Genomic DNA, 144,179 nt, shown 5'->3' with positions numbered 1-144,179 from the left:
CAAACCCCCCCCCCAACCCCCCCACCTGCTGCTCCCGATCTTATTAGAATGGAGCCAGTCAACTTCTGCGTCACCTGACCACCTCTTCACAGTGCGGGGGGGTCACAAAGCATACCCAGAGGAGGGAGTACACTGTGCTCTCCCTATTTCCTCTATGTAGCCCGTTTGAAGGCTAGGGGGCCGCTCCCGTGGCCCTCCAGCTACTTCATGTTGTCTACCACTGATTCAATGGATCACCAGCAGTCCAAAGACCTCCCCTCCGTACTGTACATATGCCACTTAAACCACTTCATGAGGGGTAAAGGAGCTGAAGTTGAATATTTATATCTAATTGTCTTCATTTCATAGCTGCAGTGGCGCACGCAGGGGGGGTTTCTGGGTCTCCAGAACCCCCCCCCCCCCTCCGCTAACTAAGTGCCCACCATAGCGGCACTGTACTATACAGCAGCCGCGGCGCTGTCAAAGAAGCGTCCGCAGCGGTGCTGTATACAGCACCGCCGCGGACGCTTCTTTGACAGCGCCGCGGCTGCTGTATAGTACAGTGCTGCCGAAACGGAGCTGCTGCGCATGCACGGGCGCATTACGCAGCAGCTCTCTCGCGTGTTTTGGTTTTTTGTGTTTTTTTGGTCAGGGGCCCGATAATCCTGCCTGCGCCCCTGAGCTGTGTTGGAATTTTGATAATATTTTAGCTATAGAAGAGGCAGAAGAATTTTAGTTGTGGAAATTAACATATGACCTAACACATATCTAACGTGGCTCTTTTTACTTGTGGTGAATAATGTATCAGTACTTGATCTGGGGAAGGTAAAATCGATACCTCACATCTCTAATAAACTTAAAAATGTATTTCTATACCTGCTGGATCACTCAACAACTCCAGAAGATATTTACACTGTGTCCCACTCCATTACAACTAAGCCAGCAATATTCAGACACATTCGGCCAAATGTTATGAAGTCTGGCTGGTGACAAATACAATCTATTTATTAGCTTAATTGGCATCTCATAGTGACGTTGGCATCGGCAGAAGCGATGGGAGTTTAAAAATGATTTATTCCCACTCCTCTTGTGAGTTTCAGATCGACTTCCATTGCAGTCGGACCTTGGATTTGTGAAGAGTTGTAGATAACGTATTAAACTTGTAAAAGAAGGAGAGCCATTCCCTACCATCTAGCTTTGATAGTTTGGAAAACAAAAGATTTTGGGGCATATATAAAATGTTGCCCAGGCATTTTACTTTCTTTTCCAGTTTTTGTAGATAGGGTCAGATTGAAACAAGCTGTTTAGTATCAGAATCCCTTTTTTCCTGCCTGCTATGATGTTAGGTTAAGACCAGGGATCAGTTAATCCTTCTTCATCATCAGCTATTTATAAAGTGCCACTAATTCCACAACTCTGTACAGAGAATATTAGTCACTCACATCAGTCCCTGCCACATTGGAGCTTACAGTCTAAATTCCCTAACAGAAGTGCTAACCACTAAGCCACTGTGCTGCCCACAATCCTTTCAGTAAAAGACAATAAATTAAAGAAGGGATAGGTATCTCCCCTACGGACACAACTACCCCATCACATGCCTTCCATGTATGCGAAATAGCCAGGGTCTTGCTTTTATCAAGGGGTCTGAGACTCCTAGGGACTCATATATTCCCTATAGGGAAATATGGGTTCAAGACTCTTTCTAAATCCACCCAGGGTTTCATCATCATCATCATCATCAGCAGCAGCTATTTATATAGCAGCACTAATTCTGCAGGGCTGAATAGAGAACTCACATCAGTCCCTGCCCCATTGGAGCTTACAGTCTAAATTCAGAGAGAGAGAGAGAGAGAGAGAGAGAGAGAGAGAGAGAGAGACAAGGGTCAATTTTTATAGCAGCCAATTAACCTTCTAGTATGTTTTTGGAGTGTGGGAGGAAACCAGAGCACCTGGAGGAAACCCACGCAAACACGGGGAGAACATACAAACTCCACACAGATAAGGTTGGGAATTGAACTCATGACCCCAGTGCTATGAAGCAGAAGTGATCGTTTCTTTCCCAAAGGGAGAAGCTAATTGTGTACTTGCAACAGTAGCCATGCCCAAGATTAGAGAGGATAAATTCAAGTAGGGTTTGCGTTGGGTAGGCAAGCATCTGCTAATACTACGAGGGTCCTGAATATTTTAGAGACTCTATTTTGATGAAAACAGTGACTTATGCAGATGCAGAGAAAGCATTTAATAGACTTCATTGGGGATATACAGTATGAGTTATGTATTAGTTAAATTTGATTTTGAAGTAGGTTTCTCCAATCCATCTTGTACTTGTATAATTGACCTTCTATTAGGGTGTTCAGTAACAATTTTCTGTAAGCTCAGTCTAAATGGACATAGGCACAGATGTTCCATTTCCTTTAATATTTTCCTTGGCTATAGAGCCGCTTGCGGAGAAAATGAGATCCTCCCCTAAAATGAATGGTTTTGTTATAAAGGATTCGTCTCATAAACTTTGTTAATTTGCAGATTACCTTTTATTGACCTAACCAACCCAGAGACTTCATTACTTGCCCTCTGTGGACTTTTAGAGGACTATAGTAAAGCCTTATTTTATAAGATGAACAGAACGAGTAAGACTGAGGCTCTCCCAGTTAACTTTAGTAAAACTTATTTGAATACAGGTATACATGGAAGTCTGACACTTTGTCATATTTAAGAGTACATATTTCTTTGGTGGTAGAGGAAGTTTTTGAATACAATTATGTACCATTAGCTTTACAACTTACAAAATTGCCTAAACTATGGATAAACTAAAATGTCTTGGTTGGGGCAACCAGCTGTGTTTAAAATGATCTAAGATTATTTAGATTTTTACCACGAATCCCAGATTATAAACTATAATGTTGTCATATATATGGAAAAACAATCCTCCGTGCATATCCCGCGGTCGTATGTTTCTAGTGAACAGAGAATATGATCAGGATTAACCATGTTAGGAATCAAGGGGCCCAATTTAGCCATTAATTTAGTGCACATTTATAAATCAGCGTTAGAGAGGGCAATTGGTATAGTGGTTTGTATTTTAGGAACTATTGGTGTAGTTCCTAAAATACTGCTGGATTGTTTCCAGGATTGGGACTAATAGACCCACCAACATCTCATTAGGGAAGCCCTCCTCTCAGAGCCTGTATTATAAAGATTTACTAATACTGGTATTAACCCTACCTGAAATGTGAAGAAAATAAATATTTGTATATCTGTCCGGACCAGGAGCTTTATCCTTTGTCTTTTACCTAGTTGCCTCAAATTATGACCAAGGGAAATTAAGAAATTCTCTTGTAGCCCATGTCTACAAAAGATAGTATATATTCCTCTTCAAAGGCTGGAGAGTTGTGGAACTCTTTTCCAGATTATACAGCTTTTCATAATAAGGTAAATTGTTGGCATTATCCAGGGAACCGGAGACCTTGGAGCCTGTCTGGTTAATTAAGTGTCTAATTCTATTTTTAGCTGGGTGACCTCTTAGTTTTCTATCTAGTACTTTACTAGCTATATTACTCTAGATTTTTTTTATATAAGCAAGATAGAGCAGATTGACTTCTCACCGACACACAGGCTTCTTTATTTGTTTTGATGGATGGTGTTTCTTTCCAGGTTACAAAAAAGGAATTTTTAACTGTCCTTTTGGCATTTGGAATATGGCTCCTTTGAGCCTATCCTGTTCCAATGGTCCTTTTTATCAACACCAACACTTAAATATCTAGGTATCCTCAGGATGATTAGTTGGAATAAAAAGGTCCAATGCCCCTTGTGTTGAATGTTAAGCCAAATTCCATTGACATGGGGGGAAATTTTATCACTGGTAATGTCCCACTGCCTGAATATGGGAACATGATCAAGCCATGTTATAGGGAGAACAGTTACTTTTGGTCTGCTTAAGGCTTCACTTATCTGTGATTAGAAGATCAATTCACGATTGTGTATTGTGGACTCTAGAAAAATTGGTGTATTCACCTCTGAAAACTTAGTAATCCGCATACAAATCAAATATAGCTAGCATACAATGAAAGGACATTGAAGGGTCAGAATCACCTTCCTTTCATTTTTGTGAAGGGGAATTAAATATATCTAACTTTAGGTCCAATACTAAGTTAAAATTACTTAGATCAATTAAATACTCCTGTCCATGCTTCTAAATTTCCTCACACACCTCTTGGAGAAAGGGAAAGGGGGAGCTTGGAACATAAATAGGAACATTAGTAATGAAATGTTCATCTAGATTACCAGTTACAACTAAATACCACCCTTTTTTGCTGTGGACTCTGTGCAAATATCCTAATATCCATGGCAGACAGGCAGGGGTCATAGTCACACTCTATGACAATATTTTACTATGTGTCTCTCTACCAAACAGTAATCTGAGTTGTTCAGTCGGCTTTCTAACTTCAAAATATATAATTCGAAATTAAAGGCTTTAAATTTATTATTAACCCCTAGGTTGGTGGAGGGGCGCTGGCAGTTGTTCTCTTTCCAGCGCCAACAGTCCTCTTAAAATACTTGGGAATGCACCTCTCTGGGAGATAAATTTATCAGGCTGCAGGTTTGAAAAAGTAGAGATGTTGCCTATAGCAACCAATCAGATTCTAGCTCTCATTTTGTAGAATGTACTAAATAAGTGATAACTAGAATCTGATTGGTTGCTATAGACAACATCTCCACTTTTTCAAACCCACGGCTTGATAAATTTACATTGATTAAATTTTCAATCCTCAAGAGGGCAAAGAAAGCTGGAGGATTGGGGACACCTGATTTTGAGCGATATCACAAGTGATAAGACAGTTATAGTGGATACACCAGGGATCTCATAAACTCAAACTTCTCTAGAGAGATTTCTGTGGTCCTGGTGGCTGTACCTATGCCCCACCATCCCCCCATTTAATCCCCATCAAGACTGAAATTGTGGGATAAGGTAAAGGATGGATTTCAGCTATCACCTCCAGGTTCTATTTTAGTGCCATTGACTAACTCCCCCTGGGCCCAAATCATAGTGCATCTTCTTCCGGCACCAGAAAAATATAGTTTCTCCATATGATATGTGGAAAAACATATCATATGCGTGTACTGTAAGGTTCTTCCGGCAATGTTTTAATCTCATCATCTTAAGTTTTGGTTGTTTACCCAAATAAAACTTTTTCCACCAGCTCACCCCTTTAAAGAGCATTCCATTTTTTAAATCAAATGGCTTAATACAAATCATCATCATCATCATCAGCAGCAGCAGCAGCTATTCATATAGCGCCACTAGTTCCGCAGCGTTGTACAGAGAACTCGCTCACATCAGTCCCTGCCCCATTGGAGCTTACAGTCTAAATTCCCTAACAAACACACATACACACACACACACAAAGACTAGGGTCAATTTTGATAGCAGCCAATTAACCTACCAGTATGTTTTTGGAGTGAGATTTCATTCATATATTTCACCCTGTTACAGGAGATCTCAGAAAAAAACTTTCCCAATGGGGAAAAGAAGTTGTGGGTACTGTCACAGGGAACCAATATATTGAACAAGCTTACCTCTCATCAGTTAACAGCAAAAGGCATGAAAATAAATTACCCATTACTCACAAGATTGTACAAACGGTCCCCATCTCTCACAGACACTTGTTGGAGGATTGACCAGACCAAAGATCTTTCCTACCTATACATGGTGGATCTGTTCCATCATCAAACTCTTCTAGTCTACAGCGCCTTGGACTGCATCTAATATTTTCTTCTCACCACTGCCATTACACCCAAAATAAATCCTGCTACACCATACACCCTATTTAAATGATCACTAACCCCAATATTGTTGAACGTTGCTAAAGCATTTATCCTACAGTTGTGGAGAGTAGCTGGCTCCCCAATTACATGTAAGGTAGCCAAATTAGAGATGGTGGTGCGCTATAAAGACATATTCTTCTCTATACAAAACAACTAGTAGATTATGGATTCTATAACTTATATGAAGTGGATTCTATAACTAAACCTTAGAGTTCCACAGGAATATAAGACCTATCTAAGTGAACAATAGTGACTGAGATAACTTATCTATCCTTAATTTACTGCCTATAAATTAGAGGACAATCTTGTACCCCATCTATAGATCCCCCGTTATTTTGTTTATTATCTTTTTTCTATTTTAAGAGTGAGACCATTGCTACATATATATTGACAAGTTAACCCGTGCATGATACTCATGCATTCTAGTCAAATCAAGCTACTTAAGGTGTTAAAAAGGTTCTTGTCATACATTTGGGCCATAGCCCAGGCCTCAACCACCAACCACTCCCCACTGTCACCCCCGGCAACCACCAACCACTCCCAACTGTCACTTCTCCTTCAAGAAATATATATATATATTTTTTAAATCTTTATAAACACTTTTAACAATTAACAAATGAAATTAACAAATTAAAAACATCTTAGTATACCAAATTTCAGCCCTTTCTGAATTTTTTTTCCACACACACTAAGAATTTAGTAGGTCAGTGTTAACTCCGCCCAGCAGGTGGCGCTGCAGCTTGGTTTTATATTTTCCACACACACACAGACAGACTAACACACGCCACTAGACATTTATATATTGATTCTCTCCTAGATGTAGTCTACATCAATTTAGTCATCAAGTCAATTTTCACTACATCTGGTTCGAAATCTAGGATCTGATTTTCTTTTGTATGTTCCGAACCCTCACTTTTTGTTTCTTTCTATAACCCTTACATATTTGTGCTTATTTTGAAAAAGTTGAAAAATTAAGACTATGTATATTATAGTGTGATGAATTATGATATAACACTCTCCACACTCTCTCCTGCAAATTGAAAATATCTTGAGCTGCTACCTTTCCTGCTCCTAGTAGCCTCCGGCCTACGGCAACCAAGCTGTGTACCATGACCTCTACTCATGGAGTTCTCATTCGGTGGCAAAATACCAATAACGAAGGCACTTACAGAAGTACTCCACCGATAGTGGGGTTTCACGACTCATGAAGATCTCCTGCCCCAACGTAGAGATCTGGTGCCAACCTCTCCCCTGAGATTTCCTCCATAACTTGGCACTCATCATTTAAGCAGGTAGCTGTCACCATATTTACATCCCAGAGTCATGATTCAAAAGTTGTGAACAGTAGTGTTATTTCCGCTTTCAGAGCCAGCTCTGGAAAGAGGGAGACTTTAATTAATTGCACCATTCCACAGTATTTATAATTCTCTGAAGACCGCCCCTGTCATAACACCCCAAGTCAGGATTGGCCATATGTCAAGCATCTGTCAGCAATGGTATTCTGTTCAACAATTATACAGATCCCAGCACCTCAACTCCTCTGCACTACACAAGAGACCTGGGGGTAGATTTACTACATTTTCTAAAAAGGAAACATGGAGGTGCTGCCATAGCAACCAATCAGATTCTATAATTATTATTATATTTTATTTTTATGGCGCCACAAAAGGTCCGCAGGGCCATACAGAGGGCATAGGATGAAACAGAACATGGCAGACAGGGCAATAAAAACAAACTGCAATTATGAACCCGGCTGAGAGCAGGTTCACCGGGCAAAGAGGTATAAGTGATTTCCAGAACACTTAGAAACTAGAAAAAGGGAAGGAGGAGGGGTAGGGAGTGAACTAATCTGTGCCCAGCAGTGTGGGCACAAGTAGCAGGATCAGAGCCAGAGATGGAGATACAAAGGCAGGGAGAAGAGGAGACCAGGGGCAGGGGCAAGTGTCGAGGTGCAAAAATTAAAGCTGGGACGCAGAAGGCAAAAGTAACAGGAAGAGGAGGACTAGTGGGCCCTGCTCGCGGGAGCTTACAATCTAAAGGGCAGGGGCAGATGAACAGGAAACACAATAGGCCTGAGTCATTAAGGAAAGTAAGGCAAAAAAAGGAGTAAATGTTCTCTGGGACAAACCATGTTACAAAACAAGGGGTGCAAATTAGTTTATGATTATACACATAAGGTAAATACTGGCAGCACACAAATACATGATAGATTTATTTTTACACTGAAATGTAAAGCTGATCTAGGACATGCCCTACTCCAACTATAAATCTGTCCCCATATTTTAAATTTACCTTCCCCTCTAATGCAACATGGTTTTGATCAAGTGCAAAGTTTCTCCTTTTTTATGCTTTGCTCTCCATAATGACTCGGACCCAAAGAATGGGTGAAAGAGATAGAACTCTGAGGGAGAGATGAATAAGTACAGGTATTATAAGGAGCGGAGGAAGAAAGAGGGTGAGCTGTACTATGATTAGTGAAGAAGGATCACAAAGAGGCATGTTGAGGAGAGGACAGAGGAGGTTAGACTTAGGGCTAGATTTACTAACCTGCGGGTTTAAAAAAGTGGGGATGTTGCCTATAGCAACCCATCAGATTCTAGCTGTCATTTTGTAGAAGGTACTACATAAATGAAAGCTAGAATCTGATTGGTTGCTATAGGCAACATCCCCACTTTTCAAAACCGCAGCTTAGTAAATCTAGCCTCCACTTTTCCTTTTTAGAAGATTTAGTAAATCTACCCCCTAGACACACCCCTGTCTGAAAATAAGTGCAGTTCTGCAGGTCACATATCTGTAGAAACATACTATGTAATATAATCAATAATCAAGTCCATTTGGACATTAAACTGTCACCTCCCTCTCCTGTACATTAAGTGCCTCTGGCATTAGGGAGGAGTAGCCAGCAAATGAGAAGGAGCAGGCTACCTAAGACTAATCATAACTGGAGTACATAGCTAAATGAGCAAGTTTTAGCAAGAGGTTGCTGTGAATATATCCGGGAACATTGGTTCAGCCACCAAAAGAGATGCATTATCTAGGGACATATTTACTAAACTGCGGGTTTGAAAAGGTGGAGATGTTGCCTATAGCAACCAATCAGATTCTAGCTGTCATTTTGTAGAATGTACTATAAATAAACAATAGCTGGAATCTGATTGGTTGCTATAGGCCACATCTCCACTTTTTCAAACCCGCAGTTTAGTAAATAAACCCCTAGGAGTATGGTGCTCTTTAAAGAAGAACAGAAAGGCATCGTTGACAATTTCAGATGAAGTGATGTAACAGAATAGATGAAGAAACATTTTCAATCTAGTTCTTATAGTAATTTCATCAGTATTTTTTAACAGAAAAATAAGTTTTAAACACTAATGTTCTTTCTCATATATATTTGATTTAAAAGTGGATTGTTCTGTTGACTTAATTGAACCATATCAGACAATTATTTTTTTAGTTTGTTTGTTTGCATAACTTATTTATCTAGAAGGATTTTTTTTAAGTGAAAACAGCACTTAGAACACAAGTAATGCATGCTTTTATCTTGTTTAGTTTGTTTTTTGGTAAAAAAAAAAAATACTTTATATTCATTTGATACAAATATGTGAATTAATGGAATCTTTACTAAAGCTATTATATTGTATTTGTTACCCAAAAAAAGTATGCATGGGATGTGTTTCACGTGCTACATATACTAGTAGTTTAATCCTACAAAAAAAAAAGTGCCGGGCTATACAAGTCATGTAGGTGCAGAAAAGTAGTTTGAGCCATCATGCAAAATAGAGGGCGTGGCCATGCTAAATAGTAGGAGTGGTTTAGCTGAGGGTGAGGCCAGTATATAATATAATGAACGCATAGAAAATGTTCATTGTTTACGTAAGTTTACCTTATTGTGAATAAACTGTTGTCATATATTCCAGCATACACAACAAGAGAAGGGTCCCTATGCATTTGCCAGTGTGCAAAGAACAATATTTCTTCCAATGGTCATGATTTTTGGCGGTCTAAAGGGACAAGGTCTTCTGGAAAAGTAGAAAGGGCTTATGGGTAATGGGTGGATCAGGCATTTTTGGGAAATGTTGAGGTACGGAATGAGAACTATGGCCACCCCAACAAAATGTGGGTTTCTCTTTATCTTATTTTAGTGTTTTGCCCTGACAGCCTCAAATGTACCATCATCATCATCATCGTCTATTTATTTATATAGCGCCACTAATTCCGCAGCGCTGTACAGAGAACTCACATCAGTCCCTGCCCCATTGGAGCTTACAATCTAAATCCCCTAACATACACACACACACACACAGACCGAGAGAAACTAACAGGAATTTATTAGCAGGCAATTAACTAACCAGTATGTTTTTTTTCTGGAGTGTGGGAGGAAACCGGAGCACCCGGAGGAAACCCACGCAAACACGGGGAGAACATACAAACTCCACACAGTGGTTGAACCTTGGCCTGATTGCTGTAAATTTACCTCACACAAACCAGTTGCCAGGGAACTCTGGGTCGTCCAACAAGACATATTTTGGAGTGAGGAGATATTTCATAGTAAGAACTTGGATGAGATATCTTTATTAACAAAATACCTGTGGTACGGAGCCTGCTTTGTTTATTGATATTTTACACAGAGGATTGTTTTGTTTTCTCAGGTTAAATGAGAGTCACAATTGCTCCATAGTTGATATCATAAAAATTGCTGAATATTTTGGTGATGATTAAGCACAAATAAACTATCTGCATTGGGTCTCATGGTTTAGGTGCCTATGGCAGGTTTATCTCCCCTCTTTCTAAATCCACTCAGGGTTTCATCATCATCATCATCAGCAGCAGCAGCTATTTATATAGCGCCACTAATTCCGCAGCACTGTACAGAATAACTCACATCAGTCCCTGCCCCATTGGAGCTTACAGTCTAAATTCAGAGAGAGAGAGAGACTAGGGTCAATTTGATACAGCCAATTAACCTACTAGTATGTTTTTGGAGTGTGGGAGGAAACTGGAGCACCCGGAGGAAACCCACGCAAACACAGGGAGAACATACAAACTCTACACAGATAAGGTCATGGTCGTGAATTGAACTCATGATCCCAGTGCTGTGAGGCAGAAGTGCTAACCACTAGGCCACTGTGCTGCCCTATTATAACAGTATTCATAGACAATTGTTTTCTAAGTAATACCCCACAACACTCTTAATAAGACAATATCCTCAGAGTCTTTTATCAGTAACCTAAAAGATGCTATATAACTAGCACTACCTATACCTCAACCGAGCCTGGTGGGTGGTATTACATACAGGTAACTAGATGAAGACACTGTTTAATATTTGTGGGTTCCCACTCACAGCTGGCCTTTTTAGCTGTTTTTCTGTAACTCTACAAACCCTTAGCTGATGGATTAAGACATTGTATTGACCTAGCGGTTGATTACAATAGGGGCCTGATTCATTAAGGAAAGTAAGGCAAGAAAAGGAGTAACTTTTCTCCTAGACAAACCATGTTACAATGCATGGGGTGCAAATTAGTTTATTATTTTGCACAAAAGGAAAACGTAGCTGTTGTTTCATGTAGCACACAAATACTTGATAGTTTTATTTTTACACTGAAATTTAAAGTTGATCTAGGACATGTATTACTCCAATTATAAATCTGTCCCCACATTTTAAATTTACACCCCCCTCCAATGCAACATGCTTGTGGCTCCCTGAGCAGAAATCAGTGTTAACCATTACCGTACTGACTGTAATAATGCGCACTGTTACCGTATTAACAGTAATGGTAATGGGGCTCTGGCCACTCCATTACCTGGGTTACAATTGCCGTATTAACGGTAATGGTGCGCCGGTAGTGTTACTTTTGACAGTAATGTGGCCAATTGAATCTGCCCCTATGTCTGCTAAGTCTATCAGCAATTGTGCTTTTAACTTTTAAAGAGAGCCTTTAACACTCTCTCCTCCAGCATCTTTATTCATATATTTTACTGCCGATTACAAACATTACAGTGTGTGTGTGTGTGTGTGTGTATATTAGGGAATTTAGACTGTAAGCCCCAATGGGGCAGGGACTGATGTGAGTGAGTTCTCTGTACAGCGCTGCGGAATTAGTGGCGCTATATAAATAAATGGTGATGGTGATGATGATGATCACAATACAATTCAGTTGGGTCACTGCCATGGTATTGGATCTGTAAGCAATTTTTCCACGCAATCCAATCTGATGAGGATGCAATGGGAACTGGCTGAGATGCCCCCTTTATCACACACCGTGTAATATTTGTCCGATTTGAGAATGAACAAACCAATCTGCATGTGTGCATAACCAGGGTACCACAGTAAGACAGCCATGCACATTAACTTGGTTAGTGCAACAATGTCATGCATCAATTTTTTGGCTTACAGAAATCTTGAGGACAGTGCTCTATCAAGCTTTTTAAGTCTACAACAAATAATATACTGTTAAAGAAGATATTCTAAAGATTAACATTTTCAGAAAGCCTGCAACATTAAATTTACCCTGACACCATTCTCTCTATACAAATATTAGACTTTCCTGTTGGAATTTGAGAAGCTGTTTGTGTGGGGAGATAAGAAGGAACATACAGGAATGTTCCCCTTGTACTACATCAACAAAAAAACAGAATGGGTATTCCCGAAAACGTTCAAGAGCCCAGGGATAAAATGGCACCCACCGTTTTCTAAAGAAAGACATTTAGCATAACAATTATTTTTATGGGATGGGATGAATAAAGAAATAGGTACTTAGATGCTCCCAGGCTAGATAGACTTGTATTATATATAGATTCAGTGGAAGTTTAGGGAAATGGAAGCACAGAAAAGCCTTAGGAATCGTACATAGAGGCGTGAAAAAACAAAGTGCAGTCTAAACCTTGTACTTTGTCCTCTCTCTAAAGAGAGTGTTCAAAGTGTGTTCTCAAACCTCTCTGCAGCATGGTGTTAAAAGTACGTAGGGGTTGCAGAGTGAGATATACGCTAGTTTACATGATCATCATTTATATAGGTTATTTATATAGGTTATTATATAGGTTATATAGCAGATTCCGTAGAGCTTTATAATTGGGAACAAACAGTAATAAAACAATACTGGGTAATACATACATACGTAGATGTAAGAGGGCCCTGCTCACAAGCCTACAATCTATGGGACAATGGTTTGATACACAAGGGTACGTGCTACATCATATTGCACATTGGTCCAGCTAGAATGCAAAGGTAAAAAATAGTTAGTGGCTGTATGCTAAGTCACACAACTATGTTGGTCAGAGGTTTGTTGTCTTGTGCTAGCTGTGGTAATTGGGCAACCTAGGGAGATTAAGAGGGTGGTAGAGGAATAGTATAAGCTTGTCTGAAGAGGTGAGTTTTCAGAGAACGCTTGAAGGTTTGAAGTCTAAAAGAAAGTCTTATACATAGCGTATCTTGAGTGAAAAAGCAGCTGCACGCATATGCATGAGATGAGATAGGGGAGGGAAGGGATGTTCCAACGTTGACCAATACAGTAAAGGCATGTTGATGGAAATATGGCTCTTGCAGACCTACAGAAACACACATTTTGCCAATAACAGCTGCATCAACCCCATAATACCATTATAATGTACTGAATGATAATTCTTGTGAACACTACAGGTAATTGATGCAATGCAGAATGTGTGCACAGAAAGTGTGGTCATGTCCATTCTTACACTATTAGTTGAACTATCCACGTTTATAGCGCGTTTACTGGGATATAAGAATACACGTTGAAAGCGTAATATAAACACCTTTATGTATAAACCCCTCGAAATTCACATCCAAACCACAATTAAATGTTGAAATAAAAGCAAAGTTTTGAAAGTGCATCCGTTCATGTTTACTTATAAAGAAAAACCTGGATTGCACTCACTTATTGTAAGAAGTTGGAGTGCGATGGTTAAAAATAGGCCTTTTGTGGTTAGTGACTAAGTGTTAGGTGTTGTATGCAGGGTGTATGCCAGGAAATAATTGTCAGCAACAACAGAATAAACTGTAAATGGTTGAATGGAAAGCAAAAACCACATAGCCCCAAATAATATAGCTTCCAGCGCTTTAAAATAAAGTTGGTGTCAAATTGTCCATGTTCCCAAGCAGCCCAGCCAGAGTTTGGACCTCAGATCAAACTATATCACAAAAAACAGTGTTGGGTCTGAAGATGGTTAAGAACATGGTCACTAGAACCTCTTATACTTCTCACATGTCTTTAATGACGGCAACTTGAACGATCAGGCAGTGTCTCTTGCCAACATTACATAGATGCCAACTGTCTCTAATGTTCATGGACATCGCCAAGTTTTGGAGTTTTGACCCTGGAACTGTTTTCCCTGGAAATGTCCCTATTTTTCAGTATTGCCCAAAAAGATTGAAAAAAGTCAACAATTATTGCTAAAAATATTAAACAAAATCTTAAACTGACATGCAAACACTGATGTAGGGCATTAGAGATTTATTTTTATTAATGTCCTGAAGTTCTGTATACGTCTTCCAAACAGCTGGAATTTTGTCGGTGGTTCAGTTCCCCAGATGACCCCGATTGTTACACCTCCGTCTCAACAGGATGACTTATGTGTCCCTCTTACTAGTCTCTACCAACAGCTATACCCCTGCTGGAATCCTTAGGAAAAACAGCAGTGAAAAAGAGGAGAATTATCCAGAATATGAAGTTAAATTCAATTTGTGCAAAGTTCAATCAAAATAATTATTTTACCATATAAAAGTAAATGGTGACAGATTCACAAAAACTGTATTATGGCTATATCCAATAAATATTTTCTAATGTAACAGACCTGTATTATGATCATATCTGGTTGTCATTTTATGTTGCAAGGTGTAGAACCATGCAAGGGTTATTAACTTACATTGCAAATTTACACTAAACCTCTAGCAGCCAAGCATCATGTTGGTTGTATCTTTATAGCGCAAGTTAAACATCGCAATACAATTGCTGATTGGTCGCAATGGAAAAGTTGGCAACATTCTTGTAACTGGAAATGGCTGAACTGTTTGGTGCAAATTTGCACTTTTGACAAATATTAGTAAATAACCCTCTGAGTCTGTCTACAGTACAGCACATGACTTATAGGAAATCTCGCCATCTTGTAATTTGAAGTGTGTTTTCGAATGCACTAGAGGCTCGCATCTTTCCAGGTATGTTCCTAATGCAGATTAAACAAGATATCCGTCCAGGATGCATTTTCATGGGACCCACTCTTCCTCCAGCAGAGAACCAGGTATGGACCCTCCAGGGTTTGGGAAAAGGAAATACAACCCATCCCACCCACCAAACCCCCCACACACACCTCAACTTTCTGCATTCTAATGGTGTAACTCACATCTAAATCATCGCCATTTATTTATATAGCGCCACTGATTCCGCAGCGCTGTACAGAGAACTCATTCACATCAGTCCCTGCCCCATTGGAGCTTACAGGCTAAATTCCTAACACACACACACACACAGACTAGGGTCAATTTTGATAGCAGGCAATTAACCTACTAGTATGTTTTTGGAGTGTGGGAGGAAACCGGAGCACCCGGAGGAAACCCACGCAAACACATGGAGAACATACAAACTCCACACAGATAAGGCCATGGTCGGGAATTGAACCCATGACCCCAGTGCTGTGAGGCAGAAGTGCTAACCACCGTGCTGCCCTAAATGCATTTGGCATTCAAATCCGGTTTGACAGCATCAGCAACAAGACTACATACACCATGCACAAGTGATAAGAACATATAATAAAGTGAAATCATTTTTTTTTTAACAACATCTATTTACCAAGTACTTTTTCACATGGGGGATTCCCAATAATCCTATCTGTATAAAACCACAATTGAGGCAGCAAAGTTCCCTTTAGACTATATTCAAAGACCAGCAAGTATGTAATTTGAATATCATTATTTATAGGCTTATAATAATCACATCCATGTTGCACATAAAAACTTATTTCATGCATGGACATCAACTGTAAAAAGACTGTTTGGACCCGTAGAGACTGTATTATGTCTAATGTATGGATGAGACGTCTTTCTCTCCAGAGAGAATGTTTGTCGGGGGAATGTCTGTTTGTCACTGCACAAGCCCATCTGTCACCTGCTAACACTCTCCCTTCTGAAAGTCTCCCTATGGAGGGCAATGCAACCACATGACCTTTGTCTATCCGGCTGGTAGGGGAGCGAGGGTGTGAGGTATTAGTCTATTAGAAGAGTCTGGGAGTATTGGAGGAGGGCTGCCTGTGCCTAGTTAAAGCATAACTAGACATAAAAAGCTGAGCTATACATAGAGAGCAGACCTTATGCTGATCTTGAAAATAAATACATAAATTAAAAAAATATGAAATCCTACAACATACAGTAAATAATAGTACGAATAACAAACAAACAAAAAAACAATCTTAAAAATGTGGGGAATCTACATTTGTTGAGCAAAGCTGCAGACTTTCATTTTGCACGTCATTACAGTTTACTTGCCGCAGTCCAGCTTAACCTATCTACAGAACTTTTAAGCCTCGAGAATTGTGCAAATCATCATCATCATTTATTTATTTATATGGCGCCACTAATTCCCCAGCGCTGTACAGAGAACACACTCACATCAGTCCCTGCCCCAGTAGAGCTTACAGTCTAAATTCCCTAATATAAACACACACACAGACACGAGGTTCAATTTGAGATGAGCCAATTAACCTTCTGGTATGTTTTGTGGGAGGAAACCGAAGCACCCAGAGGAAACCCACGCAAACAAATGAGCAGGGCTTGGTTGTTGAGACATTGCTGATTGGATAGTAATTCAGTGGTTTGTCCAATCAACAGTGTCTTGATAACCAATGCAGTCCTCGTACATTTTCAAATGAGCGGATCTCTATGCATAACTGTCAGGAGTACACTTGAGCAGGGATATGTCAAGTGTGAGTAGCTGCTTAACCAAGGGGGTTATGGGGAAGGGGCACCATATACCTAGTTGGAAGGAGGAGATATTTTTATGAAAATATATCATTTGACTAATATTATTTAAGGTGTGATTTGGACACCAATGTGGTTGCTTTCCACCAAATTGGTCCCATAATCCAGTATGTATAAACCCATAATGACCAGCAGTCTTGATTAATATCTACTCAGGATCAATCAGATGTGATTGGGACTTGCAGTTATTGGCCAACCAGACTACCTGTGCCATGTGACTGGATCTTACCAATTTGGTCACCCAGCAAATGTGACCAAACTTGACATAAATCCAGACACTTGGGGGTACATTTACTAAACTGGAGGGTTGAAAAAGTGGAGATGTTGCCTATAGCAACCAATCAGATTCTAGCTGTCATTTTGTAGAATGTACTAAATAAATGATAGCTAGAATCTGATTGGTTGCTATAGGCAACATCTCCACTTTTTCAAACCCACAGTTTAGTAAATCTAGCCCTTGGTATGTATTGGGTAATGTATCCATAATAGTCTACCTAAGTCTAGTTTTTGATAAAAGGGAAAGTGGAAAGGAGAAAAATGATGTTATATACAGTCTCCTCCTGTCAGCGGCCCGTCTAGATACTGGGTATGTGTGCTAGGCATCCAATAAAACCCTGCAATGTCATAAGGGTGGGCATATTTAAATTTTACAAAAATGCAAATTTAAATACATAGAGAGATTTTACAAAAATGTAAATTTAAATACATTATCATTGTTTATTTATATAGCGCCACTAATTCCACAGCGCAATTTCTTCATTCAAGCCTATCAGCCTCCTAGCTCTCTATTACCATCTGTACTCCCCACTCAGTGCTCCCACGAGCAGGGTACTTCCTTGTCTCCTCAGCGTTATTTTTGAGCCCACGTTGCTGGGCACAGGTCGGCTTCACACAGGTGCTACTTATCCCTAAAAGGCAGATTTAATTAGCCGTGTTGTTCTTCAGAACAACGTGGCCATGGGATTGGACAGAAAATCTCTGCTGATTTTTTCTTGCGAGCGAAAATCAGCGGAGAAATGACCGTAGTAACGGTCATAATTTGCAGTTGTTCTAATTGAATCTGCCCTCACTGATTTGTCAACAGTTGGATGTTCTCGGTTTATACTGTTTTTTTGTTGACTGGTTATTGTACAATGTTGTATTATGTAATTATGTATTATTCATATAGGTGTGTACATTGTGTAATACTGTTAAATGTGTACTCAGTTCACCCCCTATGTATGGCGCTGCAGAACATTTGTGGCGCCTTATAAATAAGATCCATGTAATTATTAAACTGCCTCTTGCACACAGCCAAGTAGACCTGTCCTATATAATTCTAAAGAGCTGTGTAGGACCATGGGCATTGCCATGATAATGATGGATAATCAAACTTTATAAGTTAGTGAAGAATGATTGTACTGCTGTCAAATATCAGCACTGCCGTACATGCCGTAGTATCACAGTTCAGCAGCATGGATACACAATACATTTATTCAGCATAGACAGAATTTGTCCTAATGGTTAATCATCATCATCATCTATTTATATAGCGCCACTGATTCTGCAGCGCTGTACAGAGAACTCACTCACATCAGTCCCTGCCCCATTGGGGCTTACAGTCTAAATTTCCTAACATACACACACACACACACACACACACACACACACACACAGACTAGGGTCAATTCTGATAGCAGCCAATTAACCTACCAGTATGTTTTTGGAGTGTGGGAGGAAACCAGAGCACCCGGAGGAAACCCACGCAAACACGGGGAGAACATACAAACTCCACACAGATAAGGCCATAATGGACTGAAATTGAACTCATATAGATTTTATATATATATATATATATATATATATATATATATATATATATATATAAACACATATATATATATATATATATATATATATATATATATATATATATATATATATATATATATAAACCATTATATTTGCTCAGTAGCAGCCATGACACTGCTTCTTGATGTAATTTTTCAGGCACTGTAATACGCCTTTTGTGCTTCTCCATTCGTAATTTGGCAAAATAAAGATACAGATATTATCAACATTTTCCTCAGTCGCTGTGTCACAGTCTATTGATCTGAGATTGTTAACAAGAGTCCCACACAACCACACTGTTTCAGGGAACTGGGCAGCTGTGTGTGTTTATTGTCTAATAATGTAAGCTGATGTTGGGAAAGAGCTATACTTACAGAGAATAAGCCATGAGTCAGTCATTCCTGTGAAGAAGCAGTTACTGTAAGTCACTGACAATACAGCACAGCAGCCTCCTGCTGGCTGCCTGTAACTCTGTAAACTGTATCTTGTCTTAAAACCTTTCCTGTAAACCATACTTGCCAACTTTTCCTCGTTGGTGTCAGGGAGATCCCGGGGGGAGGTGTGTGTGTGGGGGCGGGGCTTGACGAATTGCATCATTTTGGCCACGCCCCCATTTTGGTGGAGCTTAGATGACGCAATATTGCGTCATTAATTCCCCCCCCCCCCGCCACTTATCTATTGCTGGGCGAGAACCGAGAGGTTGCCCGGGAGCTCTCCCAGAAATTCGGGAGTCTCTCGGACATTCCGGGAGAGTAGGCAACTATGCGTTAAAGAAAAGCAGCTAATGAATCTCTAGAGACTGAAGTGTCTTTTACATTTCTGTCTCCATTGCTGAAGTCATGTTGTCTTACCTGTCAGTCTTTAAAATCTTGGTCTCCATGAAAATGGCCACCTCCATAGGCATCAATACATGGACATAGGACACAATTTCTGAACTGTGTCATCATGCCACAGATGGCGAAGCCAACCACGTCTTGTACTGGCTCAGCATCAGGGAGAATGCCAGACTCTTCAGGGAGTGAGGGAGATCACCCCTATTTCAGGGAGTCTCCCTGACATTCAGGGAGAGTTGACAAGTATGCTGTAAACCATACAACATGGCTGAGGTGTTACCAGAACTGGTGGTATGTATCCCCGTTTCTTTTTCATGGAGAAAGGGATATATGGCATGCAAAGTAATAGACGGGGGTGGAGCTCCGCATTGCATTGTCCAATAGCAAAATTTGTAGGAGGGACCAACATATCAATCCACCCTCCCAAGGTCATATTTCTTGAGTATGGGGGGTGAATTTGGGGGGCAGTGAAGTCCCAAATGGGTTCTCAGATCTTTACCGGATTACACTCATTCCAATACACTCATTCCAATAACATTTCCAGAATTCGCACATATCTCACACAAGACACTGCAAAAACCTTAATTCATGCACTCATCATTTCCCGCATTGACTATTGCATCTCCCACCTTACTGGTCTTCCCCAAAACAGACTCAAACCCCTACAATCTATTTTGCACGCAGCGGCAAGATTGATTTTCCCTGCAAATCATTATTCCTCTGCTGAATCACTCTGTCAGTCTCTACACTGGTTGCCTGTTTTCTACCGAATCCAATATAAAATAGTTTTACTAACCTACAAAGCCATAAACAAAGCTGCACCAACATACAAGACAAGACATCTCTTGTCTCAAAATATCTCCCAACTCGGCAACTCCGTTCTACACAAGATCTGCGTCTCTCATCCACCCTCATTACATCCTCCCATTCCTGGTTACAGGACTTTTTTCGGGGCTGCACCCACTCTATGGAATTCTCTCTCTCGCACAATAAGACTCTCCTCTGGTCTACAAACTTTCAAGTGTTCTCTGAAAACCCACCTCTTCAGACAAGCTTATAATATTCCTCAACCACCCTCTTAACCTTACTACATTACCCAATTACCACCCGTTTCACAATTTCAACTACCCCCTGACCAACATTGTTGTGTGACAGGATCATTTAGCTTATGAGTCACTTTTACCTTTGCAGTCTGGCTGGGCCAAAAAGCAAAATGTAGACTTAACCTCATGTATCAAACTCCCATTGTCCCATAGATTGTAAGCTTGTGAGCAGGACCTTATCACCTCTTTGTCTGTTTTACCCAGTTTGTTTATTAGTTTACTGTGTTTGTCCCCAATTGTAAAGCGCTACGGAATATGTTGGCGCTATATAAATAAATGATGATAATGATGGTCATCTTCAAACCATGTACTAATAGATTTATTAACGCATTCACTAACATGTCTAATAATGACATGATATGATTATTAGTGGGCATTGGGGTAGTCTTGAGGCCACACAAGCTGCAATGACCTTACCCGCTGGTGCCAACAATCATGTTTTATTAGAGTTTTATAATGGATGTGGGGATGGTTCTAATTACCCCATACCACCTTGTGCTTGCGCTGGCAGTAGTGATGCTGTTTGCTTTATGAACTTGTGTTCACTACAAGTGGAGTGACCTCCATGACCTCCATGAACGCAAGTAACACATCCAAAAGTCGCTTGTATTTGACAAGCGGTTTCACTGCATTTTTAAATGTAAATCAAAAGCCAGTGGATACCCAGCCTTAGTGCCCCAGGACAGGCAATGCATTTAAATCTGGACACATTGACTGGACTTCAATGTTCATTTAGTGTGCGACTGTAAGAAGGTAGAAGGAAGGGCTGCATGGTGGCTACAAGGTTAGCACTTCTGCCTCACAGTGCTGGGGTCATGAGTTCAATTCCCAACCATAGCCTTAGCCCCTATCTGTGAGGAGTTTGCGTGGGTTTCCTCCGGGGGTGTTCCGGTTTCCTCCCACACTCCAAAAAAACATACTGGTAGGTTAAATGGCTGCTACAAATTGACCCTAGTCTATGTGTCTGTGTATGTTAGGGCTGTAAGCCCCAATGGGGCAGGGACTGATGTGAGTGAGTTCTCTGTACAGCGCTGCGGAATTAGTGGCACTATATAAATAAATGGTGATGATGATGAAGTAAGGAGGCGAAGGTATCACGTCAACAGTATTGGTGGGTTACTCAATTTTGTTACCTGCCACGCTCTAGTTCGGCAGTGAATATCCTCATGTCATTTTAACCCAAGGACTTAGTTCACAGCCATATATACATACGCCCATGCGTGATATTGAGGGGCTCACGCATGACAATTTTATAAAGTGACCAAATAACCACTCAAAGTCAGGTTTTACAGGTAATTATTTTTTAAATGACCTTTAGCTTTATATCACAAGTTCACCTGTGATTGCACTACTATAGACATAATGCAATATGATTAATGATGCATTACAACATTACTAAGTAGAAATGTATCTTCTGCCCCGTCATGTTTCATAAGAACGTTTTGGGGAGCATAAAAAAATTGCTTAAGGGAGGTGTCACACAGAGATCGATGCATTCATAAGAGCTGAATCGCTGCAGTAGGGACAGGTTGAGGTGTAATAGAAACACAGTCACATATGATCACATCAGCTAGGAAGACGCTGCACATTTTCCCGTCATTCCCATGTGCCACAAAAGCAGCCATTCAGCTATAATAAACGCTGGAATTCATTCCCAGCTGGAAAACTGCAGCATTTACATGCTGCCTTTATGGGGCAAGAAATATACACGTGACTGTGCCATAAATATATAAGGCTCCCATACGTTTAAAACAGAAAAATATTTCTCCCATGTAGGGCCATCCCGTTATAAGGGTGAATAGGGCAATCTCTCTGGGCCTTGTAACCTACCAACATCTTAACTGGACAGTTGCCACATAAAGTAGTTGATCAGTCAGGGGCCCATCTATCCAACCATCCTTATGGCTTTTTATGGGGGGGGGGGGGGGGGTAAAGGTGGTTGCTCAGGGGCAGAACTAATCACAGTGCAATTATAGCATCTGCACTGGCGCTGCCCTGGAGGTAGGTATGACCCTGAGGGCAGAGGCAGCCACAACAAAGCTCAGATAACATAGAAGAGCTGCTTGGGTCAGGCCACCAGGAAGCAGAACGTGGCCTGTACTAGTCAGTGTTAGTCTGCATGCGTGGAGCTGCCTCTCTGCCCTGGCTTTGTCCTATGTCTGGCGCTATTTCTCAGGGCGGTATGGTAAGGGTGGCAGAAGTGCAATTGTACCACAGACCAAACCAGATCTCTTTTGGGAGCTGCTGAATCCTTTTATCCCCCAGACTGCCATAGGCAGTGGTGTCAGCGGTACTTGCGGTGTTGGCCAGCGATGCTAACAGCATGCTGTACTGCTAACCAGCACATCACACTATCATACATACTTGTGCAAACGGTGCTTGCTTACTGGACGGCGCAGCAGTGAGGGTTATTGTCCGATGCTATGGAATCTGTGGCGCTCTATAAATAAACAATGGTGATGATGAGTAAAAGTGATAGGCTATCGGTTAGTTACTCCGATTGCTGCATCTACCAATAGGAAGTCATCACTGCATACATGGGTGCAATACACCCTATATGCAGCCTCCACTCTCTGCCATACTTGTCTGCTTCATAGAGACCTAAGTGGAAGTACGGGGGGCGTGACAATATGATTTGCAACATCACAGACCTGCCCCTGCTTCGCCATGACGCAATTGTATTATACTACAGCAGAGGGCAGGGTCATGATGTCGCAAATCGTGTCATCAAGGCCCCCGTCCCACCCTCCATAAAAGAAGGAAAGGAAGGGGATCCGGGAGGGTGGGCTACTCTCCCAAGAGAACTTCCTAAAATTTGTAAGTCTCCCAGACGCAGAGCCGTAACTTAGAATTCTAGCTCCTGGGGCGAGAAAGACAAATGCCGCCCCGTAGCCCTCAATTTTAACCAAATTAACCTAAAATATTCCTAAATTGCGCCCCCTCGCAGCATTGCGCCCTGAGCGATCGCCCCTGTCGCACAGTCCTAGTTACGGCCCTGCCCAGACATTCCGGGAAATTGGGCAAATATGTTTTCTGCCCTGTTTCTCCAAGTCCTGGCAGATTCTTACAGTGTTGTTACACTGTGAGGAGCAGGAGGGCAGAGATCTGAAGGCAGCGTTCACCCATGTGAGCAGCATGTTCCCCCTCTCTCCTTTATTACCCCCAACCACCTTGATAAGATAAAATACAGTCCAAATAAATAGTTTTTATTTTAATTATTTTTTTTAAAATTTCTTTATTACATTAATATTATTATTATTATTATTATTATCCTTTATTTGTTAGGCGCCACAAGAGTTCCGCAGCGCCGTACACAGTACAAACAGTAGACTATACAGGGTGAGACATAACTGAACAGTAAACAATAAATACCAAGACTTCAGAGGCTCCAGGCAGGCTGATGCAGTACAGACGGAGCAGAAGAACAGGTATGGAGACAGGAGGGAAAGGGCCCTGCTCAAATGAGCTTACATCCTAAGGGAGGGTGAACAAAACTCAAGCACAAAGGGAGCCAGTTGACGTGTAAGGGCAGAATAGGGCGGGTAGGACGGGTTAGGTGGAAGATTGGTAGGCTTTAAGGAACAGGTGGGTTTTGAGTGCCCATTTGAAGGAGCTTAGATTGGGAGAGAGACGAATTGAGCGGGGAGGTCGTTCCAGTGAAGGGGGGCTGCACGGGAGAAGTCCTGGATTCTGGAGTGGGATGAGGTGACCAGGGTGGAGGAGAGGCGACGGTCATTTGCCGAGCGCAGGGAGCGTAATATCATTACGTTTAGCATTGGATATCTTACAGAAAAGTCATCATGCTCTTTTACGTTCTAAACTTCATAATTAACCACTTTCCCTTTCTCCCAATTTATTATTTCTTTGCAGAACACAGATGACGCAACGCTGATCATGATCGGTGAGTTTTTCCGTTATAATTAAACATGTGAAATGCATTATAATTATATAGTTAGACATTGCCAATATTTAACCTGCAGCAGCTGCCCCTGTAGTTTGCTGTAACCAGAATGATTAAACATGGATATTTTTTTCGTTGTAAATAAGGGACCCTTTACAGGTTGGTTCGTCCTGGGCCCCGCACCCCTCTAGGGACAGTGCTGCTCACGGGCTGGCTGGCAAATTTTTGCCTGGGGCGGCTCGGCTCAGCAGCCTATCAGAAACATTTTAAGGGGAAAGATATGCAGGTAAGCCCAGCGACCCAGCCCATGGTAGCCCCTAGGAGACGGTCCGGGGGTCCAATGCCCCCCTGTCCCTGCACCCATGTGATATGAAGATTGTTTAATCTTTACCCGTTTTTTATTATTATTATTATTATTATTATTAATGATTTGTCATATGCAATAAGACAGTTATTGGACCCTATGTCACTAAGCCTGCTATAACTAGGGCAGCACGGTGGCTAAGTGGTTAGCACTTCTGCCTCACAGCGCTGGGGTCATGAGTTCAATTCCCGACCATGGCCTTATCTGTGTGGAGTTTGTATGTTCTCCCCGTGTATGCGTGGGTTTCCTCCAGGTGCTCCGGTTTCCTCCCACACTCCAAAAACATACTGGTAGGTTAATTGGCTGCTATCAAAATTGACCCTAGGGTCTCCCTCTCTGTGTGTCTATATTATGGAATTTAGACTGTAAGCTCCAATGGGGCAGGGACTGATGTGAGCTCTCTGTACAGCGCTGCGGAATTAGTGGCGCTATATAAATAGATGATGATGATAACAGATGCATAAGAAAATATAATACTTTTAAAATACATATTCTGAATTTCCAGTGCATGGAGAAAGCAGGGACACAATGAAAGCCCTAGGTGAACACAATGGAAGCCCTAGGTGAACACAATCTCTGCAAGGAGCCGAGATGATGTTTTCTTAATACAAGACTATGTTGTTTGTCCCCAGCCCTGACTGTGTACACTGGAGGTGTCAGAGCTGCAGTTAGCAGGCCTGTGACGGCAGATGCCTCCTGATGACACAGAATAGGCTGTATGTGGGCACAGTGTCACCCAGCTGTTACTTTGTCACACACTGACTCCAGAGCTGGAGAGAGAGAGAGAGAGAAGGGGGGGACCTTGAAACTGCCAGAGGCGGCCTGTGATTGGCGGAGGAGGGTGAGTGACGCTTGCGAGCTCCCCCATCATCAGGAAGGAGAGCAGGATCCCAGGAGGACACATCTCCCCCTCCTCCTCCTCCTCCTTCTCCTCCTGCTGCCTGTAACATTATACTCCTTGTATGCTCCCCCCACCCCCTGTGTGTGCTCCACGTGTGGCTGTACTAACAGTCCCTGCCCTATTCTGTTCTGTGGTCATGTCCTAGACATTAACACACACAGGCGGGGTGTAAAGTGCCTGTGAAAACACAAACCTCTCCCCTTATTTAAGGTTGTCCAGCACTTGCACATGTTACACCTTATTCAGTCTGCATAATGAGGGCAGTTACAGGGGGTGGGGGGTGGGTTGCATGTTAGTTACAGGGTCTGGGGCAGAAATTCCAAGTTGTGTTTTGCCAGTGAGTGTAATACTATATCTCATTAAACATATTGTACAGATTCACATAGGGTATGTCAGTCCCAGTGGGGGATGGGGTAAATATTCTTGTTGGTCTAGTTGTCAGCAAGTAATCGTTGCTTCCATTGTACCTAGAAGCACGGTAATTACCCTGTCCTGTCTGGCATCCTGTTATGGCCAAATATAATGTAATGTCAACCTGTGCTGAACTACCCAGTCGTACCTCCTAAACATCCCTCTTTGAAAGCTCGATTCACCTGCTCCACTGCTCTCTAATGGAGGGGATTTAACAGAAATCTCCGTTTAGGCTAATACCGTGCAGCATCACAGTCCCCATAGATGCTATGGGGACTGCGACTGCGATGTTCTGCAGTGCATAAAGCTTTGATAAGCTTTGCATTGCGCAGGATGGCGTTACCTGTCATTTCCTATGGGATCCTGCTGAAGCCTCTGGCTTTGCAAAATCCGATCCAGTGTTAGCGCTGTACGCATGCGCACAGCACTTCCTCCTATCACCGGTAGCGCTAAGCTGCCGGTAAATAGAAAAATCTAATTGCAGCATAGGGGTCTCTTTGCCAGCTCCCAGAGTAGCCCGGGCATGATGCATTGAAGCGATACTTAAATATGCATCACTACGATTGGCAGCGATGCATATTTGCTGGTACCGCTTATTGTTAATGCATAGACCTCTATATGTTTTATAGTAGTGATTTAAAATGAAAAAAAAAGGAAAGTTACACTGTCCCTATTGCAGTGAAATTCAGAATGAAATATTCACAGATTTTCCCTTTAGAGAACAAAATGTGAATTTGCATGAAAAACTCACCAAAATTTGCAGCAGCCTTGGTTATTTGTTTACAGCATTTTACATGCATGAAAATGTATCCGTGCACAAGTGTGAACAAGCTTTAGGAATCGTGCAGATGGATGTATGGGGGGGTTGGCTTGTAGCTGAAGTGCTTTGGTGCTTCAGATACACTCCTAAAATACTGCATTCACGTGAATGGAATTCTAAGAAAAACGCTGACAGCGGTTTTTTTCTAACATGCTAGACACAGGATTGGAAAGGAGGACGCCCTCATTTTCCATCCTCCTATATATGGCACGCGGGGAAGAAATGCGTGTGGCGGATTTATAAAGAGGAATAAAATATCCATCTGGACGCACCCTAAAAGTGAAACTGAATCTAAATTTGGATTTTGAACCGTTGTAACGGAGGTTGAAGCTCATTGTCTCAGCTCTTCTTGAATGCCAGAACACCTAGGGTGCTGGTTACAAAATCATTTAGAAGTTACTTACTACATGCTACCATATTTTTGTAAAGATATGTGTCATATCCCTGATCACTAACTTTAATTAATAAATAGTGTCCGCTGTTATATATTTTACCTGTTTACATAATACATTTTCTAAAACAGAGAAGCAAAGCACAGCATTATTATTATTATTATTACTCGGAGCACAATATAACCCACATTGATAGAGATAGTCATGGCTTCTAGTAAACAAAGGCTGAGCCTGTGTGTCATTTGCACATGTATCATCTTCATTTATTTATATAGCGCCACTAATTCCGCAGCGCTGTACAGAGAACTCACTCACATCAGTCCCTGCCCCATTGAGGCTTACAGTCTATATTCCCTAACACACACAGAGACTAGGATCAATTTTGTTAGCAGCCAATTAACCTACTAGTATGTTTTTGGAGTGTGGAGGGAAACCGGAGCATCCGGAGGAAACCCACGCAAACACGGGGAGAACATACATACTCCTCACAGATAAGTCCATGGTCGGGAATTGAACTCATGACCTCAGTACTGTAAGGCAGAAGTGCTAACCACTTAGCCACCGTGCTGCCATGTATGTATACATGCCTCATACATTTTTGTTTTAAAGTGTTTTAATTTTTGTAGTTCTTCAAGTCATATGGATGTCTCCATTTTCTATATAAAAAAAAACCCCTTAGGAACTTACATATAAGAACCAAGACAATAGGGCTTACTAAATCACATGTAAAATGAAATGTGACAATCACATTGTAATTATACATAACATTTTTTGCAAATCATTTAGTGATTTTGAATATTTGGCATAAAATGCCACCTTGCTTTTTTTTGCCAGTCTTCGTTGCACTGAGCAAATCCACCAACTTCATTAAAACATTTAACTAATATTAGCTCATTCATGTTTTATACATCACACTCAGACCTCGTTCCTATATAGAAGGGTTCAAGGGGTATATTTACTAAACTGCGGGTTCAAAAAAGTTGAGGCGTTGCCCATAGCAACCAATCGGATTCTAGCTTTTATTTATTTAGTACATTCTACAAAATGACAGCTAGAATCTGATTGGTTGCTATAGGCAACACCTCCAATTTTTCAAACCTGCAGTTTAGTAAATCTAGCCCCAAGTCTTGCCATTTGTGTCTGTTTTTCATTGTCTTTATAACATAACAATAAATTTGTCCTCATTAAACCAAAGAGGAGTTTTTATTAAATAAACGTTGCATATGTTTAACACATAGTGAATGTTCACAGTTGAGATCAGAAATAGTTGACTTGCTAAAATAAGAGGTTGTCTGTTTCGGTTATCCGGAACAGACCTGATATTCACACTTAAAGTTATATTACTTTAAGGAAATTAAATGTTTAATGGCATTACAAAGCTTATGTCTTTATCTCTTTACTAGAGAAAACATTTGGTACTTCTGTGAAGAAAGCATCATAAACGATAATAATAAAACTGTGGGATATCTGCATTGGTAAGGAATAACATGAGCTCTTCAGGAAGGATAATATCACCGTTCAGATATTTATATTTTGAATTTAAAAAAAGGTGCATTAATTAAAATCTAAATAATACAGCTAGTGAAAGTAGTTCCAGAGTAGTGGTTCTTTTGTCAGGCTGTCCAATCTTAATTTACATTGCTTTGGAATACAATGTAAAAATAGCTTTTTGGATTTAAAGTTTGAAAGGAAAAGACATACTGCCACCTGCAGGTTGCTGTGTTAATTACATGACATTAGACAATGAAAGCCAGACAGGCAAACAATGGATTTAGATTGAATCACGTAACTTGGACAGGCCTGGCGCTACCATTAGGGAAACTAAGGCCGACGCTTAAAGTGTCAACAGTTTGAGGCCCCTAAAATTATGCCACTCATTTATTGTTTTTATTTTTCGATGCAGTACCCCCACACTGAGCACCGGTTAACCCAGTGCTTTATAGTATTGGCTAGTAGTGGGGAAAAGGGGGGTTATTTAATTATTTTAATTAACTTCAGTGCACCCTCTACCTTGTGCTGCACAGATTTCGACAATCCCTTCTCAGCCTGCCTCCCCCACTAGCTCCTGGGTGGGCACTGAGGGGGAGCTTGCCTTGGACTCTTATACTAGCCACCTGCCCTGCCTTTGCTAAATAAAGGTAACCGTCTCACCTTTATAATAAGTTTCTCATAAGCTGCTGAAACCTGCAGATAAGATTGTTCAGAACAATCTTTGAAGAATCAGATCTGCGGACAATCAGGCCACACACTCGCATTGTCAAATTGCACAGATCCAGTCATTTGGTCCATCAGAAAATAAGAGGGCATTTCCTGTTCCTTATTAGCCAGTGACCCCACATACTTTAAAGGAATCATCTGACAACCAGATATTCCATGAAGAATGACCAGGCGAGGAGAGATGAGGCAGACCCGAGTCTCAAACAAGATGTCCTGGTGAGGAGCAAAATGAAGAGGGTTCTCCAATTCTCCCGTTTCATTAGCTGCTACCATTCGGCCCTCCTCGCACAAATAATGGAGATGTCCCAGTAGACAGCTCTTGAACAATGGGTCCTGCTCAGTCTATGCCGGCACAAGCCCACATCCTCCGCTGGATCACTAAACGTCCTAGAGTTCACCACCACCACACCCCAGAGCCCACGTTACATTGCTGGAGTCAGACATCTATCACTGTTTGCTCCTGGGACATCCCCACTAGTACTCCTGACACGCTATCTAGAGGTCCCTCCAGGGCTCTCCCTCAAACACCTTACAGCGTGGTCTCCAGACGGGGCACTCAGTCCTTTACTGGTCTTAAAATTGCTTTTAACCTCCCGATTCAAGTGTTTTGGGTTTATCTCCAATGTCGACATTTTATTCTAAGTACCTGCAATAGCCGAACTGTCCAGAGGGAGTTTTCCCCTAAGCCCCTAATTTCGCAAATATAAAAGCTGTCTCTAGGGTTGGAACAGTGAATTGGAAACAAGCCTAGATGAGGAACAGTGGGCACCAGATATGTACATCTGTCCATGCAAGTTCCAGCTCTGTATTGGTTCTGGAAACACAAATAATTACCAGATGCTTTAGATGGCCCAGTATTCTCAAAAAAGTTATACCTGACCCCTCAGATCTGTATTGAAGGTGAAGCCAGGCTATTGGTACACCACTCCACATCTGGTGGCGCTCTTCTAAATAGGTAAATTACCGGAGAAAAGCGTCTCTGAAGAAATAACAGACCTCTCAACTCCCTTTACCAGAGTTCTGTCCTCTGACCTTAATGGATATGTCGATCTCCAAATTTTAAAAAACATTATTAAAACACCTAATGTAGAAATAGCCATTACTTACTGCTATTGGATCTCTACATCTCCTCCAACCATTTATCAGTGGTTCAAGGGAGTTGAACTCTATATGGTGATGGAAGACCTTACAACCTGGGCAACAGACAGGAACTCAGAATTTATGTCCGCATGGTATACTTTATAAAGCTGTTAATTATAAATCACACCTAACACCAGCCTTTGTAGAGGCTTTCCTCAGCAGTCGTGACCGCTTGGCAGTCTTCACTGCCTCATTAGAATTTAGTAATCCTCCATGTACCCTTATACTTAAGATACGTTCCAAAGGGGGATATTTACTAAATTGCAGGTTTTAAAAAGTGGAGATGTTGCCTATAGCAACCAATCAGATTCTAGCTGTTATTTATTTAGTACATTCTACAAAATGACAGCTAGAATCTTATTGGTTGCCATAGGCAACATCTCCACTTTTTAAAAACCCGCAGTTTAGTAAATATACCCCCAAGTCTCATATTAAATCATTGTCAAGTAGAATCATAGCGATACCAGCTCTCCCTTTCATTCTTGATCACCACTTGACAGACTGAGTGAAATCCTTAACTATTCTGTTTAAATTAGTACCTATTTCCCATCCCAGTTAGCCCCCTTTCCTCTCACTCCATCTTTCCCTTCCTCCCGTTGTTATAATTTCCTGTTACCATCTGCTTTTTCAGTTTACATGTCTCAAATACTTGTAAAGATTGAACCAAAACCTATACGCATGCATCTATGTTGCTAAGATGTGATGTTTTTACAATGTGATTTTTAATTCATCTCTTTCAGCTATTACCATTGTGGTGATGTTAATAATCTATTGTAAACTGATACTTTCTTCAATACAAATATTGCATAAAACGGTCATTTGGTTACCCACACACATTGGACATCTCATATTGAATATTGGCTTATTGTATCTGCCTATGGGTCCAGGAAACAAAGCAAATACTTATATACTTAAAGGGTTTTGGAGAGCCTATCTTTTTACGTCCTACACCCTATCTTGCAGCAAATAGGTGGGATTGGGGAGTCTCCCCCTCAGGCCCTATTCCTTTGCCTGTAGTAGGACAACTGAATCGGTCCAATCCTATTGAATAAAACAGAACATAGTGCTTCTAGGCTGTAGGTATTGGTCGGTCCCCAAAGAAGGTCTCCACGTATTTGCCAAATGAGAGGGGCAAGGTACAAAGATGTGGGTTTGTTCAAAAGTGGACATCTCTTTTAAAAGGTTTCATGTACTATACATATTTAATGCTACAGTAAAAAAAAAAAACAGAAACATAAATCAATGCATTATGGGCTTCAAGTAGAGTTGGACGGGTTTTATGGATAAACACAAAAGTAAAATGCAAAGTTAAATGCATCTGCTGCATGAAGATTAAAGTCCATCATACGATTTAAGTGTAGAACCCGCAACAGTTACGCCTCCTGATAGACATATCTACGAGTGCTTCCCTCTCTGAATGCGCCACAATTACGTTACACGCCCTTTTTTTGATTGAAAAATTAGCTTTATTTGTATAAAGTACAAAAAACAGACGAAACATTACATTCAAGTGTTTGCAGTACACCGTAAAACACAATCATTCATACTATTTAGTACAATACAAGGCATAAAGTACAAGATATAACATCCTACACTATACATCGAGTACTGCACTAACCATACACACTTAAACAAAAAATGACATAAAAAAAACAGTGGATGTGAGGGGATGGTAGGTGAGAGGGGTAGGGTGGGGAACTCACGAGCCCGAAGCTTTATTGAGGACAGACACAAAGAAGGAAGGGTGCATAAATTAAGACAAGACATTCAACAACATGATGGGGGAATGGTTGCAAGGGGGTAAGGGAGGGGAGGCACAATCTAACATTTTAATGATCAAAAATACACATAAGGGGAGAAGGAGAAGAGGGAGACAGCAATCAATCATCTTCCTCTTCCTCAGGACTGTCAAGGGTGTTATAGTCTCTTAGTAGGCTGTGGATCAGCCTGCGGCAGTCCTGGATGGTCATCTTCTCCCGCTTCAAGATGAGGCGGTTCCTGGCAAGCCAAATAGCGTCCTTAAAGCAGTTCATTAGGCTCCAGGCCTCCTGGATTGCCCCAATGATGTGGGTCCCAGGAATTAATCCATAAAATACCGAATGGTATGAAAGGCAAGTTCTGGGCACACTGTCCTTATGTTCATGTTCCAAGGCATCCAGCAGTGCCTGTGCAGTGGGGCAGTCCCAAAAAATACGCTGTGCTGTTTCCCTTCTGGTGATGCAGAAGGCGCAGTGGACATATCGGCACAGGTTCCGGAAGTGCATGAATGTCCTGAGAGGCAGACATCCCTGGATAGCCATCCATGCAATGTCTTTGTGTCTATTAGTCAGCCTCGTAGAGGCCACCTTCTCCCACACATGTTTTGCTGTACGTTTCATGCCCTTACAGTACTTGGCCTATGTTTGCGCTCCCAGCACTCAGCTGCTGTCAAAGATAACTGTCCTTTACCATTTATAATAACCTTCGTCCTCTTACAGAGAAGGTTTTTGCTTTCATACTGCACTCTTGTAACTAACTCCCAGCTAGAAGTAGATAGCCTGGTAGTATCTGCTGGAAACAGAGCCAGGACTTAAATACCCCATTTGTGGTGGCAGCCGCTGTCACTAAGCAGGAAGCACAGATCACCAAAGAAGGAACGGAGATAGCCAGAGGCGGAACTAGTGAGCTGTGGGCCCCGGTGCAGGGAAGCGGGGAGGAGGGAACCAGGGCCCACAGCTCACTAGCTCACTAGTTTCCTGTGCAGCGGGTCCCATTATCTCCATGGGCCCCAGTGCACCGCACCGGCTGCACCAATGGTAGTTCCGCCACTGGAGATAGCAATTGCTGCGACACTTAACAGTAATGGCAGTTTAGCCCACTGGGTCCATCAGCTGACCTGAGATGGTGTTAGATCTTCTACACACCCCAGTCCTTGATCTAATGATGCTCCTTGACACTGCTGTGTAATTTCCCATTGACTTCACAAACTTTAACTGATTTTATATGTGAGAAGGAGGCAGGGCACAGAGCTGATCCAAACTGCAGCCATCCAGTGTTCCCTATAAGCTGAGCAATCTGGAAATGATAGAGTTACACCTGTATCTTACTAGGAAACATCCAGCAGATTGTGAATGCAAACCTTTCGGGTGGAGCCCTCATTAGAGTGACCTTTTAACTCTTTCCTTTCCAGATTGCTCAGCTTAGAGGGAACACTGCTGTCCGCATGGCACACTAGTAGTGATATGAGCATAGTGGCCTACTCTCTTGGAATGTCCGGGAGACTCCCGGATTTCTGGGAGTCCTCCCGGGAGAGCAGTTCAGTCTCCCAGTTTCCAGCAATAGTAAAGTGGCAGGGGCGGGGTTTATGACACAATTCACGCGTCATCGTGACCCCGCCCACGGCTGTAATAGGTTAGCAATGGTGATGACTGGTTAGGGGGCGGGGCGTAATGACGCGTTCCACCGAGCCCTAACCCCACACACCCACTTCTCCCAGAGGCCAACTTGCCAAAGTTGGTAAGTATGGATATGAGTGTTAGTCTCATTGAAGTTTGCTATGAATCGGTATCCCAGTTATCAGGAGAGGGCTGGCAAATTTGGAATAAGCCTCGAAGCCCCACTCTAGATAAGACTTACCCCCACAGAGGTGCGAAGTCTAACGGTAGAGAGATATTCACCAGGGATATGAACAGCTGCTATCTAGCCGCAGGTCATGGTCCTCTAAAGGGGATTAGATCAGGGTGAGATAGAGCCGTGGAGTGGAGCACGACTACTGGACGATAAATGCAGAGGTTCAGGTGAACGGCAGTGAACTGAAGTGTAGAAGTCTTGAGAGTCTTGAGAAAGTGAATAGCACAGATCAGGACGGATTATGAGGCACGAGGTTCCTGCAACAATACCGCAGGTCTTGATCGTCTAACGGGTAACACAGGATACCAACTGAGAGGTGGTGAACTGCAGAGAACTGATACACTGAGATCCCTGGAAAGCGAATAGCTTGAGAACAGGACCAGTAATGAGGCACAAGGTTCTTGCAATAATACCACAGGTCTTGATTGTAGAACACGTAACACAGGATATCGATGTGCAGACAGGAGCCAGAGGGAACAGCATCCTAACGGGTAAGGAGACCTGAAGATCTGGCAACTAGGTAGAGAAGCAGGTGCTTTAAATAGACAGAGCTGACAGGCAATTATCCAATCAAGAGAATGCAGGACGTTATGAAAAGACCAGTTGTGCGCATGCTCAGTTCAGACCAGCAAGCGAATGCAGGGAGGGAGAACCAAGGGAAGCAGGTAAGAACAGGGACCAAAATGCAGGTTAGCTGGTGCAATGTGTGACAAATACTTTGCCCAGGAAAGTTAATTGCAGAAGTATTTAAAGATATGTGTCTGTTCTGCAGTCTATCCTGCCCCCTCCCACTATCAGGCAGCTTTTCTATACATTCCTCACTGTTGGTTGAGGACAGGCTTGTACTGTTGTTCTCTGCACTGTATTCTATTTACTTAAACCACTCAGTACAAAATACGGGTTCTCCCAGTTCTGAACTGACTTGTCCTGGTCTGAAGCCTGCAGCGCACTAACAATTGAATTTATACATTCCTGCTGTGCTGCAGTCAATGCACTAGGAGAGAGAAAACAAACATTGTATTAGTTACTGAGCAGTTTAATTTTTTCAATGCAATCCAACAGCCTATTGCATTAAGCTCTACTCCACAGTAGGCCAAGGATGGCTGGACACAGACGGGCATTGAGGTGGGTGAAGTTGTGAATTGATCTTCTGAGTCTATAGCCTAAAACTCTAAAGATGCAGAACAAGTTATTCCAATTGTAAAGTGCTACGGAATTTGCTGGCGCTATATAAATAAATGTTGATGATGATGATGATGATTCTTGGATGCTGAGATGACTGACTACAGTTGAAGAGGTTTAGTCAGTCACTTGTCAAGGACTTTTGAATTCTGCCCAAATGCAGAAATAGAGACTGCAACCAGCACTTAAGTTTCCAGGATTCACTCAAAACCCAGCAGAGAGCCAGATATTACCCCTGAGACAGATAATCCCAAGAGAAGATCCGCTATTAATTGTCAAGGCCCATAGCCAGCGTTTGGCCCTCAGAGAGTTGTAGGAAAGGAGTTGGCCTCTCCCGCTATCAGCCAAGGGACCTGGCACAGCTAATGTCAGGAAAGCATAAGAGTAAATATCAGCATTTGGAAAGTGTCCTGAAGCAAAAGTTGACCAAAATATGGAATAGCAGCCAACTTTTTCAGGCACGAGGACAGGATCCAAGTCAGTGGAAGTCAGTCTGAGGAGCAAAGGGGAACAATCCACTGACTCCCACATATAGTCAAGGCCTTGTCACAGCTAGCACCAGACAGGAGCACAACCACTACTAGAAGTTACTGGAAAACCTGCTTCTTAAAGCCACTGGAGGAGAACCACTGTGGAAGTTACCACCTGGAACTAGAGATAGCAATGACACTGGGGGAGGTTAGACTTTTCCCATATGAGAGAGTTCCTGCATTTTACACTTTTTCTGGACTATTAGAAATTGACCTGCTCCCGGTTACTGCCGCCTGCCCTGTTATATCTGGGCAGGCGACGCGGTTCGCTGCGGTCATGTGACTATGGATGAGAATTTGAATTCCCTTTTTCTATTTCAGACACGCTCTGACACATTGCCTGTGTCAGAGCAACAGGCTTTCTGCCTAGCGTCCTTGTCTTCCTGCCTTGTGTATTCTCCTGGTTTCCTGTGTATGACCTTTGGCTTGTTTAGATCCTGCTTCTGAATATCCCTTCTGCTTACTGCGCTCCATTGTATCTGAACCAGCTATCCATATTGACCACAGCTTTGGATATCCTTTGTGCTTCCTGTGCTCCAGTGGATCCGACCCAACTGTCCTTTGACTATGGCTTCGGATCTCCTATGTGCGGTATTGCTTTAGTGTATCAGACCAACCGATCCTACTGACAACAGCCTCGTATCTCCCTGTGTGCGCTGTGTTGCTTCAGCGTACTAGATCTGGCTTACCTGTAGGGGTCTCGTCTGCCTTGCCTCGTTGCAGTACGAGTCCGCTAACATGAGTGTGTGCTTTCCTGGCCCAGCCTTTGACCTTTTGCTACTACCACCCGTCTATCACCTATCATGTCAGTGGGCTAACCTAAGGGCCGCGATCTGCAGACCACCAGCAGTAAAATCCATCCTGCCTTGCGGAAGTTCTTGATGAGGACTGGTGGGGGGGGGGGGAGTTTGTTAGACTCCGCCCCTTAGGAAAGCCAGCGCTAACCCTGACTCATAGATATCTTCTGTGAGTGTAACATGGACAATCCTATGGCTGCAGAGAAGTTTCATCTACCTACAAATATGCATCAATAGTCCACTAGTAAGACAACGACTCCATCTGCCTTATGCTAACGCTGATAAACTATACCCAGGCGACAGCTAGGCCATGACTGTTAGGATCTTGGAGGTCGTTAATTGGGTGGTTGTTGGCAATTCCAGCCATGTCCTACACACACGTGCGCACACACACGCATACACATAATCAGGGCCGGATTAAGGGAATGGAGGCCCCTGGGCTAAGGGGGCCTCCATTCCCCCGTGAGGGCCCCCCACCCCGTGATCCGAGCTGCCCGCGCCCCCCCCCCCCCCCCCCGGCACTTACCTCCTTCTCCGGCGCGCTGTACGCTCTTTACTGAGATCCCGTGAGAGTGAGACTCATGAGATCTCCTCAGTAAGGAGACTACAGCGCACCGGAGAAGGACCGCAGTGAAAGTGCTCAGCAGCACTGATCAGGCTGGGGGCGCCCCCGCCCCCGACCGATCAATACTGCTGCTGAGCACTTTCAAGGGTCCCCTGGATGCCATAGGCCCCTGGGCTGTAGCCCAGTTAGCCCTATGGTTAACCGGCCCTGCACATAATATATACGTATATATTATATCTATCTATCTTGTGGTTTTTATTTCTTGCAAGAACAGTTTAGATTTTAAATCAGTTTTGTTTTTATTGCAAGTTACAAATCAAATATTACTAAAAACTACATCGTACTTGCCTACTTTTTAAATCGGAGTACAGATCATGTGACAGAGGGTAGGAGGGGGTGAAATGACGTCATTACGTCATTATACCCCCGCCCCTACCATAAAATACAGAAATTCAAGGTATTGCATAGTGGGGGGCTTAATTGCGCAATTAAACCCTGCCCCCCGCTATTCAATGCTGTGAATTTCAGCATTTTACAGGGTCTGGGAGGTTTGCCTACTCTTCCAGGAGTCTGTGAGGACTCCCCGAAATTTGGGAGCCTCCGGAAATTCCTGGAGAGTAGGCAAGTATGATGTAAATCGCTTAATGCTATACATATATCATTTGTTTTTCACCAGTACCTGTCCGGAGGAGAAATCTGGTGTATGCTATACAGCATTTATATAACTTAACAATAAAAATAAAGTAAAAAGTGTCCCTGTTGGAATTTATTTTACATAAAGTAATTCATTTATGACAGATGCCTATAAGTCTGCGGACCTGAGCGCTTGCGAATTCCCATTCAAAGTCAAGTCAGAGAGCGCTGTCCCCGCGTATAGAAGGACTTAATCAATGACATACATATGCATTAGGAACAAGTTATATTTTAGCTGTAATTTTCTTTTGATATTATATTATATTTCCAGCTATTTTCAGTTATATTTTCAGATGATATTTTCAGCTATATACAGAGACAATATTTTCTGTTCACCACTAGATTGCACTATTGATGCATATTTGTAGGTAGATGAAACTTCTCTGCTGAATTGGAATCTCTCCAGCACACAAAACATCCAGTAAATTAGCAATGCATATATTTGCAGACACACCTATTCGATTATGATTGTAAACTAACACTGTAGACTTTCTTTCTTAAAAGTGCATATTAAATTCCCCGGAGATGACTTGTTATCAAGCTGTGATCTCTCAAATAAATACTACAACATTATAAACTGATGCTGGAATAGAGCAGAGTGGGGCAGAGCCCTTAGTTGCCCACTGTCCCTAATTTACAGTGCTCCAAGGTCCAATGAGTCAGTATTACGTTTGATGTGATTAGATGGCACTTGCTCCACAGCTAAGGGGGCGAGTCAAGTATCACCATCATCATTTATTTACATAGCGCCACTAATTCCGCAGCGCTGTACTGAGAACTCACCCACATCAATCCCTGCCCCATTGGAGCTTACAGTCTAAATTCCCTAACACACACACAGACAGACAGACTAGGGTCAATTTTTTGATAGCAGACAATTAACCTACCAGTATGTTTTTGGAGTGTGGGAGGAAACCGGAGCACCCAGAAGAGACCCACACAAACACGGGGAGAACATACAAACTCCACACTGATAAGGTCATGGTCGGGAATTGAACTCATGACCCCAGTGCTATGAAGCATAAGTGCTCATTTCTTTCCCAAAGGGAGAAGCTAATTGTGTACTTGCAACAGTAGCCATGCCCAAGATTAGAGAGGATAAGTTCAAGTAGGAGCTCATGACCCCAGTGCTGTGAGGCATAAGTGCTAACCACTAAGCCATTGTGCTGCCCTAGTAGATGCAAGTTCCCTCACACGTCATTTCTCTGTATGCAATGTACCGGAGAATAATTCAATTATAAGATCCGATGTACTGATTGCGACTGAAAATAGGGCATGATTTTACCAATTTTTGCACCATATTTTCAGAGGTGATTAGTACCACAGGTTTTGTAATTCAATTGCTCGCCGGTACATTACATGCAAATTATGTGCAAGGCAAACCTGCACCTAATTGAATAGACGGCTAAGTATCCATTAAAACTATTTTGAAATGTTGGAACTGATGAGAGGGACCACAAGTTGATACTAACAAGTACAAGTGGCCTGCAATGCAATTAACTTACATTAGATAGATTATATATACATATATCTATATCTACTATATATACAATATTGTACTATATACACACATAAACAAACACTGCCCTCCTCATATCTCTCCCATTGCCCCCTCATATCTCTCATTGCCCTCTCATATCTCTCTCATTGCTTCCTCATATCTCTCTCATTGCCCCCTCATATCTCTATCATTGCCCCTCATATCTCTTTCATTGCCCCCTCACATCTCACGCATTGCCCCCTCATATCTCTCTCATTGCCCTCCTCATATCTCTCTCATTGCCCCCTCATATCTCTCTCATTGCCCTCCTCATATCTCTCTCATTGCCCCCTCATATCTCTCTCATTGCTCCCTCATATCTCTATCATTGCCCCCTCATATCTCTCTCATTGCCCCCTCACATCTCTCTCATTGCCCCCTCACATCTCTCTCATTGCCCTCCTCATATCTCTATCATTGCCCCCTCATATCTCTCTCATTGCCTCCTCATATCTCTATCATTGCCCTCCTCATATGTCTCTCATTGCCCCCTTACATCTCTCTCATTGCCCTCCTCATATGTCTCTCATTGCCCCCTCATATCTCTCTCATTGCCCCCTCATATCTCTCTCATTGCCCCCTCATATCTCTCTCATTGCCTTCTCATATATCTCTCATTGCCTCCTCATATCTCTCTCATTGCCTCCTCATATCTCTCTCATTGCCTCCTCATATCTTTCTAATTGCCTCCTCATATCTCTATCATTGCCCCCTCATATCTCTCTCATTACCCCCTCACATCTCTCTCATTGCCCCCTCACATCTCTCTCATTGCCCCCTCATATCTCTCTCATTGCCTTCTCATATATCTCTCATTGCCCCCTCATATCTCTCTCATTGCCTCCTCATATCTCTCTTCCTACCCTCCTAATAACGCATTGTCTCCTCACACACACATACACAATCAGTGGCCACCTGTACACCTGCTTATTAATGCAAATATCTAATCAGCCAATCATGTTGCAGCATCTCCTTGCATAAAAGCATACAGACATGGTCAAGAGGTTCAGTTGTTGTTCAGACCAAACCTCAGAATGGGGAAAGGAATGTGATCTAAGTGACTACGACCATGGAATGATTGTTGGTGCCAGACGGGGTGGTTTCAGTATCTCAGAAACTGCTGATCTCCTAGGATTCTCACATACAACAGTCTCTAGGGTTTACAGGGAATGGTGCGCAAAAAAAAAAAACATCCAGTGGGGGGCAGTTATATGGTCAAAAGCACCTTGTTAGTGGGAGAGGTCACTAGAGAATGGTCAGACTGGTTCCTGCTGACAGGAAGGTGACAGTAACTCCAATAACCATTGGTGGTATACAGAAGAGAATCTCTGAAAGCACAGCACGTTGAACTCTGAAGTGGATGGGTTACAGCTGCAGAAGACCACACCAGGCTCCTCTCCTGTCAGCTAAGAACAGAAAACTGAGGCTACAGTAGGCACAGACTCACCAACCTGGACAGGTGAAGATTGGAAAAAAGTTGCCTGGTCTGTCATGCAGATGGTAGGGTAAGAATTTGAGGTAAACAACATGAATCCATGGATCCATCCTGACTTGTGTCAATGCTGTAGCTTGATGGTGGTGGTGTAATCACACACATTGGGTGCCTTAATCCAATAGAGCATCATTTAAATGCCACAGCCAATCTGAGTATTGTTGCTGACCATGTTTGTCCCTTTATGTGCACAGTCCACCCATCTTCTAATGCAGGGGTGGCACGCAGTCCCCTGAGTCCTGGCACGCCGTCCGCTGTCTAAATGACAGCCGGAGAAGAGCTGAACTGCTACGCAAGCTCTTCTCCGGCTGTCATTCCTTCCCCGACACTGAACTGCTGCGCAATCGCAACAGTTCAGCACTTCTCCGGCTGTCATTTATTAAAAATGACAGCCGGAGAAGAGCTGAACTGCTGCGCTTGCGCAGCAGTTCAGTGTCGGCTGCGCAGTTCCTCCCAAGCACCTTTGCGGACCGGATCACGCCTGGAAGAGGTAAGTATAGAATTATATAATTTTTTATTAATTTATTAGTGTCCTAAACATTTTTTTATGCAATTCTGAGGTCATAAGAGTCATTGGGGACATTACTGTGGCATAAAATGTATTGGGGGCAACTGTGGCATACTATGTGTTCCTGGGGGCAACTGTGGCATACTATGTGTTTCTGGGGGCAACTGTGGCATACTATGTGTTCCTGGGGGCAACTGTGGCATACTATGTGTTTCTGGGGGCAACTGTGGCATACTATGTGTTCCTGGGGGCAACTGTGGCATACTATGTGTTTCTGGGGGCAACTGTGGCATACTATGTGTTTCTGGGGGCAACTGTGGCATACTATGTGTTTCTGGGGCAACTGTGGATTATTATGTGTTTCTGGGTGCAACTGTGGCATACTATGTGTTTCTGGGGGCAACTGTGGCATACTATGTGTTTCTGGGGGCAACTGTGGCATATTATGTGTTTCTGGGGGCAACTGTGGCATATTATGTGTTTCTGGGGGCAACTGTGACAAAGTATGAATTAGGGGCACAACTATGTGGCATAAGATGAATTGGGGGCACAATTATGAGGTATGATGTGAACTGGGGCACTACTGTGCGGCATAACATTTTTTTTTGCTGGTCCCTTACTCTTAATATGATATTAGCCTTATAAAATGAGAAATAATTATATATATATATATATATATATATATATATAGCCGCCGAGAGGGGAGGGGACGGCTACAAATTGCCTGGGCCTGCTTGGTGGCCCGAGTCCCCTCTGGAGACCTAATTTTGAAAAAAAATATATATTTTAAAAGTACTTTTTTTAAAAAAAATAATTATTGAGTGCAGGGGGATCAGTAGTGGCTAAATCCCCTTCAGCTCAGGTACCTTCAGATGCCAGGTCATGTGACTGCAGTGGTCACATAGTACTCGGCGGGCTGCTGGATATCTTCCCATGCTGTGCAGTGGAGAATAAGGTAAGAAGAAGGTGTGCTGGAGAGGGGGCATTTGTGACGAAAGGTGATGGAGAGGCAGGGCCGGATTTCCCGCTAGGCAACCTAGGCAGCTGCCTAGGGCCTAGCGGTCCCCAGAGGGCCCTTCCAGAGCCGACGATTAGCAGGGTAGGAAAGGCAGAGGGGCGCTCCCCTCCGCCTGCCATTCCCCTCTGTCCGCATAATAAACAAGAACTGGAGGCGAAAATTTATTTAAGAAAAAAAAATCAAAAAAATCAGCTGACCGTGCACCAGCTCCCGGCAGTCTCCTCTCCTCCTCTCTCCCACTGAATGTCGGGCGTGACGTCATCACGCCCGACGTCATTTTCATTGAAGATTCCGCGAGGAGCAGGAGCATTGCTGGAGCAGAGAGGAGGTACAGCGGCAGCGCGCCATACAGGAAAAAAGAAAAGACAAGAAGAACAGAAGAGAACAGAAAAGAAAAAAAGGCAATTGAAAGGTAAGTTAACTTACGGAGGCACATAGGGTGAGGGGAAAGAGAAATGTGGAATAAGCATTAAGGGCACAAGGAGGCAAGAGAAAGGTGGAACAAGCAAGGATGGCACAGATGGGCAAGAGAAAGGTGGAACAAGCAAGGATGGCACAGATGGGCAAGAGAAAGGTGCAACAAGCATTAAGGGCACAAAGGGGCAAGAAAAGGGTGGAATAAGCATTAAGGGCACAGAGGGGCAAGAAAAGGGTGGAATAAGCATTAAGGGCACAGAGGGGCAAGAAAAGGGTGGAATAAGCATTAAGGGCACAGAGGGGCAAGAGAAAGGTGGAATAAGCATCAAGGGCACAGAGGGGCAAGAGAAAGGTGGAATAAGCATCAAGGGCACAGAGGGGCAAGAGAAAGGTGGAACAAGCATCAAGGGCACAGAGGGGCAAGAGAAAGGTGGAATAAGCATTAAGGGCACAGAGGGGCAAGAGAAAGGTGGAACAAGCAAGGAGGGCACAGAGGAGCAAGAGAAAGGTGGAACAAGCATCAAGGGCACAGAGGGGCAAGAGAAAGGTGGAATAAGCATTAAGGGCACAGAGGGGCAAGAGAAAGGTGGAATAAGCATGAAGGGCACAGAGGGTGAGGGGAAACAAGAGACATGTGGAACAAAAACATGGAGGGCACTGTTAGGGGAAATAAACAAGGGGGGCAAAAATATGGAGGGCACAGTGTGATGGTGAAGGGTGCAGTGTGATGATTAAAGGGCAAAAGCATGATGGAGGGCACAGTGTGATGATGAAGGGAGTAGAGTGTACTAAAGGGGAAACAGTGTGAAGAAGGAACAAAAGTGATAAAGTGGGGACATTTTTTTTCTCTTCTATACTTCTCCAACTTATTTGCCAAAAATCATTTTTGTAGGAGGGAGCTGTGAGATCGTGCGCAGGCCCAGTGTGCCTGGACTGGGCGTGCAGGGAATGAAGTGACATCATACGGAGGATCGAGGTAGACTGCGCAGAGTTGGACCAATAATAGCAACCATCAGCAAATGTGAGTAATGAAAAGTAATCATTATAAAAGATTAAAGCTATGTACAACATTGTTTGCACTCTTTTTTTATGTAAGGATTTAATTAAAAGTTAATATTTTTTGTTATAACTTTGTCTGCACTATCTTTTCTAGTAGGTATTAAAAGTTAATATAATCCATGCTTTAAAAACAAAACAAAAAAAGTAGTGCTATGGATTGTTTCACGGAGGGGGGCCCCAAACCAGTATCTTGCCTAGGGCCCTATAAGGTCTAAATCCGGCTCTGTGGAGAGGGGCATGTGTGACTAAAGGTGCTGGGCAGAGGGGGGGCAAGTGTGATTAAAGCATGTGGGCAAAGAGAGGCACGTGTGATTAAAGCATGTGAGCAGAGGGGACATATGTGAGCAAAACTGCTGAGCAAGGGGGCATGTGTGAGTAATGCATTTTTCTGTAAGAGCGTGGCCTGGTGCTTTTCACCTGCTAGACACGCCCCCAATGATGTACTGCCACACCCCCAATTGTACGACCACTTGCATGGTAAAAAATGTTGCGGCGGCACAACATTTTTTTAACCATGCTTAACTATAAGGGAGGACCCATGGAGTTGCTGTACTGGGGCCATGAATTTCTCTAGGCAGCTCTGTATGTATGTATGTATGTGTGTGTGTATATATATGTATATATACACACACACACACACACACACAACTGGCACACCTGGGCTTAACTAGATTTTAGCCGGCACTCCGATAGAAAAAGGTTGCCAACCCCTGTTCTAATGGCTTCTTCCAGCAGGATAATGCCCCATGTCACAAAGCACACGTCATCTCAAGCTGGTTACAATGAGTTCAGTATACTCCAATGGAATCCAATCCCACATCTCAATCCAGTAGAGCGCCTTTGGGATGTCATGGAACGGGAGATTGGCAACATGAATGTGCAGCCAACAAATCTACAACTGTGCGATAATGTCATGTCGTCGTGGACCAGAATCTAAGAAATGTTTCCAGCATCTTATTGAATTTATGCCACAATGAGTTCAGGCTGTTCTGGGGGTCTTACCCAGTGGTAGAATGGTGTACCTTATAAAGCGGCCACTGAGTGTTTATCTAAGATTATATCTAGCACCCATGAGACTTCACTAAGCAATGTTGGCTGCTCTGCAGATGGGTGGGTACCCTACCTCAAATCTGGTGGAGGTGCTGGAGCTAGTCACAATGTGCAGAGGGGGTTCTTGCCTCATATTTAATATCAGGAACATTCACATGTCAGCCTCCGTCTCATACTCTCTGCTACTACCGACCATACCCGACACTCCAAAACATACACAGAAACGTATTTGGCACATACTTAATGCTGTTAAATGCCAGACTGCCTATAGCTGGAAAAAGCCCCATCCTTCCTGTCTCATCAATAATAGAGAAAATATCATCATCATCATCACCATTTATTTATATAGCGCCACTAATTCCGCAGCGCTGTACAGAGAACTCACCCACATCAGTCCCTGCCCCATTGGGGCTTACAGTCTAAATTCCCTAACACACACACAGGGACAAACAGACACAGACTAGGGTCAATTTGTTAGCAGCCAATTAACCTACCAGTATGTTTTTGGAGTGTGGGAGGAAACCGGAGCACCCGGAGGAAACCCACGCAAACACGGGCAGAACATACAAACTCCTCACAGATAAGGCCATGGTCGGGAATTGAACTCATGACCCCAGTGCTGTAAGGCAGAAGTGCTAACCACTGAGCCACCGTGCTGCCCAAAATATGGTATGTCTCCAGAATTGAGATGGACATGTAACCTGTGTAATGACTTGCGCTTCAGTTAAATTTACAACCAATTGGTCCCCTTGGTTCAAACACCGTAAGGCACCCCCAGCACTAAATTTTGGCCTATAATTCAGCTTGGAGAGCAGATAATTTAGACCAAGTACCTATGCCTCCCCCCATTCCTTTCAGCCCTTCTCAATTGACCATAGCATTACTCCACCATGGGATATATCTCATCCTTACCCCTAGGTTGTGTTCTGTAACAATTCACTATGATGATTCCAATATAAAAATAGTAGAGATGTTTCTAACATATTTTAGTACTGAATATATTGGATTTGATTCATTAAGGTAAATAAAGCAACAGAAAGGAGTAACTTTGCACTTGGGCAAAACCATGTTGTATTGGAAGGGGAGATAAATGTAAACTGTGGGGACAGATTTATAGTTAGGGTAGGGCATGTCTTAGATCAGCTTTAAATTTCAGTGTACAAATAAAGCTATCAAGTATTTGTGTGCTACATGAAAAAAACAGCCAGTATTTAACCTATGTGCAAAATTATAAACTAATTTGCACCCCTTGCATTGTAACATAGTTTAGTCCAGAAGAAAACGTACTTCTTTTTTGCCTTACTTTCCTTAATGAATCAGGCCCATTGTGTCTACAGAAGTTAATGTTCTTGTGTGATCCACTATGCTGTTCATATTCTCTCTCCAATCCCCCTTTCTTTCTGTACGCCCAAAATCCCTTAATATATGCTGAAAAATGAATAGAATATATTCAACAAACATGTCATGATGAGGATAGAAGTATAACTGGACTGCATATGACGTGCAAAATTGCTTTAAAACATTTTTCCCTATACCTGTCCTGTAAACACATCTTACAGCACCAACATCAACTACAGAGTATTGAGCAATATTATAGCATTTTTTTTATATTGCAAGCAGACCTTGTCTCTTCTGCTTAATTTTTTTGGCTCTATAGACTCTTCCTTTCAATAAAATGAAAGAAAGGCTGAACTGTCCAGATTATTACCTCATCAATACCATGTGGTTAGCTGATGTCTGCGTGTAGGAGGCACAAGCATGTAGTGAATATTAAGTTTTGACCTATAGTAACCTCTGAGGTACTCAGTATTAGATTAAGGAACACAGATCGGACAAGTATTATCACTGTCCCACCTACATAAATAAATCTATTCCGTTGTGTCACATTTGTAGTGCAGAAAGAGTAATCTAGTTACTATTATGCCATTTTAAGGCTGACATATCATTTACTAAAATCACAACAGCAAATATTTTCCTTTTTTTTACCCAGACTTCCCCAGTCTGTTAAAGCAGCAGTTGTCTTCTAAATGCAAAACTCAATTTAAAGGGGCAATGGCAGCCACACTGAAAGTGTAATTATTGACAATTAACAATCCAAAAAAACAATGCATTGATTGATACACTATAAAATGGAGCAATGTGGCTTTATATAAAAACCCTGCAATAAGATTATTTGAACCTCAGTGTGCTTGTCTGATGTGTCCCGGATATTTTGCAACAGTGAAGAAACTTTAGAGTTCTATTGAGAAGTTTAAGACTAGATGATCTTGTCCTTGCTGATAGCCTCTGTGCTGCTGAGCACCGTGCACATGAATTGCAAGAAACTAATGTATTTTATTCCTGCAAAAAAGCGACAGAGAAAGGCAAATGCAATGTATCCTGGTCACACCAGGCTCTGCCGGTTTAAGGTTTGTTCCACGCCTGTTGTACTGGATTAAGGCTTGGCTGGGAGCCTATGAGGGAGGGGACACAGCAACTATGCCGATCTCAGAGGACAGGAGCAGGTGGACAGGGGACACTGACTGACTGATGTGACAGTAAAGTCTACTTTATATTCATTTACTCTGTAATGATCAGCTGCACTTCTGCAGAACTTCTCTCACCTTTCTCTCATTAGCAGCTCTGTACGTTCTTCATACACTGTATAATGCAGCCACTCACAGCTGTGTGTACACAACCTTGTACTGTGTACTTGTGCATATTGCTCATAGATATACTTTGTGTCACACCCTAGGCTTTATATATGTCTCACATATGGTTGTACAGTACACAGTATCATGTAACATATACTGAAAGGGTTGCCAGAATAGGTAATTCAAACTCTGCAAACATGACATTTTACACTCTGTATGAGAGTATTGCAGACAGTTCATATGCAATTGATTTTATGTAAATCTGCAGGCTACATCTGAACTGCATGCTTTGGGGCTGTGCAGCAAGGCTTTTCTGTGTTTTTATTGTATTTGGTTTTAAGTATTTGACCTGGTAACTCTATTTACTGTTCTATGTCATTCAGTAGTTCCTGTGGATGTCATGCTATGACTCCGGGTACATTGGATGTCCCAAGTGTGATCTTATCACACTTTCGTGCTGCCTCGAGTTATCCTGACCACTTCCATACACTATTTTGTCTGAATCATTTTAGTAAAAGGATGTGGCACATGAACATGTGCTTAGATCAGTGGTTCCCAAACTGTGTGCCACGGCTCCCTGGGGTGCCACAGCGATCTCACAGGGTTGCCACATCCAGGGCCGGTGGTAAGCAAGGCGGGGGACTACTTGGTAAGTATTTTGGCTTAGGGGTGCCTTGAATAAATTATTGAGACCCTAGCAGGGCCATCATCCCCCCTGATGGCCCTGTACAGGGGGTACTCTTGTACCGGGCCTGGGCTCACCAGGGGGCCCGGCGGCACACATTTACCAGGGGGCCCGCTGTCCTCCAGTCCCGACGTCTTCGCTGCTGTCTTCAACCTGGTTGTCATGGTGACGCCGGGACTGGAGGACAGCGGGCCCCCTGGTAAGGAAGAATGCGATCGCAGGGGCAGAGCAATCATTCCCCTGCGATCATGTGATCTTCCTGTGACAGCCAGGCAGCTGTCAATCATTGCTTCATCCCTGCGATCATGTGATCCTCCCTTCTCCTTTCGATGAGTGATGGTTCGGTGTGACCTGACGTCACACTGATGTTCCCACCGTCGCTGAAGAAGTAGCAGTAGCTGCAACATCTTTTCTTATTTTTCTATTTATTTTCCTGTCCTGCGGTATATAGAGCAGAGATTTGCAGGCGCCAGGATCCATCATCCCGATGCCTGTATAATATTCAGATCTATGAGCTCACATCAGAATGTGACGTCGACACATCCCAACAAACTGGTGGAACTGAAAATTTTTGTAGAAACCTAAACGGCCTATACGTTTTTATTGCTTCCATTATTTTATATTGCAGTAATATGGTGTTTATATTTTAAATGGATACTATAACAAAAATACATTCAAATATGCAAACGTGAAATGTAATAAATTATCATTTCCCCGCACGCTCTTCGTTCGTTTAAAACATAAATCAATATTTAACTAGTTTCTACTGAACTAATAAGCAGAATTCTCATGGATGTTGGTTTAACCCCAAAAAAAATGGTCGCCTCTAGTGGAGATCATATAGGAAACCTAAAATGTTCTTGGCGCAGTACACAATCGCCTTCATTGTCGCTGTACACCTTGGTTTAAGACAAGGTACACAAGCTTATGGATCAAGAGGGCGTTTGCAGAGCAGCGTTGGGAGGGATTGAACAGAGTGAGAGCTTTCCTGGCTATGTACGTAGTTGGCGCATGGGTGGCACTTGAGATCGAGATGTCATATTGTGCAGCGAGTACATATCATAAAACACAGTATGTTATAAACCGCTACATACATAACAAAGAACTGAAACCTACAAGGCCAATCATACTATACATTTAGGAGGCAAACGGACTCTGCTAGGTAATACATGAGTTTATCCATACTGAGCTTTACAACTGTAAAGAGGGAAGGTTTGGAAGGAAAGAGGGTCTTGATAAGGGGCTTTCAGCCTGTGAGCTGAAAGCAGGTTTCATATTTCTATGGACTTGCTGAGAAATGTAATGAATGAAACTTAGATTCTTACCTCACTAAGCATCTGGACAGTTCTGATTGATTTAGTACATTTTAAGCATTTAAAGGCAGGTATTGAGAACTGTGTATTGTTCCTAGGTGACTAGCGTTCGCACACTTCACAATGGCGAGCAGCGGGGGAGATGTACGGAACCCCACAGAGGTGCACATGAGTCAGATGGTGCTTCCATGTCACGCCAACCACCGCGGTCAACTGAGTACCGGACAGCTGCTGAAATGGATAGACACGGCCGCCTGCCTGTCAGGTGAGAGCGTGGGCCTTCTTATCAGTGACCATCTACTTAGAATACTTCCTATGTAATCGGTAATACACGTTATAATGTATTCCCTAGTGTACATTATGAGAATATTGCAATTAACCTTATACTGTAGATTGTAAGAATATTTTGTTTAAGATATACCCTGGATAATAGCAGTGTCTGAAGCCTAAATCATAAAAAGATAACAACACAAAAAAATGATTTGCAAACATTGTTACACCTATTTAGATCCATGCCTTAGTCAATACCTAATAGGTTTTTTAAGACCATTCATACTGTTGTCTCAGACTTTCTGTGGAGGGGGTAGACCCAGATGCTCTACACCCATCCTTCAGAAGCCCAGTGACCACGCCAACCAGTACCTAACCCACTGCATCACCTCCATGCTTGAATCATAGACATCCTCATTTTTTCTGCTTTTGGGCAAAAGAGGTGATCATGGAGAGGTGTCTCCCTGAGACTTGCTTCCTGTGACTGTCCCCAATGTGGACCAGACAATAAAGGTTGCCATTGTCCACTGCACATTTATCTATCCCCATACACCCCTGTGCGCTTCCAATATGTATCCTTGAAGCGCCCTACGTTGGCTCTGTTCTACAGATTTCCCCATTTGGAGGAAAGGTTCTGAATTATGTGGTTGACCAAATACTATTCCCTATGAAGACCACAAATGTTCAAACATGGAAATCACCAAACCATGCCTCTATGCAAAAAAAAAAAAACCTTGCTAGAATTCAATTATTTTATTAAATGGGGACGCTGTTCCCTCCCTGCATGATTGGTATCACCCGAAGGTCTCTTAGTGGAAGTTGTAGTCACGGTTCAAGCCAGTATAACAGGCCTTATTGGTAGGGGTCAACATTTATGTTAACATTCATCTGTGATTAACTTTACTAGTTGCTGTGCCTTCCTTTTTTATTGCAATGAAACAAAAAAAAAGACAGAAAACATCATTATATAAATAGCTTCTAAGCAACACAATACAGTAGTTGATGTACCGATATATAGTGTGACCCTTTCTCTCATTTTTTTCAGCTGAGAGGCATGCGGGGTGCCCTTGCGTCACTGCCTCTATGGATGACATCTATTTTGAGCATACAATCAGGTATTGGCATTTCTGTTTTGTGTAGCTAATATTACGAGTTTGGCTATAAAGATTTTCTTACTAAACATTCCCAGATCGCTGGTGCACTCCTGAGCTGTAAAAAACAAAAAAAAAAACAAACCCTAAGCTATATTTTGTTGCTGTAGGATTTATTTCTTAAAGCCTACATTATGTAAGTTTCCGTAGCCTAGTGGAATGTTCCGTGCTGCCCCCCTCCGTTGAAATGATCTTCCTCCCTCGTTCCATCACACCATCCCCTAGTCTGTGCAGCTTCAAACAGGCTTTGAATACCCACCTATTCTAAAGCCTACCAGTCCTCCGCTTAACTATTTCACCTAGTCTGTTCTCATCCTCTCATCCCCTGTCCTCCCTCTCGTTCCTCTCGACCCTGACCACATTTAACCCTTTGTGTCCTCTGTTTGTCTGCCCTCCCCTCTGCCTTCCTCGTTAGCTATTCTTAGAGTTACTAAAGCTATAGTGTTACTTGTTTATCGTTCTATACTGTTTACCTTGTACTGTTTATTGTTTACCTTGTACTGTTTATTGTTTGTACCTTGCTTTGCGGTGCAGACATCTTGTTGCGCCTTATAAATAAAAGCTAATAATAATAATAATCCCCATTGTATACACCTTTTGTTCCTTGTTTGGTTTTAGGCTTTTTCATCATGGCAAAGGTGACTGTCTTTGGCATGTTGGACAAATTGCAAACACTGGTTGCCTTCAATATAATCTGGTTATCATTCTTCTATAAAAGATTTGGTTTTGAACCTACCTGTGCAAGATTCACGGTTGGTTGACTGGTAGAACTCTGTGGTTCTTTGCAAATTACCTTCACCATAAGACTCAATGGAAAACTGGGTTATTTTATAAAATTTTATTGAGCGTGTTTTAAAAAATATATATATATATAATTCATTTTATTTATGTGTGTGTATGGCTTGAGATCCAAAAAGTAATTTAATTGTTTGGGGTCAGTGGCTACCATTAGAGGTAACTCCAATTGTGGAGGTTTGAAACGGATATATTACTCTGCTAAGGAACAAAAAAAAGCATCTCCGTTATGTAAAACATATTGAGTGAGTGATTATGTTAAGAACAAAGATATAATAAATCTGGTTATTCCTGTTTGTTTGTTTGTGGTTTCTTTTTCAGTGTGGGACAAGTGGTGAACTTGAAGACAAAAGTGAACAGAGCTTTTAATTCCAGTATGGAGGTTTGTGTCTATGAAGTTTTGTTGTGGGTTTTTTCTGTTTCCTAGAAACAGCTTTGATACAATCATTTCACTAAATCACATGTGCTTTGCAGAAGGTGTGTGTATAAATAAATATATATACATAATGCATTTATTTATATAACACCAGCGTGCTCTCCAGTGCTTTTCAATTGGCAACACAGTAATAAAACAGACTGGGTATTACAGTCACACAGAGAGGTAAGAGAACCCTGCTCACAACCTTACGATCAATAGTGACATATACAGTATGTGTTTCTCTGGGGGTCACATTCAGGAGAGCACAGGCGTTCCATCCATCATGTTTTGGTCACTAATTACAAATTACGGAGTAGCTGAACCGGTGTTGATAGTTTTACACAGCAGTACAAATACAAAGTTTCAATTTCCTGCACAGGATTATTAAAATTAGATAAGTGGGTTTAGAGGGCACAATTTTTTTAGGAGGGGGGGAGGTGATTCTTGCTTGGCAGAAGGGTTATAGCTATTTTGATTCAGCAACAACTCTGAATTTTGCACTAGCACTGAGCAGGTGGAGATTGGATCACAGCCTGTACTATTAATGGGACGCATTCCGCCTCTTCTTGGCAAAGTAAAAAAAGAAGAAGAATCTTGAAACACACAAAAATGTCATCACTCATTTAACCATAAGAGTTTAGGAGAATAATGAAAAATTTTAATTTATTGAAAAGGATGGTTCTTAAGTTGTACAACCCTGAACTTCGGTGTTACATTTGCAAAAAGCCCCTCTTGAGATTGTCCTGCCACATTCGCATACCTAGGCCTACTTCTAGTTTGCGGCAACATCTCCTGAGAGTGGAGAGTAGACCTGCACCTTGAAATGCGTTGGGAGACACGTCTTGGTGTGAGGTCTGCTGTGTAGGCGATGGGTACACTTTAAGCAGGTTTGGTATTGATCATTATGCCGCTACATATTTGTGTCTCTCCAGGTTGGGATCCATGTCACCTCCGAAGATTTGTGCAGTGGAAAAGAGTGGAAAGTGTGTCAGGCATTTGCTACGTTTGTAGCACAACCACAAGACAATAAAAAAGTGAGATTTATATTGTTTTTTTTAATTAATGTTCGTATGGTGCATGTCAGTGTAGAGGTAAACCAGATTGTTTTTTTAAGGAAAATATTTTTTTTTATATATTTTTTTTTTATAATTTTAATTTGTTTTAATCATTTTGATGAATATATTGCAGCCTAGTCGTTTTTAGTTTGTTAAACCACAGTCACCTCTCTGATTTCTATTGGAGGCATATTAAGCTTTTCTATATCACTTGATTTTGGTCTCCTTATAGTTAGCAGGTGGACTTGTGATAGTTATATTTGGTGGACTTTATTTAAATGAAACATAACTATGTATAAAATCGCTATAATCAAATTTAGAAATGTCAGCATTTAAACATATGCAATAATTTAACCTACAATGAATGCAATGAGTAGAAGAGCGGACTCTAATCTTGTATTATAGGTGTTTTAGTGTAAAGATTAAGCTATGAATGTATAAAACTATAAAGTACAGCTGCCATCAGTTCTCCCCCATAGTCCCTTTACCTGGCAGTGTTATTGAGTGTATGTTAATACTCACAAATATTCCTGACCATATTACGGTATTGTGATAAATGAGGGGATAGGATATAACTTCATTGTGGGCCTGGCCAGGTACAAAGAATCCCCGATATTATGTAATTATCAATACGAGACAAAGCATAGTTTTAATGACTTCTTCCCACATGTCTCTGCTCATTATTTCTTGTACTATATTGAATTATTGTTCATGGATAACTACCTGCAGGTGAAATTAAAGCCCCTGACACCTCTGACAGAAGAGGAACAGCTGGAGCATAGTATCGCTGCTGAGAGGCGTCGCATGAGATTGGTTCATACTGACAATATCAAGGATCTGCTGACCAGGAGCACGCGTCACGATGGTAAAAATCCAGTCTCTATTTAATGTGGCCAGGGCACACTGCAGAGATGCCCAGTACTATCGCCTGCTCATCACACACTGCAAATATTTGCCTGTTGTCTCTAATTTGTAATCTCCACTAATGTGTCCCTTAGAGGAAAAAGATCATATTAGTTGGCCCTCATGGGGCAACTGTACCCCAATAGTAGAGTTTTCATTGTGTTTAATCAATATAAAAGTACAGAAAAATATGTATTTCTTTTAAATGTTTCCATTGGTCCAAGTTATAATATATGTAGGTTTTTGTGATGCTATATCGGCTTTGTTAGTTTAGATTTTAGACTTGCCATTAAGACTTAGGGCTAGATTTACTAAGCTATGGGTTTGAAAAAGTGGGGATGTTGCCTATAGCAACCAATCAGATTCTAGCTATCATTTTGTAGAAGGTACTAAACAAATGAAAGCTAGAATCTGATTGGTTGCTATAGGCAACATCCCCACTTTTTCAAACCCGCAGCTTAGTAAATCTAGCCCTTGGTCTAATGTTAGGTCTAGAGTTAAAGCTTGGAATAGGTTCAGGTGTAGGAGCGTGGGTTATGTTAGGTCATTATACAGTTGGGATTACTGAATGCAGCTTTCCTCGGGACTCCTCCACTCCTTAAACAGCCCCAGCAGAAAACCAAGGTGGAGGTGGTGTGAGTGAGAGGACCAATCAAAAGCCACTATTTTAAGTTGGTGAACAAAACTGATTTGCCTTTTCTGCATTCCAGAACCAAATGTGTCCAGATTGTCCCAGCATAGCCTCTCTTTACGCTACGCGAACCATTAGATTGTAAAATAACATGACCCCATGTTTAAAGGTTGTACTTCTATGTAAAAACACTAAGGGGTGATGGTTAAGATATAAATGGTTGACATCAAGACAAATAAGTAATTAGGAAACTGGAAGACAAAAACCTTAGGTTATGAATAATTTGGGATTTTTGGGGTCAGCTGAAGTCCTCCAGCTCTGTAGTTATTGCAACTTGGCTACAGAGCTTGTGATGCCTAATGTTACCTGTTAATTTAGGTTTATTGGATAGTAGTCGGACTGTAACTTGATTGGCAGAGCTACTATATTTCTTATTAAACAATAGCTCATTGTACATTGACTCCCTTTATTATTATATATATATATATAGTACATCACAAAGTTAGCTGACAAAAGTGCTTGTACACCAAAGTGCAAGGTGCAAAATTCATCTCCTTAAAAGTAAAGGACGAGATGCGATTCCATCAGCTCTGAGCTGCCCCTCCGCACAGCAGTCGTCGTCCTTGTGCCCTCTCCCCACCCCTTTATCTGATTTCGATAACCTGGCTCCATAAAATGAAATCTCCATTCGCACTGCTCCACAAAACTAAGCGGATGGTTACCTAGCCTGCACTTGGCAAATAATATTCTCACGCTGCGCAACCTCTACCATCAAACAGTGCAAGATTCTGCTCCTCAGCAATTGCCCCCATTGTGTTGCTTAAGACCATGTACTTTGGTAGGCACACATCAGGCATTTTAACCGAGATGTGGTCTAACTAATGACGTCGACAATGATAATATTGTGTTTATCCCCCAGTTTATTGAATACTTATGTATGTCTTGTAGAACACAGCCCAGAAGGAGAGTTGAATGGAGTGGTCCTTGCCCAGAAGACTCGAGTGGAGAGTGTTGAACTTGTGCTGCCTCCTCATGCCAACCACCAAGGGAATACATTTGGTGGGCAGATAATGGCCTGGATGGAGAATATTGCCACAATAGCTGCCAGGTAGGATGTCTAAATTCTGTATAATTGGGGATACATGTTTTATTCCAGAGATTCCTCGACAATGCTCCACCAGCTGCACCAAGGTGTTCCCACAGGGCAAGTGGGCAGAAATGCCAGTAAACAAGTAGTAGTGGTCTGCTTGGGGGAGGACTTTACCCCGAGATCACTGTTGTGTTGCAGATGAAAGTGGCACTGTGAAAAAGGCTGTCTGCTATCAGTGTCAGTGATATATATATATATATATATATATATATATATATATAGATATAGATATAGATATAGATATATAATTACACCATCATTGTGGCTGGATACCGATTCTCACAGGGTTGCCGATGTTTGTAAATATAATTTTTTTACTGACAACTATCTAAAAAACAGGTTGAATATAAAATGTCGGCACAATCATAATGTTTACATGTTCATAATGTTGACATATATAATGTGAACATGACTGTAAAATCGACATAAATAAACATAATAAAAACACAAATGCCTGTTAAAAAAAACAACCCTTCCCAAACAGCTTAACCAGCCCTAGTGCTGCCAGCCTAGGCTGAAACTAGCATAATTGGGGGAACAAAAAAGCGTGCCCCCATGATATTACTGTTACCAACTCTAAGCTTTGCTGGTGGAACTATAGCAGGGAAAACACATAATGCCAAATCAGCCCCAGTCTGTTCAGCAAGGGGGCTGGATTCCCTAGGGAGTACGGAAACGCAAAAAGAAACAAAAAATAGTGCCCCCCATAAGTTTAACCAGCCCTGTGCTGATTGGTGTGGGGTAATAATGATAAATTAAATGTATTAATCCATTTTGTCCCTTGTGCACTATAGGTTCCAGCATGCCCAGGCTCTCTTTAAGTGTTTGGGCATGCTGGCACATGTAGTACCATGGCTTCCAGGGCTCATTGGGACCTGTAGTGCAACAAGGACAAATATAAATAAAACACACGCCCAAGTGTAAAAATGATTTTAATTGAAATAAAAACACCCCTACACTACCCCCATTCTTTATTTACAACCCTGTCCACATTTTACACATTGACATAACTGTGAACATGCACACGTTATAACTGTGTCGACATTATGAACATGCACACATTATACCTGTGTCGACATTCCGACTACATCCAGTAAAAACTGGTGGGCAGTCTTTTTACTGACACTGTTTTGTTATATACAGCATCTAGGGAATTTGTCAGTGGGAGATAAGAAAAGGGTTTACAAACTGCCATTGTCCTAAAATCATTAGTTACTTCTATATGCAGTATAATTATGTCTGTAAAATGGCACATTTTGGAGGACCTCAGTTTTTTATTTCTTACTAACAGATGAAAATTCCAATGCTGTTATACTGGCTGACAATAAATGTGGCAAACAAGCCCAATCAACCAACCCACAACACCTTTAGAAGAGGAAAAAATCATGGTTCCTTCTCGCAGCATGTACGTGTGAAGGAATAAACTGGGCAGTTAGTTGCGCTACCTCAGCTATTCCAGACTAAATATTGCCAGTCCTCCCTCATGTCTATTATGGCAATTGTATGTTCTGTCCATTCCAAAACAAGTGGAGAGCCGCAGGTTGCCTACCTGGGATACATTGTACTCGTGGAGGTTTTCCATGTGATTGACCTCAGGAAAACATGTTAGGTGTCCTTGGTTTACCATTTCATGAGTATATATTGTATTTCTATGACTATTGAACACTGGTCACGTTTTTCAGTTCTCACAGTAACACGATATTTATCTGATTCACACAGCCGGCTTTGTCATGCTCACCCAACATTGAAGGTAATCGAGATGTTCCATTTCCGGGGGCCCTCACAGGTCGGAGATCGATTGATTCTAAAGGCCATTGTGAACAATGCCTTTAAAGACAGGTCCGTAACTCACAGAACATACCAAGACGGAGACACAATAGTGTTCTCATTATCTATAATAATTTGCATTGCACACTCAAAACTTACAAATAACGCTGATTATTTATTCTCCTACTTACTATATCTTGCTGATTGACACATTCTGAGGGCTGGTTGTTCAGGGATATAACTTAGTCTATAGGTATACATTAATCTACTATGTTCTTGTGTATTTTCTGGACAGTTCTGTAATAGCTAGGCCAAAGTATCAACCGATCCTTATTGTTGATGAAAATGGTTCTATAATTCCGTAAAGGCCATTCCCTGTGATATTATTGGCCCCGCTGTACAATATAACATAGCCTCATTCACAACCTGAAGAACTAGTCTATTGTAGAGCAAAAACAATACCGTGGAAAATGATCTGCAGAAAATGGAATTGCTTAGAAAAAAAACAGACCTTCTAGGGTTTCAATATATACCTGCACAGGTGTGAATCATTGTTCCAGTTGTGTAATATATGTTTACGTAATATATACAGAAAGCCCCTCAAACATACCTCAGTAACAATTGTACACTCTGCTTTCCTTGGTCTGGAATCAATATAATTACTTTGCCCTTGACCGAGGCAGTGAAATGCGGCTTTTGAACTTTGGCGTTTTGCAGGATTATTATGCGATTCTGACTAACGTCCAAGGTATTAGAAACGTTTATCAAGGAGAACACACTTTTATGGCTTTATTACCCCATCATCAGATAAACTGCAAAACAAATATTTGTGTTTTTTTTTTTTTTTCAGGCGAACATCGTTTAGAGTACAGATAGCGGGGCCATAGTTCATCCGTTTGTAATATGTATCTGCTGTCAAACTTTTCACTTCAGAATGTTCGGCTAATTGGAGCAATGGATTGATTGTTAGAGTGTGCATTAGATTGTTGTACAATGTAATGCAGTGCAATGTGGGACGGAGCCACAGACTGTCAGACACGATCTAGGTCACCGCTTGAATTTCTGGTAGACAATATTGAATATTCAGTGGAACAAGACTTTAGTGTATAATTGCACTTAATTCTGGGTTAAAAATGTGCACACACACCTGTATTTTAAACTGAAATATCAGTATGTGGCATACAATTCATTAATGAACTCATGAAATGGGGGGGAAGATAACATCCCCATAATGTAACCTGCACTGCACACAGCCCTCCTCTCCCCTCCCTGCAGTGTAGTATAGAAAGCCGCCAATACCTGCCTAACCTAGACCTCTGGTACCTGAAGCCTGGAAGCTAAATTGTCCTATTGAGGTATCAATGGATTGTTACACTCTGCAGTAGCGCTGGAGTCTTATAATATTTTTTTAATATGTTAAAAGTGAGGGTTAGGAAACGTGACTCTCCAGATGTTGTGGGACTACAAGTGTCGGCATGCCCTTCCAGCCTCTGGGTTTTCAAATTTGTTACAAAACACTATCAGTAACATGTGGGCAGCAGGTTGGCTTAGTGTTTAGCACTTCTGCCTCACAGCGCTGGGGTCATGAGTTCAATTCCCGACCATGGCCTTATCTGTGTGGAGTTTGTATGTTCTCCCAGTGTTTGTGTGGGTTTCCTCCGGGTGCTCCGGTTTCCTCCCACACTCCAAAAAAAACATAGGTAAATTGTCTGCTGTCAAATTGACCTTAGTCTCTCTCGGTCAGTGTGTATGTTAGGGAATTTAGACTGTAAGCTCCAATGGGGCAGGGACTGATGTGACTGCGTTCTCTGTACAGCGCTGCGGAATTAATGGCGCTATATATAATAGCTGATGATGATGTAAGTATGTAATATATGTAGTTTGCAAGATTACTTGGAGAATGTAGAGCATTTACTCCCTTATACATGACATGAAGAAGTGTAAAGACTGAAACCATAACATAACTGTGTCTGTTACTCCCCAGCATAGTGCACAGCATTACTGAATTCAGTAGCGTACGGATATAATGCCGCTATGTGTCTGTTGCAGTATGGAAGTGGGGGTCTGCGTGGAGGCGTTTTGTCACGATGTGGATGTTCCCAGAAGGCATATAAACAGTGCTTTCATGACTTTCGTGGTTCTAGATGAAAGCAATCACCCATGTATTGTACCTTGCATCAAACCAGAACCAGGGGTAGGTCGTCTTACCATAATCTGTTACTCCACCTAATTCCAGCGTGCTCTCTACACCTTAATACTACTTTATAATGTTTAACCATGTAAGCAGTGCACCTATAGAAAAGCCTATTCCATTTGACCAACATGATGGTCTTGCCTGTCATATTCTCATTTAAAGCTGCACTACCAGTAATGGGTAGTAGGGCAGCTCCCACTTTTACCCCCAGCTGGAGTGATACAGAACTTTTATATCCTCCAATAAATTTTACATATCACTGTGTTCTTCTACCCATTGACAGCAACACACTGAGACCTGTCACCTACACACCATAGATATTGTGGCCTGTACCACTATTCATCATTCTGCTGGGCTATGACGTCACTGACACTGTCTAACTAATATTCATGAGACTTTACTTGTATTCATAAGTTGCTGGTTCTTAGTGATTTGATGGCCTATATTCTAATGAATATTGGCTGCCTTCTACTATGTTGTTGACAGGTCCTAATTTAAAGAGACCGTTTACAAAGCTAAGCGGCAGAGGCTACTAAACCATTTATTCCCGTTTCTGTACAATTACCTTTTAGTCTTTTATAACAGTTTGGTCATATAACACGAATGTTTTTTCTCCAAGGACGGAGAACGACGGTATCGTGAAGCGACTGCACGCAGGAAGATAAGACTGGACCGGTAAATAGCCAGAGCAATACAATTTATTAATATATAATATACAAGTAATGCTGGCAGGAGGGCGCCGCAGTTACCAGGTGGCCACCAACCCACCTTCGGCAAAATATTTTGGTTTTGGCATGGGCGATGTGCCCCCCTATGTTCCTAATTCCTGCTATGAACAAAGTAGGTGTCAGAATTATAGGTCTAAGACGTCTAGGATTTCCATGAGCTGGTTATAGAACCTCCTCACACAATACAAAAAGGTGAATTATATCCTTGCTGGTGAGAATGTGTAATAGGTAAATGGCTAAAACATGTAAGCTTCTTCTTTTATGTGAATTCTTTGATCCCCATATGTATACAGTAAACAACACTCAATTATTCTGTGTGAAATGGCGAGTTTAAAGGAGAACTTCAGTTGTAAATATATTTTCCCCCTTCAACTGGTACCCGTGACTCCACAGTTGACAAGATACTCAAACCAGTTGTGTACATGATGCCTCTCTCGGTTTAATATCGAAGAAGTTATAGATAGTGCTGATTGGTCACTAGTACAGTTTGGTCAGTCGACTGTGTTAACCGCTTTTTAGTGGACGCAGTTTACGTTCAATCGTCCTTTGTTCTAACCCTGTACAGCCTTACTTGGAGCACCAGAAGCGAGTTGGAGTAACTTGCAATCCTAGCGGTTTCTAGAGGGAAATTTTTAAAGGAAAAATATATAATTAGTTGGAGTTTAAGATTATTGTAAAGAGATAAGTGCGTGTTGCTTTGTGATATTTACACAGTTTCTTTTGTACCAACAGTAAATATGTTATATCGTGTAAGCAATCAGAGGTGCCCCTATCAGTTCCTTGGGATCCAAGTAACCAGGTAATTTACTAAGGACTTGTAATCTCCAGTACATGGGCGTATTTATTCCAAGCAATAACATTTAAAGGCTTTTTACACCCAAAACTAGAAGTTAGTTTTGGGTGGAATTAGGTGATGTAAGATGAAAGGTGAGCTAAAATAGTTTTTTTAAATAAAGTTTTATTCCAGTAGGCCCTCCGCAGTGTACTTCTAATTGTCTTGAATGGGGCATTCATGGGGGAGTGGCCTTGACACCCCGAGTAAGACCTGTCTGAGCAGGAGAGAGGATCTCCAGCTCAGTCCATCAGACACATTGGGGAACCTGGCAAATCTCTCAATTTACCAAATGGCTGTAAGTAAACTCGGTCACCTAATCATACCCAGATCTATTTTTTTAATTCTGGGTGGAGTTGGCCTTTAATGAGGTTTGGGGGTAAATTTATCAAGCTGGGAGTTTTCCGGCGGGTTTGAAAAACCAATCAGATTCTAGCTATCATTTATTTAGTACATTATACAAAATGATAGCTAGAATCTGATTGGTTGCTATAGGCAACGTCTCCACTTTTCAAACCCGGCAGAAAACTCTCAGCTTGATACATTTACCCCCTGGTCACAATTTGGTATATACAGAAAATAAAGCTATATTACATCAACTGTTTTAGCACAAACAAACAATACAAACACTTATATTAATATACCCGCAGCAGCTGTTCATGTATAGAAAATGTGATTAATCCTATAATTGGGAACATTGCTGGCTGGGGGCTGCCATGATGGGATTTCTATGAAAAATATTTGCTGTGATTGGCTGGGTGTTTTTAAGTGTGCTGTAAACTAAACACCCGCGACCTGATTAATCTCTGCTGTTAGCGGTCACCAAATCTACCGTAAAATCCTATCGGGTATGTAGCTAGAACTGTCACACAGCTGTTCTCAGCCATGCTTATTATATTTAAGGGGGCAGCCAAGGTTACTTTAGTCCTAATTGACAGCAATTTGCAGCATGTGTGGCCCAGAATAGATCGATCCCTACTAACATCTGATCAGGAGGTTTCAGATGTTGATCTGTGCAGATTATGACTCCATTTGACAGCATAAGGTCATCCTCCGTCCATACTAACTGTGCCCTGTAGGGTCCAGCCGTGCTTTCTACCATGCATGTTTGTATGTGAAATAGCCGCCCTGCAAAATTAGTTGTATCCCTATTGCATGAGGGCACTTCCCAGAAGCAGAGTGTGGCAGACAAATAGATGCAAAATGAAAAGCACTACACATCTGTCTGTCATTAGTAAATGACCATTAGTGACTTCATCAGAAATATTGTAGAATCCCATTTTCTGCAATAAGTAGATCTGTTCTTACAGCGTACCTCGCTGTGTACTGCATCGCACCAGAACATTTTTATTTCCTCTAGGACAGCAATCATTCCACCTTTTGGAATTGCTTTATCGTGTGACATTCTGTATAAGGGTGATAAATCCATTTAATGGCCATTTTTTTTTCTCCAACAGGTTTACCTTAGTTACAACAATGTTTCAGCCCTGAAGATGCTGGTATCCAAAGCTGACTGGGTCATGGCCTCTGAAATTAATAAGGTACTGAACATTTACATCTGTTGGACTGGTACAGAAAAGATGGCAAACACCCGGGTCATGCATGAAATATGTCACCTGACTTTATATATCGTGATGATTGTAGTCTGATGAAACAACACCTTTCTTCTAAGAATGTAGACTGAGAGCACCTGATTGTAAGGGAAGCTTTCTATATTTGTACCCGGAGGGGAAAAGCGGGGGGGGGGGGGCCTCGGGGCTATCTTAAGGCAGAAAATCTATTTTGAGTGCATTGTTTCTTTAAAGTATTTCCATTACCTGTTCACAGTGGAGGAAGCCATTTTGTGGCCTGAAGAGGCAGCCATTTTGTGACCTGAAGTAATATATTTGAGAATTCAGCCTGTCACGTCACTAGGAACTAGTGACATCACTGAGGCAGCTTTTAAGTAATATTTAATCATAAAATTATAGTTCATGTTGATGAGACATGGTGGTAAGTGCTAAAATGTAATTTTATGTGTGAACCAATATTAAAGACATGGTTGTTCACAACCAGTGATGTCTAAGTCTGTAGGACGAGTGCTCCTGGGTGAAGGCATTGGAATGCCCCGTTTTGGCCCATGGGGGCAGAGTGATGCGCTGCAAGTTTGCAATTTTCCTAAATCAGCCTTAATTTAAATACTGTGTAAAACACAAGGAAGGAGAGCAGTCCTGTATAATGAATGATCCATTGTCTCATCTTACATCAGGTTCGGCTATACACACTGGAGGATGAAAAGTTTCTGTCCTTCAGGGTTGAAATGAGGGTGTCCATTGATGCAAGACAAAGCTTCAACCTGCTTTCTGATCTGAGACGGCGAAATGAGTGGGACTTCTATTATAAGTGAGTGCGGGAACGTGGAACAGGTCATGGTTTGGGATCTTCTCCTGTATCTCTAAACGCCATGTATTCTCTGCAGGAAGTGTCAGCTCCTGCAGCAAGTGAATGAAGATGACGCTATTTACCATGTAGTCAGCACGGTGTGCAGCCCAGATGGTAAACTACAAGATTTCATCATCCTGGCCTCTCAGAGGCCACCCTGCGCCATTGGGTGAGGAAACAGAACCATCTGTGTGGATAAATCCTAAATACACTGTGATATATAGGGTGGGCATGTATGTATTATTGCAGATGGTAGTAAAATGATGTCCTAAGTATTGGGTACAGATGTTGGTGTTACAGGTTACATTGCTCACACAGTACTTTTTGGGACACGAGCCTCTATATGTAAATGGTAATAACACCCTTTAGGGAACGGAATGCCAGCAGGTTGCCATAGTCAAGGCGGGAGAATATCATCATCATCACCATTTATTTTTATAGCACCACCAATTCCACAACACTGTACCATTCATGTAAATCCTGCCTTCATTTGTTAACGCTTGATAAGCCTTACAGAGGAGATCTCCAAAGCAAAGGAGGAAAGTGTCTCCAACTCACAGATACCACTGTTAATTTCTGCATTAATGAATAATTAATGAGCTAATCTTCTTGGCCTCTTGGTCTCAGCACTAGAGGCGACTCTCTCTTCACATTTCCACATAAGACCTCTTCAATCACAGTACCTAATGCACTGGAATAAAGTTTACTGCAGAGCAGATGATCCTGGTTTCCACAGATCTGGACTATTGTAGCCTTATGAACCCAGAGATCACACCAGACTTTGGATGCAGTGAACAGTCACCTGAGATCTTTCAACAGCTGTTGAGTTATTAGGGTGTTCCTAATGGTGTACTGTGCCTGGGCAAGGGACAAACAAGCAGCATTTGTTGATTCTCTGATCATTCTGTGGTGGTTTCCGCTGCTCTAATTCTTTTCCTCCAGTTACTTTTCTTCTGCTGGTGATATGAAAAGTGGCAGCTGTTTTTGTTATTCTTGTCAGTCTAACTTGGTCAAGAAGATCATAGTACACTGACCTTGTCAACATGTCGGCCTTTCAGCTGTGGCAGCTATTCGTTTGACCTCACCAGCCCACCAGTGGACTGATCTGTCACCCCCAACTTTAAGTTTCTCCATTTGACCTCCTGGCACTTGAATACCCAAACTGGAGAACTATGGGATTGCCTACAGGTAGGTTACACCACCTTGGGGTGTAAGCCTAGTTCTCTCCATGATGGACTGTCCTTACTTTGAACCACTAGCATCCTGTCAATTAAAATGTTTCACCTTGAAAGTAGCCTTCTTACTGTCTATCTGTGGGTTTCTGAATTTAGGCCCTCTCTGGTAAGGAGCCCTGTTTGATCTTTCATGTGCTACTCACTGTTAACTAATTCTTACCCTGTTAGTGTGGGCTCCTTTCACATTAAGAAATGTGTAGTACAGTCATTTTGCCCTCACCCATGCATGAACTAGAACATTTGCCATACCTTACACCCAGTACAGGCTTCCTACTACTTTGTGACATGTACAGTGACTGTCCACTAATCAGACTCACTCTGTCTCTTTGTAAACTATGGTCTGACTCGTATAGGTTGTCCACTGTCCAAATACACAAGCTGCCAGGTGGCTGGTGCTCACTATCGGTTTGATATACAGCATGTTCCTTTTTTATGCCCAAGCTCACTCAACGCCTGTAGTTTACGCATCTTGGGCGTATGTTCAGTATGGCGACAGTGGAGTAGATCTATCAGGTTGAAGTGTGGTCACCTCTCCACATGTACACTAAGTTTTACATAGTTCACGTTGCTGCCTTGGTGGAATTGTATTTTACTGGCTAATTTGCTGTTTTTCCTCATGAAGTGCTTTTTCCTATTCATTGTTGTCAGTTTCTTCCTTGACGACTTTGGGACATCCCCAATCATCTGCATTGATGTAGGTTTGTTCTAAGGAAGGCTCATTTTTTCACTTATCATAAAAACCCTGTATCCCTTAATAGCACCAAACGGTAACTGATTCATAATGACACTGAATGCATATAGAATATATAATTGCATATATGTGTTCCATTTTTATTATAATATTATTTGTCCATAACAACCATATTGCATACGTGTTAAGTAAAAGATCATATGCTTTGTCTGATGTATTCCAGATGTTCCAGTAAAGGATTGTCAGCATGTTTCATTATGAGGATATTCTCTTTTACAGGGACCCTTTTGTTGTAGCTTTTCGATCTGTTTCTCTCCCGACACATCCCCCTTGTGAGGAGTACACCCGAGGAGAAACCCTCTGCTCAGGATTCTGTATCTGGCCGGAAGGACCAATGACAAAGGTATTAATCTTGGTGCTTGGATACTGGCACAAAGTCGTCTGAGTTCTGCATGGAGGGGTGTCATGGAATCCTGTATACAAGCATGTTATATTAGTGTCAGTCTATCAGCCAGTCCACTGCTACAGAGTAGTTGTCAGGAATAAGAGGTAAAACTGGAGGCAGCTAAAATTAACCCCAAATTTTAAAGTCATCATTGTTGTTTTGAATGTAGTAGTCTTAAAAATGGCTTTACATTTTGACTAAGGTCTGAGCACCTTACTGTATTAAGTCTTCATCTCCTGCTTGTATAGTTCGTCTCCTTTTTTTATGTAGATGGAAATAGAAGAACCTGTAGTCAATCAGATCATCGGGATGTTCACAGCAGCACATGTGCTGGTCTAGTGGGAGGCAGTGACCTGTCCACTGGTGTGATTATATTAGTGAGGGCAGGAGTATATGTGCCGGGGGCAGTGTCATGCTGTGTGGAGGGGAACGATGCCACAGCTCCTTATTTACAACACCCAATGGGTGTTCTAATCTGGTTTACCTAGATGGTCTGCCCAGTGCACAGAGCAGGCGTTCATGCACTCTTTCACCTCTTAGGAGATGCTTTCAGAATGTAGAAGAGAGCACATATGTGTGTGTTATGAGGCTGAATAACCTGAACCTGTATACATAACAGCGTCCAATTACTTTAGAGCCAACTCTTTCATTAAATTAAACCTTTCAGTTTTTCTCCTAAATTAGTGCTTGGCTTGGCCTCACTTAGGTCTAATCATGGGATTGAGGGGACATCGGAACTGTCGATATTATATCATACTTGCCCACTTTCTTCAGCTCCCTTCCGGGAGCCAGTCAGTGGAGGGGGGCGTGAGGGGAACAGGACGGCCAAAATGACGGCATTTTAGCTCCGCCCCCTGTGACGTCATTTGACAGTGGGGGCGGGGCCAAAAGCTGCGATTCACCCGGAATCACAGCGTTTGGGATCTAATTCTGCCCACTTCACTAGGAAGTGGGGCACTTCCTAGTGAAGTGGGCAGAATTCAGGAGATTGCCACACTCGCCCGGGAGTCCGGGAGACTCTCGCAAAATGCGGGAGTCTCCCGGACTTTCCGGGAGAGTTGGCAAGTATGTATTATATGTGGCACTTTCATAAGATTGAAGATTTATTTTACATTGGGCAGAGTGCAACTGGGAAGTGGACTAAGCACTAGAAGTATAGGAAGAGACCCCATATCTGTCTGCTCAGAGTTGGTTCAACAAAGTCCTTTTGCTGAGTGGAAATTGCTAAGATCCCCTCCGCTCAGCAAGGAAGACCTCTAAAAATGCACCTCCCAACCCCTTTATCTGTTTTCAATAGTCTAGCTCGGCAGAACCCCCCTCACTTCATCTAACTGCTCCCATCAGTCGGTGCAAACGTCTGCTCCTCTGCAAACACCACCATCCTGCTCCTCAAGCCCTTGTGGTTTGGCATAAATGTACACAAGCTTGATGAGCCTCACAGAACGGAGAATAATAACATGGGATCAGTATGGTCTCCCAATATCACAGAGCAGGGATATGAGACTCCTATTAAACTAGTGCAGGATTATTGTGGGGTCAAACACGCTTATATTTAAAACTAAATGCATAAATTCAACCTTTTCACAAAGTGACATTGTTAATGCTGTTTTTAATCTAATAATCTAACTTTTGTGAATTATGAGTCTCTATAGTTGCCTCTCAGGTTCATAGCTAGTAGCATGCCTGGCTATACTCCACTTTACTGACTCCAAGTCCTCTCTAGTGCGGTTTCAATATGTTTTGGTTATGGCAACAGGGTTGGGAACACTTTGAGAAAATATATGGTAGGGACCCATTAAAAATTGATATATAAAGCAGTGCTCATAATTTAGTACACCAAACGCCCCTACTTAACCATAAGATACAGCACTCTAGGGAAGTCACGTAGATAGACGTCAACATTGCTTTACAAGATATAAAAGCACATATAGCTGCCGGTGAACGGTAGGTATTTGAGAACATCATGGAGACCTTCCATGTCTCGATGGCAGGAGATGTGAGAGAGGTGTCCGTAGTTGAAATCCAAATTAAGTAAACTGCACAGTTTCCTTGAAGTGTAAAAGTATTTTATTTTCTAACTTCTTCCGCAGATTGCGTATTATAACCAGTTCACCCCAGGACTTGTCTCCCACCTCACAACCAACATTTCAGGACTTTCCTCTGATTTCTCCAGCACCTACGAAGCCTGTGAACAGTTTCTTATTGAGAATACGAAGGAATCTGTGGTTGATCTTAAAAAGTCTGAACCTTAGTATCCTACGGATATTTAACAGCAATAATAAAATAAATATAAATAAATATATACATGTATAGATAGTCTACGTAATGCAGACAAAGGAATAGACCCCGTATTAGATTGTGTGGTGAACCTGTGCTCATCAGCTGTCAGACTGCAGTCTACATGAAGTCACCAATACCCCTGGGTGATGAGCAGTGTGGTCCAATGACGGATGGAGAGCACAGGCTCAATGTGGCATTCTGCAATTTAGACTGTCTTATACTCTGCACAAACAGCACTTTTTGTTTTTGCTATGGGAGTAGTGGGGTTTTGATAAAATGACCTTTTTAATTCTATGTTTCATGAACTGATGTTAAGAACCGATCTGCCCTACTGTTAGAGGGTACAGTGACTTTTTTCATTTAGAAACATATTAAAGATGTCATGTAACCTTCACAAACTAGCACTCATTTTATTGTGTACTTTTTGGTTTGCATGCACCTATTAAATGTGTGGTTTTTTTCCAGCAATGTCCATCTGTCAGCAAGTTAGTGATACAAGGAACATTTAGCCAGTTCGAGCATTAGTCTGCCACAATATTAAACTATAAATGTTATTGTACACCAAAACAAACCTCATTTAAATTATGCTGAAACTAGTGTGTGTGTTATCACGGCACAAAGTGATACAAAGTACCTCCATGTTGTCTCAGCATCCTGGGAGTCTGTGCTCGGAGGGGTCCCTATTAAGATGCCCTCATGATTGTGCCCCATACCTCTGACCCCTTGCACAAACCCTTCAGATCTGGGCATAACACTCTTGTAACTGCTGCACTACAATGCCACTGATTGACGTCTCTGGATCACTCATCACTGTGTCCTCGGATGCTGGGAGTGAAGGTTCCTACAGGCGTCTGTAGGTTTCAGGTCCGCTAGGGTTATGCATAGCTGTGAATGACCCAGAAACTATATAACCAGTATGGATGTGCTAGGAGGATGGTGGGACTCTGGTAAATGCTGGGGGATATGTGGCTGGTAAAGGGGGAACGATCTCATTGAAATATATGATCAGTATTTGTGGGGGATCTCTATGCAATATGTGCCAAGTTATGGGAAGGAAGAGTATGTGATGATCTGTGCAGTATGCTGTATCTATATGATATATGCCAGCAAATGGGGGTTATCTCTTTGCATTACATATGGCTGGCATGGAAGTGGTATTTCTGTGCAATATTGGTTGCAGTGGGGGTATTCTGTCTCTTCATCCTCCATAGTACCAATTTATGCTCTTAACACGGCCAGAGAGGGTCATAATCTAGATTCATGGGACGTGAGTCATTAAGGAAAGTAAGGCAAAAAAAGGAGTTAATGTTCTTCGGAACAAACCATGTTACAATTCAAGGGGTGCAAATTAGTTTATTATTTTGCACATAAGTTAAATACTGGCAGTTTTTTCATGTAGCACACAAATACTTGATAGCTTTATTTTTACACTGAAATATAAAGTTGATCTAGGACATGCCCTATCCCAACTAGAAATCTGTCCCACATTTTAACTTTACCTCCCCCTCTGATGCAACATGGTTTTGTCCAGGTGCAAAGTTACTGCTTTTTTATGCTTTGCTCTCCTTAATGACTTAGGCCCATGAAGGAGTGCAAATTAAGCACTATCCCTCCCCTATCACAAACCAGAGCACTATTTGTTTAAACAACGCATCCTGTTTGAGATAGAAGTGCATGGTCCTAACCACAGGGAGTGGTCCTGCCACAGTGATAGGTAGATAGCTCCAGCCATTCAGCAGTTAGAGTACTGCAGTGCACAGCTCTCTGATTGGTGGATGGCTGCTGCCATCTACTCTAATGGTTATGATCAGGACTTCCCCCACATAACAAGGCACCCAGAGTTTGTATTGGTCACTAGATTGCTCTCTTGATTGTATATCAGTGGTCACCATTAGATATTGACCAGAATAGGGCTGTGTTATGTTTGGTTATCGCTATTACATATACATTTTGCTGGGTATGTAAAACCACACCCACATGTGTATGTGCTGCATGTATGTGGGCACAATGTGTGTGTACACACCTGGACAGAGGAAGTATCTAGGCACTGCTCTGCACAATGAATGTATGGGCACCTCACTGTGAATTTCTTTGAGGGCCCATTGTACCACAGTCCGACACATGGCACAGAAACTTACTTTCCCCCTCCTTGCAACTGAGTAATTGCTAACTGATTGATATTGGATTAGAGAGCTGGCCTTGCCGAGTAGCAATACAAGCAGGAGTTTTCCGCTGTTATAATTGGCTTTCTCTAGATAGTCCTATAGCATAGCAATACTAGTAGACGGCCATGTTGTTGTTAGATGGATATTCTGGTGCTTCCATGTGACTGCAGAACAGCTCTTCAATGAGTCAGTGTGGGTAGAGATGCGTTAAATCTCAGGTTATGGTGTGAGTCTACTAAAACAGATCAGTGCTATTAGATTATCAAAATAAATCCAATTATAAAACAGGAAACTCCTGCCTGCAAACGGAATTCAGTGTATAAGAAGAATCGATATCGTCAATGTTTCATGTAGAAATAACAAGCAAGCAATGTATTACATTCCTTTAATCAAGATTTACCACTTCTTTAACATCCATAACCAGAGCATTCAAATTTTCCTCTACATTTACAACAAAAGACATGGGTAACCTGTGACTCTGTAAGGATGTTGGAACTACAAGTTCCAGCATGCCTTGGAGAGAAGTCTGGGATGTGTAGTTCCACAATACTTGGGAGAGCCAACGGTACCTACATGTGACAGATAATAGAAGAACCAAAATGCATTGTACGATTTTACTTTGGGAGTCCTGGATCAATATATTTTTCAATAGGATGCATGCCTGCCAACACTCCCCATTAAAATACCAGGGCACACTTGGCCATGTCACACAAGCACTTTGACCCCTGAATCTCCTAGGCTTTCTGATCAGCCCAACTGTGCTCCAACCCATCTTGGCCATGTCCCTTTTTAGCCCATGGTAAAAGTGACTTGTGCAACAAAAAAATGGGACTGTTGGGGGGATATGTGTATATATGATGCATAGTACAGTATTGTCCACTCTCTATTCATCTACAAGATTTTGGAAGTTGGTCAAAGAAATTAACAAATCAAGTTTTTATAATTCAAGTTACTTCAACAATTATTGGCATCCAGCACAGGTATTGCAGTGGTTTCTGTCTATGTGGTGTAGATGCTTGTCATGAGAGAATACCGATAGTCCGGTGGTAATTTATAATACACGCCATGTTCTGTGTGTGTTCGGATTGTCATCAATCCATGGTACCCATTCAAGAATGGCCCTTCCTCGGTGGAGTGTTCCACGGTAAGAGTGTACATGGGGGAGGCGTTCAGAAGACTTGGTATACTCAGCCAGGCTCTTCCCAAGGCAACCGCCTGAAGCTGAAATGAGATTTCCTGGGAGACCCCCTGGCAGAGCTTAAGCATATCCTGCACCATCAGCTCTGTGTAACCTTTTGCCAACTGCTCCGTGGGCCAACTGGGAGCAATTGTGACAGCAGGGAAGATGGCATTGATGCTACTAATGAAATCTTCTCCCCGAATATACCCAGGCGTACTGAAACTCCCATAAGACACATCCATGCTAATCCACACTGGAAAATACAGGGATTTCTGATCGTTCAGCCTCTTCAGGAGATGGAGCGTCTCATCGAGAGAAGCGTGATCTTTTGGTTTAAGGAAAATGCCCCATGGGTTGACACTGTCGGCAACCAACTTCAGACAGTCTTCCAGTGGAAGCGTAGTTGATGACTTATTAAAAATCCCCACTGGGATAAGAGAAGATCCGATGGATTGAACTTCTATTTGGAAAGTGAGCATTCCAAAACTGCCTGCAACACAGAGACCAAGAGCATTGTAAATAGAGCACATTAGGCTGAGATAGGCATTCAAGAACAGCAGTCTTTGATCAGAGTCCTTTTTATCCATTAAACATTCAAGTTTAAGGTTTCAGATTTTTATTCACCAATCTTACAATACATCAATTAGAAGGTGCACTTAATAGGTGATGCATCTCATTGTAGGGGTGGGTGTTGTGGGGTTGAGCAATCAGAATATAGTCACATAGCAAAAAACAGACAAAGGTCTATTGAGTTCAAACTCTCATTTTCAGTCCCTTCTAGTTTTAACTGTTTACATGCTTCTTTTACCTTTTTCTCCTTCATTATTTAGCCGCTTTGGTATGGTATGTACTTGTAACAGTATTTATTTAAATGTTTTTCAACATTCCCCTTTTGGTGTCTGCTTTCATCTAAGGGAAGTGTGGCCATCAGCCTAAACGCAGTTAAAATCACGTGGGTGAGTGATTAGGTGTTTTACCTATGGGCTGCTTCTATCTGTTAACCAATAAGGCAGAGGAGGGGGTGGCTTAGTTTTATATCGGTGAAGTTCTCCACCATTTCCCCCTCTCTGCTTCCGGATTCCTCCCACCCACCCGGCAGTTATTAGGTTTGTGTATATATGGTTCTTTATAGGTGGGAGAGCAGTGCAGTCCGTAAGTTTGCATATGGTGCTTGGGTTATCTCGTCATAGGTCACTACTCCCCCTTTTGGATTGTGTTGTCATCACGTGTGTTGGGTCCAGTGAATGGGACTCTGGGCCAGTATGTTGAATATGTTACTGGCGGTTATAAGGGGGGTGTAGTCTTGCCGTTGGACAGATATTTCGCACCGGCCAATAGATAAGGTATGATCCTGGGTTGGTGGTACAATGGTCTGACCTTTCCACCGTTATTGGTCTTGTGTTTGCTGACTGCCCTGCTCTCGTCCGCCTTTCAGCCCCTTTAGTTTAATATTAGTCATTTAATAAATAATATTTTATTCCAACGTTAATCTGGTGTCCGTGTCTTTATTGGTTTTTCTATGGTATTATGGTAAACACTAAGAACTTCCACACTGTGCATTTTAGACTACAATCTCACAGTCTACAAGCGTCATTGCCTCTCTGAGCTGATTAAACTTCCCCCTTTTCAATTTCACAGTTTTCGTAGCTCTTACAAATCATTTTATTGACACACAAGTTAAATGTTTCCATGTTGTGATCACAATTCATTAAACGTCCCCTCCCCTGTATATTAGACATAATATCTATTCTACTAGCACCTAGTCCATCAGCACTCACCCTCTGGTTCTTCTACCACTTGGAAAAAGTTGTTTTTTTAGATAGATACAAAAAAATGGCTTCCTTTACTGGAAAGACTATTTCATTTTTTATGTCTAAATAATTAAAATCACCCATGAAGTGGACCACATTTGTCATTGCTACACTTTCAACATGTGACAAGGATTATGCTATGTGGCTTAGAACAGTACTTTACTTTTTCTCCATGTGTATCCTATCCATAAGGACTCATTATCATCGTCTTTACAGATATCACTAGACAGGTCTTAAACAGGCTTTGATAAAGCCTCTATTAGCGAAACGCGTGTCGGCTTGACACGCGCCTCCAGCTTAATTATATGTCTTGTTCTAATAACATTTTGCTTTTATACGCACTATTAGGGAACTGAGAAATTTTACTTAGAAACCCTATACTGGTGGGGTAATGCCTACTCCGAATCAGGAATCTACCAGAAAGTCCGATTGCATGGGATATAATTCACTCCATATTAGTACCTAGGACTGATAGGCTTAACCCTGTATTCACTGGAAACTTAGGGCTAGATTTACTAAGCTGCGGGTTTGAAAAAGTGGGGATGTTGCCTATAGCAACCAATCAGATTCTAGCTTTCATTTATTTAGTACATTCTACAAAATGACAGCTAGAATCTGATTGGTTGCTACAGGCAACATCCCCACTTTTTCAAACCCGCAGCTTAGTAAATCTAGCCCTTACTCTCTATTTTTAATGGTGTGCATTCATTTATATAAGTATGAATGCACTCTGTACAGAGATTGAATTACAAGCACTTCTGTTTGAACAAGATCTAATCCCTACAAATATCCCCTCCTATTCTATTTAACTCTGTGACGTAGCCTCAGAGATTATATTTACAATCACTTGTATAGTGTTGGTAATAGGGAGACCCTATATTTATACTCATTATGCAGATATCATCATACTTATATTTATATATTATATGAGCTGTGAGGAGCTCTCTACCAGTTTTTCCTGCTAGTTTTATCAGTATACATGTTTGGGGGGGTTTATATCATTCATTAACTCTTTTTAAGATTTCGCTAATCTATCTCTCAATAATTTATTATGCATTTATTCCTTCATCATCACCCCAATCTCTGAAAAAGGAGCAATTTCCGCTGTACTGCCTTTCATGTTTTCACCCTCCAGTTCTTGTTTAAATCATCATTAACACTGTTGCAATGCTCCCACTGAGGGGCAGCCTGTCCCAACCATAGAGTCTGCAAAATGTAGACTTAGGGGTAAATTTACTAAGCTGCGGGTTTGAAAAAGTGGGGATGTTGCCTATAGCAACCAATCAGATCCTAGCTTTCATTTATTTAGTACTTTCTACAAAATGACAGCTAGAATCTGATTGGTTGCTATAGGCAACATCCCCACTTTTTCAAACCCGCAGCTTAGTAAATCTAGCCCTTAACCTCATGTGTCAAACTCCCATTGTTCCATAGATTGTAAGCTTGTGAGCAGGACCTTCTCACCTCTTTGTCTGTTTTACCCAGTTTGTTTATTAGTTTACTATGTTTGTCCCCAATTATAAAGCGCTACGGAATATGTTGGCGCTATATAAATAAATGATGATGATGATGATGCAGCCAAGAGAAAGATCAGTCCAATTCTCCTTTAACACTCCTTCTTTCACTTGGTTTTTAGCTACTTATTTACCGCCATATGCTCCAGCTGCATTTTAGGATTTGGCACCGGTACTATTTCAGTAAATACTGCTGTGATGAGAGGTGGGTACCTGGCCCTGTTAATAAAGGTTAGGCTCGGCTGGGAACACTTCTCATCGGTAGCAGAGGATACAAATCTCCCATAACAGGTTTGTGATAACTCTGGATGTTGTGTCAGTCGGTGTGTGGTGATGTCAGTGTGTAATCTCATGGGCCCTCCCTTGGACATACTGTCCTTACTTTGCAGAAGACTCTGTACAGTTGAGATTCCGTCCTCTGCATCAAACCACTTCACCAGAATTCCATCATCATCATCGGGGTGAAAGTACATCTGGAGACTGCCCCCAGAATAGAACAATTTCTTCCTGTTTGGATTCACTAAAAAAAAAAAGAAACAAAAATGCAGATGTTCACATATCAAAGTCAATGGAGAAGTAATAGGTAACAACTGTATTTGTGTATTTTTTTACTGGCTACAAAAGTCAATGTTGGTTACGCTTGGTGACTGAAGCTAGGTAAATACACATATAACAGTAGGACGTACAAATTGTTTTTCATCTAAGTGGTCACTTTAAGGTGAACATGTAGTTAAGAAATGAAGATTTCCTATTTTATATGTGTGCCAGAGTCTGATAATAATCACTTAGGGTTAGAGCGTTAGTCTGCTTCCAATCAGTGGCTATTTGGCACAAGGCAGCCAAGACTATGCGGTATATTTAGTAAACTGCGGGTTTGAAAAGGTAGAGATGTTGCCTATAGCAACCAATCAGATTCTAGCTATCATTTTGTAGAATGCAATAAATAAATGATAGCTAGAATCTGATTGGTTGCTATGGGCAACATCTCCACTTTTTCAAACCCGCAGTTTAGGAAATATACACCGATATGTCTGAACAGTTTGCTCTGGTGAGTAGTGGCAGACGGAAGAGAGGGTTACACTGAGCTGTTATAAGAGGGATGCAAAGTTTCAGCCAGAACAGTGTTAGTTTGGGGCATTGCCACCAAATGTGGAGAAAGGAGCCGTCGGTTGGGTAACCCCTCCACCATCTGGATGAGTCAGGGAAAATTTTGCTCAGTGTAATAGGCACTATGTACCACCAATATAAGAGTTCAGGGGCGCACGCATGGGGGTTTCTGGTTCTCCAGAAACCCCTCACCTCCGCGAAAAACAGTGATCCTACAAGTAACCCTACATTGCGGCACTGTACTATACAGCAGCCGCAGCGCTGTCAAAGAAGCGTCCATGGCGGTGCTGTATAGCACCGCCGCGGACGCTTCTTTGTCAGCGCTGCGGCTGCTGTTCAGTGCAGTGCCGCCAAAATATAGCTACTGCGCATGTGCGGCCGCATGTGCAACAGCTCTGTTTTTGGGGGGGGGGGGGACCCCCCTTTAAAAATCCTGCGTGCGCCCCTGGAGTTTATACGCATTTTCTTTCATTTTTACGCGAATAGAGCTAGAGGTAGTGTTTGTTCTTCAGCCTAAAAGACAATGTTGTGTGCAAGCCAAAGAGTTAGAGGAAAAGTTACATACTCTAGCCATAGACTTAGTCTAACAATACACAATATGCTAATATAATCTTTTTTGTTTTATTCAGAGGTTTGTAATTTATTTTACATTCATATGACTAGCTGTAAAGAGAATATATTTTCAACTGTACTTCACATCTCAGACCAAGGTATGAGTTTGACAAGTATGATGCAAAGAAATGAATCCACCATTCCCAGACCGCTTCCATGTTTACTCTTGTCACGTCATAGACTCTGGACTGATACTTACGTACTATTTCTTTAAAGTCTGATAACAAGGGATCGTAAATGTCATAATAGATCTTCTCAGGGTGACTGTTATCTCGGATGAACAACAGGTCCTCCAGGGCGAGCGGATCTGAACTGCCCTGCCATAATGTAAGGCTGTACCTGTGCAGGTGATATAACACACACTGATATCATACTGTATAAGTAACACACACCCTGTTATTGTCACTGCCATAGGGATGTACACACTCTCAGCCTAAGGCTGGGTACACACTACAGATAGTTTCTCCTCATGCGATATCTTTAATGATTGTACCAATGACTGAAAGTCACAATCAGCCTGCAGGTTCATGTGAACACACTTACACGATGTACCTTCAGATCTGTGCCCTTCATCTCTCATAACCATTTGCTGAATAGATCTAAAGCTGGGTACACACTACAGAAATTTCAACCAACTTTTTATGCCGAGCGATTTTACATGCGATCGATGGTCCGATCGCTCGGTCCATGGACTGCATACACACTAGCCTTGTTTAGGATGATACAGGGAAGAGCGGACGTCCCTTTAGCGACTTTTTACAGCCATGTTGTCCAGGGGCGGATCTAGACATTTATTCTACCCGGGGCGATCTTAGGGGGGTGATTTAGGTCCCGCCCCATTTCTGATTTCAAAGGCTGCCGGCGGCTGCACATTATGTGCAGGTCCGCTCGGCAGTGGCAGTGTGCTGCCCTGTTGCTCTGATTGTGTTTAAAACACAATCAGAGCAGCCGGGCAGCACACTGTCACTGCCGAACTGACCTGCACAGTGTGCAGCTGTCGGCAGCAAGACCCTGCTAGGGCGGGCGATCGCCCAGATCGCCCTCCCCCTGGATCCGCCACTGATGTTGTCGTGAGCAATGACTGTAATTTCGTACTCACTGTTGTGTTTCGGTCGGAAACATACTCACTACACAACGGAAACGAGATTGGAACTAAAATATTAAACGGTACAACCAACCAAATGAGATGACAATCGTCCATTTGGGCAGGCTTTCGACCATCGTGTCACTGCACACACTGACCCGACTTTTGAACGAGCGGTCGTATGTCGGCTGATTGAGCCGATCATTGGTCGAAAACCGTGTAGTGTGTACTTAGCTTAAGTAAACTATGGAGATCTGCCTAAGTTGCTGGTCATGAGTACATACACACTGCAGAATTTGCCAGACATTGTTCCATCACTTATAGAGATTTTTAGTCTGGTATAAAATCAAACCAAATGACATGAAGAGCATTGGTACGATAAAGCATGATCGTGGGAGCGTACACGCTAATGCAATATCAGACCCAATGGTCATTTATCATGTGATTGGTTGAAAAACCTGGAGCGTGTACCTAACTTTAGACAATATTTCACATGTTCCATAGTACAGATCTCTAGCACATGCCAGGGATGTACCAATGTATCACAGTCACCATATTGTTTATTTATCAACATTTCTCCCAGTAATCACATCATACTGCTCCAAATAATCCATACATCACATCAACCTCCATAATACAATATAATCCTTCCCTATAGTGTTACCATATCTCATACTAAGCATTCCTTGTTCCACCATTATCCATGCTGTCTGGAGGAGAGGATATGAAAGAGGATATGTGATGGGAAGAGTACAGCTGGAATAGAGGCATGGGGGCTAGATTTACTAAACTGCGGGTTTGAAAAAGTGGAGATGTTGCCTATAGCAACCAATCAGATTCTAGCTGTCATTTTGTATAATATGCTACATAAATGATAACTAGAATCTGATTGGTTGCTATAGGCAACATCTCCACTTTATCAAACCCACAGTTTAGTAAATATACCCTATAGACTCTGAGCTGTTTTGGTTTTGTTAGAGGTGAAAAGGAGAGCATCTTATTCCAGACAAACTGGTTTTCCCATGCGTTTGGGTCAGATAACGCTAAGACAGCTGTGTGGCGGAACGGATACTATGTGTGTAAGTTAGGTCCCAAAAATTATCAGTCTAAACTGCCCTGACCACTGAAAGGGCGGACTGGAGATGTGTCATTTATAATGATCTTATTAAATATTCAGTTTACCGCGTGTAGAGAAATTGAAATCTACAAGTTTAGTTTGCGTCAGACATAGCTGTACCTTTTTATTCGAGAAGAGGAGCGAGGTAAAACAAACTTTATTTGTCAACAACGTAATGTTTATGTTTAATGTTCATGAAGAGCTATAATATCTGGATAGTTTATATCAATTAGTGTACAGTGGATATGTTGTGCTGGGGTATAGGATTCAGTAACTCTGTAAATGTCCTTATATTCCCCCTCCCCTAATCTATGTTTGATCATATTCTGGTTACCGGTCTGAATGCTGCAGGAGCCAGTTGAAGTGTATCCAAGCTGAGCGGGTCAGAACAGCGCGAGCCGGGAAGGTGATCCGCTGGGGCAGGTCCTTCACCAAGTTGTACATCTTCTCAACCATTTCCCTGGTGTAAGTTCTGTTTGTGATGATGGGCGGCAAGTACAACGTCACCCAACCCGGGGAAATGGTGACATCCGGGAACTTATCTTGGACTAAATTTAGAAACCTGCAATAACGAATTCCAATAAGTTACAGTCTTCTAAGGTCCTTTATTAGATGATGTAAATGGACACATCAAAATGAATGCAAGTTTTAGCTTTTTATCCGATAGTATCGCAAATGTACATAACCATATCCAAAATATATACTGACTGTGTTGCATTCACTCCGATTTCATGGTTGACATTGGGCCCACTGACGATGTCTGCGTTCAACCATACGGGCCGATTAATAGACATCTGGGAAGACTTTGCCAGCAGTATATCAAGTGATGGGCTGACAGCCTGGATGCTCTTGAAGTCCAGCTTAATGCCTGCACAGGATAAGATGATAACACGGTTGCACATGAGAGGATAATGTCAACATAGCTCCTAAAGTTGTATTATATTTGGTTTAAAACTGAATCATGTATCAGCAGTAAATCCTGTCCAGCCACTACGGGCCCAGAGGTGAGGAGGGCTCGGTAATGCTGATTACGCAAACCCAGAGGCCCCCACTTTGCTCTTCTGAGAGCAGACGCCCTGGTTGGGTTAAGTAACATCGGTCCTTCCACAAGATTTGCAATGGGGGCCAGTTCCACCTCCTCAGGGCCACAAAGAAATATTGCAGGGTGTGTTATAGGGGTTCTTCATTTTCAGACAACCCAAGATAGACTAACCCACCTCCCCTATAACTGTTTTTTGGGGGCTTTCCTCCATGGTCCTCACTGCTACCGGTACTGAATTGCAGATACAGTCAAATTCCCCACGTCCACTGCTATATCTTCCACAATATCAGGGAATTATAAATAAGATCACAGCAATTTCTGTTTTTTATCTAGAGATTTCTCTATGTTGGTAAATGCTGCCAGGAATTGACAACTATCGGCCTGTTTGTACAGTGCTACTCTAACCAGCCGCAGTGAACCCGGAAGGGGTCCAACTACTTAGCCCAGGTGTGAATGGCTGAATTTTGACCAACTTGGTCACCTGCGTGTCCTCTCTCCAAGCACCGGGATTTGTGACGGATAGTACGCTACGTACATGAGAACTTCCCTAGTGCTAACAAGACATAATATTAGGCTACCAGAGAAAACAATGCTGGGTGAGTCCTTAAAATGTAAGTTAAACAAATCGGATCTAGAATACAGAGAAGAACTGAATTTGACCGTAGGCAAGAACCAGTTCCCCTATTGTAACAAGAGTTTAACGGTTCCTCTCTGCAAATTCTTATATGCTGGGTGCAAATGTTTCACCCTCCAGACAGTGCATTCTCCAGCAAATGTCAAATACATCATCATCACATAAATGTTTTGCCCGGTCTACTAACAACGGCCCACAGGGCAAAGTCTTTTACACTACATGCTGGATAATATTCTATCTACTGATATGATATAATGGATAACACCAGGAATTAAAATTCTAACTATGGAAACGTTTAATTGGAGGAAGTATAAGATACATCAGTACCTTTTGCGGAAAGAATCACAGAATCCAACCATTCCTGTAAAGTGTTGTCACTATATACATCAGGCGGATGAGCCATGATAGGAATATTTGTCTCATTTACTGTTAAGTGTCCCTCCACGTTGACGTCTGCTTCTAAAACCATGATGGCACCTGCAGAGAAATACAAAATGACAATCGTCTGTGATCATTGTCGCAAGATCTGACTTCATCTTTCATTTCCTGAATGTCTTTTAGATTGTAAGCTCTAGTGAACAGACCCTCTCGCCTGCTGTTTCATAGTTTTTGCATGAATAACATGAGCTACAGAGACAATTGCCTGAGACCATTAATAAGTATTAATTGATGAAAAGGATTATTGCCCAGGTCATTATCTTCAAGACAACAAGATCTTTGTTATTCCGAATTCTACCCACCATAGTTACCTGAATTGACAACATAGCTGTACCCTACAGACTTTTCTGCTTCGTGGTTCAAAATAATAATATGTTAATTACTAGGAGTGTCATTGAGATACATTCTACAAACAATGATTTTAGAAGACTTAACACCCTTTACTTAAAACGGTATTTGTCACTTTATGATTAGAGGAACATTAGTGGTCAGAACAGTTTTAACACTTTTGTTATACTTAAGTTATCCTGAGAATATGCTTTCCATTTGTAAGAGTAGAATTGTTTTTTTATTTGGGAAGTGGGGGATGGCTGGGATGGGCCCGCAATTTATTTTCCCCTTAAGATTTTGCTGGATACTAGCAGTAATCAGCAAAGCCAAAGCTGACTAGTTTTTCTTGTTTTAGGTTATAAAAACATATGGCAATTCAGTTGTTTAGCCAGATTAGTGAGCAACCAGATTGACAAAATCTGGTCCTTCACATGTGTAGACAAATTGAACACATGTATTTCCACATGAAAGAATCCATCTGGAGTAGATATTGGCTGAACAATAGACAGCATATGAAAATAAACACTGTAGGCCTGAATCATTAAGGAAAGTAAAGCAAAAAAATGAGTAACTTTGCACCTTGGCAAAACCATGTTGCATTGGAGGGGAGGTAAATTTAAAATGTGATGGCAGATTTATAGTAGGGGTAGGGCATGTCCTAGATCAACTTAAAATTTCAGTGTACAAATAATGCTATCAAGTATTTGTGTGCTACATGAAAAAACAGCCAATATTTAACTTACGTACAAAATAATAAACTAATTTCCACCCGTTGCATTGTTACATGGTTGTGTCCAGGAAAAAACTTGCTCATTTTTTTGCCTTAGTTTCCTTTAACGAATCAGGCCCTGTATGCTTAAAATGTGGTAAATGGAGAAATTTGAGCCATCGTTGAAGTATTGCTTCAGCTTACTGTGTCACTATTATATTTACAGCAGGTTTTAGTGATCTGTGACCCGCCGGCATTGTGTGGAACTACAAGTCACAGGCATTACGGTACATGTAGATCCACAATATCTGGTGAACCACATGTTATATACACTGTTTTGTAGAAAGAAGTATCTTTTGTTTATTTGAAAACACACGAGAATAGGAATAAAATGACAGCATCGTCCTGGGTATCAGTGAGTGTTTCCTGCTGAACTGTAAGAGAACTGTGTGTGTACAACACAGGATCATCTTACTGCACATTACTATAGACGTTGCATACACAATAAAATCTATTGTGAATCCATGTAACCAAGATGACAAACAGCTCACTGAACATGAAATACTGCACAGTGTGATCCACAATAGTACCTAAGATACCTATTTTAGGCTTTAAATACAGCAATTGAGCTGAAGGATTAAAATTCATGGAGAGGGAATATCTGGTCACCTGACCGTACCGTGCTGCGATATTTAATGCTTTGTATTATATGGCCTGATACTTATGGGCTCTCTCTCTCTCAGCCGCCTTCTAGAAACAAACAGAGTATTATTATGAAATTATTTCCTTAATTTTATATTGATAAAAATAAAAATGATCAAGAAATACGTCAGAATGGGGTTATCAAGAAATCCCCTGCAATGAGGCGTCTCTCGCGCGTGGCCTAAAACATACATTGTTCTTAAGAAAAGTCATTTTCCAGTAAAATCTCATTTGCATTTTGTACAAGAATAGACAAACATGATTATGAAAACAATAAATACATTTTGGCAGGGACAACATAGCAAAATGACATAATATATTGTGACATATATTAATGTAATAATAAACTACCATGTTTGGAATAAAGGGATAAAATGGAAGCACTGTTTAAGAAGCAGAATGTTATTGTTTACATTAATAATTAAAGCTGGTTACAAACAAGGTGATTTTGTTATATTTGTTACTTGGTCACTTAATCAATATAAACAGAATTACGCATTACAAAGGCACGTCACAGTTGTGACACCATGATAGATAAGAAAACTGAAAGTGAATATCTGTCATTATATATTTGTGAATTATTACATATACAAGTAAATGTCTGGGCCTGCACTGTTGTGCATTGGCAGGATGAGATGAGGCCAGTGTTGGCTAACCTGCGACACTCCAGGTGTTGTGAAACTACAAGTCCCAGCATGCTTTGCCAATATATAGCAGCTTATTGCTGGAAGGGTATGCTGGGACTTGTAGTTTCACAAACACCTGGAGTGTCACAGGTTAGCCAACACTGGATTAGGCCATGTGTAAAGAATAGTTACTCAGTCAGTTCTCATTGACCTGCTGATTCCCCTTAGTGGAGCCCGGGGAACTGTTTTTTTCTGGGTCTTCTCCATATCCGGCATGAACATTGCGCCGCGCACTTTGCCGGCGTTTACGGTAGAAATCTCTGCTCATTATTCCTCGCACTCCATAGAGGTCTGTCACATCTCCGCCACAAGGGGTCTCGCGGTCATTCCGGAGGCACTTTGCGGCTAATTATATTCCCTCCAGAGACTCGGGAAAAACACCTACGGGGCACTGGTGACGGGAGCCTTGGGTAGGGTGTTTATTTCAATCTACCTCAAAATGCAGCTTTATATATAAAAAAAAAAAACTATAGAAAAAAAACTGCATGGAATTGTCAGGGTAGACTAAGAGAAGAATTCTACAATGTCACAATCTATGAAGATCAACATATGACCCAACACCTATTCCGCAAAATGTCTAGTGTAACAGTCCAGCATCTAGATAAAAAGCAAATGCTTTATTAGTCCATTATTATTAGGCATATCAAATAGTGACCAAGGGCCTGATTCATTAAGGATCTTAACTTAAGAAACTTCTTATTTCAGTCTCCTGGACAAAACCATGTTACAATGCAAGGGGTGCAAATTAGTATTCTCTTTTGCATATAAGTTAAATACTGACTGTTTTTTCATGTAGCACACAAATACTTGATAGCTTATTTGTACACTGAAATTTAAAGTTGATATTTGTGTGCTACATGAACAAAATAGACAGTATTTAACTTATGTGCAAAACAGAATACTAATTTTCACCCCTTCAACATCATCATCCCCATGTAACATGGTTTTGTCCAGGAGACTGAAATAAGAAGTTTCTTAAGTTAAGATACTTAATGAATCAGGCCCCAGATGTTTCCAGTCTCTCAACACTTTCTGAATCTTATGAAGCCACTCCATAAGAATATGATGACAAAGAGCCTTTATCTTTATTGCTCCATACAATCCACTGTGATATTAGACAGTTATGTTGTGCTAAAATGTTTGCAGATGAGCAGATGTTTTTTGAATCTCAATTTACTTTTAAATGTTTTTTTTTTATTATTCTTTTTTGTCAGTTATCAATGTTGCAGGTGTTTTTGAATATAGTGTGCTGCATGTATTTTGCAATATATATATATATATATATATATTCAATTAATGATGGCCCATAATAGTCAGATCATAAAGGGACGGATCACTATCAGACATATCGGCAAATGTGGTCAATTGATGCTCACAGTTGGTCTGTGGGTTTGGTTATCTTCCAACTATACATTTTGGTCCAAGGAGCACTTCAATCAAATTAGTGTCTAATACTGAAGTTCAGCTTTTAGACCGAGCAGCAGGACCTGCCCATAGCCAGCATTACACAAACTAATTATTAATAACACAACATAATCAGTGCAAAAGATCAATTTAGACATTCCTGAGAATCTGCAATTTTCAAAGGATCTGTGTTCCCCCAATTTCTTAAAGGGACCCATCTCTGTGTTCTCCATTACTTGCAATACTGGGTACACATCAAACACACCAGTAAAGGAGGGCATACTTACTGTTCAGTGCTTCCTGCATCTGATTTTTGTTGTTTGCTGCATGATACCATGTGACGAACAGCCCATCCTTCACCGGAATGTCCCCCTGAGACAGGAAATAGTCCAACATGTCTCCTCCAGTGTTGAACTCATCCTTGGACGCTGATGAGAATTGCAACAGATTTAGTGATATGAGAAGCAGCAATTCACAGCAGACTTAGGCACCCTGTGGTATTCCAGCCGTATTGGAACTACAAGTCACAGCATGCCCTCCCAGAACATGATGAAACGTATAATTTTGCAACAACTGGAGATCCACTGGTTGCTTAACCCTTCTGTAGATCCTATAGATACATTCTATTATTTATATAAGCTTGAATTCAGTATCACAAATAGAACAAATAAAATTTGTAAATGTTTTTTTTTTATCCAAATACTAAATTGGTAAAAATGTAATACAAACTAATTAATAGAATTCGTTGGACACTGCCAGCATCCTTAATAACAAGCCAAAGAAAATACAAATCATGCTTGCATCATAGGCAATTACAGCCAGGAGCCCTGGATTTATAAACAATAGTCTGTATAGCCTTTACAAGCTTGTAAATTAATAAAAAATCAGAGTCATTAATTGATTGAATCAAGTGAGACATGACGGGAGGATTAGAAGTCCTTCACATTAAGGTTACTTAGTAATGAAAAGACATTCTGTAAGACATACTGTACACATGAAAACTGCCACCACTGAATGGCACATTTTACATATATTATCCTTCTGGACCCATCTCTGAATTCTTGGATCATTTATCTGTATGGCTCTTTCCGTTTCTCTCCACTGATATCCAGACCATTATTATGGGTGATTTTAATGTCGCCATTGATGCAGGAAACTCTGTTGCCTCCAGGTTTCCATACCTTACCTTCTCCTTCAGCCTCACACAATGGCCCACAGCTCCCACTTATCACGCTGCTCACTCACCGAGTTCTTACTTGCCTTTGCTCTCTTTCCAACTTTTCAGTCTCTTCTTTTCCGCTGTCTAATCACAATCTATTCACCTTAACACTCTCCTCTCTTCCTGCATCTCCTCCTGTACAGCACACCACATACTTAGAGATATATTGCAGGCACATTGCAAATATTTCTGCCTAACACTCTACAACATTGTCTTCACTGACCCTGATCTTGTGGCTGCATACTCCTTAGATGCAATTACCTCTGCTCTTGGTAATAACCAAAGTCTATCCACATTGCACAAACCGGCGAGCCATGCACACAAAAAACTGAAACTTGGCTGAACCCCCTTCTCTATCCCTCTACCTCTTACCTCATGTTACCTACTTCAGAGACATTATTAAGAACATTAGACATGGTTTGCCAGCAAAATATTCTCCTTTCGTCAAACACACATCCCACCTTGCTACCTATTCCTGTGACCCCATTACTTCTCATCTCATTCCTCCTATCTCTTTTAGATTTCTCCTAATTATAACATCTCTGATTCACTAATCTCTTTCTACTGGCACTTTCACATCCTCCTTTAAACATGTCAACATTAAACCCATCAGTAGAATATCCTCTTTAGCTCACAAGCCATCACCCAGACTCACTGCTCACCTTCTCATCTAAACATTCATTTACACTTGTCGACCATCTCTATCTCCATCTACTCCCTACAACAGAGGTGCTCAAACCCAGTCCTCGAGAGCCACCAACAGTTCATGTTTTCAGGATTTCATTAATCATTGTACAGGAGAAATAATCTATTTCTCTGGGTGAGTAATTATCCCACCTGTTTCTACAGACAGAAATCCTAAAAACATGACCTGTTGGTGGCTCTTGAGGGCTGCATTTGAGCACCTCTGCCCTATAGGATTCTCTACACTCTGGTTTCAGCTCTATTACTCCACATAAGCAGAACTTACTAAAGTAGCCAATTACCTATTAACAGCTAAATACAAAAACTATAAATATAAAATATACAAGGTTAATAGTCCATATTTATTCTATTTGAAAGTCTTTGACACAGTCCATCACCCTCAGCTACTTAAAACTCTGTGCTGGGGAAGCCAAGGTTGCACACAATCTTCTATCTCCTCCTATGTTTCTGACCAGACCTTTAGTCACCTATGGGACATGCAAAGAAGGCTTACCTTAAGGATACATGCAAGTCAAAATCGGACGCATCTCTACGCCCTTAATGTACCAAATTTACTCGTGAACACCCGTGAACACCCGTGACATGCCCTTCCAACTGCAAGCACACACTTCTATGATATGCCTATCTTCAAATACGTACCCACTTTAGTACACATGCACAATACGGATATGTGTATATTTATGCGTTGCAAATGGGCTTACGTCTAACTGTAAATCAGGTTCTGTATGAGCAACATTATCACACAAAGTGTCCCCTTAAACGTTCTTAGATGGTATGCAATAATAATTATATTCCCAAACATGAAGTAAAATCTGATAGTGCCCCTTTAAAAGCAGATCACAGAAGTTGAGTTGAGCTGCTATACAGCTGTGTGTAGCCTTAGGCTGGGTCCACACTACAGAACATTTCTCCCGATATGATATCGTTAACGATTTTACCAACAACAGAGTCCCGATCAGCTGCTGATCCATGTGTACATACTATACACGTTTTACAAGATTTACCTTCAGATCTGTGCTCTTCATCTGTCATAATCATCTGCTGATAAGACCGTGACTCTGTAAACTCTATGGAGTTCTGTCTACGCTGCTTGTTGCGAGTGCATACACACTGCAGGATTTGACTGACACCGTTCCTTCGTTTATAGAGGATTTTAAGACAGTTTATAAAGTCAAATGAAACGATACGATGTGCTTTGGTACAATAAAACATTAAATTGTTATCAGACCTAACATTTGTTTACCGTGATAATCGGATAAAAAACCTGTAGGATCTGATTCATTAAGGTACTTAAATTAAGAAGTTTCTTATTTAAGTCTCCTTGACAAAACCATGTTACAATGCAAGGGGTGCAAATTAGTTTTCTGCTTTGCACATAAGTTAAATACTGACTGTTTTTTCATGTATCACACAAATACTTGATAGCTTATTTGTACACTGAAATTTAAAGTTGATATTTGTGTGCTACATGAAAAAACAGTCAGTATTTAACTTATGTGCAAAACAGAATACTAATTTCACCCCTTCAACATCATCATCCCCATTTATTTATATAGCGCCACTAATTCCGTAGCACTGTACAGAGAACTCACTTACATCAGTCCCTGCCCCATTGGAGCTTACAGTATAAATTCCCTAACACACAGACACAGACAGACACACAGGCTAGGGTCAATTTGTTAACAGCCAATTAACCTGCCAGTATGTTTTTGGAGTGTGGGAGGAAACCGGAGCACCCGGAGGAAACCCAAGCAAACACGGGGAGAACATACAAATTCCACACAGATAAGGCCATGGTCGGGAATCGAACTTATGACCCCAGTGCTGTGAGGCAGAAGTGCTAACCACTGAGCCACCGTGCTGCCCTATTGCATTGTAACATGGTTTTGTCAAGGAGACTTAAATAAGAAACTTCTTAATTTAATGAATCAGGCCCGTAGTGTGTACCCAGGCTTTGCCTATATGATTAAATTTGGTGACTTAATTCCTACCTCTTTTCGGAGGCTGTCCCAACGTCAGACAAAGTGCAGCAATTGTAACACAGACTCCTAGGAACACACAGACTCCCGCTACCGTCCTCAGGTCAGACAATGTGCAACACTTCATCCTGAACCCCCAAAGTCCTCGATTGTGGGAGCAGCCAGCCTCTCTGACACCAGGATGTGATACAGGCTTTTCAAATCCTTCTGATGATGGTTAGACCTAGGATTTTCTCTGGGTGAAAGTGGACCCTCGTCAACTCCACATCTTTTATCTGAGCCCACAAAAGAAGTTCTGCCTTTTCTCAGAAAATAAGACGTCTTCTCACATTACAGGGAAGGTCCCAGCCGCCCCTCAGCCTAACAACGAATCTGTTCTATCTGAGATTACAGAACTCTGCACTTAGACCTGAGCTGTTACATTCTTCCACACAACAGGAAAGAAATTCAGTCCTGATAATTGTACAGTGGTTATCATGTATGTATTATTACAGCGAACTTTAGAACGCTCGGCATTCAAGACCTTTCTGCAATTGTTACTCCATCTGTAATCACATAGGCTTTATAAAACTGATCTGATAAAGCAATGACAACTGCAGCTGAATAAATCTGCTGTTTTTGTTTTTGAGGCTGTAAAAACAGTAGTTGTACAGATATTGCAAGTCTGATATTAGTGATCATCAGCCATAAGCCTTATTACTTCTTACTGATATATACAAAGCAATTATTATATTTTTATACTAGTATTGAAATTGCCGCATATCTGTAACAAACTTATTGAAAAAGCAAAACTGTACATAGTACAAATTGGTTTCAGAAACTGAAGACCTGGATGAAGAAAAATACACACACCGATCAGCCACAACATTAACACCACTGACAAGTGAAGTGAATAACATTGATTATCTCGTTAGAATGGAACCTGTCAAGGGCTGGGATATATTAAGCAGCAAGTGAACAGTCAGTTCTTTAAATTGATGTGTTGGAAGCAGGAAAAATGGGCAAGTGTAAGGATCTGAGCGACTTGACAAGGGAAAAATTGTGATGCTAGACGACTGGGTCAGAGCACCTCCAAAACGGCAGGTCTTGTGGGGTGTTCCCGTTATGCCGTGATTAGTACCTACCAAAAGTGATCCAAGGAAGAACAACCAGTGAACTGGTGTCAGGGTCCTGAGTGTCCAAGGCTCATTGATGCACGTGGGTTAGCGTGGCTAACCCATCTGGTCCATCCCACAGAAGAGCTAGTGTAGCACAAATTGCTGACAAAGTTAATGCTGGCTATATATATAACCCCCAAGAAGAGGCTCTCCCAATGCCATCTTTACCTCTTTTTAGGTCGACAGTGGCTTTCAAGCAAAATAAAGCACATACTTGTAAATATATCTCTGATTACTTGTAAATACACTAGCATGAACAATTCAAAAACTGCTTATTTTCTTGAATCTAAACGAAAATATTCCTATTGATGATAATTTGACCAGTGATACATATACAATACAAAGAGCATCCTAGTGATCACCATACAATACAGAGAGCATACTTGTATCCGCCATAGAATACAGAGAACATCCGAGTGTCCACCATACAATACAGAGAGCATTCCTATGAGCGTTATACAATACAGAGAGCATTATGGTGACTGTAATATAGAGAGCAGACTAATGACTACCATATATTACAAAAAGTATTTTTTCTGACAACCACACAATAACATCCCCCTCATTATTAATTATCCCCTCCTGAAATAATTAACTCCAGCCTCATCACAGCAACCCCTTCAACATCATAAACTTGCTTATCCTGATTAAAAATTAATCGCCACGTCGACCATTAAGTCCATTCATATTCATTAACCCCCTCATTACCTACCTCAGCCCCATCAAAAGACTAATGTATGCCCAGTGTGTCTGTCCCTGTATATGTGTGCCCAGTGTCTGTACCAGTGTATGTGTGCCCAGTGTCTGTACCAGTGTATGTGTGTGCCCAGTGTCTGTCCCAGTATATGTGTGCCCAGTGTCTGTCCCAGTATATGTGTGCCCAGAGTCTGTACCAGTGTATGTGTGTGCCCAGAGTCTGTACCAGTATATGTGTGCCCAGTGTATGTGTGTGCCCAGTGTCTGTCCCAGTATATGTGTGCCCAGTGTTTGTCCCAGTATATGTGTGCCCAGAGTCTGTACCAGTGTATGTGTGTGCCCAGTGTCTGTCCCAGTATATGTGTGTGCCCAGAGTCTTACCAGTATATGTGTGCCCAGTGTCTGTACCAGTGTATGTGTGTGCCCAGTGTCTGTCCCAGTATATGTGTGCCCAGAGTCTGTACCAGTGTATGTGTGTGCCCAGTGTCTGTCCCTGTATATGTGTGCCCAGTGTCTGTACCAGTGTATGTGTGCCCAGTGTCTGTACCAGTGTATGTGTGTGCCCAGTGTCTGTCCCAGTATATGTGTGCCCAGTGTCTGTACCAGTGTATATGTGTGCCCAGTGTCTGTACCAGTGTATGTGTGCCCAGAGTCTGTACCAGTGTATGTGTGTGCCCAGAGTCTGTACCAGTATATGTGTGCCCAGTGTCTGTCCCAGTATATGTGTGCCCAGTGTTTGTCCCAGTATATGTGTGCCCAGAGTCTGTACCAGTGTATGTGTGTGCCCAGTGTCTGTCCCAGTATATGTGTGCCCAGAGTCTGTACCAGTGTATGTGTGTGCCCAGTGTCTGTACCAGTATATGTGTGTGCCCAGTGTCTGTACCAGTGTATGAGTGCCCAGTGTGTCTGTACCTGTGTATGTGTGCCCAGTGTCTGTACCAGTATATGTGTGCCCAGTGTCTGTACCAGTGTATGTGTGTGCCCAGTGTTTGTACCAGTGTATGTGTGCCCAGTGTCTGTACCAGTGTATGTGTGCCCAGTGTCTGTACCAGTGTATGTGTGCCCAGTGTCTGTCCCAGTATATGTGTGCCCAGTGTCTGTACCAGTGTATGTGTGCCCAGAGTCTGTACCAGTGTATGTGTGCTCAGTGTGTCTGTACCTGTATATGTGTGCCCAGTGTCTGTACCAGTATATGTGAGCCCAGTGTCTGTACCAGTGTATGTGTGCCCAGAGTCTGTACCAGTATATGTGTGTGCCCAGTGTCTGTCCCAGTGTATGTGTGCCCAGTGTTTGTCCCAGTGTATACGTTCCCAGTGTCTGTCCCAGTACCGGGGGGTTGGGCTTTCCCTTGGTAGGCCCCGACCCTGATCGCTCCCCTCTTCATTGGTGGGGGAGGCGGGTAACTTTAAAACAAAAAAATAATAGAAAAGAAATACTCACATAACCGTGGCGCTCCCCGACTCCTCTCTGCTCTGTTCGCACTGAATGTCGGGCGTGATGTCATCACGCCCGACGTTCAGTGAGGAGCGGTGCAGAGACAAGTCGTCAAGAAGAGAGAAGACAGAAGAAAGAAGCCGATAGAAAAGGTAAGTGCAAGAACGAAAGCAAGGGGGAGTAAAGGCAGCATGGCAGCGAGTGAGATGGGGCAAAGGCAGCATGGCAGAGAGTGAGAAGGGGCAAATGCAGCATGGCAGAGAGTGAGAAGGGGCAAAGGCAGCATGGCAGAGTGTGAAGGGGACCAAAGCAGCATAGCACAGGGTGATGAAGGGGTGTCCCCGGAGAAGGGGGGGAGCAAAAACAGCATGGCACAGTGTGATAAATGGGGGCCAGGAGAAGGGGGGAGCAAAAGCAGCATGGAGGGTGTAGTGTGATCATAAGGAGGCACAGCATGGTGATGAAGGGGCACAGTAATGTGTGTGTGATGGCACAGCAGGCTTGTGGCAAAGTAATGTGTGTGTGTGTGTGTGTGTGTGTGTGTGTGTGTGTGTGTGTGTGTGTGTGTGTGTGGTAGGTGGTGGCTAACTAATGGGTGCTATTTTTGTGGGGTGATGGTGGGGCAAATTAATTTTATAGTGGGAACTGTTAATTTAAGATGGGGTGGTTTGGGTGCTATTAATTGAATGTGGGGCTGAGTTTGAGAAGCATGAGGTCAATTTATTAAATGTGGATATGAATTAATGACTGTGACAGTTGCGGGAAATAGGTATATTTATTATACGTAAATGCTATTAATTTATTGCTGGGGCTGTCTGGAGGGAGGGAAATAGGTTAATTTATTAAATGGGAATACTATTACTTTAATGTTGGGGCTGGAGGAAGGCCAAAGTATTAATTGTGGGTAATATTGATTTAACACCGGGGCTGGTTGGAATTTTCTAAATGTACCCATTTGTTTTTCCAAATAGGGCCCCCAACATTCCAGGATTCAGACAAGCCGCAACTAAAGAAACCAGCAGCTACAGGTGGTGAAAGTGACAAGAACAGGTAGAACAGTCTGTCAAATGTTCTGATTCTAGTGGGACAATCATAATTTTTGGTGACTGTTCCACCTAATCTAAGGGGCAGGTGTGCTACGATCAAAGTCATTGGTGTTCAGTGGTGAACAACAGGCAGCCAATCACTAGGCAGCCTGTTGCTGTATGGGCACCCACAACACTGTGCAGCAGACAGGAAGAAGGACGTCTTCACTTCCTGTCTGCTGATCTGAGGAGAGGAGCGACACTGGCTAGCACTAATAAAGGTAAGTGACAGGGCTGCCAGGAGGGGGGGATCTGCCATACAAATCTATAGGGAGGGAGAGGGGGGTGTTGCCATACAAATCTATAGGGAGGAAAAGGGGGGTGTTGCTATACAAATCTATAGGAAGGGAGAGGGGGGATCTGCAATACAAATCTATAGGGAGGGAGAGGGGGGGATCTGCCATACAAATCTATAGGGAGGGAGAGGGGGGGATCTGCCATACAAATCTATAGGGAGGGGGGGTGCTGCCATACAAATCTATAGAGAGGGGGGGGGGGTGCTGCCATACAAATCTATAGGGGGGGGGGTGCTGCCATACAAATATATAGGGAGGGAGAGAGGTTGATATGTGTGAAGGAGGGCAGAGGAGGGGGGCTGATATATGTGGCTAGGGTTTTTTTTATGTGACTGAAGAGGGGAATAACTGCAGGGTGGAGGTAAGTAAAATGGCTGCAGGGGGGAGGTAAGGAAAATGGCTGCGATGGGGGGGGGTTGAGGAAAATGGCTGTAGGGGGGGTTGAGGAAAATAGCTGCAAGGAGGGGGGAAAGGATGCAGGTTGGGAGGAAAGGAAAATTTCTGTAGGGGGCAGGGCCCTCTTAACAACATTTTGGGCCCCTGGGCAAAGCCGTGCACCGGGGCCCCTATATATATATATATATATATATATATATATATAAAAAAAAGAAAAAAAAAGTGGTTATATATATGGGCCCTGCAGCCCAGGGGGGTCCGTCAGAGGCAGCGCAAGAAAAAAAAAAAAAGATGAAAATACTTACCTTGCGGAAATCCGTCCCTGGTCCTCACTCTCTCCGATTAGTAAACTGTTGGTGGTGGAGTTATTAGTGGAAACAGTGCTAAGCGCTATAAACAAGCACACAATGATAGCCAGGCTCGATAAGATATCACGGTTGAATCAGGCTATTGGCAATAATGGAGTTAACCATTAACTATACCGAAGATACACAAAGCTGTTAGAGATTTGAATACAATTAAAGCTTACAATTAACTGCACAGCAAATCAAAATATCCTAGCCCAAAGAGCTTATGATCCACGTATATGATCCACGTATATATCGTGACTTCACCTATTGTGATACAATGTGACATGCAGGATGCTCTTTCACCTGATAGCTAGTGTTTCATTCTTGAAAATAAACCAGTTCACGAAGAGTTAAGATGCAAACAATTCAACAGCTGAGCTATGACAATTATTTCGCTATAAAATAAATATTTCAGCTACGTCGCAATCTAAGGCAAACTTAAAATGTTAAATAGACGCACATATTAATGAAATGGATTATTAATTCCAGACAACAATATTTTCTGCTCCTTAGTTTTGGACAACAAAAAGGTCACCTCTGTTGACCTTGCAGGTAGTATACACTGCTCTCTCCCAGGATATCTGCTGTTGTCTGATATGATATCACATGACTTATCCTGGCCCCACAGGACTGCTGCCAAGTAGGCCCATAACTGCTGCATGCCCTGAAAAATTCAGGTTTATGGGTCATTAGCGCATAAGTAAATGCGATCAGCTGATAACTGAATGAATATATTAACAATTAGTTCTTTAACCTTATACGTAATAATTACATCAAAGATATATAAATACGTTCAAATAGAATAAGAGCAAAATGTAGAAACAGTGACTAGATCAGTCATTTCAAATCTTTGCAGGACCTCTAGTGGTTAAAAATAGGTATTGCTGAACTGTGACCTTTATGTAATATGTGGTTAAAAATAGGTATTGCTGAATTGTGACCTTTATGTAATATGTTAGATAGATGAGAACACATTCTTTCTTTTCCTGTGTGTTATATAATCTGTTTTTGTGTAACAAAATAATAATATCAAATTTACAACAACAAAGCAACATATCTTGATAACATTTCTTTAAATGGTGTTTTTTACCATTAGCCAAAGCCAGATTAAGGGCTAGATTTACTAAGCTGCGGGTTTGAAAAAGTGGGGATGTTGCCTATAGCAACCAATCAGATTCTACCTTTCATTTATTTAGTACCTTCTACAAAATGACAGCTAGAATCTGATTGGTTGCTATAGGCAACATCCCCACTTTTTCAAACCCGCAGCTTAGTAAATCTAGCCCTAAGACTTTATTGGGCTCTAGGCAAGATATTGGTTTGTGGTCCTGTCCTCTCCCACTGATCTGTCCATGTCCTTTTCCATGGTATATCCTGCCACATTTCCACAATGCCACTCTATTTAAAGCACTTACCCTATTCATGCCCCCCACTTTATTTATCTGTTTTTCTCTTCATATTCAACATAATGACACATATATACTTATGTAGTCTTCCAGACAGCTAGCACTAAGCACACGTATGTCCCTCCACATAATTATATACATATTATTATTGTAGATTTGTAAGGTGCCACAGTGCTCCGCAGGGTCGTACTGTAGGGAAAACTGGACATACATGAAAATAAAGGGTATAAAGGACCCTGCTAATTAGGGAGCTTACATTCTAAGTGGAAGAGGGCACAGCTGAAACAAGAGGCGCAAATGTGGTTCAGATGGGAGATTGACACAGTTGTGAGGGTGCATTAGTGTGAATAGTGTTATCGGGGATAAGGTCATCCCTAAAACAGAGATGGGTTTTTAAAAGAGCATCTAAAGATTTGAAGGCTGTGGGAAAGTCTGATTGAGTGTGGTAGGGAATTCCATAAGTGGGGATCAGCACGGGAGAAACCTTGTAGGCGGGAGTGACAGGTGGTTACCAGGGATGAGATGAGGCGGAGGTTAGATAGATCTAAGAGGGTGGAAGGGAGAGTATTTTGATAAGATATTTAAGATGTATGCAGGGGTGGTGTTGTTGAGGGCTTTGTAGGCAAGGGTGAGAGATTTAAATTGCATTCTGGAGGACACAGGCTGCCAGTGTAGGGATTTGCAAAGTGGTGCAGCAGATGTGGAGCGGTGAGAGAGGAAGATCAGTCTTGCAGCAGCATTTAGGATGGATTGAAGTGTGGATTTATGGGTGTCAGGAATACCAGCTAGCAGGAGGTTGCAATAGTCAAGAAGGGAGATGATGAGAGAATGGATAAGAGTTTTGGTAGCATGTTGAGTAAGAAAAGGGCGTATTCTGGCAATGTTTTCAAGGTGGAGTTGACAGGACTGGGAGAGAGTCTGGATGTGAGGAATAAAGCAGAGGGCGGAGTCAAGTGTGATAACCAGGCAGCGGGTCTGGGAGACTAGAACTTCATCACTTACCACTTTCATCCAATCCACACAGTGTCATAGAACAGAAATGATTTCTCTGCTGCCTCCTTGCTCTATCTCACACATCATTATATTCCCAAACTCCCCTCTCAGCCAGGAGCCCCAACACAGCAGCGATGCTGGGACTTGTAGTTGCACAACAACCAGAGGACAACAGGCTGCATAATACTGATTTGCTTTATCGGACTATAAATTGCTTCCTCACCAAGTGTTATGAAAATTACTCTACCATCCTTTGCTCACAAACAGCTCTGTCTATGGATTCTGTAGTGCAGGGGGGCTGAGTGCAATCAAATACCAATACCAATGCCCTCGCCCTATGAGCTCACTGCTGTGTCACTCAGCCTCAGTCATGTGTCAGAGGAATGAATGCCGAGTCCTGATTGGAGAAGCGGAGTACGTAAAAACATAGGCACAGGAGCGTACATCATATCGTCTACGCTGGCAGGGGGGGATTGGGAGCATGAGGAGAGCAGCATGACGCAGGACATACCTCCCGACAGTCACGACACATCTGGATTGTGCAGCTCTCTCCAATCCGTTCTTGTAGATTTAACTATCATCCTGACTTAGGTTGAACAGTCCCGATTTGAGAGCTGTGTCCCGTCACCCTGATTGGGAAAAGTATTCACTGTTCACTGCTACTCTGCATGACATGAAGGGGTTTGGAGGGGAGGGGAGGAGACAAAGGGGCTTAAAAGCACTAGGCACCCCTCTCGATGTGGCCACACCCCATTGAATTGTGACCACACCCACATTGTGTTGTGGCCACTCCCCTGACAGGGGCAGGCTGGGCGGGGGTGCTGGGAGGCATCTGCCCCCTGGGCCGGTCTAATAGTGGCCTACCCTGGGCTAGGTTACTGGGCCACCTGCATTTACTATATGTAGACTATGAGCCTGTTATTCTAAGAAGTTCTAAGTTTGTGTTATACAGGGAGCAACATATTATATTTGTAAGAGGCACCAGAATTATTATATCACTAAGGTTAGACACACAATGGTATTTATACACACATCACAGTAAGGGCCGTCTTTCCCATTGGGCACAATGGGCAGGTGCCCCGGGGGCCCTGCAGCCCAGGGGGGCCCGTCGGAGGCAGCAAAAAAAAACAAAAAAAAAAACTGGAAAAAAAAAAAGACAATACTTACCTTGCGGTCAGCTGGCGATCCGGCTCCCTCCATGGTGTCCTCCTCCGTCGCGCTCGCAGAGCATGTCGGGCGTGACGTCATCACGCCCACCCGACATCCATTGCGGAGCGATTTCCCTTTTATCAGTTGACTAGAGTTGGGGGATACAGATAATTTACATTTACATGCCATTAGATTTGTACCATAGAATAACATCAATCTCAAGGAGACTCCTTCATATTTCCCAGGGAGCAATTCTTCTACTGCTGTTCCCACAAGGCAGACTTCTGGAGAGCAGACATTAGGCAACACAAATACATTACAGATACATTATAAAACATCTCATTAGAAAGGTCTAATAACTAGAATAATAAATAATATAAATAATAAATATTCCCATACAAAATGTAGAAAAGTGCCCATTTGCTGCAAGCATTTAAGGCTAATATCACCAGGCAACCTTCTTCACCTATATAATCTGCAGGATGTGTAATAGGTATGGTACTATGGTATGTAGCTTTATTCGTACAATATCTGGAAGAAACGACTGTCATCATATATGAGCTTAGGTATATGTCTTCCCCCCACTTAGTATTAACAGATTACAGGCCTGATTCATTAAGGATCTTAACTTAAGAAACTTCTTATTTAAGTCTGCTGGACAAAACCATGTTACAATGCAAGGGGTGCAAATTAGTATTCTGTTTTGCACATAAGTTAAATACTGGCTGTTTTTTCATGTAGCACACAAATATCAACTTTAAATTTCAGTGTACAAATAAGATATCAAGTATTTGTGTGCTACATGAAACAACAGTCAGTATTTAACTTATGTGCAAAACAGAATACTAATTTGCACCCCTTGCATTGTAACTTGGTTTTGTCCAGCAGACTGAAATAAGAAGTTTCTTAAGTTAAGATCCTTAATGAATCAGGCCCTACATTTGGTACTGGATGTCCTCATCACAAGCCCATAAGGAAAGGTGCGTTTTATTAGATCAGAATCTACAAGGGGCTTTCATAAGGATGTAGGTTTAAGTATCGGCACCATATAACCAAACTGAGCCATTGTCTCTATAAATAATTGTACAGGATGGCAAATTCAGATTTGAGCTGCTCAAAGGATTTAAGAATAGACGTCACTAATGCAAGTACTTTACAGCATATCTCGCCCACGTATGAGTCATTAGAGTACTGTAGACCTCTAAGTCTGGTATTAAACCATAAAGGATTATTAGGAGTCAGCTCAGGGACATCTCAGCACTGTTTTTAGGACTGTTAATGGTGACCTAATGAAGCCAGCCCCCTACCTCTTCAGGGACATCCTCTGTATAAATGGTCCCAAGGCCCCATAGAGAGATGCTAATACGTTTTATTTTTTTTTGTGCTCTTTTAGTTTCTGTTGATGGGATATCCTGCTTACCCTTTCCACCCTGCACTTTCCGTTAAGTATGTTTTTAATTTGTATTTTTCTTGCTACTTGTATTTTTGCTGTGATTCTTTACCATATTTATATTACTATAAAAAATAATAAAAAAAGTGTTTGTTAAAAAAAAGAAAAAGAAATATGATAATACAGACTTCAAAGAGACATTAACAGGTTATTTAATAATCCAGCAATTTGGGTAAGAACGTCGTGATGAAAACTAGTAGAAATTTAGCAGGACAGGGCCACATAACTCTTTATGATCATGAAGCGTTCTTCACAGTAAGTTGGTGTCATGTTCATCTATAACTATGGCAGTTTGGGGGATATAACACCCTGTGAAAGTTTAAAGTGAAATCAAAACACAAACACATACAAAGTCGCAAGTAGGATTAAAAAAATACTGATGGAAACTAAGACATCTAATTTTAAGCCGCAATGTATGTTGAAAATCTGAATTAATAATACAAAATAAAAGTAAAGTACAAATTATGGGATTTTTCTCAGTTCCTAAATATAAGTGACAGCTATTTGAGGCGCTGTTTAGGAGAGGATATAGGCACATTGGACTGATGCATTGTTGGGCTTACACCAGGTAGCGTAATTATGTAGATTTCAACTGCGCATGCTCACAAAGAGAACACACGCATGTCTGCTCCAGAGGGGCTGCTGTCCCTCCAGCCTGCTCCAAAGGGGGCGCTGTCCCTCCAGCGTGCTCCAAAGGGGGCGCTGTCCCTCCAACCTGCTCCAGAGGGGGCGCTGTCCCTTCCAGCCTGCTCCAGAGGGGATGCTGTCCCTCCAGCCTGCTCCAAAGGGGGCGCTGTCCCTCGAACCTGCTCCAGAGGGGGCGCTGTCCCTTCCAGCCTGCTCCAGAGGGGATGCTGTCCCTCCAACCTGCTCCAGAGGGGATGCTGTCCCTCCAACCTGCTCCAGAGGGGGCGCTGTCCCTTTCAGCCTGCTCCAGAGGGGATGCTGTCCCTCCAACCTGCTCCAGAGGGGGTGCTGTCCCTCCAGCCTGCTCCAGAGGGGGTGCTGTCGCTCCAGCCTGCTCCAGAGGGGGTGCTGTCCCTCCAGCCTGCTCCAGTGAGGGCGCTGTCCCTCCAGCCTGCTCCAGAGGGGGCGCTGTCCCTCCAGCCTGCTCCAGAGGGGGTGCTGTCCCTCCAGCCTGCTCCAGAGGGGGCGCTGTCCCTCCAGCCTGCTCCAGAGGGGGTGCTGTCCCTCCAGCCTGCTCCAGAGGGGATGCTGTCCCTCCAACCTTCTCCAGAGGGGGCGCTGTCCCTCCAGCCTGCTCCAGAGGGGGTGCTGTCGCTCCAGCCTGCTCCAGAGGGGGTGCTGTCCCTCCAGCCTGCTCAGTGAGGGCGCTGTCCCTCCAGCCTGCTCCATAGGGGGCGCTGTCCCTCCAGCCTGCTCCAGAGGGGGTGCTGTCCCTCCAGCCTGCTCCAGAGGGGGTGCTGTCCCTCCAGCCTGCTCCATAGGGGGCGCTGTCCCTCCAGCCTGCTCCAGAGGGGGTGCTGTCCCTCCAGCCTGCTCCATAGGGGGCGCTGTCCCTCCAGCCTGCTCCAGAGGGGGTGCTGTCCCTCCAGCCTGCTCCAGAGGGGGTGCTGTCGCTCCAGCCTGCTCCAGAGGGGGTGCTGTCGCTCCAGCCTGCTCCAGAGGGGGTGCTGTCCCTCCAGCCTGCTCAGTGAGGGCGCTGTCCCTCCAGCCTGCTCCATAGGGGCGCTGTTCCTCCAGCCTGCTCCAGCTAGGTCCACTGTACCGTCCAGCCAGGACCTTTGAAGTTGTATGCCCAGTCTGTGTTAGAGCTTTCTGCTTCATCCGAGCTAAATCATTTGGGTCCCATTTGTGTGCTGACAGAGACTCTATCCTCACCTTCAGGTATGAGGCTAATTCTGAGCAAAACGGTGCGCTCTCTGGGTAGGACTGTTTGTAATGCTGCCACACAGAGAAAATGGGGAGAGGGGGGATTTAGGCCCTCCAATCATGAAAATGAAGTAAAAAATTCACAGTTGCCATTGTGTGACTAGACAATCTGTTTCAATTGTGAAAATCCCCCCAGACCCAATATTGTAGTCTTTTTTTTACCCTATATCCACTACTATCCTTCATTTTAATTAATGGTTGTATCCCTAGATACACTTTTCCGCTAAAAATTTGTCTAACCCTTTCTTAAACATATCTATTGAATCTGCCATCACAAACTTCTCTGGCAATGAATTCCATATCTTGACTGCCCTTACTGTAAAGAACCCCTACCTTTGCTGGTTGTGAAATTTCCTCTTCCCTAACCTTAGGGGGTGACCGCGTGTCCTGTGTATGGTCCTTGGGGTACAAAGTTCCATGAAAGTTCTCTGTATTGACCCCTAATGTATTTGTACATAGTAATCATATCTCCTCTTAGATGCCTCTTTTCTAAAGTAAACATGCCTAAACTGGCTAACCTTTCCTCATAACGTAATGACTCCATACCCTTTATCAATTTTGTTGCCCTCCTCTGAACCCTTTCTAGTTCCAAATTATCTTTTTTTATAGAGGTGCCCAGAACTGTACTGCATATTCAAGATGAGGTCTTACCAACGATTTCTACAGTGGCAAAATTATACCGTCCTCCCTTGCATCTATGCCCCTTTTTATGCATCCCAATACTTTATTTTCCCTTGCAGCTGCTGCTTGACATTGAGCACTACTGCTAAGTCTACTGTCTACAAGCACTCCCAAATCCTTTTCCATTATAGATTCTCCTAAATTAATTTCATTTAATTTATAGATTGCGTTCTTGTTTTTGATCCCTAAATGCATAACCTTACATTTATCTATGTTAAACTTCATATTCCATTTGGCCGCCCAATCCTCCAGTTTATTTAAGTCCCTCTGTAGAGAAGCTACACCTTGCTCTGATTTTATTACCTTACAGAATTTAGTGTCATCTGCAAAAATAGAAACTTTACTCTCTAAACCATCACCAAGGTCATTAATAAATATATTAAAAAGGAGTGGCCCCAGCACGGAACCTTTAGGTATTCCACTTTAAACTTTTGACCAATTAGAAAATGTTCCATTTATCACAACTCTCTGTTCCCTATTCTCTAACCAGTTTTTGATCCAAGTACAAATGTTGTTTCCTAGACCCAGTTCCCTTATTTTGTAAACCAACCTCTTGTATGGCACTGTATCAAAGGCTTTTGCGAAATCTAAGTAGACCATATCTACTGTGCTTACGTGGTCTAAGTTACCCCTAACTTCCTCGTAGAAACTAATTAGATTAGTTTGACATGACCTATTGCTCATAAATCCATGCGGATTCCTACGAATAATCTTATTGCGCACCAAGTAATCCTGAATACTATCCCTTTATATACTTTTCAGTAGTTTCCCCACTATTGATGTCAGGCTTATAGGTCTATAATTCCCTGGTTGTGATCTCATCCTTTTTTTAAACAACGGCACCACATCTGCTATTTGCCAATTCCTTGGTACTGAGCCTGATGAGAATGAATCTATGAAAATTTAGAATAGCGGTCTAGCTATTTCTGAGTTTAGCTCCATAAGAACCCTTGGGTGTATGCCATCTGGACCTGGAGCTTTATTTATCTTAATATTCTTCAGTCGCCTTTGGACTTCTTCCTGTGTCAACCAAGTGTTAATTAATGGTACGTTTTCATTTCCATTTTTATGTATTATACCTACCATTTGTTCCTCTCTAGTAAATACTGAAGTAAAGAAAGTGTTTAATACCTCTGCTTTTTCCTTAGTATCATTTATCAATTCACTCACCTCACTTGTTAGGGGTCCTATATTATCTTTTCTAATCTTTTGCCATTTATATACTTGAAAAACTTTTGGGGGTTTGTCTTTCTTTTGCAACTTGTTTTTCATTTTCTAATTTATCCAATCTAATTTCCTTTTTGCATGTTTTATTACATTCTTTGTACCTACGGAAGGACAACTCAGATCATTTAGACTTAAACAATTTAAATGCACGCTTCTTCCTTTGCAATTCTTCCCTTACCTTTTTATTTAGCCACATTGATTTAGACTTAATTCTTTTACATTTATTTCCCATAGGGATGAACTTATATGTGTATGTTTCCAACAACATTTTAATGACAGCCCACTTTTCTTCCATATTTTTTCCTTCAAAAACTTTATCCCAGTCTATGCACTTAATAGACTCCTTTAGCAAATTAAAATTTGCCTTTCTAAAGTTTAAAGTCCTAGTTGATCCCTTATACCGTTGCTTCTGGAAACTAATTTCAAATGAGACCATATTATGATCACTGTTTCCCAAGTGTTCCCTTACTTGAATATTTGAGTTCATAACATATGGATAACGTCAGCATCATTCATCAAACCATTAGGCGACTACAAGTGCTCAGTGGTTGGAGCTGTCATCCTGGAAGACACCATTTCCATCAGGAAACAAATGCTGTAATGGGGAGTACAGTCAGCACCTGTGAACTTATCAGTTTGTTGAAAACATGGTGAAGGGCGATTGATCGGGTCACCTTCTCAGTAGTCCATTGCACTGATAAACTCGCAAATGTGATGAGAACTTTATACACTGCAACCCTACTATGATATCCTGCAGTTTTTTTAGACTGTACAGAATATACAAATAAAGTGACATTCCAGAAAAATTAAGATTGTCAGTTATTTTCTATAGTTTGATCCAAATAAACATGTACAGAGTGATTGTATTTCGTAAGCATTTTATAACAAAGGGGTAAGTTAGCTGGGACAGGAACTGGAGGGAGGTGGCGATGGTAGATGTTGAGTTGGTGTAATAGGCGCTGTACATGGAACCTCTGTCAGGGCGCGCAACGTTGTCAATTCATATTCAAAGTTCCAGGCTTCCTGGCATTTGCTTGTACTACGAGCAGTGCGCCGCCAAGACCCCAGCTTCAGGCAAGCCCCCACACATATAGAAAACAAAAATGTACTATCTGCCCTCTCTAGCCTCAGGTAGAGACAGCAAAAATACAAAGAGGAAGAGGAGATACTGCACTATATACACCGGAGGGCGTTTCAGGTTTCCTGTCTGCCACAGGATAGGACTACTCATTGTAATGACTACCATGGAGGAATGAAGAGAAGAAGTTAATTTTGTCTGGGCTTTTACCATAATCGGACATAATTTTGTACAGGGATAGAAGAGACAGGTAAACTGAAAATGGTGCCCTAGGCGGCAGAATCTGAGAAAGAGATTGTGTTGCTGAAAATGTGCATCCTGTATATATATTTATATAAGGCAATCTCTTATTGCTTTGAAAATAGTTTATTGACTCCATGCGGAAATATCTTCCATGCTCAAATTGTTCTGAGTCTTTTTAGATCGAGGACTGTTGGAAAGTCTCCATACTGTTTTTCTACCAGAAATAATCTGGAGTAGAAGCCGGAGCGGTAGGTACTGGAGAAATGACCTGTTTGTCCACGAGTGTCTGTAAACTGCTGCGTAATACTAACATTTGCCCAGGGGATGACAGGAGTCTGTGATATCACAAAAACACTTTTCCTTGGTACCACTCGAAACTTTATTGTGCCCTCTTTGTTTATAATATCCCAAACCCAGCAATCTTGTAGTGAGTTTCCAGGCCTCTCAATTTAGGCCTCCCACCAAGCCTGCTGGAGGGGGTTTTACCCTGGAGTTATTGTGAAGTTCTCGGCTTTCTTCCATCTAAAGGAACGAAGAGACGGCCTGGATGTATTTGCCACATACTGTCTAACATATGTTTACAAGGACGAAAGGTTTGGGTCTCATTAAGGAGACCTCTTGTGCTTCATCCTCTCGTGAGAATGAAGCACGAAAAGATCTTCTACAATCTAGCGGAAAATAATGGAATTGACCTGTGTGTTTGTAGATCATGAAAAAGATAAATCACCTTCAAAAGTTTTAGACTGCTGCCCAGGGACGCAGCCAAAGTGCTCTACTAACCACAGCTGTTACAGTTACACCTCTGGCAGAAAGCCTGATCGGATCCAGTGATGTCACATAGAAGAAATAAATTCTTACTGTCATCTTTTCCATATTCTTCAACAAGTGTTGTCTACTTTATTTTTCTTGAATGTCCTTATACAGATTATCCAATTAGATTGCCCAGGAGCCTGAAGAAATGTCCTCTCCAGATTAAAGCACCAGCCTGGAGGCGATGAGGTTTTTAAAATATTTTTCCATTTTTACATCCATTGGGGCTCTTAATGGACCTTCTAATGGAATAGCAATTTTTACCATAAGAATCCCACAGAGAGAAAGAAAACTGCCAGGGCTGTAGCTCCATCACTTTTCCTCAACCATAAACCGCTGTGGTTAGAACATATATGATCACAAATGATACATATCTATGAATAAGAACAATCTAGCATTTGCAGCCGGTACACAACACTTTTATTATAGCAGGCACACAGTCCTGACAACAGGGACTGAACCTGGTCTATTGTTTGATCAAGTTCCATTGTTTGAAAGCAGGAGCTCCCCCTTTCTCCTATCTACTTTAATGTTATTTATTACCTGCTGGTCAATAATTAAAAAGTGGCACCTTTGTTTAAAAGAGGGGACTTTTTCATTATATAAGATGGACCCCTTCCAGATCCAAAGTGTGGAGTTTGTGTGTTCTCCCTGTGTTTGCGTGGGTTTCCTCCGGGTGCTCCGGTTTCCTCCCACACTCCAAAAACATACTGGTAGGTTAATTGGCTGCTCTCAAATTGACGTGTGTGTTAGGGAATTTAGACCGTAAGCTCTATTGAGGCAGGGACAGATCTGAGTGAGTTCTCTGTACAGCGCTGCGGAATTAGTGGCGCTATATAAATAAAATGATAATGATGATGATGAAGGTAGAAAGATACAAATTTACAACTTTCCTGTTACTTTTGTTTAGTGCTTAAAAAAGTATCCACACCAAAATCATTCTTCCTACTGATCCTGACCAGTACCAGCTAGGAGAAGGGCCATATTCTATGCACCGGGGTAATCCATAATCTCCCAGCAATGTCTGAAGCAGTCATGGAATAATCTGCTGATTGGCATGTATGGACATTATGGTGTGAGGATATAGGTACAAACACACCAAATTTATTATAATAAAGCAAAGGTAGAAGTGGACACTGAATGTCACGCCGGGCCATAATCACAGATATATCAGTTTATCTTTACACTTAAAATACCAAGTGTGTCATGTAAAACCTGTCCCCAGTTCGTGGTTCATGGATCTTCAATCAGCAGCGTATCCTATAGACTTTTTTGTCTGAAAAATACTTTGTACTGAAAGGACATTGCTTCACGAAAATTAAAAAGGAAGGTGTTCCAGCTTTCACACGAAGTCTGTGGAGACACAAAAAAATAATAATGTAAAAACATAACAAGGATTAATTTACCAAGTCAGTTCAGGCTCAATAACGCCAGTTTTAAAAGGACAACTAAACCTACATGGTAAGTTGTTTATATAAAAGAGCTATTAATGCATTTAGATATCAGACTATTAGATGCTGCAATCTGCAATGTCTTTCAATATTCATAAGACAGGGAGGCTGATGTGTATAGGAAAATCATCTTTACCCACAATCAGAACTTTATTTCAAATATACTCTGTAAATATTTCCAACTTTATAATCTCCTGAAAAATTTATAATTATGTTTATTACTCACATAACAGCTATTTTACATAAACCAGGGCGGACACGTGGCAGATAGCCAATGCATCTGCAGCAATGACTGCTGCTCCTAACGTTTATTTTCCTTGAGGACAGTGAATTTACATATTATCCGTCTCCTTAGAAGATCCCGCTGGGCTCTCACATTTCACCAATTGGCTCATGTACTCTATTTTGTGCGGCCCGATAAAGACACCAACCAGTATTATACACTAGGGGGCAGCATAGACTGCACTCCCTAGATCCAGGGAAACAGACTGTGATGATGGAAGTCTCACCGGCTGTGCTGTAAGGTCTGCAGCAGGGTGTTGTCTGTTTTCACCTGGTGAAAGGACGGAGATTTTTCATCCTCAAAGTAAACCTGCACAGCAAGATACAGGATTATTTAGGGACACACAAAGCAATGTATTCAACAAACAGCTGTAGGAGAGCATGGACAGACCAAGACAAAGTTATCTGAAGGTGGAATACAACTTTAACTGGTTGTGCCGAGAAAGAAGTGAAACATTTTTAAAAGGTCTCAGTGAAGAAGTCTGAGTGTTCCCTCTATGCTGTCCGCATTGTACTGACCTCCAGATTGTGCGCCAGGTATTTTCTCTCTGTATCCCATGGCGGCAAATCCTGAGCAAACATTTCACTCAAATGATCAATAAACCTATAAATGCAGAGAGACTATGAGGAAGCAGAATATCCCATTAACACCCAGAACACCCCAAATCTGATCTACAGAAGCAGCAACAGTTAGTTTTGTAAATTAGACCCGAGTCAAGAAGTGGTTTTCAAAGAGCAGAGAAATAAACAAATAGCCTTTCCCTCTTTACATTACCCAATATCATATTATGTATATGTGTATAATATATATGTATATTGTGTAAGATATTAGACGTCTCTCGGAGTCTATAAACAGATATATATGGCTGCGCCCCTTGTGATTTGTACTATCCTAATTATTTACAGCAACAGGTTATGTTACTAGTCATATTACAAATGTAATATCTCAGGGTTTTTAGGTCAGGTTGCAGGAACGTGGGGAGTCCAGTAATGTCCTCCTCTTATTTATGACCATCATTGTGCTGCCCACCAGCAACGGAACAGGAAAGTCTGAATTATGGAGCCCAGGTAATCTTATGGGACCAGGTAACACTTAGGATATTCCTTTTAATTCTGGATTTTGAGCGGAATTATCCTGTAATCCAGAATACTTATTTCCCTACATAGCAGAATCTTGATCCAGCTGGATTAGCAGGATCAGAGGCTATACGCTCCTGACTTATTGCTTTCGACATTGAAGAGCATGGGACTGAAACTAGGCTGAGAACTTCATGTGACCTAGGAGTTACTTATAACACACCCAGTAACTACTACTACTAAGGGGGTGAAGCATGATATCTACCTGGAGTCCTCTTGAAAGGCAGAGATGAAGTCTGTCTGACTGTGCTCCGGATACAAGAACAACACTGGCCAAGTAAGACGACCACCTTCATCCAAACGCACGTGTGCTCCGGTCACGTTCTCTGAGCTGGAGATACCGTCTAGTGACCCTCCGGATGTCTCCTCTTCTTCCTCACTCCTCTCATCGAGTAACTTTATTCCTCGATCCTACAATAAAGTACAGCAGGATTTCAATAAACATTGTGTTTAGTCAAATAAAGGGCAAGAGAAGGCGACAGCAGGAGGCCATTAGTGTAGCAGGTTACGGTGGCAAGATGAGCGATCGGTCCGAGCAGGTACTGAGGACACTGTGGTATGGGGGGGGGGGGGGGGGGGGGGGGTAGGAGAGGACATTGCAGGATAGAGATGAGGTTGGGCAAATCAGTACAAGCTTAAAGTTTTGCTGGTTATCTTGAAAGCTTTTCTTTTAAAAGTGATACGGATGTGGCCAACACAGGAAACAAGCTACTAGTACATGTCATCCATCCCCATACCAATCGGGTTTAATGTGATATAGATACAAGTATCATTTGTAAAACAATACAAATGGAAGCCCTGGGTATGCGTTTCATTATGTTGCATAGCTTACTACACTGCTGTAAATTAGAAAGGTAGTACAATGGACATAGATAAACCACATATATTTAATGGGAAGAATTTCGTGTAAGTAGCCAAATGAAGGATAATGAAAAGAAATTCTGAGCAGCAAAAGTTTTAAGCTCTAGAACTTTACAGTTAAATATCACTCCTCCTACAACCAGCTTCCATCGCTTCTCTATTCACAACATGTCTCAGATACTTGCCTGAATCGCACGGAGAAGAGCGTCCTTTTCTGCCTGATTCTTCTTCTCAGCCTGTCTCATCTTCCTGACATCTCGTTCTGCCGCTCTCTGTAAGTGGAACATACATTTTATTTTCTACACTCCGTATTATTATTATTAATAATATATTTGGTGACCAGCCTCCGCCACTTCTTTCTTGGTTTCTGTTCCCTCAGTTTATTTATTTATAAAAGTCACCAATGTGGAGATGTCCGATTTGACTTACACAGGGTGACCCCTACAGCGCTGTAGTCCAGTCGAGAAGTTAATAATATATCACCCTCTGTTGAAGGAGGTTTATGGGAAGCCGTGATTCATCTGGGGACCTGGGGCTCTGACTAGTGAGAGAATTAAGGACACAGCCTTTATCCTGGAAGACTTGCGCCTGTTGACACCAGACACCAATGAGGAGCTAGTGTAAGGACGGAGTGTGGTCCGACATCCAAAAGGAGAGAACCACTCATCACCGTATAACAGGGATGCACCCTGGAATAGTACACAGTCCTTGCTTGGGAATTTGCCAGAGCAGGGTAAAGAAGATGGGTGCACAATAAACAGGGGCAACCTAGGTGCCAGTTAAAATAATAAAATCAGATGTAAAACAGGCCTAGGTGCACTTCCAAAGGACATTAAGCTAGACTGGATAGCTTGTGTCATACCAGGGGGTTAAGGCATTTAGGAGTCAACTGATCCTTAGTGTCTAACCTCCAAGAGCCAGGGCTGATACCCAATGCTCCTGTTTCTCACAATGCACCATCAAGAGTAATATATATTTTGTAAGAGAAAAACCAATGTAAAAAGACAAGTTGGTGGCTCTACAGGGAATGGCCGAGTGAAAGTGTGGAGGGTTGGAAAACTCTTTAGTGAGGATAGTATATAGAAGAAGGTAGGAAAAGACAGATGTGTTTTCCATGATTAGTTGCAGGGTGAGAATGTGGAAGAGAGACTGATGGAGAGAAGTAGAGAAGTGCAGCTCTAGAGAAGTATTGGAGACGAATGTCAGAGGAGAGGTAACAACCACCAGTTATATTTTGTCTGCATGTTATTTCTAAACTGAAATATTGATTTAGTATTAAATGTACAACTGCTTTTTTTATGTATAAACCTGAATTAGTAACGACAGCCCATCCGTTAGATTACACACACCCCTTTCTTACATGGAGTTTATCTGCTTTTGTCCTTGTTTCTAATAGTTTCTTGTCGCTTGGAGTGATCCGTAAACCTTCATCGCACCACTTCAAAGCTTCTGAATATTTCTTTACTTCCATATAGCATAGAGCCCCTGAAAAAGACAATCTTCAGCCTAGTGTCTCAGTATCCCAGAGAGAATACATAGGATTATGTCACCAGAGAATCACACTTCATAAAGACCCATCGCCTAGTACATATAATCCAACTGGTTGTTATGGTTACAGCACAGTGATGCATATTTCCAGGTGTGATTTGGAAGCTTTTGCAGGTCTTGTCAGTTTTTGAAAATACATTTACAAGGTTTCATTATGCTGCAGTTTTCTTTTACGAACAGTGATCACTCATCTGTTATGTGGTATATTGCAAATGGGAATATTCTCAATATTACATATTTTACATTAGCAGACAACCTTCCATAATGTTACCTGTAGCCCCATGTGAAGGTATTATCACATGGATTTGTACATCAGGGAGATATCTAGAAATGGCCAGACAGGATGCAGACATTTGGACAACCCTTCCTTAAATAAACACCCCACCCCCCACTTATAGGTAATCCCTCCATAACCACAATCTGGAAGTCAGCTAGTGCAGAAGAGGGGATCATAACAATTAGTCCATAGCTCCTCTATGGAGCTCAACTGCATATTCATTTCCTTTAAAATTGTGTCATTATCCAAGTGTGTCTGGATAATATTGACAATAACCAGGGTTTAATATGCAGCACTGCTTCAGTTGTAAAAACGACTATGTAAGAGTGACAATTTGTGACCACTGATAAACCTTTTGTATGGCATATATTTGATCACAGTGTAATGTTCCACCAACTGTTAGCAGATAAAGTATAGAATTACCTCGAATCACTGCCTTTAAGTGGTCTGGTTTGTGCTTTCTTGCAGCAATTGCATCATTTAGGGATGAACGATAGTTACCTGGGAGAACAAAACGTTATTATTGCATTTTATGGCCTTTTGTTTTTCAGCTGGTACTTTTATCTAGTTTCCCCCCTAGCTCTTGTTACAACTGACAGAGGGTTCTGCCACACAACCTGTTACATAAAATAATTTGGTGTTAAGAACTCTATTATGGTGGAAAAAGTCACTATTAAAGTTTCATACACCTGCATTAACCCCAAACGACCACAAGGGGGCAATCCAAGTACTAATAGTTTAGAGATTTAAAACGCATGTTGCAGCCAAGTAATTAACACAAGTAAAAAATTGCATTCCATGGCTTTATAACAATGTACAGGTATACCGATTTACAACATAAGAATCATAGGTTCTATGAAAAAGGTGACAAAGTGCACACCCTCCCTGTTAGCTAATAAACTCGGGAGGAAAACAGTCAAAGATAGGGATGATCACCATCCGCTATTTATAGCAGCGCTGTACAGAGAACTCACATCAGTCCCTGCCGCACTGGAGCTTACAGTCTAAATCCCCTTACATATTTGCACACCGAGAGAGACTAAGATCAATTTAATAGCAGCCAATTAACCTACTAGTATGTTTTTGATAGTGTGGAAGGAAACCGGAGCACCCGGAGGATAAAGTCGATTCTCCCTTTACTTACAGCAGTATAAATGCCCTTCATTATTTTTCCAGTATATGCTCTATTGTAGAGACCTTTTAAAGGCCGGTTATCTATGCAAACTATGTTCTGAGCGACTACCAGAAGTAAAATAATTTTATGAATAGACACACTGCAGTACTCATGAGTCTGCAGACTTCCGTGCCATCCTATATGAATTATAAGCATCTCTGGGCAACATCTGACTCCTCCCACCATTATCTTTTATAGGCTGTGCTTTTACATGCTCTTACCTAAATAAAACTGGGCTGCAGCTCTGTTGGTGTACAGCACGGCCGTCAGCTCCGGGTCCTCGCAGTTCTTCTTAATGCCTTCTGTATAGGCAATGATGGCTTTCTTGTAATTCTTCTCTTTAAAGAACTCATTTCCCTCCTCCTTATAGTTTGTGGCTTGCTCTGTTGGAGGATCACCGGCAATGAGTGGGTAGAAAACATCAGACGGACAAGAACAGGTCACTCTCAAATAAAAGAACCTAAATTATTGTGCGAGTAGTAAAGAAATATTTTCTTACTGATAGAAGCTATGGACAATCATTAGTTGTGCAAGTGCCTCACTGGACCACCTGGATGAATCCAAGTGTACCTCAATTCTTAAAGGCAATATGATAACTGGAACACACCACAAAAGTTGACGCAACCCACAGTAACCAATCAGATTTAACTGCTACAGTTTAGAAAATGATAGCAGACCTCTGATTGGCTGCTGAATGTTACAGGACCTTTCAGTTTTAATAACGTTTCATAGTGCGTTCTGCGTTTCTTCCTGAAACGTGGCTGGATCATGTGAGTTTCCAGATGCTCCAAATTCTCCCCAATACAGGTCCTGTTCTTCCACTTACTATAAGCTAGCCCGTACTTGCCAACTCTCCCGGAATGTCCGGAAGACTCCCGAAATTCAGGAAGGTCTCCTGGACTTCCCGGGAGAGCAAGCAAGTATCCCGCATACTGCAACTTACTCGTCAAAATGACATGATCCGTGGTGAATCGCGTCATTTTGGCCCTGCGACAAAAACAGCATTTTGTCACGGGGCGGGGCCGAAATGATGCAATTGACCACGCCCCGCACTCCAACAACGCCCCCCACCTGCCCAGGATCTCCCGGAATTTACTTTTCAAAGGTTGGCAAGCATCAGCTAGCCCAGTAATAAACGACTACTGGAAACACATGGCAGTCCGATCACATGGGGCTTTAAAATATGCTCATTGGAGATGCAAGGGTATCTGGCCCGATGAAGATTCTAATAAACGAGCTCTGGTAATATACAAGTTGGTGCCTCACTGCTAGCGGTGTCCTGATGTGGCTGGACTGCCAGCAGCCATTTGTATGGGCTGAATCCCTATTCATGAAAATACAGCCTATCAATGTACTCGGAACCAGTGACGTCACTTACACTCATTGAGGTCACTGGTTCATACTGAATCAATACACTAAATAATGATTCAGCCCAAAAAATGGCTGCCCCCACGTCATTCAGCTCGTTCGTACAATGACCCCTTATACATAGAGGAGATGTACATATGTGAGATCCAAGTGTGTAGCTCCCTCTAGTGTTGTAATAATGCAATCATTTAGTTTTTACCTAATAGTAGCCAGTTGCTTAATTACACATGGAGCGCACAAAGCGTAAGTGTGTTCTGTGTCTTATATATAACATGTCAAATTGTTTATGTTGGTTTTTTTTTTCTTTTCTATTAGGTAATATTGTGTTGTCTTATGTATAATCTATTCATGCAGGGAGAGGGCTGTATTTAGACATGATCTAGGTGTTACAAGTGAATACACCCTAAATTAGTGATCGTGCCTTATACATGTCTATGTTCCTCTATCAAACACCCCTTTCTTATTATTTTTATCAGAAATCTACCTTAAAACAATGAGGTGTAACAACTTCAGTCAGCAAGACTATGAGAAACCATGTGTAATGAAACAGTAATTGCTATTAACAGCCTGAACACCATATTGAAAATACACGCTTTAAGAAAAATCTAAAATAGGACTAGATTTAAAGAATGCGGCAGAACAATTTTCCAACCTTATATCTAAGCTTATAATGGAAAGCATAGCTAATGTCTAAAAACCACGTTAATAGAGCATATTTAAAATGTAGACATGCTGTATACATTATTTCACATGTTAGTGCAGTCAGAGAATGGGTCGTGTTTCCTGTATGTTAGACATGCAAGAGGGAGGAGAGCAATATATTATAGGCGGATCTGTGATTAACACACACGTATTCATTTAGTGAGAAAACATCCAAAGTTATTTGACAAGACACATGCAGCTTGTAAGGACAACAATAGGAGGAACATTATATGACAATTATATTGTCTCAGTTGTTATAGAAGAGTGAGTAAGATGTCTAACAAAAGGAAAGCTGTAAATGATGCATGTATGTATGTAAATATATATATATATATATATATATATATATATATATATATATATATATATACACACACACACACACACACACACACACTAAGAGCTGCAGTGCTCTGTGCCATATATATTTGATCCCACAAATGAGAGGAGAGTAGAAACTTTCTCTTCATCTTCCTACTCTACCTCCTGTCCTCTTGATCCCATTCCCTCACAAATTGGTAGGTCCCCGTCTCCTGTGCTTATTCCACCTCTAACTAAAATCTGTAATCTCTCTCTCTTAGGTTACCCTATTGCCACCCTCTACACAGCTAACACAAGACAACAACCCTCTGACCAACATTCCTGTGTGACTGATCACACAGCCCACTAAATACCTTTTACCTTTGCATTCTAGCTGGTCCAATGTGCAATATGATGTAGCACATGCCCTTGTGTTTCAAACTCCCATTGTCCCATAGATTGTAAGCTTGTGAGCAGGGCCATCTTAAATCTCTGTCTGTATGTATTACCCAGTATTGTCTTATAAATGTTTGTTCCCAATTGTAAAGCGCTATGGAATTTGCTGGCGCTATATAAATAAATGTTGATTATAATACCTTTAGGATCACCATCATACAGCATAGACTGAATGCAGGCTAACTCTGGTGCTTTCTCTGGGTCAATTTCATCTGGTGCTTTCTTCATAAACATAGGGATATTGTCAAACTCCTAAAATGTAACCAGAAAATGTATTTTATAATCTCACAGGAAACAAGTTCATATTACATGTGTTTCAAAAGCAGTGTGTACTATAACCGTGCTCCCGTTAACCCCACCAGTACTGCTAAAAAGTTACTCTGCTAAGTGGACAGCAGGTAGGTCATCTGATGCAGTGCTGTAAATGAAGGATTGTACGTGAATGAAAGCCACATACTGCAGATATAATCTGCACAGACACACCCTAATTGCCTGCCAGATAGTTCTCATTGGTCTGGAACAGGCATAGAGGTGGGAGTGCAGGCTGAAAATGTAATAATTCACACCTTAGCCTCATGAGCAGTGATGTCACAGCAAGCATAACCGACATTCTCTGCCTTGTCATTTGAGCTTTTTGTCCTATATCAGCACTCTTGGTCACTGTAAACAATCTATAGGATCTGTAGTTTGTAATGAAAGTGGGAGGACATTTTCCATCACTTTTTAATAGATGCTGCTTTTTCTTTACTTCAATAGTGATTATTTAATTTTTAAATAAATATACATAAGGTGCAATTGTGCAGATAGTAGTATATGTATATACATTTAATACATAAATGAGCATGTTCAAGAATAACGTACAATTGTGTGATATAGACAATAATATTCATGACATTCAATGCATGAATTTCAGAGGTAACAAAGAGTCTTACCTCCTCCCATCTATCCTCACTAAATGCTCCTTTGTACTTCTCTGTTTGGAATTTATCCATAAATTGGTCCATGACCTCATCTTCCTCTGGAGACTTGGGATCCATGAATGCAGTCCTTGCCACTGATCCTGTACAACATTAAAGTAATAATGGTTTGAAAATGCACTGACAGCAACTAAGCTATGTGATGTACTATGAGCTTTCAAAAGCAAAAAACACCTTTAGTACAACTATAAAAAAAAAAAAAAAAAAATCACTTCAATCAAAACAAAAATTATTTGGTCAAATGTAATAAGAGAAAATTTAATATAGGAGGGCATAGAGAAAATATGTCTAAATCACACAGAATTTTTCTATTTAACCAAACATAATAAATAATGAAAAAGGGAAGGTTTAACAGACATAGGTTTAACAAAGGTGGATTACATATCTGACCACCTTGTAATCAGTTGCGTGCAATATTTTACAATAATACTACTCAAATACAGACAAACCATAATAAATATTAATAAGAAGTGAATGGAGTAAAGACTAATAATTTAAAGCTTAGGACTGTACAAAAGTGAAATATTATGGAGATGACAGGCCATAGCTTTAATAGAACTGATTGGACACAGGTGGAAGCATTAAAAGCATACTTAAAATATTATTTTACACTATCGATGCTCACCTGTTTTTCTACTCAGAATTCAGTAATACCTGAGGGTTACTAGCAATGAAAATAGCCAACACAGTATTAGATGTTTTCCTGGGCTATGACTAGTGCAGTAAAAAAACAAAACACATTTCACAAGAAAACCAAGGATAGTTTGTGTCTTACGTGGAGTAAATTAAAAGGAAAATTACTTAGGTAGACGGAAACTGTGTACAGTTCCAAAGACCAGTAAGTCAAAGTATGGGGACTATTCATGTTACAAAACTATGTTCTAAACCATAGGTAGTTAAGCTAGAAGTCTACAACTGTTGTGGAACTATAAGTACCAGCATGAGCTGTCAGATTTGGGCAACTGGAGAGTCACAGTATACAGTCTGTAGCTATAATAACCTGTCTCAGATGCTTCTGTTCTTTAGTCCTCAGTCTTTATTCCTCTACCGCAGTACCCACCACGTTTCCAGCTGTAGGACCTGGTTTCTCACATGTTCCAAGTGTGCACCGCGCTATTCCTTCCCCCAGTCTGCTTCCGGTCAGACTTCCGGGTTTTTTTTACCCTTGGATTTTTTTTTTACTGAAATCTGTAATAGAGTCCGTGGTAAGTATAACCGAGCTGGGAGAAGGGATGGGGTCTCTCAGTCGGTGCCATAGGGTTATATCACAAGTAAAGGTAACGAGATGTATCTGTCACCTGCTATAACCTGCTGCTGCTCACATGGCTGACGAGTCAACATGATCCATTCTACAACAGGATAATACAATATCCTGCTGCCATTTGCAGCGAAGGTTATTGCAATCGGTAAGTATGTGAGGGAATCAGGGAAAGAACATTCAACTGCAGAAATGGGTGATTTAAAAGTTTGATTCGACTGTCTGTATAATGCAAATTTGTGTCTGAAGTTTTCCAAATCATGTAGGAATGCAAGGAAACCGTGTAATTTCAATAGCATAACTTGGGTCATGATGTGCAATGCACCATAGTTGCAAATTTTCTGATTTTCATAGTTTCTTATACAGTATTTAAAGTTGTTGTTTTTTTGTCTTTTAACAGCACGGTACTTGTTTATTTGCTGTATATGCAATTTCCCATATCTGTCCTCGTTATGCTATAACTAAGGAAAATTTTTAGAATAAAATAATATTTGTGTCATGTCAGACGTACATGGATGTAACGGTATTAACATTTTGTTAAGGGTTTCATACAAACTAGAATTGTGAGTCTATTGAGCTAAGTATTGTGTATTCTGCAGGACAACAGTAGGAACCAGTTATGTTGTATTTTTTACTGTCCATAAATTTACTGTGCATCTGTAAAAATAATCAAAGTTATGGTGTATTCTACAGGGCAGGCATAGGAGCCACTTATAGTGTATTTTGCAAGCCAGCATTAGGAGCCAGTTATGGTGCATTCTGCAGAGCAGCTAATAGGCACCAGTTATGGTGTATTCTGCAGAGCAGTTAATAGGAGCCAGTTGTGGTGTATTGTGCAGAGCAGCTAATAGGAGCCACTTGTGGTGTATTGTGCAGAGCAGCTAATAGGAGCCAGTTGTGGTGTATTGTGCAGAGCAGCTAATAGGATCCAGTTCTGGTGTATTCTGCAGAGCAGTTAATAGGAGCCAGTTGTGGTGTATTCTGCAGATCAGCTAATAACAGCTAGTAATGGTTTATTCTACAGGGCAAAAGTAGGAACCAGTTATGGTGTATTTTGCAGGGCAACAGTAGGAGCTGATTATGGACTATTGTACAGGGCAGCTAATAGGAACCAGTTATGGTGTATTTTGCAGGGCAACAGTAGGAGCTGATTATGAACTATTGTACAGGGCAGCTAATAGGAACCAGTTATGGTGTTTTCTACAGGGCAAAAGTAGGAACCAGTTATAGTGTATTCTACAGGGCAACAGTAGGAGCTGATTGTGGTGTATTTTGCAGGGCAGCTAATAGAAGCCAGTTATGGTGTATTCTACAGGGCAAAAGTAGGAGCCAGTTATGGTGTATTTTGCAGGGCAACAGTAGGAGCTAATTATGGTATATTTTAAATTATTGGATAGGAACATATTCTTGCAGCAGAGTGGTGAGCTAGTGGTGACAGTCTCCTCTGTCAAATAAATAAGGATTCTGGCACACTAATTGATGCAAAAGATCTAAGTGGTTATGCTATCGCAAGGTTTCTGTGTTATCAAAACACATTATTCAATTTCTGAATTGTGCTCTGACACAGACTACGTTTTCTAAAACATTTATATTATTTTCATTTCAGTACAAAAAACACTGTGTTACATGAAGATCCCTTTTTCAGTTTTCATTATATTTGCCTCATTTAACACTTGGGTAGATGTAACACATTTGTCTTTGTTGTTTGCCCATAGACACTATTTTGGTAGCATTGTGTCCAGCGCCATACATTATTTCCTAGTAGCTTCTTGCATTTTAGATAAATATGCAATTTGAGTGTTTCTTTTTAGAAGATAATAGCTCTTAGCAACAACTTGACGGGATTAATGGTGCCACACCTTCCGTGTGCTGTCTGGCTATGCCCTACTATCAGTAACATAGCTGTAGTGCATTGTGAATTGCAATAGAAATACAGGCTAGGTCATGGTGGACAACTGTCCGTAAATTTAGTGTGAATCCGTAAAAATAATCAAAATGCCCTGTTCTTGAAATATTATGCATAGACTTTTCAAATTAATGATGGTGACTTAGATATATCTTTTGTTTCATTTTCATTTGCCAAACCCTGTAAAAAGTAACTACTGCCCTCTTTATGACCCTCCATGCTGCAAATAGTGGGAACCTCAACTCCCTCTGTTTATCTGAAGCCAGCGCTGTGCAGAACTAAATTGGTCTAGTACTCTTCAAGTTTCGTAGAGTTTCCCAAATCAGCTACTGGATTCAGCCCTCCTGCACTATGAGCTTACAGCGTGAAGTGGCGCCTGTGTTCAGCTAACAGGCAGGGAGGTCGTGGGGATTGCGATGGGGAAGGACTCCTACCATATTTGTTACAATGGGGCATACAGGCTGTAGTGAGGGTGGTATTTAAAAATATTTTTGATTTGTAGTATAGGACAAGCTCTTTTGGAGTCTTTTGTTGTCCATACTGGTAATAGCAGATCTGTTTTCTGACTGTTAATTGCATCGCCAGAGCAGTGAAATTTATGTTGGGTGAATTATGCAACTGCCACAAATATTATTTTAATCACAAAAACTTAATTACATTTTTCTATTGCATTTGTCAAGATGAAGAAACTTGTTTTCGTTTAAACTAATTCTTTAGAATATTCAACATGACATGTTTTTGGGTAAGCTCTATATTATCATCATATATTTATATAGCGCCACTAATTCTGCAGCGCTGTACAGAGAACTCACTCGCATCAGTCACTGCCCATTGGAGCTTACAGTCTAAATTCCCCAACACATACACACACACAGACCCAGAGAGGCTAAGGTCAATTTAATAGCAGCCAATTAATCTACTAGTATGTTTTTCAGTTCATGAAAGTTGCTAAAGAAAACGCTGCCTAAGGAGATTCAGTTCAGCGCAAGGTGTCTCCGAAACGTCTGCAGAGACCGATACTATGGCTGGAATCTCCACTCATTTTTCCTTGCACTCTATAGATTGCTACCATAATTTCCAATGTTTGCGCCCACCTCGCCGGCAATTGAATCTCCCCCTAAATGTGTATGTTCCTCAATACCCTCACTTCATAAAGCCCGCGTACCATTCAGAAGTTAGTAACTACGGAACTCCTGTAATTTAAATGATACACTTTGAGGGGGTGGAGTTTACTTTTGTTGTTCCTGACATCATATTTCATATGCTTTCATCATTTTTGTTTGTCTATACTCAGAGTACCATCTTCATCTTCTGCTGCTAGTCTTGATGTACCCATTTTAAAGTAGGCGGGATAGAACATCATACAGCCAATCAGATCATTAAAAATTTCACAACGGTACAGGTTATTTCAGGATATGGCTGTTCTGGTCTTATGGGAGACAGTGACCGATCAGCTCTAGTGATCGCATTAGTGAGGACAGGGGCAGTGTCATGACGTGAGGAGGGCAATGGAGGGAACTAGGAAACCACTGACTAAGATAGTGGGAGGGATAGGGTCCTCCAACCACATACAGTAAATTTGTAATGTGAGGCTCTGTTATTTCAATGCAGAAACAACCTTTATCTACTATATAAATGCCTAGTGGCGTGTGTGAAAAAAAAAAAACAAGCTGCAGTGCCACCTGCTGGGCAGAGTTATACACTGACCTATATATTTCTTGAAGGAGAAGTGACAGTTGGGAGTGGTTGGTGGTTGCCGGGGGTGACCCTTGGGGAGTTTTTAACACCTTAAGTAGCTTGATGAAGATGAAGGATGAGGTGATGGAGAAAAATGATGAGGTGGTGACATGTGGACAAAACCACGTTAAAAAAGGGCGCTTGCGTCGGGAAGTAACGCTCTTCCCCTGAGGAAGCCTGGGCTAGGCCCAAATGCATGACAAGAACCTTTTTAACACCTTAAGTAGCTTGATTTGACTAGAATGCATGAGTATCATGCACGGGTTAACTTGTATGAAATATTTATATATTTAACTTTTCTTTTCCTTTCTGTAGTATCGGCAGCTCTCTGTCCGGAGAAATCCCAATATGTTCTTAAAAATGTAAAAATGCAGATTGCTTAAAACAATAGACATTTTATTGGTCACTTTCTATTTACTATTTTTTTTAATATGCAGTGCTGATCCAATCACAAACTATATATATATATAGATAGATAGATTATAGATATATATAAATGACTACATTACAAGTACAAAAGGAACACCTTACTAAGCCATGCCCACTTTTTTGCATCTTCAGAATAAAAAGTGGTGATCTAAAGTTGTAGAATAAAGGAGGATCATGAGGACAGACTAAAGCATAATTTATATTCTTCTTCCTTTATATAATACTGTACTTTCCTTTGTATGGACGAAGGTGGTGTTGGGGGTGTGTTATTCCTGAACTCTTTTTATTCAAGTTATACATTTTTGCTGCATTATAGATATGGTCACTTTATTTAGTTTCATTTAATGTTCTTTCATTGAAAGTTCTTGCAAAATTACATTGGGAAAATTATTTTTTATTACATATTCGGGTTGTTCTGAAATGTTGCAATAATTAAAGGGAGATGATTTGGACAACCCTTTGAAATATACAAAAAAAATAAATATCGAAGGTTTTATTATGTGGTTGTTAAGAACATTTTATTAGGTTAAATACTTTTGGGAGCTGACACCATTCACTTATACACTGTCTTGTGCTTGTCTTCCCAGTAGGGTTTGGGATGGTGAGACTGTTGAGATTATCACTACCCCATCCAGTGGCCAGCAGAGCACATTACAATGATTCATCCAGAGGAAAACGCCTATTGCTCTCCAGGCTTTATCAACCAGGGAGCCTGTGGAAGGAGAATCCTTCTGAACTTCAACACAAATCGAATGAACCCTCAAGCAAAAGCCAAAGACTCATGTATAAAGCAGGTTTAATCCGGCCCTCCAGTCCAGGATGCTTCCATTACCTTCCCTATACTGTGCGATCAATGGAGAAACTCATTAGACTCGTAGATAAAGCCATGCAGGAGATTGGAGGGCAGAAGATCAACATGACCACGCTTTGCTCAGCAGCTTTGTGGAGACAGAGTGGACGCTGGGACCTAGTTGGAAAAGAGCTGCTCTGTTTAAAGGACAGACACAATCAGGAATACTGCCTGGGCCCCACACATGAAGAGTCTGTGTCTGACTTGATTGCCACAGAAGGAGGTATCGGTTACAAACGTCTTCCTCTGCTTCTCTACCAGATCACGCGGAAGTTCCGAGACGAGAAAAGGCCGTGCTTTGGTCTGCTGCGTGGCAGGGAGTTTTACATGAAAGACATGTATACGTTTGACATCACGGAGGAGGCAGCCTGTCAAACGTACAATAACGTGTGTGAGGCCTACTGTAACGTTTTCAGCGCCCTGGGTCTGAAGTACGTTAAAGTTCAGGCAGATACAGGGAATATTGGGGGCAAAATGTCCCATGAGTTCCACCTACCTGCAAACATTGGTGAGGACAAGTTACTGGTGTGTGGGAGCTGTGACTTTGCAGGCAACGTGGAGGTCTTACAGCCAGATGAGACCAATTGCCCCATGTGTAAAGAACAACTGGTGGAGAGCAAGGGCATCGAGATAGCGCACACTTTCTACCTGGGTACAAAGTACTCCAGTGTGTTTAATGCCGTCTGCTACGATTCTCAGAACAAACCGTCTGTAGCAGAGATGGGTTGCTACGGCATTGGCATTTCCAGACTGTTGGCGGCATCTATTGAAGTCCTTTCTACGGAGGATGATATTCACTGGCCAAATCTAATTGCCCCATACCAGATTTGTCTCATTCCCCCCAAAAAGGGAAGCAAGGAGACGGCAGCGTTAGCAGCCGCAGAAGAACTTTATCACGATATACGCGCCGTTCATCACATGAGAGATGAGGCAATTCTAGATGACAGGGACCATTTAACGATCGGAAAAAGGGTCAAGGAAGCCCACATGATGGGTTATCCCTATGTTATTGTCGCAGGCAAAAAGGCCTTGGAGAGCCCGCCCCAGTTTGAAGTGCATTGTCACAGAACTGGGGACGTCCACTTGCTCTCCAAGGAAGGAGTGCTAAACTTTATACAAGGAGTTCAGGTGATATAGAATGTTGTGTATAACTGCTGTTCACTTCCAAATAAATGATGTATAAAGAAATTGTACAATATATATGCAGTGGGCCATGTATATGAACAAACTGCTCCCTTTATATGCCCGTGACCCATCGGTATTTATGATTGTCACAACAAACGTTGTCATATTTCCTGTTTGTTTTCTTGACAGAAAACACTGTGTTTATATAAGGGGAATTCTATTAAGCGTGAGCTGCCTCGCACGTCATTTATACAAGCATCATTGGTCCCAGAATTGAATAGCGCATTCGGTGTGTAGAAATGACATGCGAGGCAACTCACGCTCAATTGAATTTCCCGGTATGCGTCGGTGTTTTGTTTTTTTTCCCCCAGACACTAAAAATGTTTTTGTAAACCTTTTCGAATCAAATGTTATTAGATCCATTATGTAACAGACAAGGTATGTGATGAAATGTTATTTGTCAAACATCAAATGTTCACATTGATACGTGCATCTGTGCCCGACGTGGCGTGTATTGCACTGGAGGTGGTCACAATAAACTGTACAAGGGGTGTTTTAGGAAAACTGACTTCAGTAGCACTTGCTGTGCAAACCTAATGTGTTGGATAGGTCGTCTCACTGTGGGACAGGATAGATTAGTAAATGTTACTTTGCCGTTCTCTTTTTCCAACTGGTCGGCAGGTGGCAATAGGACTGTTTTCTCAATGGGCGGCTGTTACAATCATTGTACTTGTGGGTGTCACTGACCGTGAGCAGCAAAAAAAACCAAAACCTTTAAGTAACAGACACACAATAGAATTAAGTAAATGAAACTTTATTCCTTTACAAGTAACAGAGGGAGAACATAAGGCTGTGCAAGCACAGCAGTAGAGGCAGGAGAAACGGCAGCCATCATTACTTCATTCACACTCATATGAGTTCTATGCAGCCCCAGTGCAGTGTCCAACGGGACCTGTCAAGCATCACCCCTGACCTTTCTTTTTTTAAAGGGTTCCTCAATGTGAGAATTAATTTAGGTGAAAATCCCATAACAAAAAACATTTCAAAGCAGCAGAAAGTTGTTTTATTTTCCATCTGCACAACTCAAAGTACAAAAGAGACAGCAATATTCTGATTCATTACTCAATACTTAATGTTGCTTTCATACAGTGGAATCAGTAGTTTTGTGGAGACAAAACTCCGTCACATTGTGTGCACAATGGAACCAAATTGCCGTTTGTGCTTTTGACAATACACATGGGAAAAAAAAAATCAGAGTATATTCTGTGATTTGGAAACAGTCATGATATAAAAAAAATAATTCTGAAAGTGAATTTACAAAATGAAAAAAATTATATATACATCATATCCACAAAACACATCGTAAGAGATAAAAGCCCCAGTATGTATTAGTGTGCTGGTACCGATCCAGATTTGAGCCACAAGGTTTTTATTTTTGCAGGCACCCATAGACCAGTGAAAGGCTACCTGTTTTATATGACTTTTGTTGGAATAGGATCTTTTCCAATAGCATGTAATTCTAACATATACAATATGATTGATGAACATTGAGTGAAATATTATAAATTGGACAGCAGATGGCACCAGTTTTAGGCAAGCTTTGTCTCTGCAGCTGTAGCGGAACTACAACTCTCAGCAGGGAGAGCCACAGTAACCCCCTTCTCTGGTTTTCATTGTGAGTAAGCCCATATAATAGCATGGGAAATGGAAGGCTGTTCTCCCTGGCGATGAATTCCATCACATCTTCTCACCACACCAGTGATAGTGTTCAGAACTGTCAAGTACCATTTCTCATTTAGATGGAAGATGACCGGCTGCTCAGTTTCGCTCTCCTGCCGTTTACGTTCATAGACTGGAACAAAAGCTTCACCAAGTCCATTTTACCCGCTGCAATCATCGCCTTAGAAAGGTTGACAATTTCTGCGGTGTTGTTTCTGCAGACAATTTGCAGCCCCTGGCTAACGTTCTCCGAGCCAAATTTTTGCAGAGCATCTTTTACCCAGAATTCCACTTCCCGAATGAGCGTCTCATTGTCCATTTTGTTCTGGTGGTATAGGCTGAGTAGTGCTTCCATTATGCATCTGAAAGTCTCTGTGCCCAGTGAGCCTTTGTTGTCTAGCTGAACGGCTCGTTTGAAACACTCCATAGCATTCAGTTCCTCACCTTTAGCCCTCAGACATTTTCCTTTCAGTAGCTGCAGTTCAGGAAGGGAATCGCCAGGGTCAAACTCCATGGCTCTAGCAATGCACACTAACGCGTTATTCAGCGCTTCTTCATCAGTTAGTAACAGCTCCTGGACGGAGTCCACGCCCATGTAGTAATAGACCTCAAATAAAACGGAAGGCAGTTAGTAGGGGCAGAATATTAAATGTAATAATTTGACAACACTTAATGCTAAAGTGGCCAAAGTTATGGTGCAGACAGCAGGTGTCAATTACCAAGTCACAATAAACAAAAAGGAATATAAAAAAACAAACATAAGTACTAGAGAAAGTAACAGTAGGTTATGGCTATTTCTATTATACATTTCTTATTAAAGAAACCAAAATCAAACTTAAAATGGACACCGTTCTATACAAGACAAATTCTATTAAAGGAGTATTGTGACTCCTAGGGCCTGATTCATTAAGGATCTTAAATGGAGAGGTATCTTATTTCAGTCTCCTGGACAAAACCATGTTTCAATGCAAGGGGTGCAAACTAGTTTTCTGTTTTGCATATAAGTTAAATTCTGACTGTTTTTTCATGATATCAACTTTAAATATCAACTTTAAATTTCAGTGTACAAATAAGCTATCAAGTATTTATGTGCTACATGAAAAAACAGTCAGTATTTAACTTATGTGCAAAACAGAATACTAATTTGCACCCCTTGGATTGTAACATGGTTTTGTCCAGGAGACTGAAATAAGGACCCTCTTCATTTAAGATCCTTAATGAATCAGGTCCCTATTTATTAAGAAGCCCAAACGACTATTGAAAGTCAAGTTTAATAAGTAATTATATGAGAAGCAAATGGTAACTTTTTATATCAGAAATTTAGTCTTTTAGTACATTTCAGAACAGGATATCCTCTCAAGTTTAAGGAAATAAACTGCAGAGCTACTCTGGGTCTCTTGTGGAGGATTTCAGGACACAATAGTTTGAGATTAACCAGTTGAGGGCAATTCATATAGTCTTCATGTTTTATCAAGCAAACTTTTTACAGAATTGTGTGATTGTCAGAAGATGACTTTTCATACCAGATCAAATGTTTCATCTGTTATAATTAAGAAACTCTTAAGCTTAACAGGAAACGAAAAACCTATGAATGGCTTATTTTTCTTCACTTTATACTAAAATGCCATCAAACCGTGAACAAATTCCACAGCGTGCTCACTTTTACCAGTGGTTTACTCTCTAAGGGATTGATTTATCAAACCTAAAAAGGAAAAGTGGAGGTGTTGCCCTTAGCAACCAGATTCCATCATGTGTCTAGTATATTCTAGAGAATGAGTCTGGTTGCTATGGGCAACAACTCCACTTTCCGTTTTAGGTTTTGGTTACCGCATCAATTGGTTAATCAAGAACTCCTATACAAAATGCATATTACAAGGCTACAGAGATTGCATTTAAATGTAAAAAAAATCTTTACTTCGTCCTGTATCAGGGGGTTTGTTATAATCGAGTGCCTGAATAATCTAATCATCTAGTAATCTTACTCTTAATGTATTCAGTCCTTTATGCACATTATAGAGTTTAGAACTGATCACAATGTGATATGTACCCAAGTATCAGGAATAGTCCATTAATACTTACTTGTCCCATATCCAGGTACGTTCTCAGACAGGGATGCGCATTTATGATGTTGTCCAGGTTAGATTTGGCTTTGGTAAGCTGATCTCTGTCGGGAAGTCCTCCTAACCCCATCTTTGTCCGTTCCAGGTCTCTTACGTACATGCCGATGAAAATCTAAACAAAAATAATGTGAATATATCAAAATACATTTGAGAAGAAGTTCTTAAATTATTATTTTAGTAAAACGTAAAAATGATCAACATATAATTTCTCCTGGCAATCGGGAAACAAAGTCAAACAAAAGCCTAGTCTGGCTGTGGTTCATATGGCGTCAATCCAGAAGGATGGAATGTTGCTGTGTGCGCTCTCCCTGTACATCGCCACCCTACTATAACCTTAACTCCCAACCCATCGCAACTGTATAAAATAAGTGTACTTTACCAAAACAAGTCAAATACATCTGCTTCCCCTCACCACCAGAAGTACAGATACAAATTATATAATAAAAATGTTGAGTTACAGATCACAATTTCCATTGAATAGACAGTGCTTTCACTACATTCTGCAATAATCAGGATGCATTTCTGTCTAGAATATATTGTTTGTGCCATCTCAACTAATGTTATCACATGGAGAAGAGCCAGAACACATGGCTGATCATGTAGAGCTAAATTAGGGTTAATACTGATGTTCCTTTATGCTTCACTTAAGGCACACACGAGTTTTAGAACAACACAATTTGCCAGCCAGAGAACTGAGATATTAAAGTATCCTGTAATGAGACATAACAGTTACTAAGGAACCCAGTTTCTCCATCACACAAAAGCACTTTCACAGCTCAAACACTGCCTTGTGAAATAGTGACTGGATTTCCTATTCATGCCACAGGATTATATGATACTTTTGGAACAATGGTCTTAAGGTTAGAAGACAGAAACGTTATAAAACGCCTGTGCGCCAAGGCTGCTACCATGCATTCTAATAACTGCGCATATTGCGAGATGATAACACCAGAAAAGGGTATTGTAGTCACTTGCGTTACCTGGGAGCGGGTGCAGTAAGCCTGCCAGTTCAGTTTTGGATCTTGAAGAACGTCGAGCGCCATGTTACATATTCCAATGGCCATTTCTTGCTTTCCCAGGAAATGAAATATTTTTGCCAGACGGTTTAGTATCAGAGGGTCGCCTTTTCCTACTTCTAAAGCCTGTTTGTGACAAAGAGAGATGTACATAACTTATACCAATCCCAGACAGCGGTGTAAGTTGATTTTTTTTGGTATTTTTGTTTTGTTAATTTTTTTTATAGCAGAGTATATACTGTAGTTTTATCCATTTTGCCTCTTCCCCTTGTATAACAGACTAATTCACTGACAGGTAATGTCAGCATTTTAATGTCGGTTAGTCTGCAGTATCTATCTGCAGAAGACGGTTTTGCCAGATAACATTAGGAAGAGGTAATTCAAGTGTACCCCTCCCCTGCTCAAAAGACCGCTCACCTGTACACTGGCAGCCAGTGAATCCACCAAATGGCCGCCACCAGTGTATGTAGGCAACAAACAGACGTTAAACATTATTGGTGTGATGCCTACTTACGGTTTACTACTGTCATTCTGTTACAGACACCACTAATGTCTAAACTTGTAAAACTGGTTTCTTTAATGGACTGCTTAATGCCACATTGTGGTATTTAACATATTCTTCCCAAAGCAATGGTAGTATAAGCAGCTTTCTTTTCTGATTACTGCTGCAATACCAGCTACGGATGACAGGTGGCAGTGCGCCATCAACCCTGACACTGCGAGGAACTTCCCCGACACCATCAAGACTGACACTGCAGACTCAGCACTTCTACTAAATACCAAGACAGTCAGAACTAAAAGGCTTCAAGTGCACCATCAGCACTTCAACTAAAGGTCAAATCAATCAGGACAAACAGGTCTCACCTGAATGCTGCCTTTATAAAGCCCTCACTTCTAAATAGTATGGGGCAGCACAGTGGCCTAGTGGTTAGCACTTCTGCCTCAACACTGGCGTCATGAGTTCAATTCCTGATCATGGCCTTATCTCTGTGGAGTTTGTATGTTCTCCCTGTGTTTGCGTGGGTTTCCTCCGGGTGCTCCAGTTTCCTCCCACACTCCAAAAAACATACTGGTAGGTTAATTGGCTGATATCAAAATTGACCCTATGCTCTCCCTCTCTGTCTGTGTGTGTGAGTGTGTGTCTATATTAGAGAATTTAGACTGTAAGCTCCAATGGGGCAGGGACTAATGTGAGCGAGTTCTCTGTACAGCGCTGCGGAATTAGTGGCGCTATATAAATAAATGATGATGATGGTTTGGATTTGTGTTTCCCTGTTGGTGCTTCATCCCTTATGATTCTACCTTCTTCAACTTTATCTTTGTTTATCACAACCTGTCCGCCGAGGACTAAGTGGCTTGGCCAGACCTGGTGTCTCTGTTACCCCAGCCAAGTGGTGCTCTGAGAGCAACCAGCGCTATGACAACTACTATAATGCTGCTAAGTCTGTCAGCTATCTCTGTTGTACATAGAATGCCACGGACATTAAGAAGGGGCTATTCATTGCATGTACAATCCACACCACACTGTATCCAATAGTAATATTAATAATGCGAATACACAAATTTTAGAAAACAGAATGTAACCACATTGCCCAAACCTTGCTAAAGCAGTCCAGAGGGTCTGTTCCTGAAAACCCGTAGTCATGGATTCCCATCGGTGTGGTAGAAAATGTGTGTTGTTTTTCCAGCATCATCCCGATGTAGCACCAGGACAAAGCTAAAAGATAAATAAAATTATGTGTAAGTAACAAGTGACAACATTGCATTGATAGTCAATAGTGCACTATTGCCATGCAGCAAGTAAAGACACCACAGTAGCTTCTAACTCCATGATAGTTAGATGCTGGAAGGAATACCACATCCCATTGTGGGTGTTTAATCTGGTCCCGTCTTAACTGCTGCCGAGGAAAAAGAAAATGTCTTACGCATTGAAATTTTCATTTCCTTGAGTCAGAACAGCACAGTATGCCCACCATAAATAAAGTGTTGCATTATACAGTGTTGTATGTTGCAATTATTGAGCTAGAAATGCACACAGACTGTGGGACTTTCACAGGTTTATGTACATTTTGTTTTACCTTTGCTGTACTAGCAGGTTAAAAGGAGGAGATCTGACCCACGGGTGGGTGTGGACTTCAGATTCCAGAAAATGAAAAGTTATGTAACAAATTTATTTTATATAACTAGCTCAAGATCATTAGCCACCTATCTACGTCCTGTTCCTGTCAGGTTCCATTGTGTTCTGAGGAGGTGGATAGGCACCTTCAGAAATGGTGGGATTACAGAGTGTGTTATGTTGCTAAATTCCCACACTAAGGATTGTATCCACCCCTGTCCCTACCTTCCCTTACTCCCACACTAAGGATTGTATCCACTCCTGACCCTACCTTCCCTTACTCCCACACTAAGGATTGTATCCACTCCTGACCCTACCTTCCCTTACTCCCACACTAAGGATTGTATCCACCCCTGAACCTACCTTCCCTTACTCCCAAACTGAGGATTGTATCCACCCCTGAACCTACCTTCCCTTACTCCCACAGTAAGGATTGTATCCACTCCTGACTCTACCTTCCCATACTCCCACACTAAGGATTGTATCCACCCCGGAAACCGACCTTCCCTTACTCCCACACTAAGGATTGTATCCACCCCTGACCCTACCTTCCCTTACTCCCACAGTAAGGATTGTATCCACCCATAACCCCATTTCCCCTTACTCCCACACTAAGAATTTTTAAATGATATTTTGTACACACAGGTCATTGAGTTCAGACTAGACTTCTGTCCCATTTTCTGTTCAGAGAAAAGATGAAATATATTGTATTTTACCATAAGCAGCGATTAAATGTTACCTGCTACACCCCAAAGTGATGAAAGCAAAACCAGCGCTTTGATCTTGATTCTTCAAAGTTGTATAGTTGTATATATTGTAGTTCATTTTAAATAACGACCTTGTTATTACAAAAACATCCACATAAGGGTCGGTATCACATCCCTTAATTTTGGAGCAAAATGGCATAAAGGAAAACTGCCAAGCTTACCCCTACTTTCTATATAAAAGGATGCAGCTATTGATGACGTACAGGTATAATTGAGTGTAGGATTCTGTCTAGAATGCTGTCATCAGCAGCACAATTCCCCAACAGTGAGCAAAACTTTCCTTTCAAGGGTGAGAAAGTGGTAAAGTAGCCTAGACGCAGAAGCTCAGAGTTCTGTGCTGTCAGTGTGTTAATCTCTGTAATTTACCTGCATCAGTCACCTGTGATACATAATTCCTTACTAAGCAAACACTGATCCACCTTCCTGAAGAGTAAGGACTTGTTTTATCATCTCTATGGCTCATTTGCGAACCACAAAACATGCAAACCAACACTTGTTCTATATTTGCATATCTTTGCCTGCTTAGCAGCCCAACGCGTTTCAAGGTACACGCTTACTTCCTGGCTGTGGAAAGTCATTCTGCACCTAGTTTTACAGGTTTGTGGGCCCACTTGTAAATGCACATGTTGGAAAAAGTGACATCATGTCAAAGTCCAACCTACTAACATTGTAGGAATTCCTCCTTTATTACTTCAAAGGTTTTCATTTTTGTTCTTCTAAATACTCACTAGTTTAAATTTATTAATGTCAAACCAATTATGAGGGAACATCAGGACTGTCCATCCCTAATGCAGGACCAGACCTAATGGGGAGAAATTGTTATTCACCCTTTTGAAAACCAGGGAACTCCACCTAAATGTGCCCGCTCTATCCCTTTATCCTGTTTAAATAATCTTGTCTTGCAAAAGAGAGTTTTTGCATGTTGGTGCAAAAGTATGGGCACCCCCACCATCTTACTTGGGTGTAAAATTAAGCTTTTGAGGTCACAAAAGAGCATTTGTGCCAGAAATAAGACATATATGCAATCCCCAAATATGTTTGGATCCTCATAGAACATACTTGCCAACTCTCCCTGAATGTCAGGGAGACTCCCTGAACTAGGGGTGATCTCCCTCACTCCCTGAAGAGTCTGGCATTCTCCCTGATGCTGAGCCAGTACAAGACGTGGTTGGCTTCGCCATCTGTGGCATGATGACACAGTTCAGAAATTGTGTCCTATGTCCATGTATTGCTGCCTATGGAGGTGGCCATTTTCATGGAGACCAAGATTTAATCAAAGACTTGACAGGTAAGACAACATGACTTCAGTAATGGAGACAGAAATGTAAAAGACACTTCAGTCTCTAGAGATTCATTAGCTGCTTTTATTTAACGCATAGTTGCCTGCTCTCCCGGAATGTCGGGGAGTCTGCCGCATTTCTGGGAGACCAGCAAGCCAACCTCTTGATTCTCGCCCCCACAATGGACCCGAGAGTCTGGTGTGTGATACTGATCTGTAAATAACATTGTGGCTGAGTCCTATTTGATGCAAATATCGCGTCACCTTAGTCCCGCTCCCTGCTGTAATTGTCCAAAAATGTGTCAATCATTTAGGGGCGGGGCCAAAATGATGCGATTCGTCAAGCCCCGCCCCCTCACCTCCCCCGGGATCTCCCTGAAGCCAACGAGGAAAAGATGGCAAGTATGTCATATAAGTCCTAATAATAGGATGGCGAGACTCTGTAAAATGTAAAATGTTGTACTTGAGTCTTTATTGAATACTGATTAATTGTCTTTGTTGGAAATCATATGTGAACTTATTTTAATAACTGCAGGAGGTGACTTTAACCACATCTTGGTAACTGCTGATCAAATCAGCAGAGAGGTATTTTAGTCATAGTTGCTGACTTTACAGAGCTCTCTCTGGGAGATTCGGGGAGGAGGTCTGTGAAGCTGGGGCCAGTGGGACTCAATGGCACAACCTGCAGCATGATACCCTGCCCTACACTAACACTCAATTTCTGGGCTTCAACTGCCTTGTGATGTCAGTAGTCAAACATGGTCATGAAACTCCCTGCACAGCGCATATTTGAAAGGTGGAGATGTTGCCTATAGCAACCATTCGGATTCTAGCTGTCATTTTGCAGAATGTACTAAATAAATAACTAGAATCTGATTGGTTGCTATAGGCAACATCTCCACTTTTCAAACCCGCCAGAAACTCGCAGCATGATACATTTACTTCTAGGTGAATAACAAACAAACTTAAAAAAACTTAAAGCAACATAGCAAAGTATTTGTAAACTGAAACATGTCATTGTAATAACAGAGACATTGTCTATTGTAATACAAAGAGTACACTACCTTTGTAATGATTTGTGGAGGATTTCACAGTTTCACGGAGAAGCATCATTGTTTTGTTAAAAAACAACAACCTGTTCTTCTCAACATCTTTTTTTTTCGTTAATATTTCGTCTAACCTGAAATCAAATAGTACATTTTACATTTTCTTTAGGTTTTTAAACTTTTCTGTTATATAATAACTATGGTACATTATTACAGCATGCGGGGTGAAGCTGTGAGTGCCTGTTGATGTATTTGGATCAACGTAGGCAACATGTGGCTTTACAACCGAGGAAGTACAAGTACAGATTTTGTGTTAGATTATTTGTAAAGTGTTCAAAACCCGTGTACCTGAAAATCAATCGATATTATAAACTGAGTACAGCCCTAATTGTATCTGTCTCCTCGTTCCCTCTCCATATTCTCTTTGTATCAGATATTGCAATAATCAGCTGTAACAAAAGGGAAAGTCTGTGAGTAGGTGGGATTCAGTCTCCGTCAGTCAGTGTCATGCTCTGAATTTCCAGGGGATGAATTGACTGAAAAGCCCACCGTGGTAAAGTTTCAAGACCACCTACTGTAAAATGTTACTAACGCGTTTTCCTGCCCAGTTGCAACCCCTGGAGCTGGCCCATAAACCCATTTTCCCCAGATCTCTATAATACAGAGTCAGCAATTCAATTCTGTCTCTCCCTCCAGAAAAATGGAGGTGCTCAGGGAAAAATGGCTGTATGTTGCAGCCCCCAAAAATACGGCTGCAGGAAGAAGCATGTTAGACTAATTTTACAGTAGTGCAGCTCAATAGCATTCCTAGCAATCTGCGATACAGAAATGGGTCTGCTTATTTGAATATTTCTCCCTAGAGTTATTTTAAACTGTCCCTAACTGGTTTGATTGGTTCAATGAGACTACTACCCAAAGGCTGAGCCGGAATCTCTGTGCTACACCCATGTGCTCTAACAGTCTGTAAATATGTGGGTTCCCGACTCAGGGTGGGCCAACATCACGCTCTGGATGCCCAGTGGGCAAACCATTAATTTAAAAAGCGGTCATGAAAATGGCATACCCAGAAGCCCTTGCTCCAAAAAATGGCAATCACTGTTCTGTACAAAAGGGAAATAACAAATAAGCTTTTGGAGTTAGACAGAAGTGGAATATCCAGTTTTTTCTCCCACTAACCAGCAATGATATACATCTCCACCCCCACGAGTATGTAAGGACAGCAATGTTGAGAAGTGCACTGTGATGTGTGAATTGCAACATATCAGTTGTGTTTGGTGTGGCAACAAAAAGCACGTAGGATATCTTCATCAGTAGTTCAGTTATACACCCAAACATTCCTGATTTTTACAGTCTAAATTTCCCACTGTCCAGAGAGGTCAGACCTAGTGGCATGGCATGCCCTAACTTTTCCAGTGGGCAACACTGCAGTTTGTAAATCAAATAATTGAAAGGATGGACAGGAAATTCAAGATCAAATATTTTTTTATTAGCATACTTTTTTCTTCCTTCGTTGCAATTCTAGGAGGTAAAGCATCATAGTAACATTTTGGTGAAGGAGACTGTATCTAGTCAGTCTGCATTGGAAATATTACATTTGGGAATGACATACCTCATACAGAGAGACGCCATGGTGAAAAACCAGCTTCTTTTTTCTTCTGCTGAGATCTGTACAAAACATTAAATAATGAGACACAAACGTTCAATTTATGCATTATAAAACACGATAACTGTTAATTTTAGTCATTTTGTACACATAGGGGCTGATGTTGTGGTGCAAAGAGCAGCGATATGATTTAACCAAGAACAGCCAATCAGATATCAGCTACATGACTACACTAGACGGCTAAAAAGCCGATACCTGATTGGTTGCTATGGGTTACAGCACATTGTTACTCCTTGTACCATGTTATAAAATATATAAATGACATAAAATCCATTCAGTTTTAAACTGTATGTTTGAATCGCATCAATATAATTCTAATTTTCACTAATCCATGCAGATATCAACAACCCTCTTTCACTTGGGGGTGTTCAATAGACCTCACTGGAGTTATCTGCGTCATTACGGATAAGCCATTTCTTAACATCCACTATTGTTATTAATAGCACTATTATTTTCCTCTTTGGGATATCACCTATGTGAACAAAGGACTGAAAACGGTTACTCATGTTGTTCCAGGAGGACTTACATAATACGGTCTAAAGCACAAGTTGATTTACATGTGTTGTTTGCCTAAGGACACTCCTTTATTTAACCTTACGCACACACCAGGAATGACAAAATGTCCACATATACTTATGTAAGATATTTTCTTAAAATTAAAAAGGTAAGAAAATAAACAGAAACTAAAACAGACAACTATCAGTCGTTCAATATTCCTCCATTTTGTTTTGTAGTATGCACTGAGTGAACTACACGCCCTAATTCCACCGCTGCAATAAACAGCTTAGTAAATATGCCATAACTGCCGTTTCCTTTTGCTCTCTGCCCCTCCTGATAAAATAGAACAACACATTCTCAAAGCTTCTCTGTGGAGCCGTATTATGTCACGTGTTTCAGTGGCCTTGGTGCATCAAAATGCTATGTGCTGTATAACTTAGGAGTTATTGGTGGTCATTATGTAATATACAATAACATTTTTTTATACCAATGTACAGCAGGCCCTTGTCAACCTGGAATTACCTGTCATTAACACAGCCCCATCCTATTCAGCTGAAGGATGACTGCATGGTGACTCATGGCTAATGCACCATAATGCACATGATGGAATAAAAGAGATATTTGGGGGCAGATTCAATTCAGCAAAGTGACACTGAACGTTGTCTTGAATTTACTGGCTATTGCGGTAAGAAACTTCCGCCCATTGTTCTGCACACCTCTATGGCACAGGAGAGAAAACGAGCCGAGCTTTCTGTAAAAACCCTGACGCGATCTCAGTGGACCATTCCGGAAACACATCAAGGTACTTCGCGCCAAATTACAGAACAGTAGAGATATTGTGCAATTGGGCTTACTTTATGGCTCATGGCCGTTCCTCTCATTTGACGAAGCGTCAACATATTTGCTTACTCTCCCGGAATGTCCGGGAACCTCTCAAATTGCAGGTAGTTCTGCTGGAATCCCAAGGGAGCAGGCTATCCTTCCGCATCCTGCCCAACTCCTACTAAAGTTGGCAGAACTGGGGCCTCAATGACAGGATCTGCGGAAAATTGCATAATTTTGGCCCAATGGGCGATGACAGCTTTGTGCAGTAGGGGGCAGGGCCAAAATAATAATATGGCCACCCACACTTGGCCTGCCCTCCGCAATCTCCCAGAGGGGAGAGGAGCAAAGTTGGCAAGTATGGGTGACAATCGTGCCTCAGTTAGCTCCATAATAGGGGTGGCAGAGAAGGGGTAATAACTAATTGTAGAAAGAGCACAGGGTGACGCCAGCACCACAGGAGTGGGTAAGGAAGTATTGTTCATCTCTTGCCCCAAGTCCTCTCACTGTGTCAGTCACTTGCTCCTGCAGTGACCAACCTGTGGCCTAAACGACAGGGGACAGAGGATGGCTGCAGTATACAAGCATTTCCTTGGACAGAATAAGGGACTGGGATGCCTCTGATATTTTATATATTCCTATTACGTTGATAGTACAACTGCCTACCCATTTAGTACCACTTCTTTCAATAAAAAACTTTTCTGGATTTCTTCTAACATACATAATTTAGGTGTTAAATCATGGAGGGAGGAGGCAGCGAGTTTGTCTGTATTAAATGTGCCAATTTTATGTGTGTAAAGCTTTAATTACATAGCTGGGAGTGTGTATGGAAAGGTGTTTCTCCACCAAAGTGCAACATGGAAGTGCCAAACGTGTCCTATTAATAGAAGTATAGGATGAGAGCCAAAGTCTGCCAGCTCTGCACAGTGGCCCAGGGCCGTAACTAAGGCTGTGCGACAGGGGAGACCGCCCAGGGCGCAACGCTGAAGGGGGGCGCAATTTAGGAATATTGTAGGTTCATTTGGTTAAAATTGAGGGCTAGGAAGGCCGCATTTGTCTTTCTCGCCCCAGGCGCTAGAATTCTAAGTTACGGCTCTGCAGTGGCTCCCCTGTAAGGAATGCCCCCTTTTCATTCCATTAAACCATTTCAATAATCTCGCTACGCAAAATAAAATCTTATTTCTGCTCTGTCCCACAAAACTAGGTTGATAAATGTGCAAACAACATACTTTATTAGGAACAATATCCCTCCAGCCAACTCCTCCCCTCCGCAAACCTCTGTTTCTCCCCAAACATCACCATCTCGCTCCATAAACCATCTGTCTTGGTGAAAATGTAGAAGCAGTTTCTCAAATTGAGATGCACAAAGCGTCCAAAGTAATTTTTGCACAATACAATGACCTCCAGTAAAAGTACTAATAAAATGTGTTGCTCAGAAAGTCTGAATGTAAGGTAATTGATTTTTCATTAGAGTGAAACACTATGCATTTAATTGCAACAATCACCGTTAAAGTACTGTACTGAGGACAGTGGTGGATTGAAATGGGCCTAGGACAGTGCTCAAACCATGGGCCCTCACTCCACATGCTTTGTGCCAAACCACCCACTAAAACACTCCATTATCCTCTATGTGGCTTGGCAGATCCTAGTTTGCCTACCACTTAGACAGTCAGTGGTGCGGGAGGAAGAAGACTTTCTTCCCAGGAACTGAACAGGACGAAGCAAACACAGATCTGACAACCTTCCACCTTTAGTAAACGCCTTAAACACGCTGCTCAAACACTGCAGCTTGTAAGACTTCACCTTGAGCTGGATTGTTGAAGGAGCAAAAACTTCTAATGTAGTTGAAATGATTATAATATACATTTTATAGAATTTGTTAAACATAATGTAGTGGGTCTCTCACCTATACACAATGATTTATGAAACGCACAGTACTAAACGCCTTGGGTTTGCACCATGTGCCTGGATGGTGCGAGAGGTGCGCAACTACTCTCCACGCTTGGAAGATGCCTCCGTGTGCTGGGGGGCAGAACAATCTTTAGAGACATAGGGCCTAATGCTGTTTATATATGCTCCTGGACAAACCTTAGTGCAATGCAAGTTTTATATTACATTTCTCGGAATAGGCCAAGAACTGTGCTTCTCGGCCAATATGCGACATGGAAGTGCAAAACTGGTTCCAGTAAAAGTACAAGTTGAGAACATGTAAACCAACAGCTCATCAGAGCAGGCTGGGGTAGGGGGTTAGGGGGCTGGGGGCATCTGGCCCAGTCCCTTAGTGAGCTACCTTGGGCTAGGTCACCTGCATTTTTTTTCCTTTACAATAGGAGTTCTTGCCCCCAGGCTAAAATTTGCCAGCCCTCCCTTGCAGTTTATAACTGGTATAAGATTCATGTATCTCTGAAGACTGGAAAATGGTTGTGCACCTCAGCGCACAGCACAGGAAAGGGCATCCTTAAAAATGTGCCCTCCACGCCCCTTTATCTCATACTATCGATGCACTAAGAACTAGTCACTGGGGAATGACTCACGCTCACTGATAACACTTATTCCTAGTGAACTGCATTCTCATGAATACTGGTTCAGCCCACACAACTAGTATACTTTAAACAATGCCATCCTTGATAACAATGAATTGCCCGATTATTTGCAGTGATCCTGGACACACTGTAGTAACAACCGACCATATAATTGTGTGTACAGGCACAGTGACAGGTGTCAAGCATGCTAACATTCGTATATATACAAATATATTATATTTGCATAGATTTGTATATATTCTGTATACCTTGTTTATACTGACCTTATGCTTTCCATATCCCAGGGCCTTATCATACAGATTTATACCAGTAATCAATTTCTCCATGTTGTCTTCCTCATTCAGCAGTCCCACATCAAAGGCGTAAGCGTACCCCTGTTCCGCCAGGCAGCGTGCAGCCCTCAGTCTGGGCTCCTTGCTGTCCGTGCCCTCTGCCTCCAGGCCCATGAGGTGAGAGATCTTATCTGTACACTGAGAGGCCTCTTCCTCCATATTCAGTCTGTCGTACACATAGGCCAAGTTAGCCCAGGCGTTTAAATTATCGGGGTCCTGCTTGGTGATGTTGATAAAAATCTCCCTGGCATTGTTGACCTCGTCCAGGTAGAAAGAAAAAACACCCAGTAAATTCCATATTTCAGCGTGCTGGAGATCAGAGTCCAACTCCAGCTGGGACTGAAGAGCTTCTTGCTTGAGTTTGATGTCTCTTCTCCTAAACTGCGCAGGGGTGCACGACTCAAAGTTCAGATTCATTTCCAAGTGGAAATGGCCAGGGATATACTCAAACTCATCTATGAGGGTTTCTATGTCCACACCAGGCTCTTGCTCCATGGCTGGCAGAGAAAAGGTTTCTCTTGTCTTTCCTGCTCTTGGTGTGTGTACCTGTATATCTGGTTTGAGTAACCTGTAGCTTGGGAGGAGCTCAGGATTGGGAGGGGCGGCTGTAAAGAATTACCTCCTCACCCAAGTGTTTATGTGTAGATGTTGCAATTCAATACATTTATCTCATTATCATTACTATGTGCGCTTCCTTTGGAGTGCAGATCAGGATGATATTAGTATTGAGATGTGGGTCAGCTAACTTCCCCAGGAAAGGCAATGGATGGTTATATTATATTAGCTGATCTAGAAACTGCAGAAAAGCATGCGTTAATCTCTATGAAGTAAAAAAAAGTTATGAAGCTATAAAATTAAAATGTATTTAGTTATCAATTAAGTTAAAGTAGCTGTCAAATTTGCACAGTTTATGGACTTATGGAAGTGTAATTTGATAAATAAGATATTCATGTGATGCCAGTCTCATTTTACATTCACTGGTTTCATTATTGATCTTATAACAGGACACGTTTTGTATCAGAGTTGGTTAATTGAGTTTGCATGGATAGACACATCAGGCAGGTTTGTTGATTCTGTAAAATCGCTTGTGAAGAAATTCAGATAATGGAGGTGATTAATGTAGTTAGTCTGCACCTCACGCGGCTTGGTTTAACCTTGGTGAGCCTAGATCAGTGTTGGCTAACCTGTGACACTCCAGGTGTTGGGAAACTACAAGTCCCAGCATACACTTCCAGCAATAAGCTGCTATATATTGGTAAAGCATGCTGGGACTTGTAGTTTCACAACACCTGGAGTGTCACAGGTTAGCCAACACTGACCTAGATGGTTGGCCAAGCACACATTAAGGTACACGCTCATTCACATAGCACAGGTGCACCTATATTTGGGGTAGATTTAGCAAACCTTCTTAAAAGGAAAAGTGGAGTTGTTGCCCGTGGCAACAAATCAGATTCTAGTTGTCATTTTCAAGCATATACTAGATAAATGATAGCTAAAATCTGATTGGTTGCTATGGGCGACACCTCCAATTTTCCTTTTAAGAAGGTTTCATAAATCTACCCTTTGGGGAGGTGGAAGAATATTAATTTCCACTGTGTGTAAGTGTAAATGTCACAAAAGTCCCACTTTAGTGCCAGTCATTTAATTAAACTTTTCCCATTGTTTTCGATTTATCCATTTTTGGGTTTAATTAACTATGAGAGTGAGAGGATATCAGGACGTCTTTATTACATATAATATTATTTTCTGCACTAAGCCTTTTTTTAACATTACTCGGTGTGCAACTGGAAATGCTTCCCAGGTGAAGTGCAATATGGAGGTGAAAAATATGTTCCATTAAAGGAGTAGGAGATTAAAAACTAGCAAGAAGCATTGTCTGTGCTCAAGCCATGGGTCCACATTTTTTTTTTACCTATGAAAACAACTGGAGTTTTTAATTATTTCCTATTGAACAATTTAAGGTTTAAACTTTCATTAATACACACAGCACATACACAAACTTTAGAAATCACATTTTGGGCTAGATTTACTAAGCTGCGGGTTTGAAAAAGTGGGGATGTCGCTTATGGCAACCAATCATATTCTAGCTTTCATTTATTTAGTACCTTCTACAAAATGATAGCTAGAATCTGATTGGTTGCTATAGGCAACATCCCCACTTTTTCAAAACCGCAGCTTAGTAAATCTAGCCCTTTGTCTTCAAGCACTCAACATACTCAAAATAGTATTGCACATAATACTTCACAGACGCTAGACACAAATCTTATCATGATCAATGTTAAGCCCAGGGAGTACAATTATTTATGACCTTAGCAGGTTGAAAGTCAGTCCTTGCTCTTCTAGAGAAGAATTAGATGTTTTACATGTATCACCCCGGCCATTTCTGAAATACCTGCTTATCACATTACAAAGATTTCGCTACATTTTCCCCTGAGGGAGATGAGATTACAGGTGAGAAAAGACATGACAGAGGAGAGCTGACAGGACATGGGTGGAAGGTGAGTCAGGAAAGAGGGTGGGGGTAACAGGGCAAAATAGAAATGACAAAGGTATAAGGTGTTTCCTGTGAGAGGAGGTGCATCAGATTCATACATGACTAAGTGAGCCCTTTCACAGTGTAATAATATTCTGCTCATGTTTTCCCACTTATTATCCAATTCTATTAACCTGAGCTGAATGCAATTAATTAATAATAATGTTTACCATCAATTATTTATGTCATCCCAGGTTACGGATTTGGGAAATTATGTGAGGGAAAACAGTAGCAGAATATTATCAAACTGAGAAATGGCTGAGGTAGATTAACTGGGTGATAGTAGGTGGATTAAACATTTAATAAAATGAGAGGGAGAGGGGTGGGAAATAAGGGATATAATGTATTGGAGATGAGATATTGGGAGGTAATTTATTAATAGAGAGACTACTAGGAGGGAAAATGAACATGGAAGCTCTGATGTCACCTTACTGACAATTTGATTGGTTGTTTCCTGATCACATGAAGGGTAGATCAGTAAAGAACATTGAGAGTGGCAGCCCACATAAAATGTATATACGGACTTACAGGAGGCTGTTATTCATATGATACTAGCTTCCCTCTTCTATGAATGTCCCCAATGAAATAACACAAATACACAAATCTATAATATAATAGTGATTCTAATACCTGAAAATATAGAATATTGAATTAATACTGGGATTCTTTTGTGGCATGCACATCAATGTATATCTGGGATTCTTGCTATTCCTGTTTTTGTTACACTAATAGGTATATACATTTAATTAAGTCTACTTTTCATCTTTTCTTTTTATTTTAACATTAAATTTATTGTATATTGTTCAGTCACTCTGTCAGCCATATGCCTTTTGGTGGCAAAATCATATTATATCCTTCCCCTGATCAATGCCTTTGCTTGGAATGTTATTTGATCTTCATGATGAAGCTCTTGTTTGGGAATGCATTGACCAACTGTGAGACCTTTCAAACATAAGTATATTTATTTGGAAATCAATTTAAACACTCTAGTTGTATATGGCTGGACTTCAATTAATGACTTATATGACCTCTAAAGAGAATTGATTGCTCCAGGGTTTATTCAGTAGTTTATAATGGTCCTAACACCTCAGTAGTATATGAAGTCCTTACACCTCAGTAGTATATGATGTCCTTATACCTCAGCGGTATATGATGTCCTTACACCTCAGTAGTATATGATGTCCTTACACCTCAGTAGTATATGATGTCCTTACACCTCAGCGGTATATGATGTCCTTACACCTCAGCGGTATATGATGTCCTTACACCTCAGCAGTATATGATGTCCTTACACCTCAGCGGTATGTAATGTCCTTACACCTCAGTAGTATATGAAGTCCTTACACCTCAGTAGTATATGAAGTCCTTACACCTCAGTAGTATATGATGTCCTTACACCTCAGTAGTATATGATGTCCTTACACCTCAGTAGTATATGATGTCCTTACACCTCAGTAGTATATGAAGTCCTTACACCTCAGTAGTATATGATGTCCTTACACCTCAGTAGTATATGAAGTCCTTACACCTCAGTAGTATATGATGTCCTTATACCTCAGTAGTATATGATGTCCTTACACCTCAGTAGTATATGATGTCCTTACACCTCAGTAGTATATGATGTCCTTACACCTTAGTAGTATATGATGTCCTTACACCTCAGCGGTATATGATGTCCTTACACCTCAGTAGTATATGATGTCCTTACACCTCAGTAGTAGATGATGTCCTTACACCTCAGCGGTATATGAAGTCCTTACACCTCAGCAGTATATGATGTCCTTATACCTCAGTAGTATATGATGTCCTTACACCTCAGTAGTATATGATGTCCTTACACCTCAGCGGTATGTAATGTCATTACACCTCAGTAGTATATGAAGTCCTTACACCTCAGTAGTATATGAAGTCCTTACACCTCAGTAGTATATGATGTCCTTACACCTCAGTAGTATATGATGTCCTTACACCTCAGTAGTATATGATGTCCTTACACCTCAGTAGTATATGAAGTCCTTACACAGAGCTGTAACTTAGAATTCTAGTGCCCTGGGCGAGAAAGACAAATGCCGCCCCCCTAGCCCTCAATTTTAACCAAATTAACCTAAAATATACCTAAATTGCGCCCCCCTTCAGCGTTGCGCCCTGGGCGGTCGCCCCTGTCGCACAGCCCTAGTTACGGCCCTGTCCTTACACCTCAGTAGTATATGATGTCCTTACACCTCAGTAGTATATGAAGTCCTTACACCTCAGTAGTATATGATGTCCTTACACCTCAGTAGTATATGATGTCCTTACACCTCAGTAGTATATGATGTCCTTACACCTCAGTAGTATATGATGTCCTTACACC

General features: G+C 41.6%; 5 protein-coding genes across 10 annotated transcripts; 2 read left to right on the top strand and 3 right to left on the bottom strand.

Annotated features, from left to right (window-relative positions):
• The first annotated feature begins 34,941 nt into the window (after positions 1–34,941).
• On the top strand, positions 34,942–69,150 carry ACOT11 (acyl-CoA thioesterase 11). Of its 3 annotated transcripts, none has more exons than XM_075182122.1 (16): positions 34,942–34,969; positions 49,885–50,051; positions 51,102–51,171; positions 52,324–52,384; positions 53,353–53,454; positions 54,205–54,340; positions 55,958–56,117; positions 57,879–57,998; positions 59,976–60,120; positions 60,740–60,795; positions 61,581–61,647; positions 63,138–63,221; positions 63,929–64,062; positions 64,139–64,270; positions 66,307–66,430; positions 68,563–69,150. In XM_075182122.1, the coding sequence occupies exons 2-16, from the start codon at positions 49,910–49,912 to the stop codon at positions 68,722–68,724; spliced, it is 1,695 nt and encodes a 564-aa protein (XP_075038223.1). In that variant the 5' UTR covers positions 34,942–34,969; positions 49,885–49,909; the 3' UTR covers positions 68,725–69,150. The 3 variants fall into 3 exon arrangements, with proteins under 3 accessions (XP_075038223.1, XP_075038222.1, XP_075038221.1); XM_075182121.1 differs by lacking the exon at positions 34,942–34,969 and adding an exon at positions 47,601–47,686; XM_075182120.1 differs by lacking the exon at positions 34,942–34,969 and adding an exon at positions 47,615–47,692.
• A 2,156-nt stretch (positions 69,151–71,306) lies between these two features.
• On the bottom strand, positions 71,307–97,680 carry FAM151A (family with sequence similarity 151 member A). 2 transcript variants are annotated; one of them, XM_075184028.1, is made up of 8 exons: positions 97,515–97,680; positions 85,575–85,715; positions 81,346–81,495; positions 80,051–80,210; positions 79,677–79,904; positions 77,341–77,480; positions 75,805–75,942; positions 71,307–72,587 (listed from the first exon to the last, which is right to left on the bottom strand). In XM_075184028.1, exons 2-8 carry the CDS (start codon positions 85,681–85,683, stop codon positions 71,917–71,919), a joined length of 1,596 nt encoding a protein of 531 aa, XP_075040129.1. In that variant the 5' UTR covers positions 85,684–85,715; positions 97,515–97,680; the 3' UTR covers positions 71,307–71,916. The 2 variants fall into 2 exon arrangements, with proteins under 2 accessions (XP_075040129.1, XP_075040128.1); XM_075184027.1 differs by lacking the exon at positions 97,515–97,680 and adding an exon at positions 89,203–89,483.
• An 8,914-nt stretch (positions 97,681–106,594) lies between these two features.
• On the bottom strand, positions 106,595–117,205 carry TTC4 (tetratricopeptide repeat domain 4). Its single transcript, XM_075182111.1, has 11 exons — positions 117,068–117,205; positions 116,023–116,150; positions 115,231–115,342; positions 112,486–112,647; positions 111,514–111,591; positions 110,626–110,750; positions 109,451–109,537; positions 108,610–108,815; positions 107,787–107,871; positions 107,495–107,577; positions 106,595–106,887 (listed from the first exon to the last, which is right to left on the bottom strand). Exons 2-11 carry the CDS (start codon positions 116,125–116,127, stop codon positions 106,782–106,784), a joined length of 1,149 nt encoding a protein of 382 aa, XP_075038212.1. The 5' UTR covers positions 116,128–116,150; positions 117,068–117,205; the 3' UTR covers positions 106,595–106,781.
• On the top strand, positions 117,196–123,936 carry PARS2 (prolyl-tRNA synthetase 2, mitochondrial). Of its 3 annotated transcripts, none has more exons than XM_075182107.1 (2): positions 117,196–117,272; positions 121,985–123,936. In XM_075182107.1, exon 2 carries the CDS (start codon positions 121,996–121,998, stop codon positions 123,382–123,384), a length of 1,389 nt encoding a protein of 462 aa, XP_075038208.1. In that variant the 5' UTR covers positions 117,196–117,272; positions 121,985–121,995; the 3' UTR covers positions 123,385–123,936. The 3 variants fall into 3 exon arrangements, with proteins under 3 accessions (XP_075038208.1, XP_075038211.1, XP_075038210.1); XM_075182110.1 differs by having other exon boundaries at positions 117,240–117,272; positions 121,988–123,936; XM_075182109.1 differs by lacking the exon at positions 117,196–117,272 and adding an exon at positions 117,281–117,473.
• A 234-nt stretch (positions 123,937–124,170) lies between these two features.
• Positions 124,171–139,851, bottom strand: TTC22 (tetratricopeptide repeat domain 22). The gene is made up of 7 exons (XM_075182106.1): positions 139,225–139,851; positions 135,045–135,100; positions 133,454–133,569; positions 129,826–129,944; positions 128,192–128,353; positions 127,171–127,323; positions 124,171–125,698 (listed from the first exon to the last, which is right to left on the bottom strand). Exons 1-7 carry the CDS (start codon positions 139,786–139,788, stop codon positions 125,168–125,170), a joined length of 1,701 nt encoding a protein of 566 aa, XP_075038207.1. The 5' UTR covers positions 139,789–139,851; the 3' UTR covers positions 124,171–125,167.
• Between the last annotated feature and the right edge of the window lie 4,328 nt (positions 139,852–144,179).

The sequence above is a fragment of the Mixophyes fleayi genome, chromosome 8, assembly GCF_038048845.1.
Source record: "Mixophyes fleayi isolate aMixFle1 chromosome 8, aMixFle1.hap1, whole genome shotgun sequence".
In the NCBI taxonomy this organism is placed as follows: Eukaryota; Metazoa; Chordata; class Amphibia; order Anura; family Limnodynastidae; genus Mixophyes; species Mixophyes fleayi.
Note: the sequence above shows the minus strand (reverse complement) of the source record. Positions and strands in the feature narration are given on the sequence as shown.

Bases quoted from the DNA above. Each gene is read 5' to 3' on its own strand.
- ACOT11 (XM_075182122.1), top strand. From the start codon at position 49,910: ATGGCGAGCAGCGGGGGAGATGTACGGAACCCCACAGAGGTGCACATG. The intron at 60,121-60,739 runs GTAGGTCGTCTT...TTTTTCTCCAAG, and splicing joins GCATCAAACCAGAACCAGGG to GACGGAGAACGACGGTATCG. The intron at 66,431-68,562 runs GTATTAATCTTG...CTTCTTCCGCAG, and splicing joins CGGAAGGACCAATGACAAAG to ATTGCGTATTATAACCAGTT.
- FAM151A (XM_075184027.1), bottom strand. From the start codon at position 89,317: ATGAAGTGTTGCACATTGTCTGACCTGAGGACGGTAGCGGGAGTCTGT. The intron at 79,905-80,050 runs GTCAGTATATAT...TCGTTATTGCAG, and splicing joins ATCGGAGTGAATGCAACACA to GTTTCTAAATTTAGTCCAAG. The intron at 77,481-79,676 runs GTAACCAGAATA...TCACCTGCACAG, and splicing joins CTCCTGCAGCATTCAGACCG to GTACAGCCTTACATTATGGC.
- TTC4 (XM_075182111.1), bottom strand. From the start codon at position 116,127: ATGGATCCCAAGTCTCCAGAGGAAGATGAGGTCATGGACCAATTTATG. The intron at 109,538-110,625 runs GTAAGAAAGGGG...TTCCACTTACAG, and splicing joins CAAAAGCAGATAAACTCCAT to AGAGCGGCAGAACGAGATGT. The intron at 108,816-109,450 runs GCAAGTATCTGA...ACTTTATTGTAG, and splicing joins CTCTTCTCCGTGCGATTCAG to GATCGAGGAATAAAGTTACT.
- PARS2 (XM_075182107.1), top strand. From the start codon at position 121,996: ATGGTGAGACTGTTGAGATTATCACTACCCCATCCAGTGGCCAGCAGA.
- TTC22 (XM_075182106.1), bottom strand. From the start codon at position 139,788: ATGGAGCAAGAGCCTGGTGTGGACATAGAAACCCTCATAGATGAGTTT. The intron at 128,354-129,825 runs GTTTGGGCAATG...TGTCACAAACAG, and splicing joins CTCTGGACTGCTTTAGCAAG to GCTTTAGAAGTAGGAAAAGG. The intron at 127,324-128,191 runs GTAACGCAAGTG...ATTTTTGTTTAG, and splicing joins CTTACTGCACCCGCTCCCAG to ATTTTCATCGGCATGTACGT.